Consider the following 119,000-nt stretch of genomic DNA (forward strand, 5'->3'; position numbering starts at 1 on the left):
AATATCTTTTAAAAAAAAAAAAGTGAAAGGGAAACTAATCGGTTAAAAAATACATGGTGGTGTTATTTAACTCATGTATGTGCATCTTTAACGCCAATGGTTTTCATTATTTGCTTTCAGTGAAACTGAAGGTGGACCAATCAACTTGTGAGTCTGTGGATCATTACATACAATCTTTGATTGTAGATACGTGATTTTTGGTAAATATCTTGAAAGTAATTTAAATAATGCTCTATAACAAATCCCTCCATTCCTACCACTGACATATATGCAAATAAGCTTTTTCAGGGCTTTCATCCATAAAAAGGAAAATGGGGATAGTACTGATGGGGAATCATGAATGCTTGTAGCAGTAAGCAATACTCATGAACAGACACAAGAGGTAGAGAGAAATCTTACCCATCTTATTAAAATGCATTTCCAATGCGTTTTGTATCTGATACTAATTTCCTCTGTATTTGATAGCAGGAAGAATGTATAATACATTCCATTCAATACATTCAAAACAGAACATCTAAGACACACATAAAGATTAAGAGAATTGGGGGCACCTGGGTGGCTCAGTGGGTTAAAGCTTCTGCTTTGGGATCGAGCCCCACATCAGGCTCTCTGCTCAGCAGGGAGCCTGCTTCCCTTCCTCTCTCTCTGCCTATTTGTGATCTCTGTCTGTCAAATAAATAAATAAATAATCTTTAAAAAAATTAAGAGAATTGTGGTAGGTGATCAATCAAAGGTTATTGAGCTTTAACTTGTAACACAGAAACACAAAGAGTGAAAGGAATATTATAAAACAACCAAATCTTTAGGGAAAACTCGCTCATGTATGTTATTGTTATTTTTGTAGTTATTTTATTTTTTTAAAAAAGATTTCATTTATTTATTTGTCAGAGAATATGAGAGCATGCATGAGCTGGGGGAAAGGCAGAGAGAGGGAGAAGGAGACTCCCAGCTGAGCAGGAAGCCCAACCTGGGGCTCGATCCCAGAACCCCAGGGTCATGGCCTGAGCCGAAGGCAGATGCTTAACCAACTGAGCCACTCAGGAGCCCCTTTGTAGTTATTTTAAATAAAATATACACACGCTGAAATGCATAGATCTAACTGGATACACTCATGTGAACCATCCCCTTATCTCGGAAAGTTCCCATAAATCTCTTTACATTCAGTCATCCCATCACCACAGAGATGACCACTATTTTAATTTCTATCACTACAGATTAGCCTGCCTGTTCTAAAAATCCTATAAATGAACTAATCAGATGCGTACTTTAAGTACATAAATTATGTGTTCCTTTTGCAGAATGTAACTGAGATTCATCTGTATCGGTGAATACTATTACACAGTAGGATTCTGTTGTAAGAATTAGCTCAATTTCCTTATCCATTCTTCTGTTGACAGACACTTGAGGAGCCTGAAATTTCCCCTAAATGTTTATCTCTCTCTCTCTCACACACACACACACAGAGTTTTCTTCAGTGAGGAAACACCCACAATATACACTTGCGCATTTTTCCACATTTCTAGGATCAGTCCTGTCCTTGTCAGGGCTTTCAGTTAGAAAGTGCTCCAAATTCATTTGAGTTAATTGAAGCAAAAAGAGCAGGAAAGAGTCAGGAAAAGCCATTTCCCTTGAATGGTAAACACAGGCCCTCGAGGGGCACTGAGGGGCCCGCTGAGGTCACTTTTCACTCCCTTCTGGGCTACATTCAGACAAGTGGGCTGACAAATGATTTGCCAGAGCTCAAATAAAATGGACCAGGAAAAGCCTGGAAGGCTAAGAGGGTTTTCTGATGGAGCTAATTTACCTGAACCCAGGCGTTGTCTCGGAAGATTGAGCCGACGCGCCATCAAATGCAATGCTTGTTCACTAAACTCTCAGCCTTTTTCTTTCCATGTTATGTTTCCCTCTGTCCAAATTCCACCACGGATGGAGGCCTAGCATTCCCTCCTCCACTCTGCCCTATTTCTAGACACACCAGTAGCCTAGTACTCTCAGCCTAAGTGTTCCCTAGTTAAGAAAAAACAAAAAACGCAGAAATCCCAAAAGAGAAGCGCTGTCACCTTCGCGGGTGACAGCTTGGCTCTTGGTTTAAACTGTACTCAAACAGAAACCCATCCTTCTAGAAGGCACCTTTAAAACCTGCCCAAACTGTCTGTTGCCCCGTCATCACCCTGCCAGGCCTGCATCATGGACATTGGGAACAACTTTGGCAAATGGAGAAGAGTTGTGGGAACATGTAGACACAACCCGTACATGGCCCGGAAGAGAAGGAACAGGATAATTGGTCCCGTGGACACTTGTATGGCTCTCTAATCCTCAGAGGACATTTTTGGAGAATGACTGTGTTCTTAGCTTGAGCTCACACAGGACAGCCACAAATCGACCTCAGCTGTGTCTCCACTCAGCCAAGGATTCTGTAGGTCATTTCAGTAATGGGGCCAAAAAGGGATGTGTGATCTATGTTTTTTTAATCATTCTCAAAGTACTGTCAAAAAAAAGCTACCTCCTTGGACTCAAGCAGAGTCTCAAAAGAAGCAATAGCCCAATTTGGCAAAAAAAGAAGCTGGGACCCTGAGAGATGAGGTCTCAGCGGGGTCCGCTCTGGGGGGGGCAGAGCTGACCTAGGCTTCCAAGTCCCCTAACCCCCAGGTCAGTTCCGAGTCCCCCACGACACCCCTGAACTGCTTCAGTCTGCCTCTCCAAGACTCAAGTCTCTGCATCTCTACAAGGAAACCCTTATCGGGGCTTTGTCTGCCGCAGAGACCCCGTGGAAAGGGACAATCAATGAGACAATATGGCTCCAGCCAGGCCACAGGTGAAGAGTAGGAGTGGTAATCTGACCTCGGATGGAGACCCCCTTTGCTCGGGTGGCCTACAGGGCAGCCCCTGAGCCACATGAAAGGCCCACACTTCCTTGGCCATTGTCTGAGTTTATGGATGAATTCCTGCTGCGGTCACCCAGCCCCGGCGTGTTGACAGCAATGACGCATGGCTCCCCGGGGTGGGGTCAGCACAAGAGAAGAGATTGAGTGTTCTGGGGGTGGGAGGAAAAGTCTTGTTTGTTCCCAGAGAGCTTGATCGCCTGGCTTGGGGCCAAGGCTCCTGCACTCGTTTGAGGGAGGGGGAGACCTGCTCATGGCAAGAGGCTGCAGAGGACGGTGGCTTGGGACAGAGCCTGGAAGACACCTGCATGGGGGCTCAGACCTTCCCCATCCCACCCCCCGTGTCTGCCGCAGCTCACCATTTTCCAAAGTGGACCCGTTATGCAGAGAAAGGAAAGCCAAGGTCAGGGTACTTAGGTTCTAGTCCCTGTGTTCATGCACTGGCTTATTGCCACATCTCTTACCCTCCTAGGACTCAGTGTCCTCATCTATAAAATGGGGATATTACTTCAACTACATGTTGTTGTTGCTGAATTTTAGTGAGTCAGTTCAGACCAAATCCCTGTGTGTGTGTGTGTGTGTGTGTGTGTACATACCTATGAGACCGCAACAAAGTCAGGGACTGAGAGAATGAAAGAAAACCTTTCAAAGAAGAACATCCTACGTAGAGTATTTCCTTGAAAGCTGGCATTATTGTCTGAGCTTTGGAAAATCAGGGGACTCCGATGGATATAATCTGAGATTTTTCCTCCAAGGACCTCCTAGCTCAGCAGAGATCTTGTCGAGGTTGTCCTTCTAATACCCTGGGACACCCATTTTACAGATATATGGAGAGAGGCAGAAGTGAGGCCAGGGAGGCTGGGAGAGAGACAGGGAGCTCGGTCTTCTCGCCACTTCCAAACGGGAGCCAAGGAGACACCCAATGAAGGGCAGCTTTGGTCGAGCCCAGGTGTCGTCAAGCAATAGCTTGGGTGGAATGGGTGGCCATGGGGAGGGCGGAGAGGAGGTTGCCCCCAGTACCAGGTGCTGGGTACTCCACGCCCTGTTGACAGTGTCTGACGAATATAAATCGCCTTCCTCAGAACAAGCATGTGTTTCAGTCTTGTCAAATGGGATATGACATGAACCACAACTCCAAACTATAGCAGGAAAAAAAAAAAATAAATAAAAGATCAAGCTCATTTTCTAAAGCTCGAGTCAAACCAATTATTTTTTTCCCCTTTATTTCAAAGGAAAGCTCGGTTATAGCTTCTTGCTTATCCCCAACATCTACTAATAAATCCATTCCGGGAGGAATCCATTTTTTCATTTTTTTTTCCTATAACTAATGTACTAGGGAAAAAAAAATCCAAAGGTCAATATATTATTTGAACGGAGTGGATTTAGTCTGAGACTGAGGTCGTTTCACGTAAGAAAAAAAGACTACTCCCGGTTAGGGTACTCCTAGAGGTCCTCAGTTTTGGATCTGAGCTCAGTCGGGAAAAGCCACTGGAAAGCCCCCAGCCCACTCCCAGAACAACTCACAACACTGACTTCTCGAGGGAAGACAAAGTAAATGGCCACTGTCAGGGTCCTCAGTCTCGGGACCACTAAGTGGCCAGATAGGCTGATCCGTTCCAGCAGGAGCATACGGGCTAAGCGGACCAAGGAAACACCAGCCAGCATCCACATCTGCCCCTTCGTGGACCTCTGGGAGGACCGGAGCAGGCTGAGGAGCCCTGTTATTGGGTCATTATCCGAACTGATTTTGTCACTGAGGTCTCCCCGACGTCATCTTTCGACCATCAGCTGGGAGACAGCAAAGCCTGGACGTGAAGGAGGTTCTGGTATTTGCTGCCAGCTGGGGATACCTCAGAGTCGCTCAGAGTCGCCTCCTGCAGGCAGTGCGTGACCTCAAGAGGGCGCAGGGCAACTTCTGCTTTCTGCTCAGGGGCTCCCGGGATGCCTGGCAGGAAACCCTCCTGACCTGTGTGCAGGGGGCGCTGATGCCCTTAGCCGCGCCACCCAAGAGGGGTGGATGGTGGGAGCTGCTGGGCACGCATCCCACCTTCCATCCTTCTGGGGACAATGCTGGGGGCAGGGTGCTCTGTGCAAGGAGCTTCTGGGAGGAACTGGCAGAACCGAACCCCCGTTGCTCACAGCACAACCCTGAGAACACCCACTTATGTTGGTCTTTCTTCCTTCCCTGGGTCACTTGTCCTCTTCCTTCCCTCCTGCTGCCTGCGGTCACCTCCCAGATATAACCACCTGGGGCCAAATCTGCGTCACAGGCTGGGAAAGCCTTGATCTTCGGCAACTATGAAAGACCCACGTTTCTTGGCAGGTTGGAGCCACGATCTTTCTTTTTTCTTTTCTTTTTTTTTTTTTTTAAGATTTTATTTATTTATTAGACAGAGATCACAAGTAGGCAGAGAGGCAGGCAGAGAGAGAGAGGAGGAAGAAGGTCCCCTGCTGAGCAGAGAGCCCGATGCGGGGCTCGATCCCAGGACCCCGGGATCATGACCTGAGCCGAAGGCAGAAGCTTTAACCCACTGAGCCACCCAGGGGCCCCAGCCACAGTCTTTCTGAGAAACCCCGTGGTGGGGGTACATATCCCACCCATCTATCCTTCCTGTCCCCTGTCACCCCTCCCTCCTGGCCACCACCCTGCTCCTTCATTCCCCAGAGCTACTGCCCTGTCTCTAGGCTCTTCACCCAGGAGTGGACACCACCATTCCCCGGTTCCTCAAAGCATGCTTCATGCCAGGATGCAGTGTTTGACCAGACACGGTGAGATCTTGAGGCTTTGAGGAGGGAATCCAAGGGCAGAAAACCAACACTCCAAACTGGCATCCATGCTTCTTCTCTCAGGAGGTCCTTCTGCACTTATGGAACTTTCTGGACACAGGTGCCCCAGTAGGCTGGTTCTCTCCCTCTCAGGGGGGCGTGCAACTCCCGGCATTCTCTTCGAGAGCCCGGAGGGAGGAGGAGCACTCCCCCTCCCCGCTGAAAGTCACCAGGGCTGCCGATGGGAGCCGCTGGCTCATTTAGGGGTTCATCCCTCACAGCCTGGGCCAGACCATCCCATGAGTCCCCACAGTTCCCCCAAACCTGGCTCTTGTCCTTTCGAGAAGGTCAGGGAACGCTGCTCCCAGCTGAGTGTCGTTCCTTCCAGAGGCCCTCCTCCAGCACGAGGGAGAGACAAGACGTGGCCAGCAGACTCTTGATGTGTGTGCTTGGAGAAGGGGCTGCTGGACGGGGAAGCCTTCTGTTCCTGTAATCTTGTGAGAAAATACCTAAAAGCAAGAGTCAGCAATTTCTTCCATATTTAGGGGGAAGACAGTCAGTCTACCAGGGCGAGATCTTGTCGGGCAACACCCGTTTCTGTGAACCTCTCTCAACCGTGAGCCTCTATGTTTGTGTTTCCTCACTGGTTCATCCTAAGAACAATGGGGCTCACTTTGCATCGGTAAGATCAGGAATAGCCAAAATGCGGAGGACGCCTGGGTGGCTCAGTCAGTTAAGTATCTGTCTTCGGCTCAAATCATGACCTTAGTGGCCCTGGGATCGAGCCCCGCGTTGGGCTCTTTGCTCAGCAAGGGGTCTGCTTCTCCCTCTCCCTCTGCCCTCCCCCCATCCATGCCCTCGCTCTCTCTCGCTCTCTCTCAAATAAATAAATAAAATCTTAAAAAAAAAAATAAAAAAAAGAATAGTTCATGTGCTCCCACTTAGAGCAAAGAGTGGGTCAGGTCCCAGGAGAAAGGCCACACCCCTCCCAGCCTCAGCTCACAGAAACTGCTGTTTGCCCCCAAAATGGTAAAGGCCACACTTCCATGACACCCCTTCCTCCTCTGGCAGCATAAAGAGCCTGCTGGCAGATCTGGGTTTGTCCCCCGTCCCCAGCTTATAAATGTGGAGAATCTACCTGTTGCCAAGTACTCCCAAGGTTGGCCTGGGTTGCTCTGGGCATCCCCCGACCCGGGGCAGAGGCCCCAGCCTGGGCTGGGTGTCGCCACGCCCGCTAGGCCACTCCGGCCTGGCTTTTCAGGAATCAGGGTGTGCTGAGCTGGGTCAGCCCTGTCTGCCTTCACCACCCTGGAACACGGGGCCAGGCCCTGAGATGGACGGTTGTCCTCCCCAGAGGGGCATCACGCTGGGGTCTCACTCTGGTTTTGCTGTCTGCCTTACTTTTTCTCAATTGCTTCTCCACTTCACCCCGGCATGATACGAAACACACATTAAAACTCTCAAGTCTGGGTACCTGGGTGGCTCAGTGGGTTAAGCTTCTGCCTTCGGCTCAGGTCATCATCTTAGGGTCCTGGGATCGAGTCCCGCATCGGGCTCTCTGCTCAGTGGGGAGCCTGCTTCCCCCCTTCTCTCTCTGCCTGCTGTTCTGCCTACTTGTGATCTCTGTCTGTCATATAAATGAATAAAATCTTTAAAAAAAAAAAAAAAACCAAACTCTCAAGTCCTTTAAGGGTAATAATAACAATGATTTTATCAGATCTCTTGCACGAGTTTGGAACTGAGATCCAAGTAGATGCTAAGTTCTATGGCGTGCTCAGTCTGTGATTTTTTTCTCGCTTCCCACATGGGAGAAGTGCAAACTCGAACCCACCTCTTGGCCAAGGACGGCTTGGAGAAGAGAGGGTCGGCATGGTGCCTGCACTCAGAGAAAGGGACTTCATTCAAAGCCGGTCACTCAAGGTGGATGCAGGTTTAGCAGACAAAGGCAGCGGGGCGGGGAGGGTCAGGCAGAAGGCATGACATGTGCGAAGACCAGCAGGGCCAAAGGCACTTGATCTGGTCAGGAAATACACGGCAATGCTCATGTGGCAGGAGTGCGGGTGGAGGGCTAGCGGCAGCTAGGGAGGTGGACATGCATGGACAGCCCTGGGTCCACTTGCAAAGGAAAACACAACTACCACAGAGGCCGCATGGGGACCAGAGAGGCAGAACTTCCAGGACAGGGGCTGCAAACTCGGCTGAAAGCTAAGTGAGCAGGGCCGGCAAGAAGGAAGGGGTCTGGGGTCGACTGGAAAGCTCATGCCTTCTCCAGAACTCAGAGTGGCCAGACAGAGCTCCCTGAAACAGGTAGCTCCTCCCACCATGGACCCTGACCTGGCCGGTCGATGCCACAGCTGCTTTAGCGACCCTCGGCACCTGTGTGAGTGATCACAACCGGTTAGAGCCTGTCCTCCGCTGGAGATGACAGGCGGGTCTCCCCGGGGCGGTGAAGCTGTGCGAATGTTCGTGTTTCACTGTGATGCAATCGATACAAACCAGATCAACGCGACCTGAGAAAGTCAATGACTGGGGAGGGGAAGAGCTGTGTCCCCACGGCCTCTTGGGCAATTAGCCTTGATGTCCCTGGCAGCCGCTGAATTCCAAAGGCAATTCTGGGAGTTGTGATTTGGAATCAAGTCTCTTAATACTTAAAGGCAGCCGGGCTGGATGCTTGGCCCCGAGAACAGAGAATCCAAGGTGGGAGTGGGGGGTGGGGAGAGGGTGGTGTTGGGGGTGGGGAGGCAGACTCATTATCCCCGTCCTCCGACATCTGCTGGGTTGTTGTCTAGAAGCATGGACTCACCTTCCTTTGTGTGGCTCCATGGGCTAAATCCAGGGCCTTAACCAAAGCTTAACCAAAGGACTCCTGAAGAACCAGGGTGGTCTGAAGGGGGAGTTCGTTGCCTTTGCAAGAAGTAAGCACTCCATCATGGGAGGCATGCAAGCACGCTAAATGGCCAGAGCTTAGGGGTGACACAGTGGAAAGGGAATGCTGCTTTTGGATGAACTCTGGAGTCCCCCCCACCCCGCCCCATCCTAGAAATCTTGTGATTTATCTTATGACATTCAGCTGATCTGCTTTATTTGGAGGTCTTGGTGTTATTTTAGAAAATATGCAGCAACTTCAGAATTCTCTTTCTACTCTGGAAAGGGGACTTGGAGCCGTCGGCTCAGGAAGTGTGACAAGTGGAAGGCAACCTGCAGAAGCATGACACTTGGGAGAAGAAGGGAGCAGGGGGTCATCGACAGCCTTCTTGGCCTGCGAAGAGCCAAAGCGTAAGCCGGGCTCCTAAGAGACAGGACGGGGAATGGGCAGCCTGGACACGGGAGCCTGGAATTCATAAGAAGTCAAATGACTGAGTCACTGAGCTAATTTCAATGTCTGAACAGGAAAAAAAAAATTAAAAGAAAATAAAAAAGGAGAAGTAGACAATGGAAAAATAATGAAGTTTTGCAAAGACCCTAGGTGACCAAAACAACAGAAGAAGTCAGGAAAATGTAATTACACACTGACATGAAGCCCTCAGTAGCAGTCAGCCCATCCTGCTCCTGGCCTGCCCTGCTCATCTGATTCTTACCCGGTCCCGGGCAGCCCCCCCGCCCTATCCCAGGACGTGACTAGATGGGCAGAGGGCTCCTCATCTGCTCAAAATTGTCCACTTGCTCCCGATTGCAGCGCCCCTCATTTCACCACACACCCCTCCCTCTCAGTGAGGACGGAGATATCAGACACGAGTGAATATTGGCAATCATTTCACCCATTATACAGAAGGGAAAACTGAGGCCTGAGGAACGGACCCTGTGCCAAGTGCGATGGGGAGGACTGACGTGTGCAAGAGTCCATTCTTTCTCCTTCCTGAATTCACAGAGAAAGAAGTTCATGCCACTCAAGTTCCAGCGTGTCCTTTTGCTTTAAAGGACATTTTTCTCTGGGAATTAGTACAGGATTCTCTCCCACTCAGTAACGGGCTTTGAGGAACAGAGATCTCTCCTGTTCCACAAACTGAAAGGCACCTTTTCATTAACAGACGACGTACTTCAGAGCAGTCAGCATCTGTGTTCTGCCCTGTGCACCGGCCCGCCTAGAGCTCGGGCTCTCCCCACCCCACCCCAGACCCCCCAGGGCTCCGAGGGTCCGCAGCCTTTGAAGCTGACCCTGTTTGTCCCACTTTGAAAGACAGAGAAGAGCCCCAAGATGGTTTCCCAGCAGGACTGGGCAAGGTAGGCAGTCCTCTGGGCCAGGACAGTCATATCTCTAAAGAACTAGAGAGAATGTAGTCTCTAAGGGTCTCTTGTTTTTTTCAGAATCTTGACAATGATGTCTCCAGACTGTTCTTGTCTGCATTCCTCAGCCTTCTCCAGCCTGGGAGGGGGTCTCAGCTGTTCTTCTTTACAGACCCTTGTCTCCCCTGGTGACTCCAGAGCTTCTGGCCAGGTTCCACTTTGCACACGCTGGCCGGACAGACCCTTTGAATACAACCTCAGTCGTGCACTCCCCCTTTTCAGCCATCGGCAGTGGCTTCCTCCGTACACGCCGTCCTCTCCATGGTGGACAACAGGTGCCTTAAAACCAGGCCATTGCCTGCCTCCTCCCTGCCTCCCCCACCATCTCCTCTGGAAGGCATTGCCTTTCCTGCTGTTCTGCCACTCCGACCTCTGCCGATTCTTCCTCGGCCTGTCTCCCCTCCCTGCTCTCTGGAGGGCTGAGCCCGTCTCATCCTCCCTTCTCCCTTGGGAGAGGCTTCCCTGAGAGCCTTGCCAGCCCACGGCCCTCCCCAGGCTTTCTGAGTTAGCCCACACTCTGGTGTGGTTTTCAAGCCCTTGTCAGGATCCCCTGATATCTAATTTATTTGCTTAGTTAATGTGTTTTAGCCTTCAGCTTCTCCTTGATTTTAAGCAGGAGACTTTGCTGTCTTGTTTACCGCTGTAGTCCCGTGTCATAGCTCTGTCCCTGACATACAGTAGTTGCTCAGGAAGGGAGGGAGGGAGGTGGAGAGAAAAAAAAAAAGGGCCGGTTGGTGGGTGACATAGAGGAAACCATCCATAATACAAAAAGGCAGCCTACGGAGTAGGAGAAAGTATTTGCAAATGACGTACCTTATAAAGCGTTAGTATCCAAAATATATAAAGAAATGGTACAACTCAACACCAAAAATGCAAATAATCCAGTTAAAAATGGGCAGAAGACATGTAGAGACATTTTTCCAAAGAAGACTTCCAGATCATCAACAGACACATGAAAAAATGCTCAACATCACTCATCATCAGGGAAAAGCCGATCAAAACCACACCGAGATACACCTCCCACCTGTCAGGATGGCTAACATCAACAACGCAGGAAACAGCAGGGGCTGGCCAGGATGCGGAGAAAGGGGAGCCCTCCCGCACTGCTGGTGCACGTTGGTGCGGCCGCTCTAGAAAACAGTGCGGAGGGTCCTCCAAAAGTTAAAAATAGGGCTACCCTATTATGACCCAGTATTTCCACTTCAGGTATTTACCCAACAGGTAAGAAAACACTAATCTGAAAAATACACGTACCCCATGTCTATAGCAGCACAGTGTACAATAGCCAAGATACGGAAGAAGCCCGATAAAGAAGTCGTGGCACACACACACCATGGACTATGACTCAGCCGTCAGAAAGAGGGGAATCTTGCCATTTGCAACATGGGGGGAGCTAGAGAGTAATTGGGCTAAGTGAAATAAGTCAGTCAGCTGAAGACAAATATCGTATGATTTCACTCGTATGTGGAATCCAAGAAAGAGAACAAAGAAAAAAAAAGACCAAAAAAAAATAATAATAATAACCCACCAATAAAACAAAACACCAGATGCTTAAGTACAGGGAACAAACTGGTGGTTTCAGAGGGTGATGGGGTCAAGGACACATTTATGATGATGGGCATTGAGTCCTGTATAGAAGTGCTGAATCCCTATATTTTATACCTGCAACTAATGTAACACATGATGTCAACCGGCATTTTTTTTTAATATTTTATTTATTTATTTGACAGAGAGAGATCACAAGTAGGCAGAGAGGCAGGCAGAGAGAGAGAGAGAGAGAGGAAAGCAGGCTCTCTGCTCAGCAGAGAGCCCCACGTGGGACTCGATCCCAGGACCCTGGGATCATGACCTGAGCCGAAGGCAGCGGCTTAACCCACTGAGCCACCCAGGCGCCCCTAACCGGCATTTTTTTAAATTAAAGGGTCAACTATGGGCTTGAAGGCATTAGATGCAGCCATATTTGGGGGGAGGTTGTATGGGTTCCCTGGAGGTCAGCCTTGGGTCTTCTGCCGTCGTGCAAATGCACTGCCCCACTTGAGATCTGGTCACACATAACTAACTATGCATGGCAGATGACGGCACGGGAGGGGTGGGACCTTGCTCCCAAAGATCAGGATAGACCTGATCTTTGGTGTTCCAGGGGGCAGGACTCATGGGGGGTGGGCACAAGCTACCCCAAAGCAGCTGGCCAGCCAACTGCAGAGTCATGTCTTCTAATCAAGAGTGACAATGACACTGGACAGCCTGCCTAAGGGATGGGGAGCAAGAGTTCTCCTCCACCTCGCCCCACCGCACCCCCATCCCAACCCTGGGGGTGCTGGAAAGAGCTAGAAGAGCTCATGTGTTAGGTAGAGGCTGGTAAGGACAGCGCTGGGCTGTCCCTGCCAAACCTCAGATTCTAGGACGCTCAGACGGGGTCCAGTCCCTGCTAACCCCCCAGCAGACTCTCAAAGCCATCCAGAGGGTGTTCAGCCTAGTCAGGAAAAAGTCAATTCCCTGGGGCTTTCACGTCTAACTTTGTTTGCAGATAGCGAGCCTTTTCCGTCCGGCTCCTCATCTCGATCCTTTCTGCCTGTAACAATCACATTATTTAATTTAGACGAGTGAAGTTACCTTAGATCAATTATACTTATTTTTCCTGTGTAATTTCTAAAGCTTAATCTCTCCATTCAGGCCCAGCCTGGGGGACAGGTTGTCTAGCAGAGTCCTAAACAATTTCAGCCCTTAATTCAATTGTACTTTTACCGAGGCCCCGGCAGGCGAGCATAATTCTTTTATCCTTAAAATGTCTCATTAGCAATAATCTAATAGCACATATTAAAATATAGGTCACCGAGGTGGGCTGCCAACTAGAAGACTTGTCATAACTTTGAAGGCTGGACAGCTGCCGTGTCCCCACAATACCATACCACTCACATCCCAGGCTTCGCCCTAAAACAATTCAATGAAAACAGTTTACTTTCTGCAGTTCAAAGTCAAGAACTAACCTTGGCTAGGAAACGCAGTTGCTATCTGTCGCAGTGGGGTTGGGTGGAGGGAGATGTTTCTTGCCAGCTTGACGTAGTGGAAAAGATCTCTGGCCTCAGGCATTTTGAAGCCAAGGCCCTTGTCCCAGCTGGAACTTGAACTCGCAGACTGACCCGGTGGGGGGAGGGGAGGCCGGGCTCTTAGCTCCCCGGCCTCAGTGTTCATACCTGTAAAAGGGGAAGAGAGTGGAGTCAGAACCCATGTTTTCTCAACGCTGACACCCGTGCTCAGCTTGTCCTAGGATGCCCTCAGGGTTTTCCTTGAAATCAACTCACTCTTCTTAATTAAATACATTTGTTTTTAAAAGGAAGCTCAAGTATCAACATGGAAAAATCTCAAGAACATTTCCAGAAAGATTCGTGCAGAATGATGCCATTTGTATAAACTTGAAACATGCACAAAATGATATTTTCTATTGTTTAGACAGGCACAGGGATTCTGGGCTATTAGAGGTCAAGGGAGTGGCTACTTTGGGAGGAGGGAGGAGACAGATAGTAACTAGGGGAGGGACAGGGGAATTTCTGGGGCGCTGGTCATTTTTTGTAGTGGTCTAAGTAATGATTTTATGGACGTATTTATGAGGATTGATGCGTTTTTCTCCCTGTGTTAAGCCTTGCAGGCACACACAGAAAGACGGTTGATCTTGACCAACACTAATAGCCAAGCATGGATCAGAAGCATTACTGATCCCATCAACAGTCGATTAAGACATGTTTTGTATGGTATAGGTTTCTAGATTGTATTCTTACAATAAAGCAAGCTAGAGAAAAGAATGTGATTTTAAGAAAATTCTAAGGAAGAAAAAACTGTACTACAGAACTGTACTACAGTTCTGTACTGTACTACACAGAACTGTACTACAAAATATCTGCAGGATGGGGCATCTGGGTGGCTCAGTCGGTTAAGTGTCTGCATTTGGCTCAGATCATGATGGGGTCCTGAGATCAGCCTCGAATCGGGCTCCCTGCTCAGCGGGAAGCCTGCTTCTCCCTCTCCAACTCCCCCTGCTTGTGTTCCTTCTCTTGCTGTGTCTCCTTCTGTCAAATAAATAAAATCTTTTAAAAAAAAATGAGGCTCAGAAATGTTTTAAAAACATCTTCAGGTATTGCACTACTGGGGATTTACCCCAATGATACAGACGTACTGAAAAGAAGGGCCGTCTGTACCCCAATGTTCATAGCAGCAATGGCCACGGGCGCCAAACTGTGGAAAGAACCAAGATGCCCTTCAACGGACGAATGGATAAGGAAGATGTGGTCCATATACCCTATGGAGTATGATGCCTCCATCAGAAAGGATAAATACCCAACTTTTGTAGCAACATGGACGGGACTGGAAGAGATTATGCTGAGTGAAATAAGTCAAGCAGAGAGAGTCAATTATCATATGGTTTCACTTATTTGCAGAGCATAACAAATAACACGGAGGACATGGGGAGATGGAGAGGAGAAGGGAGTTTAGGGAAATTGGAAGGGGAGGTGAACCCTGAGAGACTATGGACTCTGAAAAACAATCTGAGGGTTTGAAGGGGCAGGGGGTGGGAGGTTGGGGGAACCAGGCGGTGGGTATTAGAGAGGGCACGGATTGCATGGAACACTGGGTGTGGTGCAAAAACAATGAATTCTGTTACGCTGAAAAGAAATTTAAAAAAATTCTGCAGGTAACTGGACCTGATAATACAAATTTGTATTGTTAGAGGTTCAGCTATCGAGACACAACATTTTAGGAATACACATTTATAATTTTAGGCATATATGTGTATCTCTTTGTGTATAGACCCATATGTATCTCTGTATCTCTGTATCTGTCTGTCTGTCTACCCAGTGAAAGCACAGATCCATGCTTGGGAATAATCAACACTACGTGAGGACAGCGGTTGGCCAGGGAGGAGGGAGGACAGAGACACACCTGGGGAGGAGTGCACAGGGACCTCAATCATATTGCTTGTGTTTTTGTTTCTTAAGCTAGTGAGCTGTTTGTTAGGCGATTGTCTATCTTTTTATGAAAGGCTGAACTATTCCACAGTTTTGAAAATCTTTGAGTTAAGAGTCATGAATAATTCGAGAAACTTGAGATCATGGTCATAAATGGAAAACCAAGGTCAGTGTTATAATTAGATCGTAAATGCAAAAGTAAAGTGAGAAGAAAATGCTGTCCTTCAATTGTATTGGACACTTTTTTGGGCAAGTGGATGACCCCCCTCTCTTGCCCACCCCCCAGGTCCCCTCCCCCTCCCGCCAAGCCAGTTTCCCTCTGGTGAAAAGGGGATCAGACCTATGAGACCAGACTGAAACTTTCTTCTTCAACAGTCAGGGTTAAAGGGACAGGGAAATCGAGGCAGACTCTCCCTCTATCTGATTCTAGGTCCCTTAAAGCGGGGCTGGTGCAGGCCTCAAGCACAGGCCCTCTCATGGACTAGCCCCGCTGCTCGGCTTCAGGAAGGGGTGGGGAGGCCCCCCTAAGCTCTAGCCTCTAAGTGTTTTGGGGATCTGGGGAGGGGGAGGGGAGGTCCTGTTAGGAGTGGGGTGGAGGACAGGGAGAAAAACAGGAGGGCCTATTATTAGCAAAATGATTAGCCAGGATTGGCGGAATTTGGAAAACCTTGAGGAAGAGCGCCCTCCGCTCCCGTGGCCCCTTGCCCAGCCTCGTGACTGCTTGCAAAGCTGTCAGGCTGACAGGCTCCGCACTGGGATTTGTTGCCACAGACCAGGGTAGCACTGACTCAGGCCTCAGAGGGTGACAGAGTCCATCCCTGACACGGCTTTCCACACTCCCCTGTGCCTCTGTGAGCTGGATTGGAGGCCCCGCAGCAGGTGTTTTGGGCTCGGCCCTGCCCTTGAACCACACAGAAGTACAGGCTTCCCTCTCCCGTGGATGTCCCCCCTTGAGGCCAGGGGCTCAGGCCCTCGCAAGTGCCTTCCCCGTCACCTCGGCTCACCCCCGACACACACGCACACGGAAGGGGTTCAGTGGGAGGGGTGGGGCAGAGTCGGGGCTGAACGGAGCCACAGCCCACTCCTATCTGTGGGCAGTGTGGACGGGCCACGGAGTCACCTCACCGGGAGAGTGGCACATTGTAGGGTTAGCAGGTATGTTTTTGTGCCCCTTGGAACAAGAAAGAATGGCCTAATGCTGACCTCGCTTGGACTCTGTCAGCACCCGGATCCAGCCGGTCTGATAAACACCCCACAGGGGGGCTGTGGGCTGTGAGAAGAGCACTGGACCCTGTGTCAGGACCCAGGGTCTGGGCTCTTGTTCTGCCACCAACCTGTGTGACTTGGGAAGTAGGAGAGGGGGCACGGAGGCAGCAAAGGGAGGGTTCTCCTTTGAGCCTCAGGAAGAGGGGAGGTAAGCAGGCTACAGCGCTAAGGAGGGGTAGCTTGGACAGGTGGGAAGGGCATGGGGTGGGGGCGGAGAGAAGCAAAACAGGACGGAGACAGGGTGGGAGTCGGGGACTGGGGTGGGAAGAAGGACTGGAGAAGACAGTGGCTATGACGGACAGTGCTGGGGTGCAGACTGCGTCTCAAAGGGGGCAAGGCTCTGCTGAGATGGGGAGCCCACCTGGGGAGGGGGCAGCCAGGAGGTGGGGAGGACGAAGAAGGTGGGGGACCAGAGAGAGAGAGGCTGAGCCACCAGAAAGAACAGTGATCCAGAGCGTGTGCCTTGGAGCCAGCCCAGACCTGGGTTCAAATCCCATTTTCTGTCCCATCCTCCCCATGTGGCCATGCACAAGACCTCTAACCATGGGGGGCATTAAAAATGGGGATAATGATGGCAAGTATTGTACGAACTAGTATGTGGTACTTAGGACCAGTATATGCCTGGGGAAGGAAGGATTGTCAAATAGGAGCAAGTACCCATGTGTCTTCAGTCTGTGCAGACACTGCTGACCGACTTTACTGTCCTGATGCTGCCATGCCTTTCAACTACCCTGTGGTGTAAATACTATGGTGGCCTCCATTATAGAAGAGAAGACAGGTGCACGTCAGCCCATGGGGACACAGCGAGGGGGCAACAGGGCCAGGATCTGAAGCCCCACTCAGTTAGTGTGAAAGTTGAGTGTCCCTGTGCTGGTTTATTGTATTTCGGAGACCAGGGATTGGCCATCTCCTAAAAAACTAGAAGGTGGGGCACCTGGGTGGCTCAGTCGTTCAAGGTCAGGTCATGATCTCAGTATCCTAGGACTCAGGGCGTTGTTGGGCTCCCTGCTCAGCAGGGCGTCTGTTTGTCCCTCTGCTTCTGTCCCTCCCTGACTCATGGGTGCTCTCTCTCTCTCTCTCTCTCTCTCTCTCAAATAAGTAAATAAAATCTTTAAAAAAGAAAAAGAAGAAGGGGACAGTGATGGCATTTACCATGAAGAGGGGGAGAAAGTCACCGCCCTGAGCCAGGCTCCCTAGTTCCCCTGCCCTTTCCCTAAGCCCTTGGGGGTAGAGGGTAGAGAAGGAGGAGGACAGGTGTGCTCTGTGCGTGGACTATGGCCAGCACTGCCAACACTAACTGCCTTCAGGTTCCTGGGCACAAACGCAGAGAAGGACCAGAGCCCTTAGCTTCGCTGTGGACAACCCCACGATGAGGCCTTACATGACCACTTTGACGAGGGTGCTGCTCCCACCTCTGTCCCCTTGCCCATCCCTATCCCTCCTGCTCTGGGGGCTTTGTGGCCGTTCCTAGTAATTCCACATCTGTCACCCCAAAGCTGAGCATGAAGCAGCTTTTCTCCCTTCCATCCCTAGAGGGCGCCCATTCACCCCTCCCGGGGAACAGGTAGCTCTGCCTGGAAGCAGCTGTGCGCTGTTTGCTAAGTGTGGCCCGAGCAAAAGGACGGCGTACCAGTGTGAGACAAAGAAGGCACTCGGGCCAGGCAAATTACGTGTGTATGGCTCTGGTCACGCTCAGCCTGGGACAGTGGTCATGAAACATGCCACTGGCGCTAGAATTCTATTTTTTTAAAAAATAGGAATTAAACACGCTATAAACATGCAGATCCGGGGTCCCCACTGTAGATGGACTGAATCCAAATTTCTGGGATGGGACCAAGGAATCTGCCCTTTGAGCAATCGGCTAGACTAGTGTGATCTGCGATCTGGGAAAGCGGGCAGAGAGGATCAGCCTCTAGGAAGAAGCAGTGAACTTCGGGGACCTGGCTACAGCTAGCATCACGGAATCCTGATAAACAAGTCTCTTCCAATAGCGTTCTCAAAGGGCTTGTCGTTGGTTCTCTTACTGTTCAGGTGTGTCACCTCCATTTTACAGATGGAAAAACTGAGGCTCAGAAACCAAAGTCCCTCAGCACGCACGGGGTGAGGCCAGGCTTTGAACCCACCCAACTCTTCCTAAAAACAATTTCCCACTCTGTACTCATAATTGTTATATCAACCTGTATCTGCTCTGCCACCCCAGTCCTGGAATGGGAAGTCTGATAAACTTAACTTAAAATTCTGGAGAAGAACCTTACCTCCCACAGACATAGAGAAATTAAACTTTTTGGAACAACAGCAAGAAGAGATTACTCCTTATGCAGTAATCTCTGCTCTAAGTGCTCTGCATATATGTATTCCTAATCTCCTTGACAATTCTGTTGGCGGGCGCTGTTGCCATCACCAACGTACCCATTTTACAGATGAAGAAACTGAGACACACAGAGAAGCAGGGGAACGTGGCCAAGATTTCACAGACAGTAAGTGGTGGAACCAGGATTAGAGCTCATGTCGTGGGTCCCTAAATCAATGTGTTTGGAGAGTTTACTATTCGGCATGTCCGGGCTGCTGAAAAAGCTGAATTTGGTCAGTTTCCCAGGAATGGATATCAGAGGGCCAGAAGGAGGAGCGGGAGGGAGGTGGGAGGTAGCTTCGAGATTGGGCTCTTATGTATTACTGGAAAAGAGAGCAGAGGGCACCTGGGTGTCTCAGTTGGTTAAGCAACCGCCTTTGGCTCAGGTCACGGTCCCGGAGTCCCGGGATCGAGTCCTGCATCAGGCTCAGCTCCATGGGGAGTCTGCTTCTCCCTCTGACCTTCTCGCCTCTCATGCTCTCTCTCGCTGTCTCTCAAATAAATAAATAAAAATCTTTAATAATTTAAAAAAAGAGAGAGAGAGCAGAGAGGCCAACAGGCAGTAATGTTTGAGGGATTCTGGGATAGGTTTCATGCAGGAATCTGCAAATCCCCCTATGCTCTATTTAAAATGCTGTGTCTACTAAAGATGGAAAATATAAGGAGCCATGTGCTGTGTTCTTGGATAGAAAGACTGAATACAGTAGGAGTGTCAGTTCTCCTTAAACTGATCTGTAGATGTAGTGTAATCACAGCTGAAATTCCAACGGGATTTTTCAAGGAACCCAGCACGCTGATTCTGACATTTGTAAGGAATAACACTGCCAAGACACTCCTTTCTTTTTTTTTCTTTTTTTAAAGATTTAATTTATTTATTTCAGAGAAAGAGAGTAAGAGAAAACACAAGCGGGGAAGAGTGAGAAGCAGACTCCCCACTGAGCAGGGTGCCTGACATGGGGCTCGATCCCAGAACCCTGAGATGATGACCTAAGCCGAAGGCAGAGGCTTAACCCACTGAGCCACCCAGGCGCCCCCATCAAGACACTCCTGAAGAAAAGGATCTGGAGAATCTTACCCCATCAGTTAGAAAAACACGTTTTAAATCAACGCTATTTGTTTTCCCAGCTTTGTTGAAGTATAATAGACAAAACTGTATATATTGAAAGTGTATAATGTGTTCATTTGATATACATACACATCCCAATATGATTATCATAATTAGGTTAATTAACATATCCATCACCTCACATAGGGTTTCCTTTTTGTGTGAGAACAAGATCTACTCCCTTAGCAAATTTCAAATATGTATTACACAGTTGTTAATGTTGGCCACCCGTCTGTACTTTGGATCCCCAGAACTTATTCATCTAATAACTGAAAGTTGGGATCTAGAAAGCAACATTAGTTAAAACATTGAAGGGAAATATGAAGGCAAAAACTGTCAAGTTTTAAGTTGTAATTTAGAGAAGTATCAGGTAGGGAAGGATTTCTTAAACAAAGCATAAATACATACGCCAAATAAAAGTTAAAGTAAGATCACACTAAATCACATGAAAATGAATAACCTTTATTCATATATACAGAGAAAAGACATAATACTACCAATTAAAGATATTTGCAATATAACTGACAAATAGTCATGCCCAGAATATTAAGAAATTCTGGGCAATAAGAAAAGTTGAACAAGGGGCTCCTGGGTGGCTCAGTCAGTGAAGTGTCTGCCTTTGGTTCAGATCATGATCCCAGGGTCCTAGGATCGCGTCCTGCATCAGGCTCCTTGCTCAGCAGGAGGTCTGAGTCTCCCTCTCCCTCTGCCCCTCCCACTTGTTCCTGCTCTCTCTCTCTGCCCCCCTCAAATAAATAAAACCTTTAAAAAATTAAAATTAAAAAAAAATTTTAAAAAAATTACACAAACAACCCATTACTATTTTACAGGAGATAAAGAAATACAATTGGCCAATATGTATATGAAAAGACGCTCCATGTCACAAGAAGTCAGGAAAAACCACCTTAAAGTCACAACCAAAGGAGCAGCAAAAATTAAAAGTTTAAATAACACCAAGAATTAGGGAAGATGTAAAGATCTAAAGAAACTGGAAGTGAAGAAATAACTCTATGGGGGAGATTTTTAATTGGTTCGACCATCTTAGAAAAGAGCTTGGCCTTCCTTGATAAAGCTAACCAAACACATACCCTACAAACCAGCAATTTGTTAAGCACAGAAGCTCTAGAAACTCTTGCCTACATGCAGAGGAACTATCTGCATGCAATTTTATAGGTGGTGTTGTTCAAATATAAAATAACTGGAAATAATCCAAATGTTCAACCATTGAATAAATACATGAATTAGTTATTACTCATAAAATAGAAAGAATATATGCAGCCATGAAAATGAGTGAATGCCACCATCATGGGTGGATCCCCAAAACATCATATGCAGCCAAAGAAGTTGCAAAACTATCCATAGTGTGTTTCCTTTTATATAAAGTTCAAAGGAGGACAAAATCATGTATTGTTAGGGAAGTATTGATAGGTGGTAAAGGAAGACAAAGAAATGATTAGTTGCTGAGCACAGGGTAGTGGTAACCTTGGAGCTGGGGAGAGCGGTGAAGGGGTGTGTTGAGAGAGGGAGACCCAAGGGCTGGTAAGGTACAGGAAATGCTCTATTTCTTACCCCACAAGGTGGGTTCTTATACATTCATGTCATTAATATTATTTAAACTGGAAACTGGTCCTACCTGCTTACTACACTTTTCTTTAAGCATGATAAATTTCGGGGCACCTGGGTGGCTCAGTGTGTTAAAACCTCTGCCTTTGGCTCAGGTCATGATCCCAGGGTCCTGGGATCGAGCCCTGCATCAGGCTCTCTGCTCAGTGGGGAGCCTGCTTCCTCTTGTCTCTCTGCCTGCCTCTCTGCCTACTTGTGATCTGTCAAATAAATAAATAAAAATTAAAAAAAAAAGCATGATAAATTTCACATGAAATTAAAAATGCAACATGTATGTGCCTATTTCTGGGAGAATCCAGGTTTCATCAGATTATCTAAGGAGTGCCTGGTTTTCCATCAGAGGGCACCTGGGCATACAGGTTTTTTGGGGGGAATCCCCCCTGCTCTGATATTCCCCAGAGAAGCAGAGTCCTTGGGCCAACCCGACGATGGTTCTTCTGGTCAGCTGCTCCCTAGCCCCCTCTGCCCCAGAGACAGACACAAACTAAGTGTGAGTGCCCTCCTACTATACCTCACGTGACCACCTTAAGGCCGAAGGATGTAGTAAGGTGCTCCTACAGTGGAGGGAGGGCCCTCTTTCCTCCTAAGAGACTGAATCCCTTCATCGTGTACCCCTTCTTCCATTTCTCCCTCCCCAGCTCCTCTCCTGATCTGCCTTCTTCTTCCTGGGGTCCATCCCCATGTCACCATTGAACTTGCCCATGATTCCAAAGCCTGAAACCAGCACAGCAGGGGTCAGGACCCTGGGTGCTGACTCCCAGCCCAGGGCTGTTTCGGCCACACCACTTGCCCCTCCTGTTCTCACCCAGCCCCTCTGTCCTTGCCTGATTCCCATCTCCCGGGGGCCACAAGGCTTTGCTGGGCTTGCGTAGGCAAGTCCAGAAAAGGATGCATGTATTCGGTTTTATGCTGAATGCGATGGGAACACGAGAGAGAGGGACTGGATCTAAACTCATTCCCAAAAGTTCTAGCAGTTGCATAGAGCTTGACCTTCAGAGGCAAGGGGAGAGTTTGGGACGACCCTCAGAGACTGTGCAGTGATCCAGGTGAGAGATGGTAGCAGGCCAGGCCCCGTGGAGATGGGGAGAGGTGAGGTGGCTCCGACCCACAGAGTTTGCAGTAGCACTGGACATGAAAGTATGAAAAAGAGGAGTCGAGGTCAACTCCAAGGTTTCTGGCTTGAGGAGCTAGAAAGAAGATGCCATCCCTCGGAATGAGGGAGAACTAGGAGGAGTCCGTTTGTGGGGAGGTCAGGAAGGGGAGCTTAAGAAGTCTGTTTTGGACACAGTAAGTTCCAGATGCCTTTTATCACTGGGTAGAGACGTGCAGTGTGTGGATGGACCCAGGATGTGAATGTGCAGGTCAGTGAAGGTTGGATGCCCTTAATGCCGGAGCCTGATTTGTGGTTTGTTAGGGCAGGAGCTCAGCAGAGAGGACTCTAAGGCCTGAGCCACCTCTGGGTAAGCTGGTAGCCTCAAGGACCAGGGGGCTTTTACAGGGGGAGTTCAGCCTATGAGGGTCTTTTATTGAGGGGACTGTTATGCTATTTGTAAATGCAATAGAAGTTATACCAGGTCAGCTTCAAGGTCGTAGGTCTAATCCCTGGAAATAGAGCAAAGAAAAGAAAAGAACAAGGGGAGGGAGGGAGGGAGGAAAGCTATAGACAAACCTCTCCTCTTCTCTGACCTTAGTTCCCCCATCAGGGCAACATAGCACAGGTTCAGGTAGTATCCTCAAGACACCCTCGGCACCCAGCCCTTTGGATTCCAAATGTCCCCCAGCATATCCTTTGTGTGTCAGGGTCTTGGCGTCGGCCGGGAGACGTCCAGAGCTGGACTGAGAGCACCAGCCATCACCTTGTGCCCATGGCCTGTGTCACCAAGTGCCATGGTAAGTGGAAGTGACGCCTCCCCAGAGATCCAGTTAGCTCTGATAATGCTCCAGCCGTCTGCCCACCCACTTGCCCTCAGGCCACCTGGAAGGGCAGAATGCAGGGTATGGAGAGAAGCCACATGGCCCCACGGCTCTTGGAGCGAGGGGCAGGGAGTCTGGGCCAGAAAGGGAGGGAGACGCCGTGCCCTTCAGTTCAGGTCCAGCCTGGTGTTTCCACTGCTGTTCCCCAGAAGTCCCGGAAAGCACCCGGCGGAACTCTCGGGGCTTGCTGATTGGTACTCTGATGGCGTGCAGGAGTTGGGGGATGCCTCCCTCCATCCCTATAGCAGACACTTCCAATGCCCCGCCCACACTGTTCCTGCCAATGCAGGCCCCATCACCAGCTTCCTACTGCCAGTACCTGGGATGCTGCTAGAAGCCTTTTCCTGGCAACGGGAGCATGCTCAGCCCACACACCAGGCAGGCTGGAAATGCTGGCAAGTTAGCACCCCCGGCACAGACTTAATGGATAAATATTCTAACCTCCTTGCCCAGGAGTGGGACAACAGAGGCGGGCTCTATGCAGTCTCCCAGAGGTCCCCGGCAGGGCTGAACACCAACTGCCCACAGCTGTAACTGCTCCTTCACGTCCCCTCTGCTGGTTTTTTTTTCCTTTCTTGCCTCCTGCCCCACTCCTATATAATTCCTCCAGGAATTACCTCCTAAATAAACTACTTGAATTCGAATCTTTCTTTCAGATTCTGCTTCTGGAGGAATTCAACATTAACAACCCCAACCAAAGACAGCAAACCCAGCCAATGACTGAGATCTGTTCTAGTTCTGTTTTGTACACATTTCTAGAGCACAACCTATGTGACAGGATCTACTGGGTTCTGTCCTTGTCCCTAGAAGGGAAATCACACAGGTAACAAATATGCAAATATTTGTTATACAAAGCAATATAAAGAAGAGGAGGTGGGGAGGCGGTGGTTATCAGGGAGTTTTACAATGGAGGTGACATCTGAGGTTTTGAAGGATGAATAGGAGTTCTCCAGGTAGACAAGCAGACTATGGGGACAGCATAGTTAAAAATCCAGAGATGTGAAAATGCACAAGATATCGAGGATACCACTAGTTGTTGAGTATCTCCCATGTTGCTAGAGAACAAAGTTTATTTTTGTATCAAGTAAAGGGTTTGTAGGGAGAATGAGGAGAGAATTAGAATAGCAAGAGATGTGATTGAATAGACAGGCAGAATCTTGTCCGTACTGCTAAAGGTGGTTAGATATTATCCTGAAAAGATCGGGGGTTTTAAGAAATTGTGCATTATCTTTTTCTGATTGTATAATATCAAATGCTCATTGTAGACAAGTTGGCCGATAAAGAGAAGTATAAAGAAGAAAATAAAATTACCTTAAATCCAGGGTTAATGAAATCACGTCGGTGTGTTGTCTCTTGGGGGAGACAGAAGAGGAGGCCGAAGAGTGAGGTGATCAGTCTGGAGTTTTAGAAAGAGCTCTGGCAGCTGGTGACCATCACGCGGCTGGAAAGATACTGGACGTGAGAGGAAAAGTTGTTGCAGTGAGGGGCTGGGGATGCTGTGATGGCGGGGGTGGGGGGTGGAGGGAGGCGCGGCAGAGAAGGCTGGGGCTTCCTGCGGTGTTCAGAGGTGGGAGACTTGGGGCCAGTTGGGTGGGGTTAAAGCAGAGGAGGGAATCATGATCCCTAGAGAGATTCTGAGTGTCTTGACTCGCCAGTTGGTGGAAGGGGCAGGAACTGGGAGCTGGGAGACCTGGGTTGTCATTTCAACTTTGTCATTTTCAACCTGTGGGACCTCTCGCAGGTCCCCTGAATCCTCAGAGCCACGGTTCCCTGACCTGAAAAATGGAAAGATGATTTCATTTCTGTTCTCTTAGAGGCTTGTCAAAATAGCCCAGGGGCAGGGGGTGTGCTGCTGGTCAAAGGAAATTGACAACCTTGATGGATGGGAATCCATGGCTCCAGGCTCTCCTGAAACTTAGCCCAATCCTTCCCCTGACTTCTGCCTCTCCTCATCAACCCCCAGAAGGCCAAGGCAGACTCATCATCCACTAATTTTCCCTTCTTCTCTATATCTTTCACAGAAGATATTTGTCATGCTGGTCCTTCTGGCAAAAATGATCTCAATGCCCCCATACACCAGTATGAATGCATTCAGTGTCCCTACTAATTGGTGCCTTAGTATGTTCCAGGTGTTAGGAACACAGAGGTGTTTAGGACAGTCAGGGTCCCTGCACTCACAGAGCTCATACACTACTCCAAGAGGAGACATATAATAAACAAATAAATGCATTTGTATACTGGTGTAATGAAGGGAATAAAATAGGGTGATGTGTTAGACAGTAGGGGTGTATTTTAGATTTGAGTGGTCAGAAAGGGACCACTAAACTAAGATCTGAACAACTCAGGCAGAGGAACCAGGAAGTGTCAAGGTCCTGGAGCGGGTTTGAGCTTGGACTGTTTAAAGAACAGAAAGGTCAGCATGTCTGGGTTTGTCAAAATTTCTGCCCATCCCCTTTACCTGTTGTCTCCTCCGTGATGCCTTCTTGGATTACCTCTCCACCCCCATCCTTTACCTGCTGATTCAGCTCCAACCAGTTTCCATACCCCTGTAGTTGCAACCAATACTGACCACACTGGGTGGTGATGGACTCTTTACACACCGGACCACTAAATCTTTGACGGCAGGAACTATCTCCATGGCTCCAGGAGCCAGAACTGTTTCTGCACACAGCAGGTGATCATTTGATGAATGAAGAAATTAACCAACAGACAAACAAGTGAAGAAATGCATGAATACCAGGCCCAAATGGCTCACTCCTTTACTTGCTTAAATGCTGCCTTCTCAAATTCCCTGACCAAACTGCTTCCCCCTTTCCCCGCAACACACCACCCAGCAACACCTTCCCAGGCTCACTTTTCTCTTTGCCCATATCCCCATCCCACACACCCTACAATGTGTTTATTTATTATGCTTCTTGTTTTCCCGCAGGACGGAATGCAAAGTCCATCCTGCCAGGGATTTTTCCATAAGTTGTGCGGAAATTCTCCTAAGAGTCTAGAGCAGTGGCTGGCACATAGCAGGCATATGGACACATGGGTAAATTAGTAAAGTTCTCAGCCTCATGGAACAGGAGTCACACCTGCAAATCTGCGTAACAAACAGAGGAGGTCAGGGCTGGGGTGTGACCTTCCAGTCCCCAGCCAGCCAAGGGACCCCCAGCAGGTTTGCCGACCTAGGTAGGCACCGAGCAGAACATGCCCACTTTGCTGATGGAGAAACTCCGCAGGGTAGTTTAAGTGGCCTGTGGCAGATGACAGAGCTGGCACCGACTCCGGTCATTTGCTCTCCCTGGTCTTTTCCTGGGCCCCTCTCAGACGCGACTCTGACCCCAGTTCTGGGCGTCTCGCTCTCTTCCCGTTTTGGGAAGTCAGAGCCCGGTGCCCCCGGGAGCTGTGTCTGGCGCGCGGGTGCGTGCTGGGAAGACAGCGGGCGCCCGGGTCCCCGAGTCGCACCCCGAGCCCGCGCCGCGCCCCCGCCCCTGCCCAGCCCCGGCCGCGCTGTCAGTCCGCATTAGCGCTAACAGGCTCCAGACGGAGAGGGCTCCGCGCGGGCTTAATGCAATCCGCGCGTTACCTGGGGCGCAGGCTACATTACCAGCCCGGCCCCCGCCCGGCGCGGACAGAACCAGCCAGCCCGCGCCCCGCCGGCCGCCCCGTGCCTCCCGCGCTACCCGGGCCGCGCCCGAGCGCCACGCGGCGGAGCCCAGCCCCGGCCCGCGCCCCACAGCCCGCGGCGGCCAGGCGGGGCACCCGGGATCGCGGCGCTGCCGGACACGTGAGTGAGCCCTGCGAGCCGCCCGGCCGAAGTGTTCCGGGGAGGCCCCGGCTGCGTGCGCAGAGCGAGAGCGCCCGCGAGTTTGACGTGCAGAAAGGTGAGTGTCCGGGGAGGCTCCTGGGGCTGCTGGAGGCGGCACCCATCCGAGCTGGGGGACAGGAAGCAGCAAACGGCACTAGTAGGGTCCCCGCCCCTGGGGAACCTCAGCCTCCGCGTGTCCCAGCCCCACCATTTGGGGGCGAGAGGGAGCGGGCGAATGAGGGAAGCGCTGCGGGGTCCTGGGCCGGACCCACGGGGCGGACAGTGTCAGTCTCCACCTCTCAGTACCGTCTCAGGTCCTCGCACCACTCCCACTGTTTCAATTTTTTCCCCAACAGACGCGCTCCCGTTTTGGAGAACCCCGCGTCCGCCCAGTGTGCACTGGCCGCTGTGTCTCCGCGCACCCGGGAGGTCTCAGGAGGCGCAAGCAGGGCGGGATGGCCTAGTGACCGCATCTTTTCCTTTCATCCACGCAGAACCTCGGCGTGCTCCCAGTGCCGGTGACGTTCCCCTCGCCAACCGCACTCATGCTTTTGGCGCGGATGAAGCCGCAGGTGCAGCCCGAGAGCAGCGGGGCGGACCCGGGGCCCGAGCAGCCCATGCAAGGGCGCAAAGCCGCGGAGCTGCTGGTGGTGAAAGAGCGCAACGGCGTCCAGTGTCTCCTGGCGTCCCGCGCTGGCGACGAGCAGCCCCGGGAGACCTGGGGCAAGAAGATCGACTTCCTGCTGTCGGTGATAGGCTTCGCGGTGGACCTCGCCAACGTGTGGCGCTTCCCCTACCTCTGCTACAAGAACGGTGGTGGTGAGCCCCTTGATGGGCTGGGAGTGTGGACTTGGGAGGCTCCCTGTCCTCAGCGGTGGCTGGGAGAGGGGCTGGGATGGAGGAGCTGGGACGCGCGGGAGTAGAGGCAGCACGCGAGCGAGCCTGGAGCGCAGCAAGGGTCTGGTCAGGGTTCCTGGAAAAAGGAGTGCAGTTCCCGGTTGAAAAGGGAAGTGGAGGCTTGCTGCTGGACAGTAATAGACGCATGGGTGGAAGGACAGAAACCGGGACCCTACGTTGGGTGAGAAGCATTGATCTTTTGATGGTTCACAGGAAGAGAGGCAGAGATCTGGAGAGCTCTGGAAGGGGCACCAGAAGTGCACGGAATGTGACAACCAGGCACACAAGGACCCTAATTCCAGCACTCTGAGCCTTGGGGCAGGGACCTCTGGGCCAAAAAGGAAGAGAGGATGTGGGCTCTCCGAAGGCCCCTGGGGGGCCCTGCCCTCTTGGGGACAAAGACTCTGGAACAGAGACACACATAGAGAAGCTAGTGTCAGAAGGAACTCCTCTCTCAGGATGGGGGTTGTGTTGCTGGAGGCACCAGAGTGCATAGACTAGGTAGTGTGGCCTGATCCTCGAGGCAGGATGTCCCGTTGATAGGGATGAAACCTTTACCTCCTGGAGTCCTGGCCATGATGAAGGGTGGAGTGGAAGAGGGGCCTGGAGAAAACTCCAGTGGAAACAACCAGGCTCTCTCCCCATCCTGAGCCCAGTGACAGATAATCTACCTGCCTGGGATGCGAGTCAAGATGGCCCAGTCCAAGGGCAGAGCCCTGGAAAAGGGGGATTGGGGGGGCAGGACACAAGGTCTTAAGACCCCAGCTCCTTCTTGTGCCCAAACCACCCCAGTCCTGTGCCCCTTGCTAGAATGAGTTCAGGGGTTCCCTGGGAAAATGATAGGGAGGAAGAAGTTGGCAAAGAGGGTCCGGTCCCGCTCTGGAAACTTCTCTCTATCCACGGGTTCATCCTGCCTGGCGGGGGCTCTAGCTCATGACTCTGAATGGTCAGAGGCAGGCAGGGGGAGGGTTTGGAACCAGGTAGAGGGAAAGCTCGGGACCGGTCCCATCGAGTCTGGGAGCCAGCTGTTGGCTTCAGCGTTTGCTCTGGACCCTCACTCCAGTGGAGACGTGGGAAAGGGTAACGCTCTTCCATGGTTGGCTGCTGTAGCCTTTCCAGAGTCTCTGGTTGGCTAAGAGAATTCAGGCCCTTTGGACCCAGGGAGGGAGGAAAGGCAGATTCCGTGTGTTTTTTAGTGGGTGGGGAGATGACGAATGAAAGATGGACTCTGAGATGAACCATCCGGCATGTCCTCAGGGGCCGTCCAAGACTGTATGTCCCTACACAGCAGGAGGCCCTCTCATGCATCAGCAATAATTCTTGGCTTCTTCCCGACGTGAAGCATGATGCTCGATTCCGGAGGGACCCCCTATGTGTATTCCTCACCACTTCTGCCTGCCAGGGGCTTTTGTTATCAAAAGTGTCACGCCACTACACGCCATTTCCCATTATAAGTGTTGGTTGAAACTAAAAGTCCCCCAAATGGTCAGTTGGACACATCGGCTAGATGAATATTCTTGAACTTCCACTGCCACTGCACTCCCGCAGCCATTGCCACCAGCCGTGAACGCCTGCTGCATGCACGGTGATACACGGGGAGGGGGGAGCACACAAACTCAGCCACTTTGCCACAGGTTCCAATTTTTAGGCAAACTGGGTGGGAATCTCCTTGGTCCGCTAACCCTGCATATCACGCACCTGAGCTGTTTGGTTATTTATCACTTTGTGTGGTCGTTACCCAAACAGATGGGGGCAGGACACACCGAGAGCATAGACTGGCTTTTTCCTGCTTCTATTCCAAAGGCTCAAAATAAGGTCCAGATCCTAGGAATGCGGTAGAAGGTACCCAACAGACTTCTACTGAATGGAATGATCAGACAGCGGGAACCCCCGGCAGTAACTGACCAAGAGAGGGAGCTCATGCTGGTCGGATGGGGCCAGCAGGCTAGAGGTCCGGGGACCTTGACTGTGGAGTCCCAGGTTCCAACTTCTGCCAGCTGGACTCGGGGTGACCTCTCCTGCCTCAGTGTCTTCATCTGTCAAGTGGAAAGAATGGTTTTCACCTCAGAGGGTGAGGATAGGATCGTGTGATATAAGGCTCGTGGAAAGCCAGACAGGGAGGATGGCCCCAGCTTCTGCTGTTCCTTAACCACAGTTTGATGATGTGGGAAACGGATGGGAGAGGTGGCAGGTGCTCTAAAGGCCTGAGGAGGGGCTGCTTGGGAAAGACAGGAAGGTGGACAGTCCTCAGAGCTCAGCCCTTCGGGATGGGAAGTGCATGGATAAGCCTTGAGACAGTAGGAGGCATCCTTGTTGTTCGAGAATGCACATGAGATCATCTCAGAGACTAGGAGTGCGGGCTGGCGGGAGGGCAAGCCAGCAGAGATAAGGGCAGAGAGGCATGCCAGGGCCCAGCCCTGGAGACCTTGAATGCCAGATTAAGAGGTGGGAAAGTTGTATCAGTGAATTTCCATTACTGGCCACCATGTCCATGGTTGACCCAAGGAAGCCGTGCAGCCTCTCCCTCCATTTCAGACTCGAAGGCAGCTCCTCTTCTAAACTACCCCCTAGCCCTTTGGGGGAGCTCAGCTTGGCCCCTTTGGAGTTTCATCCCTTCTGAGCTCTCCTGGCTGCTCCTTGGGCATCCGTTCTTAACCATAATTCAGAGATGGGCCAGCAGGTTAGCAGGTGGGTCTCCTGTAATTGTGGAAGCAGCCCAAAGACCCAAGTTTGAATCCCAGCTCTGTTTCCTGGGTGTGGCCCAGCCCCTCTCTCAGCCCAAGTTCCCCATTACAGTGGGAGAGGAGCTTCGATGACCCCCCCCCCCCCCAAGACCTATACTTCTGCGATGACCTGGCTCAGCATTACGCCCAAGCCAGGATGCCCCCTGCCCTGTTATTTACTAGCCCGGGTGATCTTCTGGTGCCAGTCTGAACATGGTAACCTCCACATTTGGCTGTGCACGCTGGCGTACACTGGAGCATATTGTGAAATGACAAAGGTGCCAATTGTTTCAGCCCCCGGCTAATACTTTCTGAATAAATTCCTGGGAACGATCAGCCTGTCTGAACATCTTCCCAGAGGCCAGCTGCAGGGACGCACACGTGTGGGAGGCTACCAACAGGGGAAGCCAGTCTTGGAAATTCTCAAACAGAGAGACAGTGCGAGGACATGGGAGCTATTTTCAGGGGGCTAGAATCTCCCCTGCACCTGTGGTCTTGGGCCTGGCCTGGGCTGGTCCCCGGAGAGGTGTGGGCAGACTGTCTGGGTCTCTGTGTCAGCCTTCCTTGCCAGGAAAGGGGTCTTGCAAGGGCTGCTTCTGTTTGAGATGAGTGCTGTGCTGTCAGACACATGGTCTCTGGGCTCAGACACACCCAGGTTTGAATCTGAGCCCAACACCTCCTGGAAATGGAGCCCTGGACTCATCCTCTCCAGGCCTCAGTTTCCTTGTGCAGAGAAGGAGAAAGCGTCTACCTTCCGGCAGGATGATGATGTCCGTGACGTAAGCAAAACTCTCAAAATAGTGTCTGGCACATAGAAGGGGCCATTAAATGGACCTCTTCCTGTTGTTGTTAGTGTTTGTTGATTTTTAACCACAGGCTAGACCCGGGAGTCCGGTATGGTCCTGAGTTTCGAAGGAACAGAATCGATTCTAGGAGGAGATTAAGGAAGGGGAGTCAGGCTGGACAGCAGGCATACCTCGGCCCAGGGAATCAAGAATCAAGAGCCAGGCTCTGCTCTGGGTTCTAAGAGTGTAACCTCCCCCCACTGCTCTTTGCTCACCTGGAAGATGGGGATTAACATTCCTGCACCGGACATGTTGTTCTGGTCCTGAATAGGGTTCTTCTCCCTTCCTTAGTACACTGAGGGTCTCAGGTACCCATAGCTTATATGGGAGTGGGAACCCTCTTGGCCAAAATATCTGGGCTTCTGGAGGCTGAATGTGAAATGGTGGCTGGTGCTGAGGTCAGAGGTTTGTAAACTCGGTGCCCTCACATCCAGCCTGACTACAGGAGTCCACCTACACCCTGGGCTTGCCAAGCCTGGCACGGATCGTTCAGCTCAAGTGCACGGGGCCTCCCACAGATAAGTCTGCAGGAACTAGTTGGTGCTCATTAGGGACTAGAGCTGAGTCTGGAACCTGGGGTCATCAGCATGAATGAGGCTCATTGCTCTGATCTAGCCAAAAAGGCCTAAAGAAGCTGTTTCTAGCAAGATGGGATTTCACGGGGATAAATGTTACACCCTTTGCTGTGGTCCCAGACCCAACTGCCCAAGTAAGGATTAGGTCACAATACAAGTAGAGGAAGGCCCTGGGGCCTTCATTAGCTGCACCCTCCACATGAGTCACCGCTGGGAGCCACTTTCTGCACGAGAAAGCATTTCCAACATGCCCACCATATGCCAGGAACACAGAGATGAGCGAAAGACAATTCCCCATAGTCTAGGGCAGCTATCCTAGAAGTTAACATCATCTTGGATTCTGTTATTGGAAGTCTTATATCCCAAACGGGGGAGATGAGTTCCACTGTTCTTTGTGGGCAGCATTTCCTTCCAAAATGTAGTTCTCAGCATCCAGCATCCAGCATCCAGCATCCTTTTTTGTTCATTTTCAAGAGACCAGGACCGAGATTGGGAAACCCCAACCTTCAAGGAGCTCTAGGGAAAGCCCAGCTTCATTAATAAAAACCAGGTCAGATCCTGTAAAGGTGATAGCGGAAGGAGGATTTTCACATGGGGAGGAGTAGCCCCAACTCCAGGTTTCCTGAATTGCACCCCCCAGAGCCCTCCTGAAAGGGGCCAGTGGTGTCCATCTATCAGGATGTGGGCATGTTTCCTTGCTTGGGGTGTCCCCTGGTCTCAAAGCCAAGGTCAGCTCAGAGGTCAGCTGGAATGTGTAGATCGCTCTGCGGGGAGCCCACTCCTGGAGCGGCAGGAGCGTCTGCAGGTGTGTGCACCCATGCTCCCGCCTGAAAGGCAGGAGTCCAGGGCTGCAAGACTCCACTGGGGGATCCCGAGGCCAGTAGGAAGGGGCCTACAGTGGTCCTTAAGGCTCCTAAAAAGAAGATCAGTCTGGGGGAGGAGGAACCACAAGGCATCGCCCCATGGTTCCAATACCCTACCCTGGACGGTGTCTGTGTTGACAAACTTGAAGATCTGGGCTTGGTTTAGTATAAGAACTGGAGGTTTTCCCTAGAGGAGTGGCCACACGAAGCCAGCTGTTTAGCTGGCAAAGGCTCAGAGGGGATGTTCAGGCGAACACCTGGTGCGCAAAGCATCGCTTTAGACAAGACCGATCTGTTTTGTTCTCGGTGGCTCTCAGGCCAGAAGGAAGGCGGAAAGGGGAGGCTGTGGGGTAGGGATTGAGGGAAAGGGAAAAAGCAGTGCTGGCCAGATGGAGAGGTTGACCACCAGGTTCAGCAAAGCCTCAGCTGACCGTGGGGGAACTCGGAGACCAGGATGGCCCCCCCAGACATGTCCTGAGTTGAGGTGAGGAGGCCAGGGCTATGCCCCAGTGGCAGCTGGTTAGTGGATACAGGTGCTTTGGGAAGGGGACATGGCCTTGGGTACCGTGGCTGTCTTCAACTGAGGCAGTTGCCAGGGGCCTGATGCCTGAGGGCTGAGCAAGTGCTAGCCGTGGGGGAGCAGGTCCTTCATTTCTGAGGGGCTTCTGTGGGAGCCCTTTGTGGTCATGGGCTGGCGGTGGCCTGGGAGAACCCTTGACCCCATTCCTGCTTGTGGACCACACTCTTGTTTGGGTGCAGGGGAGTAGCCAGCCTCCCTTGGGACGGGGACACGAGGCGCCAAGGGACTGCCTCAAAGCCCCTCCGTGCTGGGGAGCCTCCAGCAGGCATTCAAGGTTGTGCTCTGGGAAGGACCCTCAACTCCCAAGGGTGATGGTCAACGCGATTTCCAGTTTGCAGAGGGGCGTTGCGCATGCGCGGCCCTGAGTGATGGCAGGGCACGATTCGCATACTCAGAGCACCCCCTAAGTGCCAGGTACTGGCTTCTCCTCCATCATCGCCAGTTATCCCAGCAAACCGGTGACACGTAGCCTGTCCTCCGTGCTTTCCCATATGAGCCAGTGCTCCAACTCTCCAGACCCCAGCTGGGGGCCCACCTGGAGTTAGCAGACCCCCCCCCCCCCCCCCCCCGGGTTCAGGCTCAGTCCCGCAAGACCCCTCCCACTTCCCATGCCTGGCAAGGTGTCCCGCTGTCACCTGGTTCTCTGGTCAGGTGCAGTCATCGGCTATGGCAGCTCCTAGAACTCTGGGAAGCAATGACATACATTCTCCAGCCTGTGACAACGGGTATGCGAGAGGGTGCCAGGGAGAAGCCCGATGAGGAGGTCCGAGGGGCGAGGTCTGGAAGAGTTTCCAGGAGCTTCCACCCTCCCAGAGTTGGGATGGGCCATCCTCCTGGCACGTGCGTGTGTTCATCAACCCGCAGGTTTTCCGAGTTCTGTAGCTCAGAGATCTTTATGGAAACTCCATCACATGGGCGTCATTGATATCAGCTTTATCTCCAGCCTGGCTTTCTGTCCCAGAGGTTGGAGGCTGAGGGAGGCTGAAAGTTCCAAGCTTGTAATCAGGGTCTGGCCTTTCTGGGGACTCCCCCCAAAATTGTCTCATTAGAACCAAAGGTCCTCCTATCACCCGGAAAAATTCCAAGGGATTTAGGAGCTCTGTGTAAGACACTCCTGTCATTCTCCCTGCCACGACCCCCCCACCCCCCGCAGAAAACTGAGAGGTTTTTAAGAGCTCTGTGTCAGGAATCTGGAGCAGAGACCAAATATCTTATGTCACAGGGGGTCTGCCCTGGGCGCTGTGCTTCAGAGAGCCCCATCTGGCCCTCCTCTCCTTCTCAACTGAGGCCAGGGCTGAGAGATCCTCCCCCAATACCACCACTCCAGGTACCCAGACCCTGGATTTCCCTGTAAAAATGCCCCAACCCCCTTCTGGGTCTGCGTGGACCTCCTACCTCCCACCTGTTGTGTTGTCTTGCTGCAGGGGTGCAGGGCCCAAGTTCAAGGGGAGGCCGGGGGCCCCGTTGTCTGCAGGGGTGTGGACAGAGTTTAGTCATGTGGATGCAGGAGTCCACATGTGTGTGCAAAAGGTCTTGCATGTCGTTGGACAGTGCTGAGGGGGAGAAGAAGGAGGGCGCGGGCAAATGCGGCTCCCCCTAGGTTATCATGCGCCTTGCAGGGCTATAGGAGGGCAGAGGAGCCTTGTAATAGAACCGTCGTGAAAGTCTAGCTGTGGAGACAGAGCATGTTTGATTTAAAAGGCATGGCCTGATGTGTCGTGTTGATCTATACCCATGTGATCTATACACATGGGTATAGATCTCCATGTGTACTCTTGCCCCCGACCCCACCCGCGCACCAGCAGGGAGCAGCACGGTCTCCTACAGAAATCTCACCCTTTCTCACACCTTATGTTTGCTATGCCTTTGTGGTGTTCAGGAAAGGGGCACAAAACTGAGTCTCAGCACGGACCAGGGTTTTCATGCAGATCTGGTGAGAGCCACAGGCAGTGACCATCCTTATCTCGGCTACACGCACCCGGGAAATAGGTTTGTGGGTTTTCACTTCTTGGTATATCAAGGTGTGGCCAGAAGGCAGAGTAGGAGGAATCTGGCCCCCAGCAGGCTGGGAAGCGGATTCAGCTAGGTCTCGGGGGCCCTCCTCTCCTTCCTGCAGCCCCTCCCTTATCACACTCTCCGCACCCTACTCCAAATCCTCTGCAAGCCTGAGCCCTCCCACCTCTAGCTGAGCCCCCTGTAGGCATTCTCTCCCCTTTCCTGAGCTCCTCCTCATTTGCCCTCCTCATCGGCCCCAGTGCTTCCCACTTGGAACTTAGTGACCATGGGGCTTCCCTACCTGAGGACTTTTCATTGGCACAGAAGATTCCAGAGCCTCTCTGTGACCAGTAGGGTTTCCCATGTAGTGGTGGGGTGTCAGGGAGTGTGCACTGGGCTAGAGGTGATGGGGCAGATGTTTTCCTTACAAAATTCATCCGAAGGCCAGATGACCTGTTTACAGCTGACAGTTATTTTCCCCCATGTGTTTGTGGGTGTCAGTGCGAAGGAAGCTCATGAGTGTGCACAGGTGTGCATCTGTGTCCATGCATAGGTGCTGAAGGCTCAGGAGGCATGCCCTGTAGGCATTTCTCCAGGTCTGCACACCAGCACCTGCAAAGAGCATTCAAGAATCAAGACAAGATTGTGGGCTTGTGGCCCCTGAGGTTCTCTGCTCTTGGGGCCTCGTGCAAGGCTGTTTGCTGCAGATAGTACCATATATGAGTGTGTAGCAGGCCTGTGGGAGTGTGGTGGTATAGACCTTGCAGGACAGTAACTTCTAGAAAATGTGCAATCCAGCCTGTTTCCCAGGAGCTGCTGCAGGCCTATTTCTAAGAAAGGCCTCCTCAGCTTACCTCAGTCACCCCGGAAATCCCTTTCCCGCTCTTCAGCTCTGCCCCAGCTGCCTCCGGATCCTTCTGCAAAGGGGTTTGGGTCATCTAGCTGGTTAGTGTCTTCTTGGAGAAGACGGTACCAGCCACCAAGCAGCTTTCTGGGTTTTAGCCACACTCAGCTGTTCCATCATTCTGGAGTGTTCTTGGGCTGTTTGCTCCCAACTCAGTGGCTGGTCCACATTAGACACATTCAGAGAGGAGCCTCAGGTCGGTGCAGACCCATCATCTTCCCTCCTTCTCTCTCTTGCTGGATTCCCAGCCAAGCACAAGAGAAAACACATCCCAGCCTAGGCAATCTCATTGGCAGGGGCCAGCCAGAGGTTTAAGAGTTGAGAAAACTCTCCCAGGTGAGACACCTGGTTATCTGGTTGACGTTGCTTGTTCCCTTTTGTTATAGAAAAGAATGTCTTGTTGTCAGCAGCGAACCACAGGGTGGAGATCTAAGCCGTGATTCCCAACTTTTTCCTTCCCCACTGTCCCGTGGGCCACTGACTTAGGTCTTCAGACCTGTCCTGTTCAACTGTCGGATAGCTCTATTTCCCCTCCTCTCTGGCTGTGGTCTCCCAAGGGCAGTAGCGGGTGGCCAAAGGCAGAGCGGGGCACAAAGAGATCCAGGTTGGAAGCCCAGCTGCCTATTTCCTAGTCTGGACAAGATACTGGTGACTCTCTCAGGGATGGTTTTACGTGAATAATTAGTGTGTGGCTTACAGATGACAGGTGCTCGCCAGTGTCACTGTCACCAGCTACCACCATCAGCATCACCGCCCCCACTGGGATTTTTTCCCACCGTGGACAGACGTGAGCTCAGGTGCTAGATCAGCCCTCTCTGTGTGGGAGAGGGGCAGGGGTGGAGTTCGACAGTAGGGACTGAGCAGGGCACGAGAGAGGTGGGCGTCTGGGCATTGCAGGGAATTCAGGCGTGGAGCAGGGGATAGAGGGTGGGTATGACCAACAGACTAGATGGTCTAAGCTGGCTCCAGACCCCCAGGCTCAGAACACAGAACACTCCCCTCTAAGACCCTGTTCAGTCTCATGGTCTTCACTGAGGCTGGAATGTTCTGGAATCTGCAAAATATCTTGGGAATGGCTCTGGAGCTCTGAAGGCAGGCAGACCTTGACCCGAATCCCAGATCCACCCCTGACTGGCTGGGTGACTTTGGTCAAGTCACTTGATTTCCCCAAGCCTTCATTCTCTCCTCTGAAAAAGGGGTCTATCAGGTGCCACCTCAGATTTTTCTGGGTAAGGTAGACGGGATCCCATATGTCCAATGCCCAGTGCCGACTCGATACATAGGAGGTACTCACTTTCTGGCAGTTTCTTTCCTGTGCCCACCATGCTGGGCCATCTCTTGCTACAGCACTTCGTGCTTTGTCCTCTAGAGCCCTGGGCTTCCTCAGGAGAAACCCTGGGAAGAAAATGGAGAATGACGGTCTGAGTCGCTGAGCGCGTTTGACCCGGGGTGCCATGTGACTTCGCCGTAATCCTCTGTAAAATCGAGATGGTAATCATCTCTGCAGCTTAGCGCTGGTGTGAAGATGGAATGAGACCTTGCCTGGAAAGTGCCTGGAACGCAGCCCAGGACGTTCTAGTCCTCATGCTACCGTCAGGAAATATTTCCCAGTTTCTGCACTTTGCTGGTATGGGTGGGCCAGAGAGCGTTTCGTTTCCAAGGTTACGGCATCTCAGCCAAAGGCCAGAGGCCGAGATGAGTGTGGATCTGGCCCGGCCACCTCCAGCTGCGTCAGGAAAAGGAGTTGGCATTTTGCATCGATCCCGCTTGTAGCTGGGGCTGACACGGCGCGTATCCCGGTGAGTCACCTCACAGCGTCAGAGCCCCGTGAGCTCACCTCGTGGAGGGTCATCTCTGAAACTTGACCGTGGCTCATCCCACTGGGAACTCTCCCAGGGATGAGTCGCTACCCTTTCCTTGCCAGGGCCCCCCCTCTAGTTTCTGCTGTGCCCCAGGTGGGCTCCTTCCCTGGTCAGAGACTTGCTCCGGGGTTTGGGTCCCCTCAGCTGCCTGTCACAGGGGGAGTGAGCCTCATGGGTCCGAAAGACTTGAATGTGAATCCTGCTTCTGTCACTGACCAGCAACGCCAACAAGACCTGTTTCAACTCTGCCCTCAGTTTCCTCTGACATAGTGACATAGTGACCCTGTCTGATGATGTCTCGTAGTGAAACTAAGAATCCAGTGAGATTGTGTTTGGGAAAGCCCCCTGGGAACTGAAAATGAGACAAATTAGAAACTCAGTCATAGGTGGGCACGTCTCTCCCCCTCTCTGATCACCATTTTCTGACCTCTCCCAGGAGGCTTTGGGGCGATTGGCCTCCCCCAGAGCGACGGTTTGGGCAAGGAAGTGTTCTGCGGTTGCAGGAATTGGGTAAAGGCTGTACCTCTTAGCATCCTCATGGCATACTCTCTGCCTGGGTATCAAAGGCTGGAAGAATCCTGCAAGAAACTAGCCTGTTCTGCTTTGATGAAGCCAGATTTTACTGCTTGGCCCACAGAACCTCATTAGCATGACTGATGGTTCTTCTTGGTGCCCCCACAGTTGCCATCAGTGTGACGATGATCTGTATTCGTGGCTTTGTGTCACTGTATTTATGTGCCAAGCACCCCTGGGGAAGTGGCCAGGGACCTGGGAAACAAGGACCCTGAGGTTCTGGAAATGTGGATCCAGGCACCCTGAGGGGCAGGCGCAAGGCTGGGCAGGGCTCCGGGGAGGTCACGTGCTGCCTCTGTGTCCTCCAGGTGCCTTTCTGATTCCATACACACTGTTCCTCATCATCGCCGGGATGCCTCTGTTCTACATGGAACTGGCCCTGGGCCAGTACAACCGAGAAGGAGCGGCCACGGTGTGGAAGATATGCCCATTCTTCAAAGGTAAAGCGTGGGTCTGGGGGAGTTCAAGATCACCCACAAGTTTGCCCTGGGGGCCCTTGGAGAAAGTGCTCCAGAGGTGGGATCTGAAGTAGAGCGGCTCTCTGAGGCCAGTATGGGGGGAGGTCAAGGGCACCCACTGTTCAGTGTTATAGGGAGAGCCCTGGGTGTGTCAGGAAGATCTTAGCCTAGAAAGTCTAGACTCTTGGAGACCAGTCCCACTTCTACTGCTGAGTGAGCAGGGGGTGTCTGTTTTCCACGTGGGAAATTTTTATGCAAAGTCACAAGTACCCAGCTCCTCTCCACTCATGCTCTCATGGCAGAGATGTGGTAAGCTGCTCGTGGGCCTTTCCAGGCTCAGCTAGAAACCTGTCACACCATCTTGGATCCAGCAGCCACCACTGACTGATCACAGCTGGGAGAGGTGATGAGGCCTGCTTACATTTGGGACTTGGAGCACATCTGGAGAAAGTAGCCATAGCAACTGGCCTTTCTTGGCTCCTGTACCTTCATGAGAAGGGCATGGAGCCAGAACTAGAGCCTCCCAAGCACTGGTTAGTGACCAGGGCCCAGATGACACTGAGGGCCGGTATGATTTCCATGCACCTCTTCTCAGTTTATATGTGTCTCGAACCCCCTTCTCTGTACTCAGCCCTGAGGTAGACACAGGCTGGTGCAAGAGGCTTGTAAGACATGTGTATTGGTTAGTATTGTTTAGTTTCCAGAAATCCCACTCAAAATGACTTCAATGTAGAAGAGAACTCATTGGCTTATGATACAGTAAAGAGTAAAGTCCAAGAGTTTTGTGCCAGCTTCAGGTGCAGCTTGATCCAAGTGCTTGAATAAGATTACCTGGAATTTCTCTCCACCTCTGTCCATCTGAAGTCAGCATTAGCATCCATCTCAGGCATATTCTTCTCAGGTACCAGCAAAACTGGCCATCAGCAACAATTTGACCTCCTACCAAGTTTAACAGTGACACAATAAATAAAAAACACCTTCTATCATCTTTAAAGTTCCCAGAGAGGACTCTCATTGGTTTTACTTGAGTCATAGACCCATCTATCAACTGATCCTTGTGGCTCTGGGCTAGCAGAACTCTAAATGGCCAGGTCTGAAGCATGCGCCTATAGCTAAGTCAAGGACGTGAGGGATTAGCCTCAACCCAAACCTCACATACTAAGAATGCTTAAGGCAACTTTCTTAAAGCAATGCTGCACAGACAGAAAAAGAAACTCTACCCTAGGCAAAAGCCTAGAACTAGCTAGCCCACGGGGAGCTTCTTATACATTCAGGAGGGTGGCATTGGCACATGCACAAAGCAGATGGTTGAAAGCAGGGCCAGTGCTAATCAGGGAGTTTGTTTGGGGTTCCCCAGAAGCAGGTACTGAGACAAGGATTTGTGTGGGGAGTTATTTTGGGAGGTGATTCTAGGAAGGACTGTTAGGGCACAGAGAAGGCAAGTCAGCCAATAAAGGGTGTGTCATCAAGCCCGTTCCACTGTGCACCAGTGGCTCACCCCACGGGGAGAGAGTATTAGTGGACCTCACTGTTACTCTGCCCCAGGGGTGAGGGACCCGGGGTACTCACACTCCAATACCTCTGTCCACTCCAGTACTTACACTCTGGCTGCTCCCTTGGGGCAGTGAGGGCCTAGCACTCCTGGCCGGCCTGATGAGGAAACCGAGGGGCCCTAGGGGCGAGAGAGGGCACTCGGGCGAAGGGCTGGTGGGTTCCCAGGGTGTATGGGTGGGGGGCTGCCAAGAAGGAGAGGCAGAGGGGTTGGGTCGTGCCGTGGTTGGAGCTGGCTCCCCAGGAGATGTGAGTGGCTCTGGGACGGGGCCGGGGGCAGCCCCCTCCTGACCTCGCTGTGCCCCCCACACAGGAGTGGGCTATGCCGTGATCCTCATCGCCATCTACGTCGGTTTCTACTACAACGTCATCATCGCTTGGTCGCTCTACTACCTCTTCTCCTCCTTCACCCTCAAGCTGCCCTGGACTGACTGCGGCCATTCCTGGAACAGCCCCAACTGCACCGACCCCAAGCTCCTCAACGGCTCCGTGCTGGGCAACCACACCAAGTACTCCAAGTACAAGTTCACGCCCGCAGCAGAGTTCTATGAGTAAGTCATCGGCCGCGTGTCCTACTCACATGGGCACACCAACCCCTGTGCTGGGCCGGACCTGGGCCCAAGGCTAAGGAAACACCCCGAGACAGGAAGGGACACCCCAGCCGTGCTGTCTGGGATATGTTGGGCAGCCAGCACCTGCTAGGAGCTGAAGATCTGGCCATGGACGGGACAGTGACGGACCCTGGGTTCTGGCAGGGGACAACAGGGCTGGGGAAAAGTGCCCAGGTCGGCAGGCAGGAAAGCAAGAAAGTTTGAGAGAGTCGATGTGCCCTTCAGGAAATGAAATATATTTTCGGGAGTGTAAGTGCTCTTAAGGAACCAAAACCAGGTATGTGGTAGATAGAGATGGTTAGGGAGGTGAAGGGGAAGGAGCATTTGCTCCTGTGGTCTGGGAGGGCTTCTCTGAGGAGGTGACAAGAGAACAGATGAAGCCAGCCAAGGGAACATCTAAAAAGGCTCAGCCGATGGCGCTGTAGCTCGAACCCCAGTGGAACGGATCCTGAAGCTGTCACTTGGGGATTCCGGCGGGGCAAGGAGCTGGAGTTGGTGTGTGAAATTTGGGAGGCGGGAGGCAAGTCAACCGTGAGCAGCTCGGGGGAAGCATTTGGACCATGTGTGCATGAGAGTCACTGACTGGTGATAGAAGACAGAACATCTTTTTTAAAAAGTCACTTTAGATACTGACATCATTTTATTTTATTTTATTTTATTTTAAAGATTTTATTTATTTATTTGGTAGACGGAGATCACAAGCAGGCAGAGAGGCAGGCAGAGAGAGGGAAGCAGGCTCCCTGCTGAGCAGAGAGCCCAATGCGGGGCTCAATCCTAGGACCCTGGGATCATGACCCGAAAGCAGAGGCTTTAACCCACTGAGCCACCCAGGTGCTCCCTGACATCATTTTAGACACAGAAAGTTATAAAAGTAACCCCTGAAACTCTCATATGCCCTCCACCCACCTGACACCTTATAGAACCAGAATGCCAGGAGTGAAATCAGAAAATGAATGTTCCTGTGCTGTTAATTCACCTGCTACAGAACTTTTTTTTTTTTTTTAATTCATCAGTTTTCCCACTCGTGTCCTTTTCTAGCCCAGGATCTGCTTCCCCTTAGTCTCCAGACTGTGGGAATTCTTTGGTCTTTCCTTGAGTGTTGTGACCTTGACCCTTGTGAAGAGTAGCGGTCAGTGATTCTATAAAGGCGCCCTCCGTGTAGACTGGTTTGCTGTTTTCTCCTGGTTCAACTGAGCTTAGGCATTTTGGACGAGAATCCTGGAGGGAAGATGCTGCGTCCTTCCCGGAGCTCCGTGCTGGGGCGGCATGGGGGTACGTGATGCCAGTCTCTCATTACCAGGGGCGTTAACCGTGATTGCTTGGCTAAGATGGGAGCAGCCAGCTCCCTTCTGGGTGGAGACAGCATTATTTCTTTTGTCATTCACAAGTGTCTTCCCCAAGCCACTTGAGGTTATCCAAATATTTTGTTTCTCGACATCCTCCGACCCACAATTCTCGAGCACCCCTCAGTGATTCTTGCAAGCAAAGATGGTTATGATAGCATTGGTCTCATTGCAATTTTTCTATTCCCATCATTCCGTCTAGATTAATGGGTTGGAATTCTTCTGTAAGGAAGACTTATCCCTTTTCCCCCTGTATTCATTCATTAGATCACTTACAAATTCTTTTTTTTTTGAGATACCATGAACATAAAACATTATGTGAATTTCAGGTGTATAGCAATTTGAAACATGTATACATTGCAAAACGATGACTACAATAAGTTCAGTGGACATCCATCACCACACATAATTACAATTTTTTTTTCCTTTATGATGAGAACCTGTTAAGATCTACTCTCTTGGCAACTTTCAAATTTACAGGACAGTGTTGTTAACTGTCACGCTGTGTGTGGCATTCCCAGGACTTACTTATTTTAGAGTTGGAACTTTGTCTCTTTTGACTCCCCTCACCCTGTTTGCCCCCGCCCCCCCCCGCCTCTGGCAACTACTAGTTCATCTTCTTTATCTATGGGTTTGGGGTTTTGTGTGTGTGTGTGTGTGTGTGTGTGTGTGTGTGTGTGTGTTTTAAGATTTTATTTATTTATTTGTCAGTGAGAGCAACCAGAAGCACACAGAGTGGCAGGCAGAGGCAGAGAGAGAAGCAGGCTCCCTGTTGGACAAGGAGCAGGATGCAGGACTCGATTCCAGAATCCTGGGATCATGACCTGAGCCGAAGGCAGCGGCTTAACCAACTCAGCCATCCAGGCATCCCTGTTTTTTTTGTTTTTTAATGTAGGTTCCACATATAAGTGGGATCATATGGCATTTGTCTTTCTCTGCCTGACTTATTTCTCTTTTTTTAAAAAAATACTTTATTTATTTATTTGACAGACAGCGATCACAAGTAGGCAGAGAGGCAGGCAGAGAGAGGAGAAAGCAGGCTCCCCGCTGAGCAGAGAACCTGATGTGGGACTCGATCCCAGGATCCTGGGATCATGATCTGAGCTGAAGGCAGAGGCTTTAACCCACTGAGCCACTCAGGTGCCCCCTGACTTATTTCACTTAGCAGAATGCCCTTAAGGTCTGTCCACATTGTCCCAAATGGTAGGATTTCCTTCCTTTTCATGGCTGAATATTGTGTATAGAGATACCATAGTGTGTGTGTGTGTGTGTGTGTGTGTGTGTGTGTGTGTGCGCGTGCGCACGCACACGCACACGCACGTGCATGTGTGACTTTCTCTCCCTGCCCCCGCACATGGACACACACACACACACACACACACACACACTCCATCATTCTTACACATTCACATGTCCGTGGATGTCTTGTTTCCATGTCTTGACTCTCATAAACAGAGCTGCAGTGAGCATAGGGACGCAGGTATCTTTCTGACTTAGTGTTTCCACTGCCTCCAGATAAGTACCCAGCAGTGGAATTGCTGGGTCACAGGATAGTTCTATTTTTAGCTTTTTATAAAAAAAAAGATTTTATTTATTTGACAGAGAGAGACAGAGCATGAGCAGAGGAAGGGTCAAAGGGAGACCATCCAGGACTCCATAATCATGACCCGAGCCGAAGCCAGATGCTTCACCGACCGAGCCACCCAGGCACCCCTGTTTTTAACTTTTTGAGGAGTCTCCGTACTGTTTCCCACAGTGGCTACACCCGTTTGTGTCCCCTCCCTCAGGGCACAAGGGCTTCCTTGTCTCCAGGCTCACCAGCTCTTGTAACGTCTTATTTTTTGATAGTCACTCCAGCAGGAATGAGGTTCTGAGAGCTTGTGGTGGGTTGGATCTGCGTGTCCTCATTCACTCATTTCTGTCCGTATGGACTCATGGGTGGTTATTTTATTTTTTATTATTTTTTCATTTTATTTTATATCCAGAACCGTCGACATTTATCTTGTGGTTCCCTTGAATCCTGTAATCCTCTCATCCATCCTTTTACGGCTTGAGGCCTGTCTTAGGCCACCCAGTGGACAATGTTTGCATGGCGGGCTCTTGGGAATGGAGCACATGGACCGTGTTTATTCCTGGGCGGGGGGGTGCTGGGAGGGAGGCCTGCTTTAGCAATCTCTACACGAAAGTCAGCAGGTAGGTGGGAAATCCTGTTACAAGCCATGGCGTGGGGTAGGGAAATGCCACTGGGATCTCACTCAGGGTGTACGTGGTCTGGAATAGGTGTGGCAAACTGTTCTATGAAAGACCAGATGGCAAATATTTGGGACTTTGAGGGCCTTCTATGTCTCTTGCCTATTCTGCTTTGCTTCCTTTTAGCCTTTCAAAAGATAAAAACCATTTTTAACTCTCAGGCCACAGCCTGGATTTGGCTTGGGGGCTGTGGTTTGCTGACTCCTGGTCTAGAGAGGTTCTCTATCTATGTAATTCAGTGAAGGAGCCACTTGTGGCCAGAGGAGCCGTGGAAATGTGACCAGTGTGACCGAAAAGTTACATTTTTAAATGCTATGTAATTTTCGTCAACTTACCTTTAAAGAGCTGCATGAGGCTGGTGGCTATCCCCTTGGGCAGTTGAGGTCCAGAGGAGGAGAAAAGATAGCTTCAAAAAAGACAAAAGACTAGGACTAGCATCTGTCAGTCTGATGGATTCTCTACCCCAAGGACCTGGGAGTGAGTCCCGTTTATCTGGAGACTGGGATCCCTTTGGGCCAGTTTCCATCCCTGCGATCTCAGGACGGTGAAGCCAAGGAGATACAGTTTGGTTAAAAGGGGCCTCTGGAAAGTCTGCCGCCTTCTGGGGCTCAGGAGAATTAGGGGCTCGGGACCCAAACTGACCCCTCCATGAGTTCTCACAGCAAATTTGCTAAGGGTCCCTGCCCTGCATCCTAATTCCCTCTGTGTTTCCTATGGATTTCCAGCTGGTACATGCAAAACTATGTACGTTTCAGAATTTGGGGGGATAGAGTCCATCATGGTCATCAGATTCAAAGCCTTGCTGCTACATCCTTCCTGTCTCCCTCAATGTCCCATGAACAGCTCATTGCTCCCCACACACGTTCAGCTTTCTGCTGACATCCTTGTATGCATGACTTCGGTGGAAGCCTCACCTCCACCCCATGAGGTTTCTGTGACTCTTCCCCTCAGTGCACCCCAGCGCCAACCTTGCCAGTCAGTGAAACCCACGGCCCGCCATTCTCCTCATCGCGGGCTTGTTCTGCATTCTCGCCATTATCAACGGTCGTTTTCATTCAGAAACGTCGTCCTAGTCACAACTCATATTTGTCTGGTTTCAATTATGCCCCCCGTTGTTGCATGCCGCGGCTTTTCATCCGGAGCACTGTGGTCTGGAATTGTTCTTGTTCTACACATGAGGGAACGGGCCCACGCAGGAAATGACTTGGCCAGGGTCATGCACATTACGGCTGGCATCCGAAGTGGAAGGAAAGGCCAAGTTCCCCATCCAGGACAGTGATTCAGAACCCACGTGGAGAGCTTTAAAACACACAGATGCCTTGACCTTGCACCCAGAGGCCCTGATTTCGTGGGTCTGGGTGCAGCCAGGGCCTGGGGACTCTTATGAACAGCTCCTGGGGAGCCTCTGATATCAGAGCCACTCTGCCTTCCTGTCTCAGACAGAGCAAGATTCTTCCCGGTTCAGGCTGATATCCCAACAGTGTCCTATCATGGGACATCGAGGACCTCCTTTGGACTTCTTCTGAGGAGTGGGGCCTCAGAAAATTCCAGAACCTTCCAGAAGCTTGCAGGTGGAGGTATTAGGCGCCTGTAGTTCATGAGTGCGGTTTGGACCAGGAGGCAGCTGAGGAGGATGGGCTGAGGGTGCTGCAGATACAGGCCACCGGCTCCTCGCTCTGCCCATTGCCATCTCATGCGAAGAGAAAGGCATGATTTTTCTTTTTGCTCTTGGCCATCCTCTTCCTTGTAAATTAAAATGGAAAAGGATAGTGTCAGTGGGCTCCAATCTAGTCATTATTTGGTTCCTCTGCGGTGTGCGTCTAAGTGGCCAGCACGTCAGCCCCAGCGGAGACCCCACCCCCACCCCGGCCCAGCAGGAGGGAGAGAAGCCAGTTGGGTTTTGAGACCCGGATCACTTCAGCCACAGCCCTAGACTTCTTCCAGGCGTGGCTCAGCTGTGAACAGGTTACCGTGGAGGAAGATGGTGTTCTTCCATGAGTGGGGCTTGGGGACAGGAGGCCTGCAGTAGGGAGCAGCCTCTGGGACTCTTTTGGCAGCTCTGTGCTCTGCAGGGCTCACCCCCGGGTCCTACCCCTGCAAGCTTCCCTGCACAGTGCACGCCAGGCTCTCTTCCCACCCAAGCCCCACTTGGTTTGCAGACACGGTGGAGGTGGAAATTACGCCTGTCTCACAGATAAGAAGGTGGCAGGTCATGTTTTTAGGGAAGCGGCAGAGCTGGGATCCCAGCCCATGGGGTCTGGGCCAAGGCTCTCCTGTCTTCCTCCTCCGTCCCTTCAGGATGTGCGTGTGGGAGTCTCTCCGGACAGAACATGAGACAGTGGAGTCTAGAACTCAGGGAACTCACTGTCTCAAGTTCCAAGGCTCACTTTTCTCACCTCGAGCTGTCTTCTGTGCACCTCGAAGTCACTGAGGCAGGAGCTGCTACTGGATTTTTATTTTTTTTTTTAATGGCACATGGCCCTTTTGTCTCAGTGTTTCTGCTTCATAAGAGTTGGCCCATCTCAGTCTGTAGAGGCAGCGAGGACTCCCAGTGCCAACGCTGAGGAGGCCAGGTCCTTTTTTTCTCTTTCCCCAGAGCCTGCTGGTTGATTTGGTTGTCATCTTGCACTCATTTAGGCTGATGGATTGAAAACACCATCCAAGGGAATAAAACCGATACTTTCCCCAGGCCCCAGGCCTGAAGCCAAGCATCCGGCTAAAAAGAAAGCCCAGTGCTCTAACTTTATCTGTAAAAGGGCACTCCTGGTGAACGTGCTCGGGAGACAGAAAATGTCTACCCCCTGCCTGTTCCAGGTGGGGCAGAGAAGTCCCCGTGGGCCCCCGGGGCTAACCCTCTGGGCTCAAATGTCAAGGAAGAAACTGAGCCCATTTGGCCCACTGACTTCGGAAAGCCTGGACCATATACTTTATGATGATTCATTTTCATTAAACTGCTGGAAAAGTACAATAAACCCCAGTTCCTTGTGCTAAGCCCTGAGGCTTGGGCCTGCTGGGGAGAGCCTAGGTTCACATTTCCTTTCCTGGGAATCAGCTCAAGAGTCTGGCCTTTTCCCTGGCAAATATCTAAACAAGCCCCGAAAACCTGAATGTGGACTTCACATGCACGTGGGGGCCTTCCAACGGGACACTGTCCCTCCAGCTGGACACTGACATCATTTTAGCACATTTCAGGCCAAGTAGAGTTGCTCCAGTCCCTTTTATCATCATTTTTTTTACAAGATTTTTTTTATTTATTTATTTGACAGACAGAGATCACAAGTAGGTGGAGAGGCAGGCAGAGAGAGAGGAAGGGAAGCAGGCTCCCCGCTGAGCAGAGAGCCCGATGCGGGGCTCGATCCCAGGACCCTGAGATCATGACCTGAGCTGAAGACAAAGGCTTTAACTCACTGAGCCACCCAGTCACCCCTTTTTATCACTATTTTAATAGTCGAATGGGCCAAATGGTTGGTGCCACCCTTCAACCCTCAGCCCATAAAACAATGAAAAAGCAGAATGAAGAGTTGGGCGGGTTCCTCACCTGGTCTAGGTTCTCTGTCTTTTTGGATAGGCCCACCCTCTGTTCAACTCCTCCTCCTCCTTCTCTTCCCCCTCCCCCAGCTCTTCCTCCTCCTCCCCCTCGCCCTGCTCCTCCCCTCTTCCTCCCCTTCCTTCTCCCCCTCCTTCTCCCCCCCCCCCAACTTCTATCTTTCTGTCTTTCTCTCAGAGCATAGGATAAGAGCCTGTCAGGGCATCATTTTGAGCTAACACTAGCCAGGCAGACAAATTGGGTCAGGAAGTGTGTTCTAGATGAAAGGGAACAGAAAGTTCCAAGCCCCAGAGCAACAAGAGCTTCAGATGATGGAGAAATGACAGTGACTGGCCATGGCCAGGAGCCCAGGGCAGGGTGTGGTGAGACAGGGGGTGCACTAGGCAGAGGACAATTAGGAAAGGCCTCAGGTTCTGGAAGGCTTATGTTTTTATCCTTTAAACCAGCATTTCATAACCACCACAGTTTTAGCATTACGGGCTAGGAAATTCTCTGTTGGGGCAGAGCTTCTCTGTGCACTTGGGATGTTTGGTAACATCTCTGGCCTCTGCCCATGAGACAGGAGCAGCATCTCCCTCCACTCCAGATGGGACAACCCAGACATTGCCGAGCAGCCCTGGGGAGGCGGGGTCAAAACTGCCCCCAGCGAGGACAACCGCTGTTGGAGGTGATAGGGACCGTTTGAGGACTCACGGGTTGGGACAGTGACAGATTAGAAGGACACATCTGACCGATGGTTCTATAGCAGCCCAGACTATATTAAGGGGTCGCAGAGAGACTGGGTAGTGGGGAGGCGGGGAGACATCTGTACCAGTCCAGGGGGAAGAGACCGTGCATCTGGTCTGGGACACGGCTGCAAGGGTGGGGATGTTGGTAGCAGACCAGGAGGCAGGATTGGGGGTGGGCACACACAGAAGCTGATTGCATGGGGCAGCTGATGTGGAGAAGTTTAAAGCCACAGCGTCTGGCCGGGGGGCCTCAGGGATGGGAGCCGTTTGGGGCGGGGGTACGTGGGCCTTTGTGGGTCACACAGCTGTGCTCACTCACTCACACTTGCTCGTCTACAGACTCTTGAACCCATCCATGCCCCCCTGACCCTCTCTCCCTCTGCTGCAGCTCTGCCCCTCCTCTCAGCTCACCTGCTCCCCCACGCCCAGCACAGAAGGTACCAGCCATGCCCACAGCAGAGGGGAGCCGCCCCCCGCTGACTCCCTAAGGCTAGCTCCCTCAGCCAGTTTGGGGGCACCCCTTAGCTCCTTTGCCGCTCCTTGAAGGCTGGGACGGTCTCATGATAGTTACACTTACCATTCGTGGAGCATTTCCTGAGTTCCCTGAGTTCTAGACGCCACTGTCTCATCTGTGATTTCATCCCCAGGAGAAGCACTTTCCTGAGAAGGGAAAGGGCTCAAGGTGGGGAATGTTTGCACCAGCTCCTGTGCCCACCCCCCAGCCCCATGGGAGCTCCATGTGGCGGGAGCCGACACCTGCTTATCCACAGCCGTGTCCCCAGATCCTGACACTGCCTGCCTCACCGCAAATGTACAGAATGAGTTTGCACAATCAGAGGACAGATTCAGGCTCGCCTGTTGCTGGCGGCAGGACCAGGGCGGGAGCCCAGGTCTCTCTGACCCCCGTTCTGGGACCCGGTCTGTTTGCCTTCAGGTTCTTGCAAATAATAGACATCAGTTTGGAAGGGATGAATAAATGAATGCGTGAGTTCACGCACAGGGACAGTGGTGGCCTCCTCAAATGCAGTCTCCTGCCCAAGGACAAACTAACGAAGTTTCCAGACTTGGGTGCATTTTCCCCACAAGTGCAGCACCTTCAGGGTCTAATGCACTGGTCCCAGCGAGCCCAGCCATCTGCCTCTGATTCTGTGGGCCCCTCTGACACTCAAGCATACCAAATATTCCAAGCTCACATTTTCTGAACTTCTCTGAGCCTTCCCCCGATCCCCCCGTAGGCGCAGAAAGCCAGTTTTGTTTTGCCAGGAAAGTAAAGACAGTTTCTAGAAGACTCAAGCTTGCTCTAAAGAAAACCTATAATTTAGACCTCTTTGCGGGGTGGGGGCGGGGGGTGGTCTCAGCTTTGGCTGCCCAGGAGAATCTCCTGGGGAATTTAAAAGATGCTGGTGCCCAGGCCCATTCCCCCATGGGTTCTAAGTTAATTGGTTGAGAGCAGGGCCCAGACATCAGGACTCGTTAAAAAGATCTCTGCCTGATTCAAACGTGCAGGGTAAGAATTTGCTAGGCCTCCAAGTGACATTCTCCATACCTTGAATTTCTCTTTTGGGGGGAGTGGAGGGAGTAGAGGAGAAAGAGGAGGGAAGGAAGAAGGGGAAAGAGAGACAGAGATGCAGACAGGCACAGAGACAATTGACACCCCCCGCCCCCCATTTATCCACTGTGGTTGTGCAAACTTTTGCCATTAGTGTGTCCTCCTTTTGAGTTAAAGCACTCCTCTAGGGAAGGATAATATATCAAGATACTTTTAGCTTTTAACATGAGTGGCCCTGGACGGTGTAAGGGACCTGGACAGAAGGGTGAGGACCCCTCCAGGTTGGGGGAGGAGCTGCCGAGAGAAGTGAGGGCCTGTGGGAGGCTGACCCTCTGGGCTCCCTGGTTCCTCTTGGGTGGGTCCTGGGTCTCATTTTTTAGAAGATGGGTTATTGGGTTTAGCAAGAAAGGTTGTAAGCAGTTGTTATTGATCCAGTAATATTCTCTGAGTTAACAGGTCTACCCGTGAGGCCAGGGTTTAGCACCAGGGACCCAGAGATGGCCCATCCACCTCCTCACCCCAGGGAGAGCCTTGTAGGCAGCCAGCCCTGCTGTGGCAAGAGCAGGCATGGCTTGGGAAATGAACCAAGTGCCATGGGAACTGGAAGGATTGAAAGATCCATGCCAGGGGTGATCATGGAGGCCTCCCAGAGGAGGTGACATTGGAGAAGGCCTTGAAGGGTATTGGTGGTTTGTAGCCTCTGAGTGTGGAGTGCAGTGGAGGACGGCAGGGACGAGTTCTGGGTGCCCTTGAAGCTCTCTCAGCTCCCAACCCTGGCCACACTTTATTGTGACTGTGCTTGTAATCCTGTCACTGGTGCTAGAATGTAAGCCCCCCGACACACACACACACAAGGCATCGTGTGCTGGTGAGGCCCAGGATGAACCTGCTCCCAGAGGACCCTCACTGAGGGACAAATGATCTGGGTGCAGGAAGAACATCTTCCCAAGCTGTCCCCTCTTCCATGGAAACAGTTCTGCCTTCTTTGTCTTATAAGGATGTGGAATTGGGGGCGGGGAACCTCCGTCCCCTGGGACCTGGTCTACTATGTTTTCATTTGGTCTAACTTGACCTTCAGGTAGATCCTAATGACTTAGATTAGATTCTAATTAGCAGTTGGTCATTTTCTGTGCGATTCTATTTATTGTTTCTTCATGGTTGATCGAAGAAGGAATGCCAGTGTTCTCCAACCTCATTTTTCTGGTAGTTGTTTGTTTTCCTTACTTTCAAACACCTCACTTCTTATTGAAGGACACCACATTGTAAAGAAGTGCATATCACTGAGGGGTTTGGTTCCAGAATGCCACAGATGGAACGCAGCCATATTACCAGCGCCCAGATCTAGAAACGTGACTGACTAGTGTCCCAGAAATTCCTGTAGCATCTTTTCCCATTCTCTCCCACCTAGGGAGCACCTGCCTTTCCTGACTTCTAACTCCTGGGGTGAGTTTTGCCTGTTGTAGTTTATATGAGAGGCATTAGACAGAAGGTACCAACTTCTTTGGATTTGCTTTTGAGTTCTCACAGAATTTTGTGTGAGCGGTCCATTCATAGAGAACTGGTTGCTTCATGATATCTCATTTTATGAATGTGTCATGATTTATCCATTCTACTGTGGATGGGTATTTGAGTATTTTTTCAGTTTGAGGTGATCGTGATTCATGCTGCTAGGAACATTCTAGAATATGTGTTTTGGTGAGCATATGTACACTTTCCTGTTAAGTGAATATCCAGGAATGGAGTGGCCAGGGCACGTGATATGCCTACCTTTAGCTTTAGTGGTTCTTCCCAAAGAGAAGGAATGTTTGTTCTCATCTTCGTCCCTAGACAGTTTAAACTCAACAACGTGAACATTTGGGATTGGATGATTCCTTGCTGTTAGAGGCTGTCCTGTGCATTGTAGGACGATACCGGTCACAATCCTCCAGATGCCAGGAGCACAGCATTGTCCCCCGAGTTGGGGGGGTAAGTTCAGAGTTACCCCATTGCTCCTATTGAGAACCACTGCTCCAAGCTGTGAGTTCTTGAAAGGCCGGAACTTTCCTGTTATTTCCCACCAACTCCCCAGGACCAACATGCTGGTGGCATTCAAGAGATTTGTGTTACTGTTTTGAAAACAGAGGTGAGCAGGAAGAATTTGACAGATGATCTGTTGACCCAGGGAAGGCCCATCCCCAGCACTGGCCACCGCTGTGCAGGACAGGCCCACACAAGGCACGGCAGTGGCTGGTGCAGCCCAAGGCCAGTCTCCATCAGTGAGAGCTTGGGGGGGACTGGCCAGTGGTGCCACAGCCTCGGTCATCCTGCCTGACGCCACCGTCTCCCCGGCCCCTCCCCTCTCCTCCGGGCAGGCGTGGCGTCCTGCACCTGCACGAGAGCAGTGGGATCCATGACATTGGCCTCCCCCAGTGGCAGCTGTCGCTCTGTCTGATGGTCGTCGTGGTCATCCTGTTTTTCAGCCTCTGGAAAGGTGTGAAGACATCAGGAAAGGTAATGTCTTTGTTTCTATTTAAGTTGGAACGTTGGCCTGAAAAAGAAGTTCTTTTTTTTGTCTAACTGTCACTAGATAATTGGTAAAAAGCCAGGTTGGGAGTGGAGGTATAGAGCCTGGCTTTGCCTCGTCCTCATCCCCCACGCCCAGCTTGGCCATTGGCTGACTGGGAGGCCTGCAACAAGTCCCTTCACTTCCCAAAGCCCAAGGCTCCCCAACATCAGGGGTAGGGCGTGCAGCAGGGTTCCACACTTCTCTACCAAAGCTTGTGGGGATTGGGACATCCCAAGGGTCTTGGGGAAAAGCTAAAGTGACTTATTGACATGTATTTGACAAATCACAAATTCTGGTCTAAAATCTGATGCCCGTTTGCATCCTTCTCTGGGATATAACCATTTCCTTCACTATCAAATCCGTATGCTTCAGCTGGCAAAGTTCTGAGTGACTGCGAGGGTCTAGGTTTCCTGGGGGGAGGGGCACAGGGAGGGGAGGGGCGGGGCCACCAGTGTCTGCATTCTGACCTGAGTGACACATCCCCCTGCCCCTGGATTCGGTCCCTCAGGGGAGAGTATATGCATCTCATGACCCATATTGATTTTGAGCCCAGGAATGTCAGAACAACCCCATTTGGACCCTATGGGGTCCATGGGGGGTTTGATTGTCCTCAAGAGGCTGTAGTTGAGAAATGCTCTTTCAGTGCTGTGATTAGCTACTGCTGTGTAACAAAATACCCAAGACATAGTGATATTAAAGAACCATTTTGTTACCTCTTGTGATGCTGGGGTTGACTGAGATCCAATAGGCCTTCTGCTCCATGTGATGTGGCTTGGCTCCTTATCTGGGGGCTTGGTTGAGCTGGAATGTCCAAGATGGCGCACACTCAGGGATCGTAGTTGGTGCTGGCTGGGAGCCCAGCTGCAGCCATCAACCAGAGTGTCTTGGGTCGTTTCCACAAAACCTGTCCAAATGGCTTGGGCTTCTCACAGCATGGCGGCTGTGTTCCAAGAGCAGTTCCAAGCAGACAAGCCCCAGTGTGCAAGTAGCTCTTCCCGTCTCTGCTTGCGTCATGTTTGCTGTTGACCCAACGGCCAAGATAAATCTTGTGGTAAAGCCCAGAGTCCATGTGGGTGGGGACTAACCCAGGTGCAGATTCACTGGGGGTCACGAGGCAACAGTCTACCATAATCAGGGAGGTGTGACTTTGTGAGAAGCCCCACTGGACAAATGATGGGACAAGTGGCTTGTGTCAGGGTGATCCCTGGTATTCCTAGAGTCCTTGGCCATGCCTTTGAGAAAAAGGATAGTGGTAGGAGACCAGCAGCCAGTATGTCAAGAAAGACTTGACATGGAACTTCCTCTCGGCATGATGAAGACACAGTGTCTGCCCCAGGAGGACCCCACCACCAAAATTGCAGACCAGGGCTGCGAGCAATTCTGAGATAGGGCAAAACTAGGTGAGGACTGCTACCGTCCCAGCACCTTGCACGTAGTAGGTCTTCGGTAAGTATTTAGTGAAGGATTCATGAGAAAAGGAGGGAAGGTACAAAGAAAGGAAAGAGGTGCATGGATCATAGGTTGGGGAGCCTCCCTGAGTGTTCTTTTGAATTCAGTGCAACACGTTTAGTGTCTGTGTACACCTACTATGTGCAAGGCTTGATGCTAGTACTAGTGGCATAGGAATAGATGAGACAGGGTCCTTCCACGGCTTATCCTCTTCTGGGCATTACAGACAGGCATGGTCACCCAGTGGGACTAGTTTCTTGAGTCTTCATCTAGAGACACGTATGTCTCCCTCAACATAAACAGTGATGGTCACAAGCTGTACACACACTAGTCTATGTCTTGCTTTTTTTTTTTTTTTTTAATTTTTTGACCTTCCCTTAGAGGTCATTTCATACCAGGTACTCGGGTTGCGTTTTAACTGAAGCACAAACTGGATGTTTCAGCGGTCCTTAAATCAAGTTAGCGGATTACCACCATTTTTTGACAAGGAGACGGATTGGACGCATCTAGTCAAGGCAGAGCTGGCTTGTGGAGTTTGGATTTTAGCTCTAGCAATCCGCGTGTTTGCATGTGTTTTGTGTTAGTGTGCAAGGGGTTTATTACCATGAGTTGTCGTGGTGAAAAAAGTGAGAGATCCTGCATCAGCGTTCGCTCTTGGAGCTAAGGACCATGGAGAAGGTGGCATTTGGCCCAGGTCGCTAAGGACAGGAGTGTATAGAGACAAGGCAGAAGGAGAGGGTTTTTGGTAGGAGGAACTGCCTAAGTAAAGCCACAGAGGAGCCGAAGCCCTGGGCCAGCCTCGTCCAGCCCCTCTGCGCCTTTCCTGGGTATCAGGAGCAGGTGGCAGAATTGCAGAAGGGCTTCTGGCCTGGGCATGAGGCCCCCACAGCTCCTGATACTCTGTTTCAAGATGAAATGCCCTGTAGCCATCGCCAGAGTTGGTACAGCCGGTTCCACCTACTGTAGCCCTTCCTCGGGAGCAGAGCCGGAGTTCTCTGCTGGGAGACGATGATAAGAAGACGCAGGGCTGAGCATGCTCAGCTCCTCTGTGCAAATGCTCCTTCAGGGAGTCACGCCCTCCTCTTCGGGGTGTAAGGAGGGGCAGGTGTCGGGAAGGCTGCCCTGGGAACCCCCCCAGGTGGAAACGCGTCAAACTGCAGCCACAGCCTACATTTCCCGTAAAACCCCCCCAAAAGAAGCCACGTTCCACATTTTGCGTAAATCTCCCAGCGTTCTGGCAGCTGAACAGGGAAGGGCCCCTGGCATCCCCTGGGGAGGGAGCTTTCCAGAATGCGGGACCTCACTCAGGACATTCCGCTGCCCTGTCTTGAATTGTTTTTATAAACTGGCTGGCGAGAAACTCGAGAGCGTTGCTTCTTTCTGCTTAGGCTGTATCTGGAACAGGACGGAGTTTTTCTTAGCTGGCTTCCACAGCCTCCTCGGAGCAGCCCGAAATGAATTGCAAATGTTCACACTTCCCGTCTTGGAAAGTGGAGGCTCCGTGCCTGGGAGGAGATGTGACTCCACCTCCGCAGCTGGGAGGGTGGGGGGTGGGGCACAGTCTGAATCAGGGAAAGGGGTGACCCCACACTGCACACGCTGACCTCAGCCCACTGACAACCTCCGGGTTGAGGGCAGAGGTCTGAGTGGGGAGTTAGTTACCCCCAGAGAGTCCGTTGGAGTCAGCACGCACACACTGAGGCTTGCAATCCTGGAGTCCTGTCTGCCTCCCCCATCTCCGGAGTCCTTGGCTGAACTTGGCTCTTGGATGATAAGCCTGGTCACTGAGCCCCTAAATGTCAGACTGGAAGGCACACAGAGGCCATCTATTCCACGTGGCCTGTACACACCGGGAGGCCGAGGCCTGGAGGGACACAGAGTGTCAACCACAGTCTTGAACAGGGCCAGAACTTGGCCTTGGCTCCTAGATCTACAGTAGAATGAGTGATTAAGAACATGGCTTTGTGGCCAGACACCTGGGTTGGAGTCCAGGCACCACTCTTTCCTGCTGAATGACCTTGGAATTAAGGCTGCTCCCTACTGAGGGCTGTTAATAATTGTGGCCACTGGCAGGATGGAGGAGAGGTCCTTGGTGCAGGGCTGGCAGGTGGAAATTGCTCAATAAAGGATCCTCATCCTGCCTTTGACTCCGCCTGCGGCCCCCACTTCCAGGGTTCTGTCCCCGCCTCAGAAGTTTGCAGACTCCGCTGCCCCACTCTGTGTAACTGGGGGAGGGGTGGGCCCGGGCTCCTACCTGCTCTGTTTACATATTGGACTAAATTTTCAGAAATCTTGAGCTCCCCTCTGCCTGCAGATAAATCAAGACAACAGAACGGGCTGGGAGCTGGGCCACCATATTCTGCCCGCGGCACAGCCAGGCTCTGGGCTGTTGGAGGGGATGGGAAAAGGCACAACATCCCTCAGATTTTAGCAAAGAGGGGTGGGGTTGGGGAGAAAGCTGGACCAATTTAAAAAAAAAAAAAAAACAACCTCAAGTTTTAGAATTTTTTTTTTTAAAGATTTTATTTATTTATTTGACAGGCAGAGATCACAAGTAGGCAGAGAGGCAGGCAGAGAGAGAGGAGGAAGCAGGCTCCCTGCTGAGCAGAGAGCCTGATGTGGGGCTCGATCCCAGGACCCTGAGATCATGACCTGAGCCGAAGGCAGAGGCTTTAACCCACTGAGCCACCCAGGCACCCCAAGTTTTAGAATTTTTAAATAGAAAGGTCATTTTGTTCCTTGTGAGTTTCAAGTCGTAATTCTATCCAAGTCTTCCCCCTGATGACTCCATGGGAGCTGGTCTGCCTGTCTTTAATGACCGAATCAGACCCAGTTATGGTGAAGCCTATCATCTGCTTATGAGCAGTGAAGAGGCTAAAATATTTACAGCTTGGTGGGTTTTTTTTTTTTAAATGTAACATCCGTACATTACCCCTCACCCCACAAATCTTGTATGTCTTCATTATTTGTGCAAATGTCCCTGAAACCCCGTTTGGAGGATCACACATTCTGAGTCATCAGAGGTTAAATCAACGCAGTTTTGAAGGGATAAAGCGCGGACATTTTTCATGCCTGTGTCGGAGGAGACCTTAGCGGTGACCCCAAGCAGTGCTTCTCAACCTTTAACACACATGAGATTCACAAGGAAGCCTTGTCAAAACTCAAGATTGCTGCGTCTCACCTTGGTAGTCCGATTCCATAGGCGTGGGGTGGGAGTTTGCCTTTCTGACAGGCTCCTAGGTGATGCTGATGTCTCTGGTCCATGGGCCTCCCCTAGATCTGGGTAATCCTTTGCTTAATGAATGGATCTCTGGTGAGATTTGCACACATTCAGTGGCGGGGACCTCACCATCTCCCCATCTCCCTGGGAAACTCATTCTGTCTTCAGGGAGCTCTGTTCATTAGATCTTCTTTGTTGTGATTATCAGCCATTGGTTTGAGTTTGGCACCCTGGAACCAACCACTTCTTAGCCCTTTATCCATAGAAACAGGAAGTGGGTGAGAAGTTGGATTTGAGGTGATGGAAAGCACTGGCCTCCCTTAGGGACTGAGGACACTTGACTAAACAATGGGCTGCTCGTCCCTCCTTTTATGTCCTGCTAAGAGACTGGCCAAGTCTGGCTTCTTGTGGCCAGAGATGCAATGAAATTTAAAATTTTGAGAGCTTGTCAGAGCCCAAGCGTCCCTTCTCTTTGTCCAGTGTGCATACTGGGCATGCGTTTGTAGGAGCTAGTGACTGGCCAAGGATCCAGGGGCCTTCCTTTTTGCACAAGATTTTAGGCAGCTGAACTCACTTCTGCCAACAATTCCGAGAACTTTCCATAAGACCCAGATGGTTTCACTTTCAGTACATGTGCATAGACAAGATAAGCTCCCCTTTCTTGATGCTTTGCTGCCTTCAGGGTCAACTCAGTCATGTCCTGATGTTTCTTGTGTGCTGATATGTTCCCAGTTAAATCCACATTTGAGCCTCAGACATGGCTAATGAGTGCTGCCTGTGGATCCCTTGGGAGATTCCTTGGAGTCAGACCTGAGGATGCTTTTTGATGGGTGGAGTATGGTCTCACCTGGCCTGTGGGGCTGGCCATGGGGCCTGCAGCTGGTGCCAGGAGTTGCAGGGGAACACAGCAGTTAGGACCCACTGCAAAGGTACATGAGGGCTCCTCGCATACCTGTCACCAAGGAGTTAGACCTATTGGTCCCAGTTTAGGAGAATAAATCCAGGATTAATGTGAGGCCAATCAACGAGATGCAATGGCTGTGCTTTTCAAGGCATGTTTTCCTCCTTACTTGGTTTTGACAGTTTGTCCTCCCATTCCTGCACTTCTGAAAGAAAACAGACCAACAAAGCCTCTACCCCCTCCTGCACAGAGCAGGGGAAGGATGGAGGAACAACTGGATAACATGAAACAGAGGAACCTGATTCCTCTTCTGGTTCCCTCAGAAGACCTGAACAACCACTGACACATTTAATTATTCCCTGACTCATTTGCTCATTCATTCACTTGCGCATTCTTTCATTTGTTCTTGGACTAACATGGTCATCCACTAATCCTCGAATATCACTGACTCGCTTATATGTCTACCCATCCATATACTCAACAATTTACTTACCCAACCATCCATCTACCATTTAACTATCTACCCAACTGTATATCTAGCCATCCAGTCATCCGTCCATCCAATCATTTATCTATACAACTGTTCAATCATCCATCCATCCATCCATCTACCCAATCATTCATCTTTGTAACTGTCCAATCATCCATCCATCTACCCCAACCATACATGCAATTATTCATCCATACAACCGTCCAGTCATCTATCCATCCATCCATCCAACCATCCATCCCTCCATCCATCTACCCAGTCATTCATCTGTGTAACTGTTCAGTAATCCATCCATCCATCTACCCGTCCAACCATCCATCCAATCATTCATCTATACAACTGTCCAGTCATCCATCTATCCATCCATCCAACAATCCAGTCATTCATCTATGCATCTGTCCAATTATCTAGCCCTCTATCTAACAAATGTTTTATAAATACTCATGTATGTCATGTGCATGATACAAGTTTGAAAAATATTGGGATATTGCTTCCAAGGAGTCCCTGGTTTAATGGGAAAGACAGACAATGAGGATAATCCCAGTCCTTCCATGTAAATATGGAAAACAGAACTTTGTTTTTCACATTTCATTTTTTGTATTGAGCCCATATCTTTCTGGCCCAGGAAAGAATTTTACCCTTGGTCATGTTTCAGGGCTTCCATATTCTCCCCAGGGATGTGTGAAGATTCTAGAGGCTGCCTAGTGCCAGGGCTTTGAGAAGAGGGACCCTCTGGTCCTTAAGTCCTGTGTCCTCTTCTTTTTTGGCTGAGTCTTCTTTAGTCTGGCTAACCCAGGCCCGAGCAGATTTTTTGCTGAGGTGCAGCCTCCTTTCCACAAGGCTCTCCAGGGCTACAGCTGTCTAGAGCAGTGATGTTTGACCTTGACCTTGACCAGTTGCATCACCAGGGAAGGGGGAAGCTTTCAAAACCTACCAAAGTAGAGGCCTCACTACAGACTGATTAAATTAGAAACCCAGAGACTAGGAGCTGAACTTTGACATTCTAAACTATAAATTTGCCCAGAGTACTCTAATGTGTAGTCAGGAGTGAGCAGGGACAGCGACAGAGCCCATACAACCTTCCTCTCTCCCTCCTTTTGGTCTCTGTTCTTCCACTTTCAGCAAGGGGGTAAGAAAAATGTCGCTTTTAAGTCTGGGGCTAATCTCTTTCGGTATGGGTTTCTGGAAGAGACGGTCTGTCTTTGTCCTAAATCCGACCCAAGATAAAGAAGAGTCAGAGACTCTGCTTCCTGCCCCACCACAGCCCTTCTTGGACAACGAATCCCTTCTTGGGCAATGAGTTGGGAGGATATGTATGAAGGAAGGTACAGGAGGTGGAGAGAGGAGTCGGGGGAGGGAGTGCGGGTGGAGAAATCAAGGTGGGCATGCTTAGATCTGCCTGGGGCAACCTGAGGGTGTCAGTAGAGGCAGCTCAGAGAAGAGGAGGAGTTGGGAGCCCTGAGAACCTCGTCCCTGTCCTGGCTGCCCTTCACTTCTGGAGCAGGGCCACCTGTGTGAGTGGACTCCCACCTGTTCTGGGCTACCCGAGGGAGTGGCCTGGCCAAGAGATGGAGCCTGGGGCTTGCACACAGGGTGAAGGAAAGTTTGGGGAGGGCACACCTGGCTCCCTGGGCAAGGACCTGACCCCACGGCCCCGCCCTCTGTCCACTGCCAGGTGGTGTGGATCACAGCCACGCTGCCCTACCTCGTGCTCTTCGTGCTCCTGGTCCATGGCATCACGCTGCCTGGCGCCTCGAACGGCATCAATGCCTACCTGCACATCGACTTCTACCGCCTGAAAGAGGCCACGGTCAGTGCCTGGGACTGTCCACCTTTAGGCCAGGGTTGGGGAGGGTTCTTGGGGCAAGCAATGGCAGGAAATCTGATCCTAGATTGGCCACAAATCTGTGGCAGAGCCTGGGACAGAGGACAGAGTGTTCCCTCTCTGGGCCACAACTTCACAGTCCGACCAATGCCGTTTGATTTGCACCTGATGATCTCCCAGCTCAGATGACCCAGGATTCTGTGGCCCCACATAGTGTCCTCTGCAGACCCCTCTTTCCAAGGGGAGCAGCACTCTGTCCCAGGTCCTGATGCCTGCCATGGCCTCTCAGTTCCCCCCACCCCAGCCACCCCAACCCTAATTCCATGATCTGGTCCGCCATGGCCTCCTAGCTGCCCCCACCCCAGCCACCCCAGCCCTAATTCCACATCTGGTCCCCAACTCTGTCCTCTGCTGCCATTCCATGATGTGGGCAATCTGGACCCTGCTGACTACCCCACCATGCTGCCCCAGCCTCTTCCAGCCCACTGTCCTGTGAGAGACACAGACAAAATACAGGTGGGATGAATATGGAGGGGACCCCAAGGCAGCGGGATGAGTTGGGATCAGAGACAGCCGTGGAGGACCCGGTGCCTTGAGCATCTTCCAACCGTGGCCGAGGTCATTTCCGCATCCTCCCTGAAGCCCGCATCACTGACGACAGCTCAGCAATTCCCCTCACTCTTCCCGAAGGCTTCTTCACACTCTCTGAACACACAGCAATCCCAGCAGCGGGAACAACATGGGCTTAGGAGGGAGGCGTCCCCGTACGCACCTCCCATAGCTACGATGTCCCAACACACTGCAGTGTTCTCATCCAATAACTGAGGGGAAAACCTGCTTCCTTAGGAACTGTCAGAAAGATAATGGAGCTCAGGACTCGCATATTCTTATAAATCGTGAAACAAGTCGGAGTTCTATTTGTTCCCCACCTGTTCAAACACCCTGTCTTTCGGATGAATAGAAATTGAGCCCGCGTGATGCCTCAGGGAGCAGACCCCTCCTCCCCCATCAGATTGCTTCTCTTTTTCCACCTTCTGCTCGCAGCGTAGGGAAGCCAAGGATAACATGAGCCAGGTGATGCAAAACTCGAAAATTCAACTCGGTCCACGTGGGCGGGGTATAACTGTGCCCCCCTCGCAGATGTGCACACACGTGAAATTGACCAGGGCTAGAAATCGGGTGGGGGCAGTGCTCAGAGCTCCGGGCCTCAGACGTGTGCCTTCATCACCCAGAAGATGGAATAAGTAACCCCCGTGCCCTCCCTCCTCCCCCGAGGAGTCAGCACTGTGGGCTGGTGGAAGCTGCTGGGAATCCTCATCCCTTTTCCGAAGCTGCAGTCTGTGAAACTCCAGAGATGGTCCTACCCTTTGCCCTCACTCCATCCACATCCTAGCCTAGGCACCGTGAGTTTCATAACTTTCATTGAAAATCTGGACATCAGACTGAGCCTGTGAGTTTGTCCAGGCTGAGGTCATTCCGGGTCACCAAAGCCAGGGGCTTCTAGAGGGGTCTCTCTCCACCGAAGCTTGGAGCAGGCTTCTGGGGAGGGATTGTGTGGCTGCCCATCGCCGGTTCGGACCTCACTTCCTCAGATCTCAGACATCCCCGGGGCTCCAATTCCTTCCTGGAGCAGCCTTCCCGACCTCGAGGAAGCAGAGGTTGATGGCCCTTGTGTGCCTGTTTCAGGTCTGGATCGATGCGGCAACCCAGATATTTTTTTCCTTGGGGGCTGGATTTGGAGTCCTGATTGCCTTTGCCAGTTACAACAAATTTGACAACAACTGCTACAGGTGAGATCCTTATGAGGGCTCTGGAAAGCTCTGGATCCTGGGGCCTGACCCCTGGAGAGTAGGAGAGCGGGTTCTGGTCTGGAGCAAGTCAACCCCTCTTGGCTTTCTTCTTCTGTGAAATGAGGCAGAGCGGACCTTCTGTGAACTCCAGAGAGGGTGTTCTGTGAACTCTGACAAGACCTCTAGGGGGGCGGAGGGGTCCTAACCAATGTATCTCAGTGCAGGACAGCCCTTAAACATGCAAGGTCCTCACCTGGAAAGGTTGAGGCCACTGGAGGTGGCTGGGAGCTCATGGGGACGGGCTACTGGTGCAGAGGAGGGCTGTGTACAGGCTTTCGAGAGCAGACAGCACTGTCTGTCTGTCTAATGTCCAACAGGCAAAGGCTGGTCGCACAAGAGGTGAGGGCCTGGCAGGGTCAGAGGGGAGACCGCAGCGTGGGCCGAGGAGTCTGCACAGGGCAGCAGAGCCAGAAGATCACGTTGTAGCTCGGGTCTCACTCAGCACATGACACTGCCCCACTGTGGGCCCTGCGCTGTGCAGCCGTCAGACGGGGACACACCTGCTGCCCACTCCCTCCGAAGCTTCAGGCAGAATCATGCCGCCTCTAGAGCGAGACAGAGGGGGAGGGACACATGCCAGGGGGCCAGGCTGGAGAAGCGAGGTGATCAGCCAGGAGCGGGGGCTCAGCAGAAGCAGGGAGGGGAGTTAGGGGGGGAGCCTCGGAGGATCGCTGGTAGTCGGATGGGTGGACCCAGGGCAGCCAGCACGCACGGCGGGGAGAAATCTGAGAGGAGCCAGGGAGGTGGGCCTTTGGTGGGCCGGCAAGCTGACCGATCTGGAATGTTCCAAGACTGCGTGTTGGGGAGTCATGGAAAGGAAGCCAGGAAGGAAGGTTGGATCATCTCAACAAAGCTCCTAAAGGCCAGGTTGAGATGCCGAGAAGTGCTAGGGAGCTACAGGCAGTTTGCTGAAGAAGGAGGCCAGTTGGGTGATTCCCCAACAAGAGCTGGACACCAGCCCTTGATCTCCAAGTGGCCCCGACCCAGTGGGGCGCTGGGGTCCCTGCAGCAGCAGGAGGGGCTGGTGTTGGAGGTGGCTGTCCCATAGACGGTGCAAGGGCTCGGGGAGCAGGGCAGGGGAGTCTGGCCACTTGATCCCACAGTGCTCCTCTCCCCCAGGGACGCCCTGCTCACCAGCACCATCAACTGTGTCACCAGCTTCGTCTCTGGGTTCGCCATCTTCTCCATCCTCGGTTACATGGCCCATGAACACAAGGTCAACATTGAGGACGTGGCCACTGAAGGTGGGTGGGCAGACGTGGGAGGGGCTGAGAAAACCATCGTGCCCTTGGCCAGCGGCTTTCCTGTGGGTGGCTGAGGGAACAAGAGGGCTGGGCCTGGAACCTTCCACATGGTCCGTGTCATGGGCTTTCTCTGTGGCTGTGAGTGGGTGTTCCTGGCCCTCCTGGTTTCTGCCTGTGCCACAGAACCTTCCCGTGGGTCAGGCTAGGTGGACCTATTGTGAACCCCTATGCTGAGCTGTTGACATACCCTCATTAGTCCTCATGGGACTGCGAGACAAAGGGTAACTGACCCACTTTACAGGTGAGAAAGCAGAGATTCAAGCCATGGGAGTGGTCCAGGGTCACCCAGGTCATGAGCTGCCGTGCCAGCATTCAAAGCCTGAGCAGCCTGACCTTGAACCTGCCCTCCCCTACTGCTGCTCCTGCTCTGGCCAGGAGCTGGGGCCTGGGAGGGAACTCGCATAGGCCCTGAGGATCACGGACTTTTGAGAGTAAGAGGTTCTCTGAGGGCGTGTGAGGCGTGGGATCTGCAGCCTGTGGCCTGCTGCCGCCCGGGTTGGAGGTCTGCCCCCTCCGGGCATAACGGACAGCGAGCTGGGGCCAGCATCACCTGTCATCGCAGAACCTGGAATTGCTCGGCCCCAAGGGACCAGCCAAATATTGCAGCGGGGTCGGCCAGGCGAATGGGGCCTCGGCTACGCTTCCGCCATCCGCCTCCCAGACAGCTGGCCCAGCCCTTGAGGATGTCCTCCCTGCTTCTTCCAGGAGCTGGCCTGGTTTTCATCTTGTACCCAGAAGCCATTTCCACCCTGTCGGGATCCACATTCTGGGCGGTCGTGTTCTTCATCATGCTCCTGGCTCTGGGAATTGACAGCTCGGTGAGTGACCCTGTTCGGGAGACCGCGCCGCATACACCGTGGGGGCGGGGGTGGGGGACACCCTGGGCCTGACCTTCCCCACCCCCCAGCGACTCAACCTGAAGTGCCCACCTGATTGCTAGTCATTTCCAGGAAGTCCTAATTAAAGGCAGACCAGGAAGTGAGCTCCTCTAGGCCCAGGCTAAGGACCAGTAGAAACCCCAGGGGCATCACAGAAATCCACAAACACTCAGGGTCCTGTTGGTTTCTTAGAACCTTTTATTTTACGTAGGCCACATTCAATTTACCAACTTCTAGGTAAATCCAAGTCCCTTTGGAAGCCAGCTCACTTGTGACCGGCTCCCACCTCTGGCCCGTCACTTCCGCAAGTTTGCCAGAGTCTCAGGGTAGGGCTGGCGAAAGAGGGTCACCTCGCTGCCTCTTCCTTTCAGTCGGTAGGTCTGCCGGGGGCACTGTGTTAAGAAGGACTCTGAGGCCACTTGTAGGCTCACAGGAAGGAATCCCAATCGTGGTTAACACGGTCTGCCAGGGGCCCAAGGGGGTGTGGAGGAAGAGAGGGAAGCCATGTGTGCTTCTCACCTGCCATCCCAGGCTTGAGGTGTCCCTTAAGTGAGCACATGATTAGTACTCACTGGAGAGCCTTTCAGACTCTGAGAGGGGACATGCAAGGTGACCCCTTGCTTGACAGTTGAAAAGGCAGCCAGAAATCCTTGTCACAAACTGCTGCCTCAGGCTCCAACCGCTGGCAGCTCTACTCTCAGAGCTCTACTCTGAGCTTCCAGAAAGACTCTTACTCCTACACAAATAGGTGAGATGCGCGAGCAGTTTGGCATTTCATCGCTGCACCCTCCTGGGCTCATGGGCCCCGCTCAGGCGAGTGTGTGAGACAGCAGGCGGAGATCTGCTGTCCAGAGGGAGACAGGGGGTTTTCTCTTCAGCTTCTCCCACATAGTTCTGAGTTCTGAGCCGGGTTGAGAGCAGGGCAGAGCCGGGTGGGCGGGCTGACCCTCCTACCTGCTTCTCACCCCGCCTGGCTCTGTGCAGATGGGAGGCATGGAGGCCGTCATCACTGGCCTGGCGGACGACTTCCAGGTCCTGAAGAGACACCGGAAACTCTTCACGTTTGGGGTCACCTTTGGAACCTTCCTTCTGGCCCTGTTTTGCATTACCAAGGTGAGGAGGCGCTGGGCTCTGGGTCACCTGGAGCTCTGGAGGCTGCATTTCAATCCAGTCTGGTCAGGAATTCCCAGCCGTGGTGGTGGGGTGGGGTAGGGATTGGGGGGGGGGGTGCCGGGGTGAGCTCAGGGGAACCACAGTGGGACAGGCATCAGCCCTGCAGCCTGATTTCCCCAGGGCGACACCCCAGTGTCCTCAGTCTCCCACCTCTGAGCCTGAGGGATTCCAGGCGACTTTTCCAAACTGCTAATTTATTTGAGGGGAAGCCAAAGTCCCTTTGGAAGCCAGCTCACTTGTGACCGGCTCGAACACCCACCCTCAGCCCTCTGGAAGAGCACAAATATGCGACATTAAGACAATAAGCCCAGGACACTGACACCTGCCTTCACAAACAGGGTTCTGAGCCAGTGGGACAGGGGACGGGGGGCTGGGACGGATGTGGTAGTCGGTGGCCATTTCTGGGCAGGATGGCCTCACACTTTCTCCCTCCACGCCCAGGGAGGGATGTATGTGCTGACCCTGCTGGACACCTTCGCGGCGGGGACGTCCATTCTGTTTGCTGTGCTCATGGAAGCCATCGGTGTCTCCTGGTTCTATGGTATGTCGGCGGGCCCAGAGCACACGGGAAAGCCTTGGACACCACCCAGATATGCAAAGGGTTCTCCATTTCCTGGACAGCCGCTGCTGATTCTAGAACAGAGCAGACAGCTTCTTAGGCACAGCCCTGCTGCCCTGCCAGTTCATTTTTGCCTTTGCACAGGAAGCTGCAAGGACCCCCCAGGGGCGCACAGTGCCAGCTTTTACTGGGGAACGCAGATTCCCCCAAGCCATAAAATTCCTTCCAGAGTAAGGTGGCCACATTTAGCAAACAGAATACAAGACACCCAGTTACACTTGAACCTCAGATAAACGATGAGTAACTATTTTAGTAAAAGTACATCCCAAATGTGGGATGCAGTTGTAGTTCAACTAAAATCACTTCCGTTGTGTCTCTGAAACCCAGATGGGACCGGGCAGCTCACGTTCTCTCTGACAGCCTTATTCTGCAGCTGAACGGGGAGAAGGTGTCACAAATTGTCACATGCGTTCCAACTGCTCCTTTCTTTCCCCACGAGTCACATAAAGAGTCGATCCATGTGAGGCTGGGCTCTTCCACACCGTGACATCACTGTTCTAGGAGCCTGGCTGCCTGGCTGTGTCACTCGGGGCTGGTCCTCTCCACTCCTGGAGCATGGCTTTCCCTCTGCAAAAATAAATCGGAGTGGCACATAAGTCAATACTATATATATATATTTTTTTTTAATTTTTCATTGAAGTAGTTGACATGCAGTGTTGTTTTAGCTTCAGGTGTATAACATAGCGCTGGGACGCTCTGTACCTTCCTTGATGCTAGCCACCCACAATGTCATTACCACTGGGCCCTGAACACTGTTCCTACAGTATTGTTCCCTATCCTCCCTGGGCTCTAAGACCTATTTACTTACAAGCTGGAAGCGTGTACCTCTTACCCTCCTTTCTCAGTCTCCTGCACCCCCCTGCCCGGGTCTGCTCTGGCCACCACCGCCCATGTGTTCTGTGTCTCGAAGTGTCTGGTTTTTCGCTTGTCTCTTTTTTGCTTTGTTCCTTTGGTTTGTTTTTTGAGATCCGGCCGATGAGCGAAGCGGTATTGGTATCTCTGAGACTGCCTGACTTCCCTGAGCACAGTGCCCTCTGGGGCCACCTGTGTCGTCGGCACACACGGCACCTGCAGGGCGTGTCTTCGGCACCAACTCAGTGCCCGCGGCCAGATCCTCCAAGTGCCACAGTGCCCGCCTCTTGCCTGACTGCCTGGCCACCTCTCCTGGGGCCTGACTCTCAGGGGTGGACTGCGAGGGGCGGCCAGGGGCTCTTCGGTGGGGGGTAGTGTGACCGGCCTGCCCTGTGTGTGCCCAGGTGTGGACAGGTTCAGCAACGACATCCAACAGATGATGGGGTTCAAGCCAGGCCTCTACTGGAGACTGTGCTGGAAGTTTGTCAGCCCCGCCTTCCTCCTGGTGTGTACAGGGTGTCTGTCTGGGGCTTCCAGGGCCTAGGGGGCTGGGTTGTGGGGCCCGGGGTGGGGGGGGGGGCGCTGGGCTCAAGCAGACAGGATGCTGGGATGCCCAGCTCTGTTCAGAGCACCGGAGGCTTCGACGCTGGCGGGTCTCCAGCTGGGGCTGGGTCCCCAGGGGAATGTGTGTCACCTTCCCATGCCTCTTCTGTGTCTCTTGCTCCCTCTGTCTCCTTTCTTGTCACCATTTGCTTCTTGAACACTTCCTGCCTCTCAACCTTCTCTTCTTTTTTTTTTTTTCTCTCCTGCTGCTGCCTCCCTCTCACCTGCTCCCCTCCGTCCCTCCCTGGTGTCCCGGCAGTTTGTGGTGGTGGTGAGTGTCATCAACTTCAAGCCGCTCAACTACGACGACTACGTCTTCCCGCTCTGGGCCAACTGGGTCGGGTGGGGAATCGCGCTCTCCTCCATGGTGCTGGTGCCGGCCTACAGCGTCTACAAGTTCTTCAGCATACGGGGCTCCCTTCGGGAGGTGAGGTCGGGGTGCGGGCCGGGCTGGACCAGCGGGGTCGGGGGAGGCAGGGATGGCGGGGATATTTCCAGGCATCTCTGATGGGCCGAAAGAGGGCAGACACGAGGGCGCGTACACCAGAGCCACCGCGATGGCCCAGTCATGACCACACCCCAGCCCGAGTTTTCACGCTCAGCAATAGGGACCTTGGAAAGGTAAAAGTAGCGCTTAGCCCGGTGCCCGGCCCCAGGAGGCGGTCCGCGCGCGCCCCCTGCTGTCCGGTTCTGTGCGGCAGGCGTCTCCGCTCCCGCCGCCGTCCCTGCGGTTACTATTAACATGAACCTGGTGTCCCCTTCTGAGTTCTGTCCTGCCCCCGATGTCCCCATCTTCCAGTCTGCGCTGACCGTGACCTAGCCAACTCAGCTTTTACCTGCCTCTTTCCCGAACCTGACACGCACCAGCCAAAACCAGAGATTTCCAGAATACATCTTCTTCTTTTACCGGGGTGCGTTGTACATGCAGATACCCGGAGAAGGGTTTAGGAAACAGGGCCTTTCCTCTCAGAGAAGGTCTATCCTCATTGGTTATTCAAAAGCGCTTTCTTTTATGTATCATGGTGGCAGCCTCTGCCTCATGTCCTTCCTTTGTGAGATGAAGCTTCCATTCCTTCATCCCCTCATGGCCTCAATTCCCTGCCGTGAGGCTGCCTGGCCCCGACAGGCTGCTGGCACTAGATATAACTCCCCAGAGCTCACATTCTAAGCCGGAGACAGACAGACAGATGAGGGTGGCAGGAAGTGAGCCAAACGAGGGCTTAGGGAACAGGGTCCCAGGCTGGGCTGTGTCCCCCCCCACCCCCACCCCAGGTCCTTGTGATGCATTTCCTGTCCTTGAAATCCCACGTCCCAGAGCCTCTGGGTCACTGCGAGGACCTGTGTTCCGTGAGCTTAACCTGGATCTGCTTGGAGCTTTTCATGTTTCACACTTAGGGAGCAGCAAGGGCTCCGCACCATGCAGTGATCCAGTGAGCCCCCCCAAGTCCCCGCCCTGTGTCTGCACCCCAGGGGGCCTCCCCAGTGTCTGACCGCAGTAGTCAGCCCAGATAACTCAAAGTGAACAGACCCACTCTATAAACAAGGACAGGGGGTGTCTTGTATGGACCTCACACGCCGTTTCTGTGGGACTTCGGGGTCAACCAGGAGGTGGTCTGTGACTGGGGGTGGCTGCTGGGCTGCTGGGCTGGTGTCCCTCGGTCTGGCTGAAACACACACACACACACACACACACACACCCCACCCCACACACCCCCACCTCCTGTGTCTGTCTTCTTACAGAGACTGGCCTACGGCATCACCCCGGAGAATGAGCACCACCTGGTGGCCCAGAGGGACGTCAGGCAGTTCCAAGTACGTACAGGCTGAAATGTTCTGGGGGGGGGCCAGGCCCTAGTTACTCCCCACATGCTGGCTGCAGGCCTACACGCCTCAAAGTCTCAGGCAGCTGTGGGCTGGAGTCCCAGGGCTATGTTGTCAGGAAGGGAGGAGAGGGGCCTCTCCTCTGCGTCTGCCAGCTTCTGCCTGGTCTTCTGCTCCTCAGTCCTGGGAAGCCAAATGTCCAGTCTTCCCTAAGCTTTAGTCTCTCTCTCTCTGAGGGGTCATCACACTAGGCTGGGGATCTCTTATCTTGGAGGAAGAGTGGCAGGTGCATCAATACCATGTTGACCTAAGTCCTTTCCCTGAAAATCCTTGGGGTTGGGGTATGGGAGAGGGTCCTGGTGGGCCCCCTGTTTTCAGACTTGCTGTGTGACTTTGGGAAGCTTCTTCACCTTTTCTGGGCCTAAGTGACAAGCAGGTAATCAGCCTGCCTGTTCTCCGGGATCTTTGGAGGGAGGGGTGTGTTCTCTGCCCTCCACTCCCCCGTGCTTCCTGCTGCCCTTCCCGACTGGCCCTTGGCGCTCTCCATCCCCCGCCTGCCCCCGGCCCCGCCTAAACACCTGCCTCTTCCTCCGCAGCTGCAGCACTGGCTGGCCATCTGACCGCAGCCCCAGGGAGGAGCCCTGCCGCACCCACGTCCAGGTCCAAGGCTTCGCTACCACCCCAGACACAGTCTTGAAAATCCTCTCCTGAAAGATATGTCTTTCCATCCCTCTTCCTCTTTTCCCAGTTACAAATGGTTTAGCGACCTGGTTTTTACTCACCTTCTGTCCATCTGGCCCCGGGGTCGGGGCGGGGGAGGGGGGGTGGGCTTTGAGTTTAGATTGGAAAGCGACAAGGGACAAGAAGAGGGGAGGGAACAGTAAGAATGACTTCTGTTGAACCTCTTTTGTTTGGGGGAAGGTCTCACGCAGCTTGGGATCTGGCCCAAGCCAAGCTCCGTGGCTCGGGCAGAATTCCCCAAAACTCTTGCTTGTAGTTTGGGTCTCGGAAGAAATCCTGTCAGCCAAATCAGAGAGGGGATGTTCCTTTTGGTCATACGCCATGAAACCAAACCCAAACAAAAAGCCCACCTGGGTCTGGGGCAGGGTTCCTCTTGCCACCCGGTCAGCATTGTGGTATCTGAACCTTGGTCAGGGAGCTTGGGTTGGTTTGTCTCTGTCTTGGGTCTGCGGATAGACGCTTTGGGGGATCGTGAGCAGAAACCATCACAGTTTTCACTCTGGCTACATTGAGTCTGATGTGTGTGTGTTCTGGAACATTCTTCCTGGGGAATCCCACCCAAGCACGGTCCTAGGGCTCTTCAAGTGATTGGGGGGGTTGGCCCCGAAAACCCCCTCTGTCTCTCTTCATGGTCTGGACTTAGCACCTGAGGGCAAAGTGGGACCAAGTACAGAGCAACCTAGTCACTCAAGTTGAAGGGAGAATATTCTGAGTTGACGTAGCCCTTGGCGGTTTTAGAGAATGTCCTGCTTGAGTTCTGTTACACGTTTGCGCTTGGCGCCCCCTGGTGGTGATGGTTAGTTCCAGCTCCTTCAGAGAACGGATTCGCAGTTTGGTTAAGTTGGTGGCATCTGTTTGGGGTTTCTGTTTATGGTTTGAGTCTCTTCTTATGCCCTCGCTGCAATTCGAGATTCAGAAGTTCTTGTTGTGACTTTGGAAGTCCCTGATGAAGAATCTTGGGCCAGAAGTCAATAAATACAGGGGTCATTCCTACTGGGAGGGTAGGATGACACACATCCGGAAGGCGCTTTGCCTAAAACTGGGGTGTCCCCTGAGCCTGACAATGGATCGTGCAGTTTGCAGAAGATGGTTCTGTGGGGGGCTGCTGGGCACAGCGGGATGGTTTTCTCTCTCAGGGTCCTGAGATTTCCTTGCTAAGTCAGTGTCCATGGGTCATTTTTTGGAGGCAGGAGGGAAAATCAGAAGCCCTTTGATCTTTCCATGTAAAAAGTCTGGCTCAAAGTGTAGGACAGCCCAGGTGGCAGGTGTCTTGAACCACGGTGGAAGGCGGGGCCTGGGAGTGGAGCATCCCACAGAGTGGAACAGTAGGGTGGGGATTCAGGGAGATGAGGGCGGGATGACCCATCACGGGTGGGATCTGGTCCCATGAAGGATAATTCCTCCCTCAGGGTTATGCTTGTTCTCCACAGAGTGCATGTGTCCTCATCACCTCCTGTCCTCCCAGCTCGGACCACAGGGCTGGTTTCTGTCCCCATTTCCCAGATGGGAACACCAAGGCCCAGCATTTCGGGCACTCTGGTTCAAGTGTTGTCAGCTACCGAGGGACCCAGTCAGACCCTCAGGTCAGATCACCTGACTCTCAGCCCAGAGCTCTCCGAAATGCCTTGCACACTAGGGTCTCCCCCACCCAGGGCTGTCATGAAAAATAAACAAAACCCAGTCGAGTGGCCAGGGAGGGTCTCTTAGCAAAAGAACAGTGTGTTGGAAGACGGGAAAGGGAAGAGGATGTCACCTGTTCTCAACTAGCTGGTTGGCAGAGGCGATCATGGAGCGGTGCCCTTCCTGATGATCGCGGTCGCCCTGGGGAACAGCGAGGGGTGACAGCTGAGGCCAGCTGGCTGAAATGAGGGTGAGCAGGAGAGCCTGTGCATATCAGAACAGGGACACCCTACAGAGGGAACCTGCCAGCTGCATGTGGCCTTTCTGCCTCCAGACATTTGTCTCAAGGGTGAGTCGGAGATGTGGTGCTAGCTGACCCGTTGCCAGACCAAAGCCATGGTGCAGCCTTGTGGCGGGATGGGGCTGCTGAGTCTGGGGGGAGGGGCGAGGGAGGGGGGCAAGCCCGGGGACCCCCCTCCCTCCCCGGGGTTGGGTGGTGGGGGTGGGCGGGGAACCCTGGAAGCCTTTGGAAGCTCTCGTGGAGGTGCTGGCAGAGCTCTGGGCTCACCTCCCACCTACACTTAAGGGACGGGGGTGTATGTCCTTTGTCCTGAGTCATGTTTGACTTCTTTTTCGTGGCCTTTTTTTGATAGCAGAGGTTCCCCAACGTGAGGGTGCTCCTGTGTACTGTATAGGATGCTTTTGCCTTTTCCCAGATTTTTAAAGGATTCTTCTTGTCCATGAAATGTACACTATCTGTTTAACACCCACCCCACCCCCCCGCGTTAACATCTGCTCCAAGTCCAGTGGTTCTGTGTCCCCCTGTGGGTGGGGGGGGTCCTCATTCTAGAAGCAAGGGAGACAAAGGAGAAAGGGGAGCTGCCAATTCTTGCCAAATGTCCTGCTGAATGCAAGTCCCCAAAGCTGCCTTAATTCTCGGCTGGCGGCCCCACCCGGGGGGTGGGGGTGGTTGGCTGTCTCGTGGTGTAGGACCTGTTTCGCAGCCATGGTGATGTGCGACAGAAACATGCTCACCAAAGAGGTCATTTCTTAGTAGAGAAGCCCGCTGAGCTCATTTCACTTATTTCTTTTGGAAGCCAGGGAATGGGGAAGAACAGAGAAAAGCGAGCGCCATTCAGCATTTCGAGTCGCAGGGGACCTGGGTCTACGGCCGCCTCACCGGGCTCCTGGGGACAGGGAAGATTTTTCTCTCTGGGTTTCAGGGCTCTTTGTCTGCCAGCAAGGGTTGGATCCCATAATCAAAGGTCCTGTCCAGTTAAAAAATGTTCCTGTCTCCATGAAGATATTCTTGTGCTAGATGTACCGTGAGGGAAGCACGCTGTTTCCTGTAGGACTTTCCAGAACCATCTGGCGACTTGTAACCTGTGGAGTAGAGCGATGTCTGATGTCTGGCCTCCAGAACTTGGATTTTTCTGGACATTCGGTAGTTCCTCCTTTTCTGGTATGTCTTCAACAGATGCCGGAAACACTGGGTATTTAAAAAAAGAAAAATCCAACCCTTTTGTTTTAAGGATGTCAAGGGTGACGTGTCACGCCCTTGTGAGCCCCGGGATCCACAGCTGTGGGGGCGTTGGTGTCCTTACTGCCACCAAAGACGCTGGTGAATGTGAAGTTGTTTTTGGGGTACCCGCCCTCATCCCTCTGCTTCTCTACTTCTGTGTAAATAAGGATTGTTCCAGTGGTGCCCTCTCTGTGTCATGGGCCGTTCCAATGTCATGCAGGTTTCTCTGTCTGGTGTGGATTTATTTCCAAAGCTGTTCTCTTCATGGAAAAATAAGTGTGCAGAGTAATAAAGGATATTTCCTGTGCCACGTGTCTGGCAGTTGGGTTCTTTCTGTCATGAAAGTAAAATGCTACAAATAACAAAAGGCAAAGGAGGGTGACTGCAATCAACCTCCAGCTGGTGAAGAAAAGCTTCTGGTCATAGTGGTCCACCTCTCACCCAAATAACTCTTTGTATAACCCATGGAACAGGAGCGTGGAAGGGGTGAAATCTGTAATCCCAGCTCTAAGAATGACACACTTTAAAAAATTTTTTGTTTATTTTTTGACATTCAAGCTACTTACTAAAATAGCTACATTGGTTTTATTTCTTAAGACATATTTTTATTTAAATAGAAAATGGATAACAAGTAACACCAAGTTAGGTATCTAGCTTTGCTTTTTCATTTCTGGGGCTGAAGTTCAAAGGAATCAGAATCTTCAGTTGGAAAAAAAAAAAAAAAACCTTCAGTTGGGTTACATTCAGTGCACAATTAATTAATTGTGTGTTAATGCATGTGTGCATTTTTCTGGGGAGAGAAGGATACATTAACACAAGGCCCTTGTGGCTAAGTACTAATGTTATTACTTTTAATGACTATTGTTATTATTTTTATTGTTATGAGTTTTAATTTTTCATTATTTTTAAAGTGACATCAATATAAACAAGGTATTGCTATCAGGGACTGGGTGGTGAACCCAAAGGCTGAATTGAAACCAATAATAGGAAGTCCAAGAAGAGAGCTTACAAGATTACACCAGAAAAGAAAATAGGCTAGAAGTGGTGCGCTTCCCATCACTGGAGATATGCAAGCAGTTAGCCCACAGTGTCTCTTGGGTAGGTTATGGAGGGGACTCAGTGCCCTACGGGGGTGGGGGAGAGAGGTTGCACAACCTCTAAAGTCCTTTCCATGAAGCTCCTTTGTGGAGAGCCATGAGCCCAACCCCCTTGCAGCAGCCTCGGGAGAAGCAGATATACTTGTGGCAACGATCTTGAGGTGGGGAGTGATGTGGCCTATCGAGCTGCCATTGGGCAGACATCCCAGGGACGGGATTAGGATTCCAATCGTTCTGTTTGAAGTCCAAAATTGGAGTTAGGGTTTATTATAATGGATCAAAAGAAAGGCAGCCCCTTCCAGCCATTTCCAGGCTTCCCTTTGTGTGTGCTGACATTTAATGAGTAAGCCGCCCGGCGGGTGTAGAGGAGAGAGGCTGGGCCAGAAGCAGAAAGGGCAGCAGTTCTGGGGACGATGGGTTGCTGGTTGCCGCCCGGTGCCCTCGGCTGACAAATGTGGCAGAAGAAGCCCGCACAGGTGAGCCTTGTTTGAGGCGACCGGCAGGTTTTTCCCTGTTCCCGCATTGAATCACACCCCTGGCCTATTTGTGGAGAACTATAGCTTCGTTTCTGTCCCCTTCCACAGGCGCCGATAGGTGTGAGGCGCTCTCTTTGGGCCTCAATTTATTCATCTGTATAATGGGTCAGGGGTTATGAAAACTTATTTATGGATGGACTTCAAAGACTTCCAGAACCTTCTGAATTTTGGCTTTGATGAGTTTGTGTCTACTTCTGTCGGGGAGAGAATGCACGTGTTCATCAGATTCTCAGGGGTTTGAGACTCATGGAGATACACACACACACACACACACATAGCCTTTGGGGGCCTCTTTCTACAAGTGATGCATGGTGTCGGTCTCTGTTCTCCAACCCCAACCAAACGAGGATGACAACAGAGCTTATTTCTGAATGTCTGTCACCTCATTCATGCTGAATTTCCATTGAATCCATCCCACATCCAACATGCCCTTGGTTTTCCCGACAGCAACTAAATGTTCACATCGTGTTCAGAGCAGTGCCTGTCCCTTCGAAGTTCGTTGTTACGTGTTTAGAGCAGATCAGCTCTGCGACGAATGTCCATCTCCTCCCCCTCCCCCTCCTCTGCCCATGTCAAAGGCAGCCCAGTCATTGCTGTGTTTTCCTGCAGCCGAAACGGTGTCTCTGTTCCTTTGTCCCCTCCTTTGGCTGGTGCCGCTGAGGTTTGAACTGGGGTCTGGGTGGCCACATCCTAGTCTCCCTGTGCCCCAGTACACATGACCACCTGGACAGGGAGTTTAAGCTTCAGGAAATACCAGAGCCCATGTGCTTTGCTAGGCAACAGCCAGCCTTCTGCTGGACCGGCCGGCCCCACAAGCCCTCCGCTGTCAGCCCCCATTAGGCTGCGGTATGGGAGAGGCTCCCCAAGCTGGGCAGCAACTCAGGCAGTACTTGACCTCAGCTCCAGCCCAGAGGAGGAGCAGACAGGAGTGTGGCAACCGGAGACTCCCAGATGATCTGGCCACTAAGTGGCTTAGCAGCTGGTGGCCATGTCGGACTCAGGCGGGGGTGGGGATGAGCTGGGCCCGACCAACAGGGCCAGAAGTCTCCAGGAAATCAAGGAAGACCATCTCTGTCTCCAGAGGAGGCCCAAGCCAAGTCCATTGCCTGGACATACCCAGGAGCCGTAAAAGGATTGTTGGTGAGCAGAGCAAGTCTTCCAGGGAGGGACAGCCCCCACCCCCCATCCCCCCACCCCCCGTAGCTTCAGGCTCCGGTCCAGGGGAACAGCCGAAGATGGGCAGACTCGGAATCAGAAGAGGTGGGGCCTGAAGCAAGTCCAGCCCCTGGCCACAGGAAGTCGGATGCCGACCCGGAGGCCATGACCAGCCCAATATTGCGGCCCCTACCTGCTGCTCACCTGACTTATTCCCAGGTCCCTGCTAAGTTTCTGTTCTTGCATGACAGGCCCCCAGACTCCCCTGACCCCCATCTCCAGCCACATGCAGTAATACCTTATCAGTAGAGAAGAATAAGGGGGTGGGGCGGTATCTGAGGCCTTCCCACTTCCCAGGTAAGGACGAGCAAGGCAACTCTGACATTTCAAATTAGCCATAGAGTCAGATCAGGGAGCATGGGAGCCAAGATTAGAACTGTTGACTAGACTATTACACTTAGAGAGGACCCCACTGGAGGTTTGGAACAAGAAGGGAAAGACAAGGGTTCCTGGCTTTCTTAAAGAGAGAATGGAGCCTTTCAGGTCTCAACAGCCATGATGGATTCATTCCCAGGGGGACTGAGACCTTAGGAGTATAAGCACCTTGGACAAGGCCAGACGCACTGCGCTGACATTTAATGAGCCAACGCAGTGGCTTACCCAGTGCCAGTTACTGTTCCAAGTGCTTTGCAAATTTCATCTCACTGAATTCTCCTGATGAAACCATGAGGCAGTGTTATTATCCCCAATGCACAAATGGGGGACACTGAGACACAGAGAGTTGAAACAATGTACCCGTTGGCGACACTGGGGTTTGAACCCAGGGAGTCTGTGTTCTTAAGTGCTCTGATCTGCCATCGTCCCTGGTCCCTGGCCATGGTCCCATGGTCCCTGGCCATGCAGGCATAACTCTGTCCAGCTGGTAGGATCGTGGGTCCTCAACTAGTTCCAACACCCTCTTCATCACAAACAATCTATAATCCGTACACACATAGATAGTTTACATGTATGTGTTACATATGTTTGTATACAAACTAACATACTTGAATATGTATGCATTTACATGCATACTTAAATGTATATATGTATTTACATGTAACATGCATGTAACATAAACATGCATGTAAATGTATACATATTTAAGTGCCTCCAGTGTGCTCAGAAACAAATGACTTGCACTAGGACACCACCGTGAGAAAGTTCACCTTGAACAGAGATTCCCTATCTCCCAGAGAAGCTAGCTATACCCTAACCTCATGCTCTCTGTTTCTTTATGTCAGATACAGGTTCCCTTGGGCTCCCTATCCATCTCCTCTAAAGGTTAGGATAACAAGTGTAACAGGCATCTAACTATGGTCCCTGAACAGATGAGGTTTTATCATTCTCTTGTGTCCAGTAGGCAGTGGGCCAGGGAGAGGTGTGTTCCTCAGCAGGAAGAAGACGAGAAGCATCTTTGGTCGCAAAGAAGAGCTTCTGAGCGGGTCTCTGCCTGGACGTGCCCAGAAGCCTGCGGTAGCTCTGGAGACACTTAAGAAAGCCATCAGGGATTTGGACTGCTTCTAGTTTTCTATTCCACCATCCGTAGCGTATGGTTCTCATGCTCCTGGAGAGAGAGAGAGAGAGAGAGAGAGAGAGAGAGAAAAGAAAGCTAATCCACCTGCATTTGCCTATCTTTCAGGCAGGAAGAAGGGAAACACAGAGAAAGGACAAAAGGCAGAGGCCAACTGCATCTGCAACCCTTTACTCTGGAGAAGAGCGGGTCTCCCGGATCCCCGCCCGGATGTCAGTCTGTGTCTCACTGGCCAGACCCATGAATCAGGGCAACTTCTAGCTGTCAGGGGAATGGAATTTGTCGCTAGGTACATTGCAACCCCGCACAAAATCAGCGTTCTTTTAGGAGGAGGGCAAGAAGGATATTAGGACGACCCTGATCACTGCCTTCTTTCCTCCGGCTCCTTCCCCCAGGATTCCACCGTCTGCTGAGAACGGCGGGGGCCCTTGTGAAAAGCACCCTGATCAGAGCAGCCATCGTGAAGGGCTTCTTCGTGCCATAGGCTGAGATCAGTTCCTATCCTGGGTGGGGGGCGGTGGGACTAAAGGCTCAGGTCTTGCAGCGTGAGGACAGGCAGACCTCGGTTGGCATCCACAGAGACCCCTCGAAGCTGACCGAGCGAGTGGGGATGTGTGTATGCTGAGCTGAACTGTTTCCGCCTGCTCCAGCTTCCTTCTCACTTTCTCTAACCTGAGGGCCCCTTAGGAACGGAAGAAGCTGATTAACGCCGAATATGGCCGTGGCCACCAGATGGCGCCAACGCACACTCCTGTTGCATCACAGAGGCCGAGGAAGAGGACGGCAGGAACCAGGGGTCTTTGTTCTCCGGACCCTCCTCAGCGCCTGTGGGAACCTCCTCAACACCTTCCCGAACCAGGGAAGAAAGGTCATTCTTGTCTGGATGAAAAGATCCATTTGGTTTGTTTTGTTATATGTTGGGTGGATGTATTTACTCATTGACTCATTCATTCTTTGATGAGAACCATATCTTATAGTCCTAGTACATACCAGAAAGGAACTGGGGTGCACAAAGAAGAAATAACTCTTGTCCCTGAAGAACTCTTAGTCTAATGGAGGACGCAGATGGTATGCTGACAAGGAAACATATATTGAGCACTTACTGCATGCTTATTTGTAACCCACGGGTGTCTCCCCAAGACCTTCAAAGTAAATCCAGACTCCTTCTTCATTTCATGCCCCCTCTCTGCTCCGGTCATGCCATACTAGCTGCAGATGTGTCCCCAAGGACACCCCGTGCCCCTGGCCCTCGCCCCTTGGGCCTCATCCCTTGGCCTTTCCCCATCTCTCTGAAACCGACACTCTTATCTGTCCCTCATGTCCCCGTAAAAAAAAAATTATAATAATAAAAAGCCTTTCCTAACCTACCCATCTCACCAAACTTGCCACAATTTGTTGAAATGATCTTTCAGGGGACCAGTGGCCTGGGGACAGAAGGCAGCCACTACTTCTATTTCTCTCTCCTGTATCTAGATGAGCTTTGGGCACATGGCTGGTCCTCAGTAGATAGTTGCATTTACAGAGGGGAGTGAGACAAGGCCATCTCAGAACCTGACAGAGAAATCATGCATGGAACCCCACCTGGGAGATCGGAGAGGGGCTCCCATGAGAGGCGGCACCTGAGCTGAGTCGGGAAAATTCCAGGTCATGAGACTAGCGAAAGTGACAGCATGGATGCAAGGAAAACTCCAGAGATATGCAGTAGAAATTTCCACGTGGAAGGGCCACTGCAAAAAGTAAAATATAGATGACGAGGGCCCTCCCAAGCTGGAGAGGGGGATGGAACTTTTTCCAGAGGGCAACGAGGAGCTATTAAAAAGGTTTAAGTCGGTGGAGTGATGTGATCATACTTGGGTGTTACGTGTTGTATCTGGAGGTAATTGCTGGGTGACACACCACCCACAAAATGTAAAACAATAGCCATGTATCTGGTTGATGAGTCTGTGGAAAGTCCCGCCAACCTGGGCGGCCTCAGCTGAACTTGATCGGGCTCACCCACGTGTCGGCAGCTGAGGGTCAGATGGGCTGGTCCTCGTTGGCCTTGGCCAGCTTGGCTCCCCTCTGTGGGGTGTCTCAGTCCCAGCAGACTGGCCTGTGCTCATTCCCATGGCAGTGATGGGGGTTCAGCACGTAGGCACGGCCTCTAGAAACACAACATCACTTCTGCCATATTTTAGTGGCAAAGCAAGTGAAGAGGCCAGCCCAGATTCTTTAATGAGTAGAGCTTCAAAATCAGATGCCAAGGCTGTTTCCAGCAAAGTGAACACGAGGGTGGCCATTCGGATGGATCACTCTGGCTCCGTGGCACGGAGGCTAAGGGGAAGGGAGGCCAACTGGGAATCGTTCACCCGTCCAGGTGGGAGGCAAAGCGCAGATCCTTTACAGAGAAGTGTCACATGAGTGGAGTTTCCTGAATGTTTCTGAGGTGCCCGGAGCTGGATTAGTTCCTGTTGGAGGCTGGGGAGACCACCAGGGCCAGGAATCACTTCATCTTAGGGTTAAGTAGGAGGAAGACATGAGAAGGGCCTACCCAAGCTGCCGCTGCATGGTTAGGATTCTCGAGGCTTCAAGAGACCAATCTGAATGCTGAATGCTGACCCCTGGAAGGGTCAGCTCTGGCACAGTCACCGCCCCCCAGGAACATTGCCAGGGTCCCTTCCAAGGGTTATGGTCCTGGATCCAGCCCTGAAGCAGTTGTGGCTATATGGACACTTCCCACTAGAGGGCAGCAGAGAACAGCCAGTTAAATAGGTGCCTTTGGGAGGAAGCCTATGACTCAGGAGGATAGGATGTTTAAAGTGTTCCCTTTAGGAAGGAAGGATTGCTCCGTAGGTTCAAGTTCTAGAACCAGACTGCTAAGGTTTCTATCCCAGCTCTTTCGGCAAGGTGGGCTTCATGGGTGTGAGACCCAAAACCCCAGGCTCATGGTTGCTTTAACGCTCTGCTGTTGCCGTCTTGAAATTCTTAATAATTTTTTAAGATAAAGGCTTATTTCAGGGGCGCCTGGGTGGCTCAGTCATTAAGCGTCTGCCTTCAAGCTCAGGCCCTAAGATAGAGCCTCACATCAGGCTCCCTGCTCAGTGGGAAGCCTGCTTCTCCTTCTCCCACTCCCCCTGCTTATATTCTCTCTCTCTCTCAGATAAATAAAATCTTTTAAAAAAAATAATAAAGGCTTATTTTTATTTTACACAGAAAATTATGTACTTGGTCCTGTCTGCCACTTCCTTGTTGAGTTTTCTTGGGCCCCATGTTAACGTTCATGAGGTTGATAGCAAGTCTTCACCTCAAAGTATGACTGTGAAGATGATATGAATAGGAAAAGTACTTTATTATGAAGATACATAGAAAATATTTGGTAACTTTTAGTTACCGTTCTTCTTATAGAAGTCAAAGGTATAATCAACGAATCACTGAAGGCCAAAGAGCACTTTGACCTTGTAAAGTTCCATCTGACCACCACCTATCAGTCTGTCCATCTCATCACTTGAGAAGGCTTACATTTTTTGCGATCTCCAGGAACCTAGCAACACTCCTTTCCTCCCTGCTTATGCATCCCACCATTCGTCTGTATTTAGCGCACACACTGTGCAGGGCCCCAGAGTCCCAGAGACCTATAGAAAGGGTTCCTGCCTTCAGGAATGCATGGACTGGGTCAGTGGTTCTCAACGCTGGCTACATACCAGCTAAACATAGGGAGTTTTTAAAAAAAATCCTAATGCCCAGGCTACAGAAAGGACCCAGTCAAGTTGCTTGGAAGGAATGGCTTCAGGGAAGGGCCCAGCAGGCTGCTGTGTCCTTTGAAGAAAAGGTCTGGGCCTGGGGAAGAGTTCGTAAGGGCCACATCACAGTGCCCCAGGGGTGCGGCGCCACATCCCCTCGCGGCCACCTCAAGTGCGCACACAGACGATGCCCCTTCCCTGCCTACAGGTAGCTCCTCATGGAGGAGAGGGACAGGGCACTCTGGCCGCACGCATCTGGTAGTTAGAAGCTGTTGAGGACCAGAGGCAGAGTCCCCTTTGGCAGCTCCCAGGGCCAAGCCGTCTTCACCAGAGGCGGCTTCCAGACAATGGTGCCCACCAAGCCCAAGACACCAACACTGACTTGGTCTCCGAAACAATTTATTCCCCAAATGGAAGCCACAGTTCCCCCTTCCCGACCTCCACCCTCCTCCACCAGACAATCCCTAGCCTCCACAGTAAGATTGCTCTTTGGCTCATTAACACCACCTGTAGAATACCCCGGTCTGAGCTCCCCGGACCCCAAGGTCAGGCAGGCTTCCCATTCACAGCTCCACGTGTTCTGTGCGAGGTGGCATTTCTGCCGCCCCCTTGGCCAGGAGCTCAGTCCAGAAATCCACTTCCTCGTCCTTCAGCTTCTGGGCTGGCTGAGTGGTGGCTCCAATCTGCAGGTACCCTTCCTTCTGGTCGTAAGCTGGCCAAGAGGGCAGCCCCTTCCCATTGGGGTTCCTGGGAACAGAATCAAGTGAGAATTACCCAAAGCTACCATGGGGTCCCCCAACAACACTGCGAGATTTGCAAGACCTCTTGGTTTCATTTCTGCCAGGAGGCTCATTCACCCCCAGAGGCAGAGAGCTCACCAAATCCTCGGCAGCCTGCCCACTCTCAGAGAACTCTCATTGTCAGGGTCATAGGGCTGGGAGCTACCTGTCCCAGCCCACATGGCCGGCCCTCCCCCAGCCTTGCTCCATCTCTGTCACCCAGCTCACCCAGTCCGGGCGAAGTTGGCCCAGTATTTCATCATCATCTTGCTGAGCCCGATCTCCTCTTCTGAGGCACCACCTGCGCAGAGGAAGAAATAAAGGCCACGGTCAACAGCCCTGGACAGCTTGTGGGAAATTCAGAATCTGAGACTTACTCCAGGCCTACTGCATCAAAACCCGCATTGCAGGAAGATGTGGGTAATTTGTGTGCAATTAAGCTTCGGGGATCCTGATACAGGATGCAGGGGAGGGCTGTGGTCAGTCTGTCAGCTGGCCACCTCTGTTGACGATGCCTATATATCCTGTCCCCCCAGCTGCCGCGGGCCCAGCGCCACACCCGGGGGGGGCCTCCACAGCAACCCCACCTCAGGACTGTGCTCCCCGGGGTCTTTGCTCAGTCTCCTTCGCCCACCCACACTAGCACAGAACCTGAAAAATAACCCAAGTAGTTCACGCCCGGAGGCGCTGGCGTATCACAAACAGCCCTGAGGCAGGTCGCATGTATGTCATCTGTCACTGCTAGTTAGGACACTGAGGATATTGGCAAGAGGTCGTCTCTAAAGCATTATTAAATATATTAAGTTTAGAGACATGAGTTTTAAGTAGATACACAGTTGAATGGACAGACACACAGACGTACATTAGCCCTGATTCAAGGTCACCAGCCATTCTGACCTTGTTCTCACTCACATTCTGATATGCTCTGGTGAGTGGGCAGTGAGTGGTGGCTTTCTGGCCCTGCACGTGACCCACCAGATGTCTTACAGTCAGCCAGGTCCCAATTCGCAGAGACACTACCAATGGGGACACATGGCTACACCTTCTCCATCGTGTGTGTGGGAGTCGGAGAAAGGCTGGCAATCTTTGGAGCTCAGCCCTACTCTGGTGTATTTGGGTAAGAACTAGAGAGAAAGGGGAACCTGCCCAAGGCCACCTCAAACCCGGATCTCCTAACTACAAGTCTGTAGTCACCAAAGGACCATCACCTTTCAAAAACGGGGCCCCGAAGACGGAGAAGAGCTCATCCCCATGGTCCCCTTCCACCGTCTTGGGTTTCATGTCTGACGAGAAGCTTGGATGATACCGGAACTCATACATGTAGATGGGGGCTCCGGCATCTGGGGAAAGATGGAGCACGCACAGGTCATTTTACCAGACACCCACCTGGGTGGTGACGAGGTCGCCAGGGGCCTTGAGCGCTCAGGGACCAGGAGGGCCACCCGGATATGGAGTACAAACATCAGCAACATTAATAGCAATTGCCCAGTGTCGGGGCTGGCTGTGCGCTGGGCCCCGTGTGAACCTGCAGAAAACCCCTGGAGCTTCGGGAAAGGTCCGTATTCGCTTGGAGGCACACCGTCGGTGGAGGCGAAAATGGTTTTGAGCCAGGTATTGAGTGACTCAGTGAGCGCAGGTCGAATGAGCGGCTATTGGACCCGGGGGCGTAGACTCATTCAGAAGGACCATCACTGCAGGGGCCTGGGGTCATACAGATGCTGCCGTCTACACACGACATCTGTGCTCGTCCGCTGACTCCGCCGCATTCCACTGCCGACAGCCCGGGTCTGATTCCTTCACAGGCCCTCTGCAGCCCAACAGGGGCCTTCTATCCTGCCCAGTTTGGGCAGTTTGCAGTGTTTTCCTCACCTAAGATCTAGGGAGGAGTGACATGAATCTGAGGTTGCGTTTAAGTATCTGACAGCTCCGATATTTTAGTAGGAACACGGGGAAAGGGCACAATCTGTGTCTTGCATCACAAGAATCCAAAACCCCAGCATTTTCTATTTCTCCATCATCTATTTTGCTTCCTGACAGCAGAGAAGGGGGTGGCAGCAGAGAGAAGGGGGTCTCTAAGGGAGGACAAAGGTGGCTGCTCTTGCTTTCCTGGTCCCCGCTCTCGGAATCCTCTCTCTGAGCCCCCAGAGGGGGTCAGCTTTCCTGAAGACGGCTTCACCCAGAGTTGTTTCTCCCACTCCTTCAGGGCTGCCACCCCGGGGAGCTCAGTGCTGTGCACAGACCCGAACACCCACAATGGACTGACTCTGATGGGGGAACGGCCAGGCCCCCAGTGGAGCTGGAGGAGACATCGCACAGCTTTTCCCTCCTTGTGTACAAGAACAAACTTGGGAAGTGCGGAAACAACCGATGAACAAAAAGATCACTTACAATGCCACCACTTGAAGACACACATGTTCATATTCTAGCATATATCCCTTCTATGAATATAAAAATGGGATGATGTTGTAGATGTCATTATGAAATAGACAATAATATTTCTCCCTATCATTAAATATTTGTCCAAAGATGACTTAGCCATATACGCCATCCCCACATGAGGATGTAGAATAATTTATTGAGTTACCTCTCTCACCCCCGTCAATGTGCCCTTGGTTTAGCAAGAGGTCCTGTCTGGAAGAAGCAACGGTCAACAGGTCTGAAATCTGCCTGTTAGCAGCTGCTTCAAGGTCAAGCAGAACTCACCGAGAGAAGGATCTGTCACTTTGCCCCTTAAGACCTTTTGCAAAGGAGAGATCTTCTTTGGGCAGTGCATCGCACAAAAGATAATTCTCCCCCTCCCTTTCTTTGGCTTTCTGCCTAAAACCATGGAGGTGCATAAAATTCCTACAAACACAAGTGTCCAAAGGAAAGTAGGGTCACAGGTTAGGATAACAGGAAAATAGGAGAGGCAGAGAGGGCAGAGTTAGTTATCTAAGTACACCGTGGCAAACATGCGGATGGTCTTTCTTTCTTTCTTTCTTTCTTTCTTTCTTTCTTTCTTTCTGGGGGGGGGGGCAAGGAAAAGCTTATGACATTGGCAGCATTATCTTTACTTTTAAATCCGAGTTTCCTAAGTAAGAGAATTAAGAAGTCCTACTCATACAGTGGAAAGAAATTTCACAACATGTATCAAGAATTTTAAAATGCTCTTAGGGCCCTGCCTGGGAATTTCACTTCTAGCAACCAATCCTCAGAAAACTTTTAGAGACTTGACTGAAGGTGCTCCTTTCTGTGCACATAAGGCTAAGCATGAAGACTTTTCACAGATCTTGAACAAAGGCTTACAATATAGCGTTTATGAACACTGTTGATATATCGAACATGTGATTATTGAACACATGATATAACATTAATTTCTAAGCTATATGTTAGGCATGGAAAGATGATTCAAAAAATATATCAAAAATTTAGAGCAGATGTTTCTTGGTGGAGGAATTCAGAGTAGTATCGAATTCCCTCTTCACGTGTTTCCACATAATATCCCAGTGCAGGATATTAACTTTATATTCAGAGAAGTTCTTTCAAAAAGAAAGTGGGACAAATACAGAATGAAGACTATCATCGGTAAAATCTGTGCAGTCCTGGGAAAAGACTGTGAATTCAAAGTCACAGGATACTAAATTCTGATTAAAAAAACACAAGTCCAAGTATGGCTGGGACCAGCAGACAAAGCAGAGTAAGATATCACGAATCAGACACGTATCCAGAGGCAAGACCAAATTTATGAAAGAGCAAATTTGACCCCCAGTGGCCCCTGGCTGGCGAGTTTCGTCGGGACCCTTGGGAGGAGGAAGGAGTGCCTGTACTCACTATACTGAGGGCTTGGGAACAGAACAGATCAGCTCAGCTGCTTTTTCTCATGCCTAGAAAGTCCTGAACTTTAAAACCCTCCCAGCACGGTTAGAGAAGACCAAGAGCCATTTCCTGGCCTGCAGACTAGGTGAAGGAGGGGTCCTGTGAGGACCTCAGACAGATGCTCAGAAGGGGTGCACCCTCTCTAGATGAGCTTAGCCATCCTTGACCTCATACTCTACCTGCACAGCCTGGGATCAATGTTGGACGGGCCTGTGGTAGACCTACCACACACAAGGATGGACAGAAGCCATCAGTAGAATGGACACTCTCTAGAACAGCTGCCTCCACACCTCCCATTGCTCGCTTCTCTTGTTTTTTTGTTTTGGTTTTGGGTTTTTTTTGGTCTTGGACCAGCCTGATTTTATGCTTGGCTTCAGTCTACCCCCAGCTCCACTAGTTAACAAACTGGTTTGCCCCAGCTCTGATCTTGGAAACCTTCCAAGACATATCTTCTAAGCCTTGCACTCTGGCCTCGAAGACCACAGTAACATCGGGGGAGAAGCCCCTGTGATAGATGCTGCTGGTCCCTCATCACCTCCCCCAGCTTCTGGACGCACCAGCTGGACTTCCACTTCTGGCATCTGGAGCTCTTTGTCTGAAGGCTTTGGCCACCAAGTGACCATTCTGCCCATGTGTGTGGCAAGTCAGAGTTCCTGGAAATTAACAGCCCCTTGGGAACAGGCTTCAACCCATGACTCCCAGGAGTGAGAGGCTAAATACCAAAGCTCCCTTGCCAGTCGCACAGAATCACCCTGAGACATGACAGGGGACGTGATGTGACCGGCTCCAGGTGTCCACGGTGCCCACCCACTTCCTATGCAGCTCCAGTGGCTTCCTACTCCTTTCTGTGCCGCTTCTCTGCTGCTCTGCTGGTGTGTTCTGGGATCCCCTCCCTAACAAGCTATTCGCATTCAAGTCCTCCTCTCAAAGTTGCCTTCTGGTGGACCCAAAGTGAGATGGTGTCCCTATCCCCGGCCATATGGGATCGGTCCTGGAAGCCTGACCCTTGGTGGCTTCCCTCTGTCTATGCTGAGAAGTGGGCAGGACAAACAGAGAAGCTGGTGGGGTGGTGTCTCTCTCCTGTCCAACCTCTGGGACTTACCTCTGTGATGACGGGCCACAGTCACAGATGGGACACCAAATACCAAATCTGCTATCATGTCCAAGAACAGGTCCTTCTTTTGGACGGGGTCGTCTGTCCCTCCTAAATACTTCTCAGTGGCCAGTGGCGTCAGCTCCTCAGGGACCCTCTGAAATGGAGCAGAAGTAAAAGTGACCCTCTGTCCCTCCTCCCCCCTGGGAATGATGTGGCTTCTAGAGCCTGGGGTGGCTTGTGAGAATGGTGACTCTCTCCAGCCCTATGCAACCACCCCCGCTGTGTGTTGAGGGGGGAAGGGCAGAAAAGCGGGGCCAGAACCTTCCATCTCTGGGCTTCACCCTGCCATTTAGGTGCTCAGCAATTTGGGGCCAGTGTCTGTCCCTCTTGGGGTTTCAGCCAGTTCCTGTGGTTCCCTGGCCTCTTACAGCAATGGAGTAGGACCTCCACAAGAGTGATGCAGCCGTCTTCTGGTCCAGCTTTCCCTCGGAGAGTGGGTAACCCATCATCTGTTAGAACAACAGTGACACACTTGTAACGCATCAACAACTAGCAGAAGGCACCAACCCTACCAACCAACCAGACCGATGCAGGCTGAATGTCACTTCGTCATGACTTAGAAAAGCATGGGTCTTTGATGCATTGGGCAAAATCAATGAAACAAATGGGCTTATTTTCACCAGAAACTCAAGCCATGCAAAAGGATACAGTCAATGTAGAGAGAAGCTGTCCCAGGCCTTTGCAGTGTGTGTGTGTATGTGTGCGTGTGTGTGTGTGTGCATATATGTGTGTGTGTATCAGGCAAGAATCCCCACCCTGGACATGGCGACACCCAGGAAAGGTTTAAGCCTGGCTAGTGTTGAAGCAGAGGGCCAAGGACACAGACCTGACAGATACTCCCGCCTGTCTCAGTGGCCCAGGAAGGCCCAGATCCTGCCATTATGGCTTTGGTCTGTCAGTGACCTCTGTAATTCCGTGAAGTGCGAATGCAGGACTGTGACAAAACACCCCACCCAAGCCTCCACGTTAAGGGACTTGACCAAACGATAGCTTGGCTGCCAGAAGCGTAAGGCCTTGTCCCTAGGATGGATGGGGAGGATGTCCCAGTGTCCTTTAAAATGCTTGCCTAAGAAAGTGCCTGGAACCAGGGGAATTTACTGTTTGTTCTGGCCAAATCCTGGCAATAGCTTGATAGGTCCCTGAGCCCCCTACCTTAGAGAGCATGCAATCCCTAATCCTTCTCCCCCTCTGAGATGTACTCTACTACCCAAACCATTTCCTCCAGGACCTGAGAGCCACTCCTTGAAATGCAGACATTCAGCCAGGAAAGCCTCCTTCCTCTCCCGGTTCTGTGGGAGCGGGGAGACCTGACTCTGGGGTCGCTGTGTCACACCCTGTCCCACCACCCCCTGTCACAGAGACAGAAATGTGTCTGCCTGGTGATCATCCCCGCAGACCACCCTCCTGGCACCCACATGTCAGGGTTTTTAGATCGGAAGACAACAGAGAGTGTGGGGACAGAGGTCCCCAGGTGACACTTGGGTCATCTTAGAGAAGCTCCCCTTTGAAATGTCAACTCGTGTGAAGGGGACAGCTGCTCTGGATTCAAGGGGAGCTCTGGAGAAGGAGGAGCCCTGCAAGCAGAGATGAGGGGGTGACGCAGTGGGCGCGGGAGGAGGATGGAGGGGACCCCACGTTCTCACCATTGGAAGAAGCCAGCCAAACTCATGCTTGTTGATTCCGATGATGTAGGGGACGGAGTTGAATTTCTTTTCAGCCAGAATCTCTTCAGGCATCTTTGGCAGCAGCACGCCATCAACGACCGTGGGCAGGAAGGGATGGCTCTGGGGAGGACGGCATCATGGTGTCGGGGCTTCCCCTCTAGGAGCCACACCCATGTCCCCTTCTCCAGTCTGAGCTGGAAGTCGACACCCCAGACCTGCAGGGCCACAGGTGGTGGCCACAGAACTCTAGCTCCCGAACAAAGGGGGCCAAGTGCACATGACCCAGAGGGCAGAACGTTGACTCAGGAACTAGCAGCGGTAAGGTGATGGGGGCAAAACTCACTCAAATTGAAATACACAGGGGAGTCTGGGTGGCTCAGTCCATTGGGCATTGGACTCCTGATTTCAGCTCAGGTCATGATCTCAGGGTGGTGAGCTCAAGCTCCGCATTGGGCTCTGCACTGGGGATGGAGCTTTCTTAAGATTCTTTCTTTCTCCCTCTCCTTCTGCCCCTCCCCACCACCTCCTTCCTTGTGTGCTCCCTCTCTAAAAAAAAAAAAAAAAAATATATATATATATATATATATATATATACACACACACACACACACACACACACATATACATGTTTTCATATGTATATATTTTTAAAGATTTTATTTATTTATTTGACAGAGAGAGCATACAAGCAGGGGGAGCAGCAGAGGGAGAGAGAGAAGCAGACTCCCCATGGAGCAGGGAGCCTGATGCGGGGCTCGATCCCAGGACCCTGGATCATGACTCGAGCCAAAGGCAGATACTTAACTGACTGAGCTACCCAGGTGCCCCTATTTCCATATATTTATATACATATAAGTATACATTAAGTTAAATATAAATGTATAAAATTTATAAATATATAAAATATATAATTATATGTATATATTTTAGTATTGAAATTTATAAACATATACATTTTATATGATTTTAATATAAAAACATAAAATATATATGTACATATTTCTATATCTCAATTTGAAGTACATGTTTGCCTGTATGATCTCTGTATCTACAGTCAGCTCTGGTGTCCATGCTAGTTCATTTCTATAAAAGCTGCCGTGAACTCTGAATTAGCAGGTGCTGAGCCACGGCTCCTGGAGGACATACAATGTCAGATTCCTGCAAACACCTGGTCACGTTTTTGTGAATCCTGTTTTATACGTGTTTAAAGACACCTGATACAACATGCATTGCTCACAAACAATGAATTCTGTGCAGTGTTTATTCATAAGACACCAGCTGAGAAGGGCTCACCATTTTCCTGGGGCCTGGGTAACGTGAACAGAGCCTCCTTGACCTTCAGCCTCGCGACCGTGTTATCCGTGATCCGCTGTCATCTCACAAACCCCAAGTGTAGCTGATCTCCTGCAGCTTCCTCACACACTAGGTGTTATGCTAGCCCTTGCCCAAGCAGCCTCAGACTGGCAAGTTGCCCCTTCTTTTTCCTGCATGGCGGCCTCACCGACCCATTACCACTGAGCTCACGGCCCAGGGCCCTGTGAGCTACCCTGAATAAGGCTGATCTAACACATGACTTTTCTCCACGAGGCACACCACAGCCTTGCTGCAGGGAATAGCACCTCAGTGCTGTGCCCACGGGCCATCTTCAACAGTGAAACCATCAAGAGAAAGCGTAAAAGTGCGGAAAATGGGGCCCTACATAGACTGTGAAAAGGACACAAGTTAATAGTGGAGATGGGAGACAACAGAGGGTGGCCGTGTTTGATCTTGATCAAGAGCCTATGCTCTTTGTCACTATGCTTTTTGTCACTCCCTGTGTGTCCATGAATGATGGCAAAAACGCCACAAGCATTGATTTTGGGGTTACACATACATTTAAGAGAGCTGATGAACTCACCAGTTCGGAATTCACCATCAATAAGGATTGACTCTATGTAGGGATCTCTATTTAAACAGAAGCTGCTTCTGGGCGCACCTGGGTGGCTCAGCGGGTTAAGCGTCTGACTCTCGATTTCAGCTCAAGCCAATTGGGTCCTGGGATTGAGCCCCAAAGCCAGGCTCCACGGTCAGCATGGAATCCGCTTGTCCTTCTCCCTCTGCTCCTCCCCTGTCCTTGCTCTCTCTCTTTCTATCTCTAAGATAAATAAATAAATAAAATCTTTAAACATAACCTGCTACTGATTAACAACAGTTCGCATGGAGGAGGTAGTGAGTTCCCCATCACTCATGAATAAAAGCATCAGGGATAGTCTCGCCTTACACTGCAAAAGTCCTCATTTTGGTGAAATTTGATGAAAATTACTCACATGGGGCCAGAGTCAGTGGCACCTGACTCCCGTGACAGCGTCTGGGACACGGGCTCTGGGTGTGGTTACGCTGCGTTCTAGGCCACGCACGTAGTTATTAAGAGCGTGGGTTCGGGAGCCGCCTGTCTGGACTCGAATCCTGGCTCTGACACCGACTGGCTGGTAACTTGGGACCTTATTTCACCTCTCTGTGCTTCAGTTTCATCCTCTGTAAGGTGGGTTGTTGTGGGGATGAAGAGCCTGGACCCACAGAGAACGCTCAGCACAGTACCTGGGCCCCGGAGGTCGCCCTGCGCACATCAGATAGGACCCGTGGGCAGTGCTGCCCAGCCCTCACTTAGACACCAGCTCCACGAGCCACGTTCCCAGCTCCACACACCATGAGCCTTATTTCCCACCACCAGATGGCAGGTAGAACCCTACGACACCCAGGCTTGGAGCCCCTGTGGCTTCAGGGACTTGCGTCCACTCTGCAAGGGCCAATGAATGACGGGCCATTTCTGGTGGCCACAGGAAAAGCTCTATCAAGTGAATCTGACTCGAAGCCTCCTCCGGTCTAGGCATGGCCTAGGGGGATCAGACGGTGCAGGACATTTTCTGCACGATGCCCGGCACACAGTAGCCGCGCAGCTAGGCTCTGGGGGCGAGGGCACTGGTCTTGTAAGGAAGACCAGCCTTTCGAGGAGGTGACGTGCCCTGACCTATGCTTACAAGGGTCCAGTCTGGCAGCATCATGGGGCAAGGATGGGAAGGAGAAGAGAGTCCAAGTGCAGAAGCGAGACCACGGGCCCCGAGCTGACCCAGTGGGGCTGACTGGCACTCGTGAGACGCAGAGCAACACCACAGCTGCCTTCCACAGTGCTCACGAGGGGCTGCCCTGGGGGGCGGGCCTCAGGCACCACCAGGCTGAAATCAAAACCCCGGGGGCCATGCTCCATCCTCCCCTTTCTCTTCCGCCCCTCATCCTGTCCATTAGCAAACTCCCCCAGCCATGACTTCGAAATTACCCAGATTCTGGCCCCGTCTCCCCATCCCCCCTGCTATGCGCCCAGCATAGGCTGCCACGGCCCATCTGCCGCAGCTCAGGGGCCTCACAGCTGGTCTCCCTGGGGCTACCCTACCCTTCCCTACCTTCAATCTCAGAGCAGCAATCAAAAGCCCTTTTGTAAACCCACGGTCAACTCCCTCCTCTGTTCAAAACCCTCCCAAGACTCCCCATCTCACTTGAAATCAAACTCTGAGTCCTTTAAAGGGACCACCCATACCTCTCTTTCCTTTTCATTCCCAGGCCTGTTCCCTCCCCCAACTCCTTCCACACCACCCACAATGACCTCCTGCCACAGGACTTTTGCAACTGCTGTTCCCTCTACCTGAAACACGCTTCCTCCAGTTTTCCTGACAGCTGCCTTCCCCCCGCCACCTCCAGAACGTGGTCCCAGTGTCACCTTCTTGTTTGAGCCACTTCCTGATCTCACTATGCAAATCCAAACCACTGTAAACCCTATTCCCATTCCTTTCTCTTTCTCCACAGCGAGGACCATCACCAAACACACGACATATCTCGTTTGTCACTGTACCCTCCTTTCACTCCGAGAGGGCAGGGAGTTATCTTTGTTTTTGCCTATTTTATTGCTATTTCCCCAGCTTCTGAATCAGGTCCCCACACAGTCGGTGCTAATGAAATCTTTGCTGAATGAATCTCAGTGAATTGTCACGACGCCCTTTAAGGTAGGTGCCAGTATCCCCAGGACAGAGCAGAGAGCACAGAACTGTGAGGTGTGGCAGAGATAACGTCTCAGAATCTGTCAAGGTGTTGGAAGGCACGAGAGGAGGAGGAAGGAGATAGGGAGGCTCCTGGGGTTCTGGGTGTGGCTGGGGGGGGTGTCCTCAGGACTGAGATTCTCGGCTCTTCCCAGAGGGCCCTCCAAATCATGTAGCTTGCACAGCTCGTCAACCCTGCAGTCTCCCGGGAAAGTCCTAGGCTCCTCAGGGGAGGTTCTTGAAGAAACTCCTCATCAGCTATCACCACCAGCCCATAGTGGAAGTTTCTAGTCCAGTCCTTTCCCGAGGGACTTTTTTGGGAATGGGAAATGTAAATAAGAAGTAGGGTGTAGGCTGGACCCAAGGGACACAGAGTTGATAACTGGAAGCCCTGGGCTGAGTCAAGAGAACCCATTCCAGTCTCACATCTGGTCACCCTGGCTGTGTTATCCCAGCAAGCAGCCAGCCCTCTCTGGGCCTCAGTATAGTAAACACAAGGAGTCATCATGAGCCCAACAGAAGATTTTTTTTCATTCCTATTTAACTGGAGCGTAAATGTGTCAAGGCTTAAAACCTATAATCAAGAAACCCAATGTCCTTACCTCTCTGGGGTCTCCAAACATATCAAGGGCAAAAAATTTCTGTGAAGACAAAGGGAGAGTATATGTGAGAAGGCTTCCAGGGACAAAAGCCAGTCTTTGTGAGCGGAGTGCCAAAGGTGTCAGGTTCTCCCTCTCGGTGCCACCCTGGCTGGGCCAAGAGGAAGTGGGCAGGATACTGGCTCTCCTGGGCCGGGGCACAGGTGGAGGTGTGGGACAGGGGCGGGGTTGCTGGAGAAGCCGTCTGTCTGCTGTTCCTGCCCGTGCTGCCCTCCATCCGCTTCCCCTTCTTGTCCCCCTGGGTGACACTAGTCACCCTTTGGGGCACTTCCCTTTTCCCCAGTCTCACTCACAAATCCAGGCATCTATATGTGACCTGTGGTGCCCCATCTCCCTGACCACAGGGATTTAGTTCAGGTATTGGCATACACCCACATGAATCCAATAGACTTTACCCCAAAATTTGTGCTGGAATTATTGTGAACAGTGTCTAAACAGATAGGAGGTAAGTCTAGATGCTGTCACTGACTTTACCCTCCCTCGGGAAAAAATTTGCCCAAGAGTGAAGCCAACACTGAGAGGAAAAAAAAAAAAAAAGCCGAGGGATGGAGCAGATACATTCTTTTTTTTTTTTTTATAAACATATGTTTTTATCCCCAGGGGTACAGGTAGATACATTCTTAATAATAGCATATGTGCACCTGGACCCAGCCATACCTAAAACCATGTTCTCCTGAACCACAGTTTTGTTTTCAGTTAGTTACCTAAAGATTTTGTTACATTTCTTTTTCCACTCAAGGTACTTTGAGATGAGTTTCCTCATCCTGCATCAGTAAGTCCTGACTTACACAAGATCACTGAAACTCACCCAGTCCCATGGTTCTCTTATATATCGGCTAAAGAGTGCACTGATTGTAACATTGCACTGTAGCTACTAGGTCTGGCCGGTATGCATCCAGGGATCAGTCGGGCACTCCTTGTTATGGGTTATGGCCCTAAGTCCTCTGACTTTCCTCAATATCACCAACTCTTCTAAGCTGGTCCTCTTAAGCCAATGGAGAATTGCTGAAATAAACCTGCCTCTTTCAAGGAATCAGACGTGGTTGTGTTTTCATTCTTTGCATGCACTACTCACCTTATTTGAGCCCAAGAAAACAAGACCCAAGCCCAAGTCCACATTGGAATCCAACCAGGAAACAGAGCAGAGGCTAATGCCAGAGGCCTGGCCCCAGGGTCCAGGAGTCTCTCCAGGAGCCAAGGGCCCTGACAGAGTGTCCAGGGGCTCAGGATATGTCTGAACTCACAGTCACACCCTATCCCCACAGAAGGAAAAATTCCCATTGGGCCTTCCTGCTGTATTCTCTGGGTGTCCTTGTGATGACACACTGTCGTAACCATCCATCAGTCCTCAAATGTCGCCTCCTCTAGGAAGCACCCCTGCTGACTGTTATGGGAATTTCCTCTCTCTATACTCCCACCACCCTTAGTCCACGAAGTCTGTGAGTGCATTCTTCCTTGAATAGTTCCTTGTCCACAGAAATTACATCTGATTAATGTCAGGACGGATGGAGGGATGGATGGAGGGATTGAGGGGTGGGTGACTGGGTGGGTGGATGGAAGGATGGATGAATGGAGGAAGGGAGGGATGGATGGATGGATGGATGGATGGATGGAAGGATAGATGGATGGATGGATGGATGAGGGATGGATGGATGGATGAATGGAAGGATAGATGGATGGATGGATGGATGAATGGAAGGACGGATGGATGGATGGATGGATGAATGGAAGGATAGATGGATGGATGGATGGATGGATGGATGGATGATGGATGGAAGGAAGGATGGAGGGATGGATGAGGGATGGATGGATGGATGGATGAGTGGATGGATGGAAGGATGGATGGATGAGTGGATGGATGGCTAGATGATGGATGGAGTTGGTCAATACACAGAGTGTGGATGAACTGGATGGACTGGTAGACAGATGAATAATAACTAGCTGACCAGGTGATGGATGGATCATTGATTCTGGACAGTTGAATGATGGGGTGAAGATATATGGTGGTTGGATGACACCCAGATGATGGAAATGAATGGAAGTTATGGCTGAATAAAAGTTATGGATGGATGGATGGATATTAAACTGATTAAAGAATACTGATAAACTGGATAGACTGGCAGATGAACAGATGGATAATAAGATGATGAGTGGATTGATGGCTGACTGGCTGGCTGGGTGGGTGCATGTATAGTTATTCTAGAACCACAACTGAGGCAGTCTCAGAAAAAGTTAGATAAATGGACCACCACTGGGTTATCACTGAGGTAGTTTCTAAATTAAGCAAGATATATTATGACAATCTTCCTTAGAATCTTTGTTCTTAATATCCTATCCTCAAAATTCAGAATAGTACGTACCTCTGGGACTACGTAATACTTAATTTCTTTAACATACATTTGGAAACAGGAATGGGAAAACAGTTAAGTTTCGGTTGAGGTGAGAGATTATTATACTATTTGTTCATTGTGTTGTTTCACAACTTCGCAAATGTTTGCGATACTTCATATAAAAAAAAAAAAAAGAAAGAAAGAAATTCCTATTCAGATCCAAAGGCTGACACTGTTCCCTGGGGGCCAGAATCACTGTCCCAGACAGTTTTCTAGGGCAGGGGCAAAGGAACAGCCAAATAACGGAGCCTGGGCCCAAGTGCACAGGGTGGGGGGCTTGTGTGGTCACGAGAGTGGATATGCCTACCAACTTCAGCGACGTCTCCAAGAGCTCATCTTCCGTCTTCTGGCGCAAGCAGTGAACAAGGACAGCCGAAGTGGTGGCTTTACACCCAGCAAAGACAGCAATTTGCTGTAGAGATCACAAGCAAGAGCAGAACTCAAGAGCCACGTCCCTTCCCTCTAATCAATAAAGAGGAATTCTACCCCAACCTTCACTTCTAAGGGCAGCAGAGGGGAGCAGAACATACTCTAGACCAGCAGGTGGGATTCCTACGTCCCAGGCGTGCCAAATTAAACAAGGTCTGTCTCTATGACTGTATCTCCGTAAAATGGGCAAAATGATCTCAGAGCTGAGAGTTGAAAGGGAGGGAGAGTGGGGTGGGGTTTAAGAGCACGGAATCCAGAACACACTGCCTGTTTGCACATTTCCTTTCAGGAAGCCTTCCACGATAACCTCCTGCTCACATTAAGATTAAGTGCTCCTTTTGGATTCCCTTACGATATCAGATATCTCTGCTTTATTGCTCTTGTCACTTGAGATTTTATAATCTGTGTGATTATGAAATGATTAATTTGTCTCCTCCAATGGAATGGAAACTTCATGAGGATACTAGATGTCTGGCTTTATCAAAATTACGTGATGAATGAATGAATTCCCGGAACCAACCCCAGCCATGAGGCACTTAAGTGGGGGGCCACTGCAGGCCCACATACTGTAAGTGGGTTAACCAGAACTCAGACCCTGAGAGAGACCAGTCACGGTGACAGCCCGCTGCCCACTATGTGGCCTGGTGCCCCCCACCCACCACCCTGCCCCCGGTTGCACTTTGGGTAGAATGCTCGGGGGACAGTGCACTGCACTGGCAGTCCAGAGTCACGTGTTCAAGTCCCAGCTCTGGTAAAACTGGGAGACTGGCTGAGGTGTCTCCTTCCCCTTCCACTCCACTGCTGTCACTTCCATGATTCCTTGAGGATGCCTGCCGGATCCCATGGCAAGAAAGGCCCCTGAAGATTCCAGAACAGCAGAGCCAAGGGTGTGGCAGTGGTCCTGCGTGAGACCTACCTGAGCTGTTTCCTTCATGTCTTTCCTAACCAGGGCAGCCGTGAGGGCCACGCCGCTCTCCGAGATGGCCCGGTGGAAAAGGTTCTTGGCCAGGGGAGACAGCACCTGGCAGGACAGTGGACAGGAAGAGAGTTTATGCTCATGGGGAGGGGTTTCAAGAATCATCTCATCCTTAACTCTAGCCTGGACTGTCCCCCTGGAGACCCGGGCACCCAGGGAATGTGGCAGATCCTCACCAGGGCCTCGCCCTATTCCCAGGCTGACGCTGGGGCCCGGCTCCTCCAAGAGAAGCTGAGCTGGAGGGCACCAGCAGCACAGAGCGAGGGAAGCACGGGAAGCATGGTGCGTGTGCCCACTGTGACAATCAGAGGTCTCGAGACAGGGCGGCAACTGTCAGCCGCCCTTTAAAGACACAGTTCTGATTCCCCATCTCTACTACTCAGGATTTATCCTAAGAGTGATCATGGAGATGAATGATGATTTCCAAGAATGCTCATAATGTTTATAATATAATTGGAAATAACCCAAGATTCCAAAATTACAAGATTGAGGAAATGAAGGATTTTCATTTTTACTGTGGAATACCATGCAGATCTTTACCACGGAATACCACGGAATCTACAGCAAAATGATAGTAATGGAAGAGTAATGTTTAGGTAAATATTTCTGTTATAGGATATACTAAGAAAGGTTTTTAAAAACATCTTAAGACAGGTGGGGTGCCTGGGGGGCTCAGTCATTAAAGCGTCTGCTTTCAGCTCAGGTCATGAGCCAGAGTCCTGGGATGGAGTCTCACATTGGGCTCCCCACTCAGCGTGGAGTCTGCTTCTCCCTCTGCTCCTCACCCCACTTTCAAGCTCTCTCTGACTCTCTCCCTCTCTCAAATAAATAAAATCCTTTTTAAAAAAATCTCAAGACAGGTAGACAGATGACAGATGGATAAATAGACAGAAGTGAGTCATGGGGAAAACACTAGAAAAATAAGTCTCAAAATGTCTGTGGTGAGCTTCCCTGGGTAATGGGACTATGGAGGACTCTTTTCGTCTTTGGGCTTATCTGCACTTTTCCTTTTTCTCCACTTGATAAACTATAAAAACTTTTTCCTCGTATTGGACCTGGGAACCAATACATACGTTAAAAGCAGTAATAGCACTGGCCGTCTGCTCAGCAGTGAGGGAGCTGGAGAGCTTCTGGCTTCCAGCACTTCCTCATCTCATTCCCATCTCTGCTGCCCTCAGTGGCTCCCCCAGCCGCACTCCCCACACCAGGCCCCCAGGAGCCCCAGGTGAGCACAGCACCACTGCTGTCCCAGGCCTCCCTGTCCCTCCCAGCCCAGCCCCACATCTCAGTCCCAGAGGCAGCTGTCCTCACAGGAGGCCCCTGACCTGTTCTTGGTGCCAATGTCCCTTGACTTGCAGATCTGGCTTCCAGCTGAACAATGACCCTTTGTCCAACTCTTTCCCATAATCTATACCCACCCTACTCGCTAGGAGAAGTGAAGCGAGTCCTAATGCTAAAACGATGGGAAGGAGAGAGAGCGAGCGCAAGCGAGAGAGCGTGCACTCAACCATGGTAGAGGAGGTGTATCATTGCTGGAGCTGTGGCTGGAGATTCTCAAGGCCCTAGGATGCTATCCTGGGATCTGAGCTTCCTGGGGGCCAAGGAGAGCTCCGCCATTAGCTCTCCACCAACTGATGCTGTGCAGACCGGGTCAGTCCTGAGTCAAGGTCTTGTAAATCAAGCTGCCAACTGGTCCAAAGGCTCCAAGGGGTCCCATCAGCAGATATATCAGGGCCAGGAACACTTACAAGAACAGAGACGCTTTCACCTCCTGCTGACTCTCCAAATATGGTTACAGAACCTGGATTCCCTCCAAAGTTGGCAATGTTCTCCTGGACCCAGCGAAGTGCAGCCAACTGGTCCAAGTGACCCCAGTTTCCTCGGCTGTGTTCGTCTCCTGTGCTGTAGGAATGGGGAAGGGGTGGGAGCATAGACCACATGGCAGGGCTGTCAGGACCACAGATGGGGCTGGGGGACTCTAGGTGAGTCTTCTAGAAAAAGACCAGCCTTCTACAGCCCCGACACAAGGGTCTTCTTCTGTCTTCCATTCTGGTGGCATTTTTCTGTTGTAGGGTTCTACATTTACTCAATTGGCATCTATTTACTGAGCATCTACTTTGTGCAAAACACTGTTCTAAGAGCTAGGAGCACATCTGAGAACTAAACATGCCAAATCTCTGACTATACAGAGGCTCACACTACAGATTACAAACAAATGGATAAATACAGAAAATAATATCAGGTAGTGAAAGTACTTCCAGGAAAAATAAAATCGGGTAAGGGAAAAGACTGGGGTCCTATTTCAGATCACAGGACCAAGAAAGGCCTCTTGGAGGTGGTAGTATTTGAATAGAGACCTGAGTGAACAAGCACATGAGCCTTGCAAATATCCAAAGAAGGAAATTCCAGGCTGAAGAAACAGCCAGTGCAAAGGTCCTGTGGTCCAGTGGACAAAAGTGAGTGTAGTACAACAGCTAAAGGACTCTGTGGGCCTTGGTAAGAACTTTGATGTCATTGCTAGTAATGTGGGAAGTCATTTCACGGCCTATGACAAAATTCCTTTTATGTCTTAAGTGGTCATTCTGGTTGCTGTGTAGATGAGACCCAGCATCAAGTTAGCAGATTATAAAAGTAGGTTGTTTTTACAATCATCTGGGAGAGAGGCACAGAGGGCTTTGATTAGGGGCCATAAGGGAGGAAGTGAGAAGTGGTTGGATTCTGAATATATTTTAAAGGTGGAACCAAGAGGATTTGCTGACCCTGATGTGACGAGGTGAGAAAAAGAAGTCAAGGCTGACCACAAGTCTATCCAGAGCAGTTGGAAGCAGGCGCGAGGGGCCTGCCAGCAGCCAGCAGGAGGCGCTGTTGGCAAAGTAGGAAAGTTGGGGGAAGGAGCCGTGGGAGTCAAAGGTTAAATCTGTCCCCCTGGAGGGTGAGGTACCCTTCAGACGTTCAGTGGAGGTAGCAACAGGTACAAGGTGGTAGTTAATGAGGTACATCTGGGTTTCAAAGGCGAAGCAGGGGCTGAAATAGGGAGCTTGCAACGTGGCTCCTGAGGTCACCCAAGGAACCCGTGGAGGTGGAGAAAGAGATGCACACAGAGGCCAGAGGATCTCGCGTAAGGAATCGTGTGCAGCTGCTCCCAAGGTTGGCCCAAAAGCTGTTGGGACACTGGGCAGAGGACAAACTGGGAGCAGGAGCCTCAGGAAGCACCCATATAGCATTTTGACCTTAATGGGGGAGCAGAGAGACGGATCGCGGTGGGAGAGAAGAGATATCTCCACTAAGTCACCACACCCTAGGACAGGACTTGCTTGGGATAATCCTCCTCTAGCCCGGGGCTGGAGGGGAGGGGGTCTTTCCTGTGAGAAGTCCACCCCCTCCCCCAATCCAGCCCAGCAGCCATCTCAGGGTCAGGGGGCACTTCAGCTGATGCCCAGGAGGGCTGTCCGCTGGACAGTCTTCAGCTCCAGACACCCAGTTCCTTCACCCAGAAAAACGCACCAAACACCTGCCCCGAGTGTGCCCTTTCCTTCCCTTCCCGCCATGTCAGATGCATAAGTCTCTAAGTGCTGCTATAGGCTGTCTCCACAAAGGTGTGTGATGTGCTGGAACAGCACAAGTGAAGAAGACGGGGGCATTTCAGAGGGGGTGACATTTGGGTTGGGCCTTGCAGAATGCATAGGAGTTCGTCAGGTAGAATGGTCATTCCAGGTAGAAGGAAGAGGACCTGCAAAAGCTCCGAAGCAAATGGCCTAATGTGGCTGGGGATGGAGAAGATAAGTAAAGCCCAGTGAGGAAAGGGCTTGGGTGCTTTCCTAGGGAACCTGGCAAAGATCCCTTTGAGGGCTGACCTGGCCAGAGCTGAATACCTAGCACCCTCACTTTGGTTGGGGGGATGGGGCAAGGTGCAGTGAGGACTGTGCAGAATCTTACCTGAAGAATCCCCAGATGCCCAGGCGGTACTGAATGACCACCACCACCACGTTTTCATGGGCAGAGAGGGCCAGCCCATCATAGGTTGACGCTCCGCCCACCACTAGACCCCCTCCGTGGATCCACACCATCACCTGGGCAGGAAGGAAGCAACCGTACTGGTGAGGGGAAGCAGCGCTGGGCAGGACCTCAAGACGTTGTCTGGTTTGATCGCCGACCTCTTGGCCGTGGCTCAAGGAGGCCATTACCAGAAGTGACCTGTCCCCAGCAAAGTTAGAACAGGCATTTGCTCTTCTCCCTGCTCCTCCCAACTGGGGCCCAGGCCACTGCTCCAGCCAGGACACCCTGGCTGCCCCCGCCGGGGTCCCCAGCGCCAGTGCCAGTGAAGCTCATGCTTCAGAACTTCATCATGGGAACAGTCACGGCTAAGAGTGCCATCTTCTCCCCAACACTCCCATCGCCCTCATGGCTGAGCCTGTCCCGCAGCCCAGCCTCCAACGCTGCCACAGCCCCGTGTTTTGGCTTCATCTTAATGATACTTTGTATGGTGAATTGAACTGCTCGCCTGCCATAGGGACTGTCTTGAGAAGCACACGTGCCCCCAGTGGGATCGCTTTTGAATATGCCGTCCTTTCTGCCTCCTCCACATCCCCAAATCCCACCCGTCCTCCAAAGCCCAGCCTAAAAGCCACCTCCTCCAGTAAGTCTTCAGTCATCTCACTAATAGGATCTGAGACCTACTCTATGCCAAGGACAGTGTTTAGAATCGAGGACGAGGGTAGATATAGGAATTCATCACGCTTGGCTCTGGCATTGTAAGAGCTCACGTAGCCAGGAGGGAAGAGCAGCTAAAATAATTATGTTGTAATCATTTTATTCATTTAAAAAAAAAAAAGGAATTTGTAACACAAACTATGTGCCAAGTAGCATTCCACGCCATAGGGACTAATACGGCCCCGTTAACAGACAAGAAACCTGCCTGAGGCCACGCAGCTTAATAAGCCGCGGAAGCAGGACTTGAACCCATGCGGTCTGTTTCTGGAGTCCACCCACTGAGGCACTCAGCCCACTGCAGCCATTGGCCAGGGTGCAATGGAACTGCTGTTAGGAGAGGAGTAAGATCTTCCCTTTGACTCTAACTAATGCCTCGGGAGTACTTGCTTTGTGCCCTCGCCAGCCACTGAGACAAAGCCCGATGCGCATCACTGGTACTCATGCGTGATTAGCCCCATTCTGGAAACAGAGCCAGGCCCCTTTGCTGGTAAAAGGCAGAACCGGGATGTAAGCCCAGACTCTGTAGATCCAGAGCCTGTGTCCATATGGAGAGGTTCTCGCCTTGTTCCTCCTCCGCCTCTGGTCCCTGCCTCTGTCTGGGTGGAAGGACCGAGTTAGCAGTCATCTGAGTGAAGGCTGAGATGAGGGTTGGTCAGCAGTGACTTCCTGAAGAAAGCATCCCAGATGGTAGGGCCCTCCAAAGCCAAGGGTATCTGATGATGGGTTTTGTTGTTGTTGTTGTTTTTTGTTTTGTTTTGTTTTGTGGATTTTGTTCTTGTTTTGTTTTGTTTTGTTTTTTGGTGGTTTTTTTAAGTCCCTCCTTTGCCTTGACCCCCAAGTGCAGCTCTGCACACAGGGGCAGGGAGTATATAACAGAAGAATGTGAGAACAGAGGACTGAGTGCTCACAGATTCACAGATGCCCTCCCCCACTCCTGGGCATCCTGCCAGGAGATGGCTGGGTGCAAACATCCCCCCCACCTCTCCACCCCGGGGATCACCTCCTTTTCCTGGACATCTCCAAGCCCCAGCTTGAGTCTAGAATTTGCCCCACCTCTGGGCTTCCTTTATTCTAGAAATGCTGACTCATGGGGTCATCAGTCGTGCCAAAGACAATTAGGGAAGGAAATTAGCTACGATAAATTCCCAAGTATTTGGCCGGAGGCAAAAGAATGAACTTCTCGGATTGCCCCAGGCTCTGCCCCTAACATCTCTCAGGCGACCCTGGAGCTTGTGAGAGAAGCATCTTACTGTGCTGAGGAAAGGCCTCCCACAGACTCGCCTCCTGGTCTGTGTCAAAGGGCACTGGTCTGAAATTCAGAAGACCTCGGCTCTGGTCCTGTCAATCCCACCATGTGATCTCACCTCCCCCTTTCTGGGCCTCAGTCTCTCTACCTGTAAAGGAAGGATGGCTTATCTCTAAAGTCACCATTTTGGTCCTCCTATTATCAAGAAACGATTTGGAAAAATTACAATGGCCATGACCGTGGTACAGCAAATTCCCCCGGAGGTCTGTCCCTAGGGGAAACTGAGGTATGGAAAGCTTGCGTTTCTTGTGGTCCTAAGGTCTGGCTGTGGTGGGAACAGGAAGCACTGAGGTCTCTGAAATGACGCCCCACCCAAGCTGTCTTCACCCCCTTCTAGTCTACACCAGAAGACTCGCAGTGCTAGAACCTTCTACTTACCGGCAGCCGGCTTTTCTTTGTCAAGTCAGCGGGAGTGTAAATATTTAGATAAAGGCAGTCTTCAGAAAACTTGAGAGCAATATTCTCCTTTCTGTTGGTAAAGAGCTCTGAGAGCACCTGCCCCCCCATTGCATCCTGGGAGCACCTGGGGAGGGGGGCAAAGAAGAAGTTCTGAGTTCGGCTCAGAGCTGAGCAAGATGCCTCCTGCGGTGCCCTGGGCCTTGGACTGGCAGGCTCAGGCTGATAAATAGAGTTGTTCCTACCAGGCTGGAGATACTGGGATGGTTAGGAGGTTTTTTAGGTGCATGGGCGGGGTTTGGAGGGGGGGAACCCTGAGGCTCACTAAGGTCTCCCACGGCTGTGTCTAGATAGTAAGAAGGCTTGGCACCTGTCCCCTTCCCTGAGCCTTTGAGATGCCCTGGGTCAAGGATAGGAGACCGCCCATAAGCTAACCACCTGGGCGAGGCCTATCTCCTGCATACCCTGGATACATGCCAGCTCTCTGTTCCAGGCAAATGTGTCCTCCACCAGGTCAGCATGTTCTAGTCCATGGCAGACTTCCATAATCCCTGGGAAGTCACTCAAACGACAGACATTTAGGCACTACAAAAGGTCAGGGATGAAATATTTTGTTGGGCAGTATCAGGAGAACTGTGTTCAAGTCCTATCACACTCGTTAATCTTCTGGGTGACTTTGGGTGAATTCCCTGCCTGATTTGGTTTGAATCTGCCAGGTTAGTGTGAGGGAAGTGATTTTTATAAGGGTCATATAGTCCTGACATGCTAAGAATCTACCCATCCCAGGCAAGCACTATTGGTTTTCCCAATAACAGACCTTAAAGACCCGACACAGATTAAAACTGGTAAGGTTGGGGCGCCTGGGTGGCTCAGTGGGTTAAGACCTCTGCCTTCTGCTTGGGTCATGATCCCGGGGTCCTGGGATCAAGCCCCGAGTCGGGCTCTTTGCTCAGCGGGGAGCCTGTTTCCCTTCCTTTCTCTGCCTTCCTTTCTGCCTACTTGTGATCTCTATCAAATAAATAAATAATAATCTTAAAAAAAAATTGGTAAGATTTATGAACCTCCCAACATGCCAGGTACTCTATGTACTAACTTACTTAATCCTCACATGGCACACTCCCTAATATAGAATCTATAATTATCCCCATTTTTACTAAGGTACCGAGAGGTTAGAGAACCTACCCAAGGGCACACAGCCAGAAAGATCCATACTATGTAGTGCACGATATTTCTAAGGACACTATAAGGAACATTTCTGGATCTCAAGGTACCAGAATGCAGGTATCACTGCCCCCAGTTTGTAAATGAGGTCACTGAGTCACTCTGCTGGCAAGTGGCAGAATCAGAGTCTCCAGTAATGACTCCTTAATTTCCATCCTAAGGGAACTTTCCCCTGATCACCAGGGCAAGGAGCCTAACAGTCTTAAAAGAAGAAAATCAAATGTCAAGAAAGGGGAAAAGAGGTCAAGGTCACTAGTGTTCAAATAAATGTGGAATAAATAGCAAAATTACACATAATTATAATGATAAGTATTATTGTTTTGCCTATCCAATAGCCAAAAAGCATTTTTTTAAAAGATCTCATTTATTTATTTGACAAAGAGAGAGAGATCACAAGTAGGCAGAGAGGCAGGCCGAGAGAGGGGGAAGCAGGCTCCCCACTAAGCAGAGAGCCTGATGTAGGGCTTGATCCCAGGACCCTGAGACCATGACCTGAGCTGAAAGCAGAGGCTTAAGCCACCGAGCCACCCAGGTGCCCCAAAAAAGCATTTTTTAATAACCCCAAGCATTGCCAAAGATCTGGGGAGTGAAGGTTTTCAGATATCAATGGAAGGAGTGTTGCTGGAACATTTCTGGAGGGAAATGTAAACAGAAGGTGCATATTCATGGAATTTCTTCAAACTTGCCCCAAGTACATAAATATTTAACTGCAGAATATTCATCAGAGTGTATCTGTACTATCAAAAACATCAAGAACTTAATGAACCCAAATAAGAGAAGGGGTAAATAGATTATAATCCAAGACTCAATGTAATACAGCCATTACAAGTCCAGCTGTGATATCTAATGACATAGAATAATATTCCTGCTAGATTTACAAATGAGCAAAGCAGGCATCCAAACTATCTGTATTGTATGATGTGATACTGTGATTTATAATAAATACATATTCGGCCTCCATTCCATTTCGGCCACAGGATCCCTAAAATCCGTGGAATTTCCTCTGTGAAGGAAACAATAAAGATATCTTTATTATGTTAATAAGGTGACTTTTGATCACACTTAAGGCTAGGGGCTGGTTGTCACATGAACCGTCCAGTAAACTTTCAGTTCTGCCTCCCTGACCTCTGGGGAGCAAGATGGGGCTGGGGGTTGAATGGTGGCCAATGCCCCTGGTTTCATCAATCATGGCTACATAACAAAGCCTCCTTATAAAACCACAGGACAGGATGCTGGGAGTTTCCAAGTTGGTGAACCAGAAAGCTTTCATGGCCAGTGTGCAGGACCCCCAACTCCAGGACAGAAGCTCCTTTATTCAGGACCTCACCCCATGGATCTCTTCATCTGGCTCTTGATTCATATGCCCTAATAACCTTTGTAATGAACTGGTGATGTAGTGAATAAACCAGTTTTCTGAGTTCTGTGACTCAGCAAATTAATGGAACCCAAGGAGGGAGTCATAGGAACCTTTGACTTATAGCCAAAGTCAAGCATAGATAGCAACTTGGACTTGTAATTGGCATCAGATGCAGAAAGTGTCTTGTGGGGCCGAGTCCTTAACCTGGAGGATCTGACACTATCTCCAGGCAGAGCAGTGTAGGAATTAGTTGAATTGTAAGACACACAGCTGGTGTTGGAGATTTTTTTCTCTGTGTTGGTTGGTGGTGGTTGTTGGGGGGGGGGGGGACCCACACACTGAAATTGAGTGCAAAATCTCATGGATTCTATTTTTAAGGAAGAAAATATCCAACAGATAAAAGACTGGAAAAACAGAATCTAAAATATGAACAGCAGTTCTCTCTGTCGGTGGAGGAATTGTATGTGATTTTCATTTTCTTATCTTTCCTTACCCGTACTTCCTCCTTTTCTGCAATATGTATGTATTACATTGGCAGTCAGGAAATAAAAAGAGCAAACACTATTTTTTAAAACAAAAGGAAGGAAGGAAGGGAGGGAGGGAGGAAGAAGAAAAGAAGGGAAGGCAGCAAGGAGTAAGACCCTAGAAATTTCCAGAATGCCTTGCTGAGGTGAATAAGGTCATATGGATATATGTAGGCTTCTGAGGTATCTGGAGGAGGTAGATATTGGCTACTTTGTCCAACTTGGTCAGGGTGATTGGGACACACCAGCCATTGCTCTGCTCATGACTAGGTACTTTGACACACTTGGGAGCTAAGAACTTTTGAGTCAACTCCCCAAAGCTCTCCCCACTTACACAACTCTTGGTCTACCCCCACTCCCTAGCTTTGGCAAAGGTCCAGACAGGAGAATTGTTACTTCTACGTCCCTCACTTGGTCAACTTCTAATTTTCTCCCACTTATCATGGTCTAACGTATTGCATAATTTATTGACTGATTTGCATATTTTTTCTATGTCATCCATCTCCCTGCTAGAATGCAAGCTCCGTAAAGGTAGGGATACTTTTCTGATCATTCGTGGATCCTAGGAAACCTAGAACATGCTCAGTAAATGTTTGTTGAATAGAGCTCTAGAATGCTCTATTCTAGAAGGTATTAAAAGATTTATGGGGCACCTGGGTGGCTCAGTGGGTTAAAGCCTCTGCCTTCAGCTCAGGTCATGGTCCCAGGGTCCTGGGATTGAACCCCGCATCAGGCTCTCTGCTCAGAGGGGAACCTGCCTCTCCCTCTCTCTCTCTGCCTGCCTCTCTGCCTACTTGTGATCTCTGTCAAATAAATAAATAAATAAAATCTTAAAAAAAAAAAAAAAAGATTTACAACAGCTTGGAAATTTTGGAACAAAGCCACTCAGCAAGTTGCCCTGGACGCTTCCTGCATCACTTTGAGGCCAGCATCCCCCCGAGAGACGCCAACTTACATGGGAGGGTAAGCGGTGGTGGTCTTCACGTAGTTCCATGGCTCTGCGGGCTGTGGCGGAGCAAATCTCAGGGACCCCAGAGGAGGCCTGGCAAAAGGGACTCCCAGGAAGACGGCCACAGGCTGTGCAAATCCTTCTAAGCTGACGTACTTGCCCAAGACCTTGCCTTGCACGGTGTCCACCACAGGCGGCGAGGATGGGTGTCCCCCTGGACATCCAGAGAAAAGAGGACACATCAGCCCGAAAGGTCTGACCTGGACTCCCAGTGGGTCTCCACCTTGAGCAGGGACCTTGAATGAGTCACCTAAACCCTCAGGACCTCAGTTAAGCTTGAGGTTAACTGTCATTCCTTACTTGGGGCTATCTAGAGGAGCCAATTGGAAATGGAGGTATAATAGCATCAAGTTAAAAAGAAATGCAAGAAGGAGAGCTGCTGAGGGGAACAAGGCATTTGGTTGTCACTCCGAGAAGCTTCTGGAAATAACTGGCCAGTAGGCCTCAGGTGCTAAGCTGCACACTGGTGTAGAACATGAATAAGAGGCTGTCCCTCCTCTCAGAATTTCTGAACCATGTAGGGAGCATGAGCTACAAACACACTTGCCTCTACTGGGTGGGAAGGCAGGTGCCAGAGTCCCCAGAGAGGTACGAGTCCACAAGGGTCAGAAGAGGCAGGGAGGCCTCCGCATTGGTGGCATGGTGGAGGTGGTGCCCTTGGAGCTGGGACTGGCAGTGGGAGGGAGGAGGGGGCTGACAGCAGGAGATAGAAGGCGGGGGGTTGGTTGAGGCAGAGCAGAGGCTAGGTTCTGGGAGCAAAATGCAAGGCTGGCCTGAGGAAGAGTGAAGGGCCCACGGGAGCCAGAGGGAGTCAACGGGGAGTGGACAGCAGCCTGTATTGTGAAAGAGGTTCAAGTCTGGGAGGGGCCTCAGTACCAGGCTAGGGTCTGGGGCTTTCTTTGGGGGTACACATATAGCAGTCAACAGTCCTAGAGTATGCAAGAGTGACATGCATCATCTCATATGGGATTCTGAGCAGGGGCTTCCGGGGCAGGGGAGAGAGCCTGGGGGTCTGGTTCCTACCTGTCCCGTCCTTGTGGGGCTGGTGGTCCTTCTCCACTGAACTGTCCCTTCCTCCTGGGCTGTCCCTTCCACCCCAGTCCTGGTTCAACCTGCTGTGCAAGTGGGCCCTCAGACTCTCGATCATGGCCCTCCTCCAAGTCTTCCCTCATCCTGCCCTGGCAGCCTCTGTGTGTATGGTTCCTCATCTGAAATGGTTTCTAGCCTGGCATCACGCCAGCTGCTCCCTTGTGGACACAGACAAAAGGTCAACCTCTCCCCCAAAGTGTGCGGGAGGAACAAGAAAGGGCGATCCAGATTTAGTCTTACAGAAGGAGATGGAATGGTAACCTGCAGGAGAGGCGAAGTGGACAGGAGCCCAAGGGGCCAGGGTGAGGAAGCGGGTGGGCGGGGTGCGAGGCAGAGCAGTTATGGCTCCAGGAGCAGTCCGCACTTGTCGTGTTACATAAGTACACACATAGTGTTTATGCTACATGACATCCGTACACAGGTAAGCTTTGAATGCTGAGCACTGACTATGCGCCAGATTTGCATTCTGGCTCGCTAAAATTCGACTTCACAAGATGCCCATTTTATAGATGAGAAAGCTGAGGAAATGGAGAGAGCCAGCGTGGACTTTCTACAGCGGGAAATGGGATGGCCTTGCCAGTGGGTAATCGGTAGTAAGGGAATAACCCACTCCTCCTTTGGTTCTTACTCTGCCCTCACATTCGGTCCCAGGTTTCCGACAAAGTCACCATCAGAAAGAAGGTGAAGTGCACATGTGGCCTGGGCCTTCCCAGTTCTGAGGGTCCCAGCCCTGGCTGTCCATTCACAAGCCACAGACAGATTTCAGAGTATGATTTTAGTGGACCTTGAGCAAGTCCATTTCCCTCTCTGAGTCCGTTTGCCTGCCTGTAAACGGGCATAGATGCAATCTGGGGCCCCTTGCTACGCTCTTGTAGTAATCATGGGCTTTATTTTGTGTACACTTGACGCTTGACCTCTGGGGCCTTGATGACCCTGGAGGGACTGCCCTCTCGGAGTTAGCCAATTCCAGTGATAGGAATCAACTTCCCTTCCAGTATGCAGAGCCTGTACCCCAATCACCTTCTTTAGCAGGCCGTCCCAGGCCAAGCCACTACCATCCTGCCCTAATCACTCCAGGGCCAGAGACCCAAAAACTGTGAGAAGCCTTCGTGCCCTAGAACTCACTGAAATTGGTTAGTTTGCCAGTCCTGAACCTGCATATCCTGGCTCACCTCTTCCTTCCCCAGGTAACCACAATAAGGGCTCTTGCACGAAATTCCTCCCTCCTCCCTCCTCTTCTAACCCACCTTGAGCATCACCTCAGTGTGCAGGACCGTGGTGGGCATGCGTCCTTCTCCCCGGAGCTGTGAGTAACAAGTCCTGGCCACTGGCTCCTGATCTGTTGGCCTCACCGCACACCAAGTCTTCTACTACTACCTTTTAAAACAACTCCTACATTTATAAATTCTTTATTTGCACTTTCCATACTAGGTGCTCTTTAGAAACAAACTGTTTTATCCTTACAACAGCCCAATGACAACTGCCGTCATTCCCATGTTCGAGAGGGGGACACCATGGCACAGAAACCTTAGGCACAATGCCTAAGGACAGCTGGCCAGTAAGTGCTGGGCTGGGATTCAAACCTACACTCTCTGGGTCCACAGTTCGTCCAGGTCCCCTGCCTGACATCTGAATGGGGAGCATTCCTACGACACTTTTCCTAAGCCGAAATGGCACAAAGCAACATATCCTGGGCTTTTTGCAAGTTGCATTAAGCCACTTTGCTTTTAGGAAAGACCTCCCCATTAGTCCCTGTTATTGTAGCCCAAACAAATTGGAGGACTTTCGCTTTTCCGTTACTATAGTAATACAGGATTTCCCTAAAGGTGAAGAGGCCTGATGCCACTTGCAGAAAGCCTGGGATACTCCTGTTAATATTCTGCTAAGCCACTCTCCCTGATTTGGCCATGCACAGACGAATAATCAGGCAGGAAACAAACTGAGCTCTCTGGAATCCCCATCCAGGAGGCATGAGGTTAGCTGTCTGCCCTGCTCTGGGAGCAAGCAGCTGCAGTCTGGGAGTGTTCCTGCTCCCCCGGCTCTCAGGTTGACAGGGACTGGCTGGGCACCAAGGGGGTGAAGTCCAGAGGGCACTGGCTGCAGCAAAACTGGACCCGCCATACCCTTCCTCTCCACGCATCTCCCCCACCTCGTTCCCGTCCACCTCCCACCTCGCACCTGGGCAAGGATTTCCAAACACACCCCGCTGTTTTATCTCAGGACTCACCCCAAGCTATGGAAGTGGCAAGGGAGGTCAAGACCAGAGCGGAGAGCCACATCGTGGACAGGCTGCAGCTCCAGCGCTTCAAGCTGTTTACACCACTTAAGAGTCTGTTCGGTCCCGCCCCATTGCCCTACTCCGTGGGCCACCGCCCCAGAGCTCTTGGCCACGCCCACCCAGAGTTTACCCTCTTTTCTCCAAAGCCAGGACAGAGTTTCTGATTACCGAGAGCCCCATACTGATCCAGCAGCGTATTACATAAGGGCTTCTCCCTTGCAGAACTCTAACCTGAGAGCCCTATGAATTTCCCAAGGCAGGCAGGAGCAGACAGATGCCTTTCAGGAGGGGGAGGCTTTGGTCCAGGGTTCTCAGAACAAGCTTGAAAATTAGAACAACCGCCAGCTGCTGGGGAACTCAGGACAAATCTGTCTCAGCTGTTTGGGCTTCTTTTCCATATAGTTCTGTGTTCTCAAGTTTGGAAACACCTTAAATTCATCCAGGTCCCCCCACCTCCCTTTTTTAAAAAAAAAAAATTGATTTATTTTGGGGAGAGAGAGAGAAAATGAGTGAGGGGAGGGACAGAGGGAGAGAATCTTCAAGCCCCATGTGGAGCTCGATCCCATGAACCAAAAGATCATGACCTGAGCCAAAACCAAGAGTCAGACACTTAACTGACTGAGCCACCCAGGTGCCCTATCCGGTTGCCTTTTGATGTCTAAATCAACCTTACAATATTCCTGCCAAGCCACTCAGCCTCTTGTCACACACCTCCAGGTTCAGGGAATGCATTCTTTCTCTAGGCAGGGATCTTTGGGCAGAATATTTTCACAAAAAATGAACTCCAGATCTCCACAGTCCCTAGCTCTAATCATCCATCCATCATCCGCGTACTCAATATTCCATTTATTCATTCATTCTCCATTTACCAGGGTCTGACGAGATGCTACGTAGTATGGATACAGAGATGAACTCAAGGGATATTCCTTCTGCTTGCAGAGCTCAGCATGTAGTAGACAGGTGGTGGGCCACTGCGCAATGCAAACCCCAAAACAGAGGGATACAAAGTGCTCTGGGTATACCTGGGAAAGTGTCATGTGTCTGCTGGAGACACAAGAACGATGAAGCTGCTCAAAGCCTGTTTCATAGAATCACTGAATGTCCAACAGAAGGGAATTCCTTCAACACAGTCTGGTACAGCTGGCTAAGAGAATACTCTGCATTCATTCAGACTACTGATGAGCACCCCATTCATTGACAAGGACAGACAGTCATGATCTCTTGTGAAGGGAGAAAAGGAGGCTCTAAAATACTTGAGGTCGCTTTATAGGAGATGTTTAGTGGTTCCTCAAAAATCAAACACAGAGTTACTATATTCTCAGCAATTCCACTCTTGGGTATATACCCGAGGTCACCAAGAACAGAGCCATACAAAAACAAGACACAAATAATAGCATTATTCCTAATACCCCAAAGTGGGAACAACCCAAATGACCATCAACTGATGAACAGATAGATAAAGTGTGATCTAGCTACCCAATGGAATATTATTCAGCCATGAAAAGAAACAAAGTATGGACACTTGCTACAACATGGATGGGCCAGGAAAACCGGTCACTAATGAGAGAAACCCGACACAGAAGGCTACGTGCTATAGGATTTTATTTACATGAGAAGCCCAGAATAAGCAAATGCATGGAGACAAAAAGATCAGAGGTTGCTTGGGGTAGAGGAGAGGGGCATGAGGAATGACTGATAATGGGTAGGAGGCTTCCTACCTAGGTGACGATGAGTGATGCGTGATGAGAGTGGTGGGATGTTCTGGGTTTAGACTGCACTGATGGTTATGCAATTATGTGAATATATTACAAAAAACACTGAATTGTACACTTGAAAAAATTTTAAGTTAAATTTTAACTTAATAATTTAACTTAGTAAAATATATTTAACTTAATAAAAACTTAAAAAATGAATTTATGGTATGTGCATTATCTTTAAGATTTTATTTATTTATTTATTTGTTTATTTATTTATTGGTGGGAGGGAGAAGTTGAGGGAGAGGGACAAGCGGTCTCTGCCCTGAGCCTGGAGCCTGATGGGGGCCTCACTCCCAACACCCTGAGAACAGGACCTGAGCCAAAACTGAGCTTTGGACAATTAATTGACTGAGCCCCCCCAGGAGCCCCATGAATTAACTTTCAATAAAATAAATACTTAAAAATCCAGTCATGTATAATATCCCATTTTAGTAAGAACATATCTTTGTGTAGAAAAAAAAATCCTGGAAGGTGATACAACTAATTTATGTTACAACCATTTTCTGGCTGTCGTATTGTGTTTTTACTTATTTATATTTTCCACCTCTACTCATTCAGGCATTCGTGTAATGAATATTTATTGAGGGCTCACTGTGTGGCAAACAAGGGGCAGAGTGCTTTGTATGCAGTCCCTCCCTTCCGTTCTCAAAGGAACCCTGTGAACTGATACCCCTATCTCCTGGGACTCACTCAGGCAAAGAACATAAGTTTAGGAAGAGCTGGGAATTGAACAAATGCTGTGTAACATTGCAGACCATACTCTTTTTTTTTTTTTTTTAAAGTATTTATTTGACAGAGAGCGATCACAAGCAGGCAGACTGAAATAGAGGAGGAAGCAGGCTCCCCGCTGAGCAGGGAGCCCGATGCGGGACTCGAACCCAGGACCCTGAGATCATAACCCGAGCTGAAGGCAGAGGCTTTAACCCACTGAGCCACCCAGGCGCCCCCCAGACCACACTCTTAACCAGTTTGCTGTGCTGTCCAAACCTTATTGACAAACCGACTTTGTCAGTGCCCTAAATGCATGCTCGATTTACCTGTGAGTGAGCGCCTATGGTTTCTCTCCCTAAGTGCCTCTCCATCTCCACCCTTCAAAGCACCCAAACCCCCCAGCTGACCCCTCCCGGACCCTTCCTTGGGCTGTGTGGGAGGATGAATGGAAATGAGAGTACTAGGGTTCCTGGGACAGGGAGTGACTGGACATGCTGCTGGCTCAGCCTTCATGGTGGCCCTCTCCCAGCAGAGACAGACTTGTGGCAGAGAAGTCACTGGCTGGCCGGGTATCACAGGCCCCAAGCCTTCTACCTTTAACTGGAGACATGAGATGTATTTTTGTCAGTGGAGAGGAAGTAGATGTGAAGCAGGGTGGCAGGTCAGGTCTCCAGGCTGGTGCAATCAAAGGGCAGCTATGCCTTCTCTACGCTTGAACTACTCTCCTGGGGTCCTTTGGCAAGACTGCACTTGTCCGGTCAGAGCAATGTCAACATTCAAGAGAACTGAGCAACTAGCAGCCACAAAGCACATGACACTCAGAAAAGCTCATGGGTTCTTGGCCAAGGCCATGGGTTAGAGCTGAAATGAAATGAAACGAATCTGGAGACCTTATTTCAAAAAAGGATAACTTGCACTCATTTGCACTGTGGTAGGCCAGTAAGGGGAGCACTGGGATTAGGCGTGAGGTCTTAGTGACAGTGCTAGAGTCAGTCCCCAGAGGTGACCACTTGGTTGAATGACATGGGCTGGGGCTCCTCCCTTCCACCTGGGAAAGAAACAGGAGTCTTTCTTAGGACTACCCTAAGAAAGAAGACCCCTATCTCTATCTTCACGGGACAATCTGGCTTGTCTTCCTAAGCAGACGAGACACTTTCTAACCACTTAGCACACCACATCTCTCTCTCTCTCTCTCTCTCACACACACACACACACACACAACCATTATACCTGTTGCCCTGACCAGCTCATCTTTGCAGCCTGGGAACAAAGCCCTGGTTCTCAGCCTAAAAAAACCTGGAGAATGCTGTCTTTGCAAAATATAAGAGGAGGAAGGGATTATTCTCCGGATCCCACTATTTAATCACACGCCTGCTCGAGACATTAGCCAGTTGTGCAAACAGAGGCAGCCACTCCCAGACCTTGCCATGTCTGGCTGCAGCCTGGAAACCCATTACTGGCTCATGATGATTGCGCAGAGTAATAGGTGAGGTTCGAGCTCACCATGCCATTAGATCACGCCATCACACCCAGTTTTGCTTAACATATATGGTCTGCTTGCATCCCATCAGCTCTGTACGTAACACAGCTCTTCTTGCTTCGGTGGTGGTTGACTGCGTTAACTGCTTTTCCCTTGGGAAACTCCCTATGGTTTCTCACGTGGAGCTAGATGGTCTGAAGGGTAAAATCCTAGAAACTGGCCTTTGCTCTCAAGCGTTTAGACAGATCTTAGGGGAGAAGACACCTCTGAGACCTCCAAGTTATTCCCTACCAAACCTCCCCAACAAAGTCCTCAACAGACACACGGAGAGCACCTACTAGAACAAGCCCTCAGAGAACTATAAGCCATGTCCTAGGATTGACTGAGGCAGAGCACCTGTGGGAAAGTTTGACCTGGGGGAGGCTTCACTCGCCATGGACATAGGGGTCATTGCACAAAGCACAAACCACTGGAGATGTCTCATCTCCTGCTGGCAACATTCATGCCATCCCCATCAGGCAATCCAATGGGACTGCCTACTTTAGCTTCTGCTGAGGTAGAATATATGGTAAGAGTTGGGTAACCCATGGTAGCAAACAGTCCCAGAATGTCAGGGGTTTATTTCGGCTGATGTAAAGATAAGTGGTGCTGAGCCTCCAATGATCTTAAACAAGGGGTAAGTCAAGGTTTTCTGTAAAGGGCCAGGTAGTAAATACTTGAGGCTTTGTGGGTCATATGGTCTCTGTGGCAACTGTTCAATCAGCTATTGTAGCAAAAGCAGCCATAGATAACACCTGGGCAAATGGACACGGCTGTGTTTCAATAAAACTTTATTTAAAAAACAGGTGGCCCGCTGGATTTGGCCCATAGGCCAGTTTGCTGACTCCTGATCTAGAACATGGCAGCTTTACCATCTTTAACTCATAGTTTCTCATGTTGTCCTGGGTGCCAATTCTAGTCAGCTGGAATTAGCACAGAGGAGTGAACGGGGTGGGGTGGGGGGGTTGGGCCAGGCCTGGCTGTGGCCCTCCTCACCTCTACTCACAGTCCATTGGAAAGAACGTAGCAGCCTGGCCAATATAATTGTAAGGAAAGCCAGGAGATAGGGTCTGGTTGTGCGCCAAAGGAGGCTGGACAGATTTTAATGGCAGTGCCTACCACAAATAATAATATCCATTAAATCATCAATTAGGTACTAGGGATTTTTTTCCCTAACACATAGCAAAATAAAGACATAACCATCATATAATGCTTTAAAGTTTATTTGTGCACCATCTGAAACCATCTTGCAGAACTCCAGGAATAAGTGTACTATACTTTGGTAAACAATAGCATCTGTATTTCTTTTATTTAAATTCTGATAGCCTGATTGTAAACCTAGTTCCTGCTTGCTTGGGCTACTCTATAAAGGTTTCCTTCAGCCCCTTAAGAGTAAAGAAGGAGAAAGGGTGAATCAGAAAGATACATAAAAATGGAAGCCCCAGGAAGTTAAGATTAAATTATATTCTGAAAACGGTCCAGCAAACTGAAATCATTATTACAGATTGTATTATAGACATCTGGGTGATACAGTAACCTTGAACGAGAGAAGTGTTTTGTGTGTTTTCTTATGCTGAGCATTGTTGGGGTTTATGTCTATGAATGTCCAAACCGTCCATGACTTCTGATTAGGCAAGGCGTTACGAGGTGAGCACGATTTGAAACAGCAAAGAAGAGAGCATGTCAGCACTGGGGCAAGGTAGTTCTGGAGGCTTCTAGAGGAGGTCACTTGGGCCAGAAGGGCAAATGGAGGACAGAAGGCTTGAATGGTAATCTAAGGGGAGCTGGCTTTCACCCTGGACAATAGGGAGCCCTTGAAAGTCTTTAATCCTGGGAGTGACAAGAGAGAAAGGGTGTTTCCGAATGTAGAATCTGACAGAAGCAGGCAAGCCACTGGAGAGGTCAAGAGGGTTCCTCCTAAATCGTCACTGGGAGGTGGGAGGTGAGTTCTCTCCAGAGAAAGCTAAGATCTCTGCCTGAGGAAGCTTGCCCACCAGGCTCCCACAGGCCTCTCAGCAAGAACAGTGACATCAGCTTCTCTGAAATGCTGGACTGCACAAAGCTTTACCCAAATCGAAGACCTATCAAGGCTGATTCTCGGTTCCCACTTTAGAAGGTCCTGAGGGGCCATGAAACCTTCAGAGTGCCTAACGAGCTGGTTGACAGCTGGGGGTGGGGCATCGCAACCTCATCCCCAAGTCACTATCCTTCCTGTGCCTACATGTCTTTCTATGGAGCAAATCAGGGGTGAACACCAGGGAGCAGTAGAGGGAAGGATGAGTCAGTCAACCCCCTTCGCTGCGGCACCTAAGTTCCAGCGGCCTCTCATGTAAAAATGTCGTTTCAACATACCATATGTTTCAACATACCATATGAAACATATGTTTCCACATACCAAGAAAATGTCATTTCAACATGCCAAGAAACACGAACCTCAAGACATGCAAATTACAGGCCGACTATCAAATGGTCCTGATCAAAATGGCAAGGACTTCTACTACTGCTGTGTTCGTAGTTGTGCCAAGTATGGACAAGAGTATGGGAAAAACAAGAACAATCGCTATGAGTGAGAAACTACGACAAGCTTTCTTGGGGCCAATTTTGGCAGAATCCATCCAAACACTGCCAAGCGGCATGCCTCCTATCCACACTATTCTCTAAGCAGGAATAATTCTGAATGAGCCCGAACTTGTGTGCATCAGAACGTCTGCCTCTGTGACACTGACAGTAGCAAAAACTGATGTAATTGGAGAGACCAGCTATAGTGACTGCCCAAATACTTGATCAAGTATTCCAA

The 119,000-nt window shown here is 51.1% G+C and overlaps 2 protein-coding genes and 2 long non-coding RNA genes across 6 annotated transcripts; 1 reads left to right on the top strand and 3 right to left on the bottom strand.

Moving 5' to 3' along the window:
• Positions 1 to 5,399: 5,399 nt before the first annotated feature.
• On the bottom strand, positions 5,400 to 26,900 carry LOC116579484. 2 transcript variants are annotated; one of them, XR_004281293.1, is made up of 4 exons: positions 24,935 to 26,900; positions 24,523 to 24,652; positions 12,920 to 13,126; positions 5,400 to 6,157 (listed from the first exon to the last, which is right to left on the bottom strand). It is a non-coding gene; the product is annotated as an uncharacterized LOC116579484 (long non-coding RNA). The 2 variants fall into 2 exon arrangements; XR_004281292.1 differs by having other exon boundaries at positions 24,523 to 26,900.
• A 91-nt stretch (positions 26,901 to 26,991) lies between these two features.
• SLC6A2 (solute carrier family 6 member 2) lies at positions 26,992 to 74,582 on the top strand. 2 transcript variants are annotated; one of them, XM_032324927.1, is made up of 15 exons: positions 26,992 to 27,083; positions 27,502 to 27,826; positions 39,133 to 39,264; positions 41,147 to 41,384; positions 53,213 to 53,351; positions 61,142 to 61,276; positions 62,978 to 63,081; positions 64,261 to 64,385; positions 65,151 to 65,263; positions 66,308 to 66,436; positions 66,938 to 67,037; positions 68,372 to 68,472; positions 68,830 to 68,997; positions 70,311 to 70,382; positions 70,988 to 74,582. In XM_032324927.1, the coding sequence occupies exons 2-15, from the start codon at positions 27,553 to 27,555 to the stop codon at positions 71,009 to 71,011; spliced, it is 1,854 nt and encodes a 617-aa protein (XP_032180818.1). In that variant the 5' UTR covers positions 26,992 to 27,083; positions 27,502 to 27,552; the 3' UTR covers positions 71,012 to 74,582. The 2 variants fall into 2 exon arrangements, with proteins under 2 accessions (XP_032180818.1, XP_032180817.1); XM_032324926.1 differs by lacking the exon at positions 26,992 to 27,083 and adding an exon at positions 27,200 to 27,291.
• A 3,257-nt stretch (positions 74,583 to 77,839) lies between these two features.
• Positions 77,840 to 81,099, bottom strand: LOC116579483. Its single transcript, XR_004281291.1, has 2 exons — positions 79,194 to 81,099; positions 77,840 to 78,665 (listed from the first exon to the last, which is right to left on the bottom strand). It is a non-coding gene; the product is annotated as an uncharacterized LOC116579483 (long non-coding RNA).
• Positions 81,100 to 82,735: 1,636 nt separating this feature from the next.
• CES1 (carboxylesterase 1) lies at positions 82,736 to 112,288 on the bottom strand. Its single transcript, XM_032323839.1, has 14 exons — positions 112,166 to 112,288; positions 108,796 to 109,003; positions 104,721 to 104,865; positions 102,263 to 102,396; positions 100,075 to 100,228; positions 98,267 to 98,371; positions 97,229 to 97,333; positions 94,475 to 94,513; positions 89,785 to 89,925; positions 88,510 to 88,590; positions 88,088 to 88,235; positions 84,339 to 84,470; positions 83,359 to 83,431; positions 82,736 to 83,098 (listed from the first exon to the last, which is right to left on the bottom strand). The coding sequence occupies exons 1-14, from the start codon at positions 112,215 to 112,217 to the stop codon at positions 82,915 to 82,917; spliced, it is 1,701 nt and encodes a 566-aa protein (XP_032179730.1). The 5' UTR covers positions 112,218 to 112,288; the 3' UTR covers positions 82,736 to 82,914.
• Positions 112,289 to 119,000: the final 6,712 nt, after the last annotated feature.

Source organism: Mustela erminea, chromosome 19 (genome assembly GCF_009829155.1).
Source record: "Mustela erminea isolate mMusErm1 chromosome 19, mMusErm1.Pri, whole genome shotgun sequence".
Taxonomy (NCBI): Eukaryota; Metazoa; Chordata; class Mammalia; order Carnivora; family Mustelidae; genus Mustela; species Mustela erminea.

Coding starts and splice junctions, on each gene's coding strand:
- CES1 (XM_032323839.1), bottom strand. CDS start 112,217: ATGTGGCTCTCCGCTCTGGTCTTGACCTCCCTTGCCACTTCCATAGCT. Junction 100,229..102,262: donor GGCATCTGGGGATTCTTCAG/GTAAGATTCTGC, acceptor CCATTCCTACAG/CACAGGAGACGAACACAGCC. Junction 84,471..88,087: donor TGTGGCCCGTCATCACAGAG/GTAAGTCCCAGA, acceptor ATCTTTCCCCAG/ATGCCGGAGCCCCCATCTAC.
- SLC6A2 (XM_032324927.1), top strand. CDS start 27,553: ATGCTTTTGGCGCGGATGAAGCCGCAGGTGCAGCCCGAGAGCAGCGGG. Junction 67,038..68,371: donor CGGTGTCTCCTGGTTCTATG/GTATGTCGGCGG, acceptor GTGTGTGCCCAG/GTGTGGACAGGTTCAGCAAC. Junction 68,473..68,829: donor TCAGCCCCGCCTTCCTCCTG/GTGTGTACAGGG, acceptor GTGTCCCGGCAG/TTTGTGGTGGTGGTGAGTGT.